Source organism: Notolepis coatsorum, assembly GCF_963971535.1.
Source record: "Notolepis coatsorum genome assembly, chromosome: 8".
Taxonomy (NCBI): domain Eukaryota; kingdom Metazoa; phylum Chordata; class Actinopteri; order Aulopiformes; family Paralepididae; genus Notolepis; species Notolepis coatsorum.
In genome coordinates, this window is record NC_140172.1 from 128518547 (window position 1) to 128625480 (window position 106934).

Consider the following 106934-nt stretch of genomic DNA (forward strand, 5'->3'; position numbering starts at 1 on the left):
CTTTCGCTATGGGACAGTTAGATCTGCGCCACTTACCACGTAAAGACATCCTTCGGTTTGTAGCCGCGCAGTCCACGCAGCGCCTTACTGCCACAACAGTCAGATAACCTCTCCTCCACGGGCCCCTCCTTCTGAGGGAGGCCTGGAGGAACGAGACGGAGACACCGGGAGATGAAGGTTAGACGAAAGCGCTGAAAAGATAATGAAATAACGAGCTGTCCTTGAGATTCTGTGTCTGTATCTCAGAGCAGCCAGGTGCATAATCTCCTCGGGAATGTAGCAACTCATTAAATGGTTCTCACGCAGTGATCTTTTTTGTCCTCCTAACAGTCGAGGATGAATGTAAAGTTAATACTTTGTAATATGTCAGTATCTGACATTTTGTAAAGGCTTAGCTAGAATTTAAGACTTGATCCTGTAATGATAACTTTCTGAACTCGTGTTTTTTTCCTTTTGGTTTCATGACCTCTACCTCTGTAGTACCGATATCCAAAAGCAATAGGATATGTAGGACTACCATAGAGCTACCTAAAAGCACAATATACTGTCTTCTTTTGTATTGTCCACTACTTCAGAACTACCAATATCCAAAAGCAATAGGATATGTAGGACTACCTAAAAGCACAATATACTGTCTTCAAAGTCAGCTTGTTTCACTATGATGAGAATGTGTCATTTTATTTAATGACATTGTCAGGAGTTTGGTTCTTGTAAACCTGTTCATGTAAACACATATCGACGAAACTATGTCTATCGGAGGAATGACCATAATTCAGTTTGAGAAGGGATTTCCCTTTAACCCTTTCAGTTTTTTTTTTTTTTGAAATTCTCTCTCTCACTCCCGGTTACAAACTATCCAAACAAAATCTATGATATTAATAATTTCGCGTGTGATTATGATGAAAAGGCTTGGAGCTGCCAAAGGGGCGAGATCACATTGATTTGTGAAACTAACAGATTGCAGAATGGGTACAGTACAGTACAGCTCAATACACACAATTGTTAAGGGGATGCAGACCAGAGAAAGACTTTCGTCTTGTTTACATCAGGGTCCCCCATTTTCAATTCATCATAATATGACATACACGACATACAGATAGACAGTACTGCTACATCTATACATTTATGACATACCAGATTTGCAAATACAGTACATCATAATCAGAGGATTCCGATTATAGAAATTTGAACTACAAAAGTTTTTGGAAACTATCTTAGATTCAACAATAGCCATTGTGACATTTTAGAATGTCACAGTTCCCACAATTCTAATATAAACGTCATATGAAATCGTACATTGTGCACAACCACGTCAGGAAAGCATACATCATGTTGGCATTGTTTAAACTACAGACAAAATACAAAGACTAAGTTAGAGATGCATATTCAATCAGAAACCATTAGTCTAAATACGTTACCCACAAAGACCTGTCTAAGTGTCTTCAATTTTAAAAAGCTTGTAACAAAATTACATTGGCCGTGGATTGATTGATTGATTGAAAAATTTATTAACAGATTGCAGAATGGGTACATTACTACAGTAGCCTACAGCTCAAGGAGGCATTGGAACCACGCCACACTAATACAGAAGTCATACCTGACAATCGTACTAAATAAAACATACTAAATAGTATTAGAAATATCATTAGTCCCACTTCAAATCGGGTCTAGAATTATCAATACCTGCATATATGTTCTCGTTTCCATTCATGACGAGAGTCGACTCAAGCAAATGGTCAACTTCGAGGAAATACCATGACTCTCGTTACAACCAGTTTACAACCGAAGACATGCAACGACGGAGCGCAACAATGGGTCTACCTAACATTATGTTCCCCGCTGAGCCACGGACCCGCCCCTCTACGCAGGGATTGGTCAGAGTGCGTTGTATGTGCCACCTAACTTGACATCTCTCGCGACATCTCTCGATCTCTCGTCTCCCTTAGCTAGACTGATGGCAGTCGCCTATGTATTAATTTGTATTTAATTTCATTTGTATTTGTATTCTATTTATTTGTATATTTTTTATTTTATGGCAGATCCTCTCTCTCGCTCTCTGTGTGTGTGTGTGTGTGTGTGTGTGTGTGTGTGTGTGTGTGTGTGTGTGTGTGTGTGTGTGTGTGTGTGTGTGTGTGTGTGTGTGTGTGTGTGTGTGTGTGTGTGTGTGTGTGTGTGTGTGTGTGTGTGTGTGTGTGTGTGTGTGTGTGTGTGTGTGTGTGTGTGTGTGTGTGTGTGTGTGTGTGTGTGTGTGTGTGTGTGTGTGTGTGTGTGTGTGTGTGTGTGTGTGTGTGTGTGTGTGTGTGAGAGAGAGAATAAGGAACTTAATTTGACAGGGAAAAAATATGTCTGCGAAATCAAATTATACATAAAGTGTATACTTTTTATGGTCTGTATAACTGAGCCAGGGGGGTTGTGCAAAAACAATAGACACAGTACGCATATCTCTATGAGTACAGTTGTCACTATGGTTAGTCAAATAATCTATTAACAGGGTTTGGTAGTATTGATGCCTCTCACACTCTAGAACTCTGTTTGAAATGTCACTGTCCAAACTCTGGTAATACATCTCAGTTCAAAGCAAGGCCATGTCAGTACGTACACTGGTATTCTTGAACACATACTGTAGGTTTTTCTATGTGGTTTGGCGTTTCATCCACACGCAAAGTGTGTTTTAGGTCACTGATACCGCACCTTTTTGAAAACTCCTGCCAGGGTGAATATTTTGCCAGGATGACAATCTTTCGTCGTCAACTAAAAACACACTTATTCAATCAATATCTGAAATGAAGAAGAGGGGCAAAAAACCCTTTGTACCGTCTTTTACTAGTATGCACTCTGCTACTAAGGAATCTACCTTGCCTATATTACTACCTACTATGCTAATATGTCTATACTAGGCACTCAAGACTGTATTCAAGATTCAAGAGGTTTATTCATCACATACATACACAAGACATATAGTGAAATGAAGTTGGCCATGCCCGCTTCAATTGTACAAAAAATACAAATAATAATAGAATAAAATAGAATAGATAATAAAATAGACATGATAAAAGTACTAAGATAAAATACAATACAATGCTAAGCTTAGGTAATGAGTCCTATGTACACTACTATACAATATACAGTTTTTAAAGTGACCTTTTCTTATGTGTTTAAAGTGACCTGTGGTGTGTTTGTGTGTGATTTTTTTTTTTATACCACAGTGTCTATGTGTATTGTCCATGTCAGGTCCTCTATGATGTGGACTCCCAGGTACTTAAAACTGCTCACCCTGTCCACGATAGCCCCATTAATCCACAGTGGCATGTGTGTCCCCTGCTGTATTCTCCTAAAATCCACGATCAGCTCCTTGGTCTTACCAATGTTCAGGAGTAGGCTGTTATCCCGGCACCAGAGTGCCAGGACATAAATCTCCTCCCGGTAGGCCTTCTCGTCGTTGTTAGAGATCAGCCCCACCACCACGTGTTGTCCGCAAACTTCACTATGGAGTTGGAGCTGAACCTGGCCACACAGTCATGTGTGTACAGTGAGTACAGCAGGGGGCTCAGAACACAGCCCTGGGGGGACCCGATGCTCAGGGTGATTGAGTTGGAGGTGTGTCCACCCACCCTGACCGCCTGGCGCCTGTCGGTCAGAAAGTCCAGTATCCAGGCAGTAGGGAGACCGCGTCATCAGTGGACCTGTTTGTCCTGTATGCAAAACGTGTATGTGTTTGTCTGTACATTTACATTTAGTCATTTAGCTGACGCTTTTATCCAAAGTGACTTACAAGTTCTGTACAACAAGTCATCAGGAAGGGCACAACTCTATCAGCTGAGTAACAATGTTCATCAAAGTGTTGAGTGCTACAGTGTAGGTTAGTTTATTAGTCTGTAGCACTCAAGTTCAACACTGTTTGACAAACAATCGTATTTACCCTTAGCAGAACTTGCAGTCACGGTACGCTCGTCTAAGACAAACAGCTGCCTGCATCATTCTCACAACAACACAACTATCTATTCTCCACCGACCAACCTAGGAATAACCTAGAAATTGGATTCGGCCAATCAGAGATCGTCTCTGTGAAATTCTGCTACGGAAAAAAATACTGGCGTCGGCCAATCAGAGAGCGTCTCCGCGAAATGCGGCTACAGATATTCTTGACGCTACTGGCTAGACCGCTTCAAATCGCGCCCGGATTCCAACATAATAGTCATATTTCAACGCACAACGCGTTATGCACTGATTGGCTGTGACGGATACAGCGATCAAACTGTGACGCGCACTCAGAGCGCTATCGCGTATAGCCCGGGCCGAGAAATACGAAAAAACAAAAAAAAAAACGTGATGTCACTTCCTGCTTTGGAAAACGAGTGTTTTTTAATTGCGATAATAACGTTATATTGTGCATTGGAAACACAAACATACTTAAAATGAGTAAATATTATTAATTTTAAACATGTTTATATTATAGGGCTATAAAACTAAAAACTAAAAACTTATTTTTCTTGTTCTGTCATATAACCAGGCAGTGGCGTAACTCTCTCTCAATGTGTGCCGGGGACAGATTTGGGGGCGTGGCGAGTGACGTCGATGGGGGGGGGGGTTAGGGCCCGTAGCCGCATATCTGCAGACCCCTCTCTGATTGGTTGAACTCTATTTCTGCAGACCCCTCTCTGATTGGTTGAGCGAAGCCCCTCTCTGATTGGTTGAGCGTGCGCATGCGCATGAGCCGCGACAAGCTCCTCCAGAAACTCCTCCAGAAACTCTGTTAAGCTCCAGAGAGAGAGGCTGAAAACCCACAGTTCTTGCCCGACGGATGGGAGCGAATCCCGGATCCGAGGTTTCTGATGACTACCCCCAAAACACGGAGGTTGCGAACGCAATTTATACGCATGGAAGTATTGATTACGCCATAACGAATCATTAAAAAAATATACCGTTAACTGGAATAGTGTGTGTGCCTTTCTGATTTGGGAGGGTTATAATAGAAGAAAGACAGTGTAAACAATATAACGTTATGTGAATAAACTGCGAAATAATAACTAATTCCTTGGTCAATAGAAGTCTCTGTGATACTTTCTGAATATGATTTGGGAGGGTTATAATAGAAGAAAGACAGTGTAAACAATATAACGTTATGTGAATAAACCGCGAAATAATAACTAATTCCTTGGTCAATAGAAGTCTCTGTGATACTTTCTGAATATGATTTGGGAGGGTTATAATAGAAGAAAGACAGTGTAAACAATATAACGTTATGTGAATAAACCGCGAAATAATAACTAATTCCTTGGTCAATAGAAGTCTCTGTGATACTTTCTGAATATGATTTGGGAGGGTTATAATAGAAGAAAGACAGTGTAAACAATATAACGTTATGTGAATAAACCGCGAAATAATAACTAATTCCTTGGTCAATAGAAGTCTCTGTGATACTTTCTGAATATGATTTGGGAGGGTTATAATAGAAGAAAGACAGTGTAAACAATATAACGTTATGTGAATAAACCGCGAAATAATAACTAATTCCTTGGTCAATAGAAGTCTCTGTGATACTTTCTGAATATGATTTGGGAGGGTTATAATAGAAGAAAGACAGTGTAAACAATATGTTTGACGTATTTTAACACACACCTAGGCTGACGACCCGAGCTATTATTATGCAAAGACAAGTACTTTAGAGAGTGGGTACTTGGCCCTTGCAGGGCAAGAATGCGACCCCCATCTACTGCTCTTTGCATAATAATAGAACAGGTAGTCAGACTCAGCTCTTTGGACGGTAAAACGTGGGGGGGACACTTTCCGCTGTCCCCGGCGTCAAATACGCCCCTGTAACCAGGGTAGGGACTGACTATGATGTCAACTAACTATTACTATACAACTATCTGGTGCAGGCTGGTGCAGTGGTGGTCTTAGGCGTGGGCAACATGGCCCAGGGTGGGTGGACACACCTCCAACTCCATCACCCTGAGTATCGGGTCCCCCAGGGCTGTGTCCTCAGCCCCCTGCTGTACTCACTGTACACACATGACTGTGTGGCCAGGTTCAGCTCCAACTCCATAGTGAAGTTTGCGGACGACACGGTGGTGGTGGGGCTGATCTCTAACAACGACAAGAAGGCCTACCGGGAGGAGGTTGATGTCCTGGCACTCTGGTGCCGGGATAACAGCCTACTCCTGACAGGGGTGTAAAAAGTAACCAGAAATTATACTTAAGTGAAAGTATGGGTACCGTCTCAAAATCGTACTCAAGTATAAGTCAGAGTATCTGGCTACAAACACACTTGAGTAAAAGTAAAAAAAAAGTTTCTAATTTTAAATGTACTTACTTAAGTACTAAAAAGTCAAAGTAAAAACCTTTTTTCTGACCGTCTATTCTTCTGATAGCAGGTGTTTAATCAAAGATCCCCGCTTTCTAGTCTTGCACAAGCACCAATCAGCATGGCTATGGGCGGGTTCATTTTCCATTGATGGGGATTTGATTGGCTGTTTTTAAATAAAGTGTGGCCGCAGGATTAATAACGTTAACATTAGTTCGGCCAGAGAAACAAATATACTAATTAAAATAGTTGGACCTGTGAGATTTGTACTTTGTACTTTGTACTGCATTTTAAATGTAAGGAGTAAAAAAAAAAGGAGAAATGTAATTGAGTGAAAGTACAAGTATACAAACCTAATAATACTTGAGTAAAGTACAAATCCCCCAAAACAGTACTACTTAAGTATTGTAACGAAGTACTTTACACCCCTGCCTCCTGAACATTGGTAAGACCAAGGAGCTGATCGTGGATTTCAGGAAATACAGCAGGGGACACACAAGCCACTGTGGATAAATGGGGCTATCGTGGACAGGGTGAGCAGTTTCAAATACCATGGGAGTCCACATCACAGAGGACCTGACATGGTCAACTCACATAGATTCTGTGGTGAAAAAGGCGAAACAGCGCCTCTACCACCTGAGATAACTGAGGAAATTCAATGTATCAGGGAAGATACTCCACTCCTTCTATTCCGGGGGTGTAGAGAGCATTCTGACTGGAAACATCATGATGAGTGGGGGGGGGTTCAGCGACGCTGCCGCTGGTGCCACTTCTTGTGGGCGTGGAGTCCGATCCTTGAGCCCCACACCCGTCTGCGGATGGCGCAAGGGAAGCCAGATACTTGGGGGATGCCAGCCTTTTTATCATGTCTATTTTATTATCTATTCTATTTTATTATTTGTATTTTTGCACAATCAAGGCGGGCATTATGATGTATTAGGTTAAATAGATGTACAAGTTAAACAGGAATTCATGTTTAACTTGTCCCCGTGTCCAGTCCTTTGACTAGTCCCACCCGTTCATTGTAAACAATGATGCATGTAATTGTATTAACGTTATTCTGTGTTGTAGCTATGCTATACGTTGTATTTCGTTTGTTAGCTATTTAGCTAATGTTGTTGGCATTGAATGAGCATCAACACTAGATCTTTAATCTTTATTTAGCAGTCCAGTTTCTCCGGGCAGTAGCGAGTAACTACTTGGGTCTAAAAATAGCTAACGTTACACTACAAAGAACGCTATTTGGTTAAAAGGAGCAACACTATTGAGAAATGTAGTTCAGCTATATGTGGCGTTGCTAGTGCCCCACGGAGCTCCCGTGCTGTGCTCTGTAGTAAGGCCAGCGGCCCCCCACACGGAGTGACTGACGAGGGGTACTGGTTCCGCCTCATTAAAACAAACGCGCAAATAGCAATTAATCGCGCCCGTCAAAATCATTGCATTAATTTTAATTATCGCGGCAATTAATCGATTTATTGCTTATCGCGGCAGGCCTAGCCACCATAGAAAGTGCATTTAAAAAAAAAAAAAAAATGTGGGGAGGGAAATTGTTGTCGTTACACAACTATCACACCCTATCCCACAATGCCGGGCAATCCCTTTCACACAGACACCGGGGCGATACCACCCTGACATTTTCACTAAACCTGAACCATCAACTTTGCCCCCCCCCCCCCCCCCAGCCCTTTCCTACCTTAGTTTCACACAGAACGGCATGCCTGCATAATGGGGTGAGATTGCCGGCTTGAGCGGGCTTTGAAAGGGGTTTATGAATTGAGCCTCAGCTGGGACTGAATCCTGAATCCACTAAAGGGTCCCATCTATCATGTCAGCCGCCGCCCACTGCCCCTCCACACCCCACCTCCTACATCTCCACCCTTCACTCTTCCTTTCACTTCTCCAGCCATCTTTCAACCCCTAGGCTGGCTCCAGATTACTGCAGCTGTCATTAAATGTCTACCATAATAATCCCTCCATTAACTGTGTCTCAGGCGCCCAGCGACCTGTCATCTAACATAGTGTTGCCGCCGCTCCTTTTGTCCATGGTATGATATTTATGATTGTGTATGAAGAAACTTTGATTGTATTGATTCCATGTGGCAAATAAAACTCTGAATCTGAACAAATGTAAAACTTTTTTTAGGCTTAGGCTATTTAGCCTAATGTTGATGATCATATTAGATCCAAATGCATCGTCAGTCATCATGCAGCACAAGTACAGTACAACAAAAAAGTAGGGATGCTCGATATTGGCTTTTTTACCGATACCGATATTCCGATATTGTCCAACTCTTAATTTCCGATACCGATATCCATCTACCGGTAGCTCATGCTAGCTAACCTAGCTCACGTTAACCGTCACTGATCGACCACCTCGCGTACACAATTAATGACATGTTGCGGACAGCCATATCGGTGACAATGTTTAGCTTTTAGTGCCAAATGATAAGAGTCTGAGGCGGAGTCTCAAAAGAGAATGTTGAATATTTATTGTGCAAAAATCACAACATAGCCTCTGCTACTTAAACGGAGCCTTGTGGAAGCAAGTGCAGCAACGAATAATGTCCGTGTGGAACTAATGTGCCAACAAGCTTTCCGTGGGTGAACTCATTGAGATAGTTTTCAATTACTGATACTAATACTAATCTATACAATCACCTGTTGTTGAATAAATACCATTACTTTATAGTTATTAGTACTAAAAAACATATATAAAACAGTAGCAGTAAATTTTTTTTTAATATATATAATTTATATAATTTTATTTTTTTTTTTATGTATGCACTGGTATCGGATCAGTATCGGTATCGGCCAATACCCAAAGCTTAGGTATCGGAATCGGATCGGGAAGGAAAAAATGGTATCGGAACATCTCTAATTACAATAGGCGATATCTGCAGAGCCGCAAGCCCAACGTCTGGGCGGGGCTTTGAGGCTTGTACTCGGTTTGAGGCGGGACTTCAGGGCTTATACTCGGTTTGACTATGCATTCGGGCTTGTTCTCGGTTTGACTGTGCAGTAGTCAGTTTGTGCTGTTTATTTTTACAAGCAGTGAGGACTCGACAGCATTTGCATTTCTGTGTTCCGTGTTGCAATTTAGGGTTAGGGTTAAGGTTAAGGTTAAGGTTAGGGTTAGGGTTAGGGTTCGGGTTCGGGTTAAGGTTAGGGTTAAGGTTAGGGTTAAAAATAAACAGCACAACCTGACTACTTCCGGGTTTTACAGGAAACAAGACAAGGTACAAGCCTCGACGGTGTGATTTTTTTCCGTAGCCTATGTGTGCGAAGACGCTCTCTGATTGGCTAGCCGCGTACAGCGAAGACCCTCTCTGATTGGTTTAGCGCCGAAGGGTCTCTTCCGCCTAACTCTAACCCTAACCTTAACCTTAACCTTAACCCTAACTCTAAGCATAACCCACTTCGAAAGAGGGCCAAAGCATAACCACTTTGAAGCAGAGAATATGTACAAGGCGGAAGAGACCCTTCGGCGCTAAACCAATCAGAGAGGGTCTTCGCTGTACACGGCTAGCCAATCAGAGAGCGTCTTCGCACACATAGGCTACGGAAAAAAATCACGGGCCCCGACGGCATGTAGTCTTTTACCAACGCACTTGCAGTTCTGCGTTCGGGTTCCGCGATCTGATTGGCCACTGACGTTTCTCTCAGCGCCAATCGCGTTACGCCTAGTTCTGCCTCTAACAGCCTGCTAGCTAGCTAACACCTAGCTCTATCACTGGCGACTCTTTCGAAGTTGGTTAAGGTTAGAGTTTGGAATCTGGTGGTCTATCGCCCTGCTCTAAACCAAACTCTAACCTTAACCAACTTCGAAAGAGTCGCCAAGCTTAACCAGTGATAGAACTAGGCGTTACGCGATTGGCGCTGAGAGAAACGTCAGTGGCCAATCAGATCGCGGAAAACTGCAAGTGCGTTGGTAAAAGACTACACGCGCCCCGACGCCCCGCCAACGCACAGACAAAACCGAATCACTACCCACTTTCAAAACCACTCTCAAAGAACACCTACAGGAGACTGCAATTCGAAACTGGCCCCTGCAAATGTCCTAACCCAACCCCCTCCAATGTACAGTAAATGACCAAGTATGGCTTTGTCAATATTCCAATATACAGTTTTGCTTGTACAGTGTACCCCACCCACCCCCTAATTACTGCAGAAAACGATAAAAACATATTTATATTCTAGACGGTATTTTCGTATGAATCTATGAATGAAAAAGTATAACGTTCCTACATCCTGAACGATAGATAATCGATGTTGAATGGGCCATAGTAATGTCAATTTAGCAATACAATTTAAAAAGTTATAGCCAGGCAAAGAAGGTAAACATCTCCATAGGCTTAGAGTGGTGGCAGAGAGTGGTATTGATTGATTGATTGAAAAGTTTATTAACAGATTGCAGAATGGGTACAGTACAGCTCAATACATACAACAGTGTGCGGCAAACCAACCTGTAGGCCTTGTGTATGTATGTATGTGACAAATAAACCTCTTGAATCCTGTCATATATTCAATCAGTTTCAGTAACTACAGAACACATAATACTAGACAACTCACTTGTTGAGGTCCGGCCGTCTGGACGGTCTGGGCTTCCACGGCACGGTCACCGGGCGTTGTAATACTAATAATAGTCCCCACCGGAGCAGCACCAAGCAGGTGTAATTGTAACGGCGTCGCCTGTATGATCCCGCGGCCCGCCTCCTGCTGGCTGCTGCTCTGTCAGCTTCACTGTCTTCGTGAAACCAAAATTGGTTAGGCTTACTTGTTTTCGTTTAGACATTATGCATTCCTGAGTGACTACTGGCTGTCAAAACGATCACTGTGTCAACAAGTCAGGTTACAAAGTGGGTCAAGTTTGATTTGTACCGTGCGTGCGTGCAGGCTGCAGCGCCGCCGCGCTCCGAATGGTAATTGCAAGAATAGCATGCATGTTGCCATATTACGTGTGAATTAGTGCGCAAATCATTAATCATACATCCAAAATAGCATACGTTTATTATTATACACGGTGATGATACAGAAAATTACAGAAAAATTAGAAATGCATGGCAAAAGTAGCATTTATTTTCAGTAATTTAGAGACCCCCAGGGGAGCTTTAGAGACCCCCAGGGGAGCTGATGTCTGATCTAGGGGAGTTATAGCGGACCGAGCTCCCCCCGTGGATCGCACCGAGGATGCAGACCAGAGAAAGACTTTCGTCTTGTTTACATCAGGGTCCCCCATGAGAGGGGCAAACTCCGTGGCAGTTAATGTAATTGTATGTATTGAGCTGTACTGTACACTGTACCCATTCTGCAATCTGTTAATAAACTTTTCAATCAATCAATCAATCAAAACAAGGAACGCTCCTGGCAGCATGGCCGAGGCATTACATGACAGCCGCACATGGCTTAACTGTACAAATACAAGTCCGGACGTATGAATCCAGCAGCCGTGGCCCCTCCTAGTTCCTGAACCCGGTGGAGGAATTGTTTTGTTGACACAGATAAAAAGAAAAGAAAAACTCCCTCAGACAAACCGAAACCACTCAGACAAACCACGCCCTCACCTGAGCTGCGCGTCCCGGCGCACCCATGGTTTCCTGTGTCGGCGCGCATTAAATAAAGGCTACAGACGGAGAAATGCCATCACAAGTTCCGAACAACACACACAACAACAACACGCACGGCATGTCCTCGGCACGGAAGTAGACCGGTTGATTATCTCACGGCGCGACAGGAGAGAACATGACAGAAGACGGACAAGGCGTCGGTGGCAACATCTCTAAGGCTGAAAAGGACCAGGTGGGAGTTGTGTTAAACAGTTGTGTTACTGTGATTCCAGGTGGATTGGTGGACAGTGGTTATCCGTGTTTATCAGTTTAACACAGAGGGGCTGTTTAAATACTGGTACGGGTGGCAGATATTGAGATATGTGTACCGCGGGGTTTGCGGCTTGATCAACTGAATCACATGCTATTTGCGTACAGCGATTCCTGTTACCGACACAATGACACCGTGGTCTTGAAGCACAGAGCAGGTCGCCTACAGCTGATTCTCAGCCCCCCCGTGCTGTCTTGAACCACAGATCACAGTAGATTCTCAGCCCCCCCCCCCAGTGCTGTCTTGAACCACAGATGAATGAATGAATGAATGAATGAATGAATGAATGAAAACTTTATTTAACAGATTGCAGAATGGGTACAATACAGTACGGCTCAATACATACAATTGTTAAGGGGATGCAGACCAGAGAAAGACGTTTGTCTTGTTTCCATCAGGGTCCCCCATTTTCATTTCATATAGACATTTATGACATACACAACATCCATGACATTTATGGCATAGGGACATATAGGTATTTAGTACTGATACATTTGTGACATAAGCGGTATTCAAATATACAGTACTGTTACCCCTATATCCTGACAGAGTATATACATATGATGGGGAGGAGACTGTCTATTAGGAGGTGGTGGGGGTTTTGGGCATTTATGGTGGCCAGTTTCGAATTGCAGCCTCCCGTAGGTGCTCTTTAAGAGCGGTTTTGAATGTGGGCAGGGATTCACATTCCTTTACAGCTTTGGGTAGGGCGTTCCACATTGTTGTGGCATAATTGTGAAACGTGTTTAGTCCCTTGTTTGAGCCGAATCTGGGTTTATCATGATTTGTTGAGCTTCCTCTGGTGTAGTGGTTGTGGTATTCACTGACCTTTGGGAAGTATTTTGACATGTACATGGGCACCCCGGTCGTATAGTGTATCTTGAAGACCAGGCCCATTGCAAGTTGCTGTACTCTGTCGTCTACTCTAAGCCATCCTAGGTTGTCAAAGTGGGCAGGGGTGAGGTGGGTTCTGGGGTTCAGGTCAAGTAGTAGTCTGACCAGTTTGTTTTGTGATGTTTGTAATTTTGTTTAAAGCGCCTTTGAGGGGCTTTGGTACCATGAGGTGCACGCATAGTCATAGTACCCTTGAATGAGTGCTCCTGCCAGAGTCTTCAGGGTATTCTTGTTTACCAGAGAGGAGATCCGGTACAAGAATCTAGTTCGTTGGTCAGGTCGCCTACAGTAGATTCTCAGCCCCCCCCCCAGTGCTGTCTTGAAGCACAGAGCAGGTCGCCTACAGTAGATTCTCAGCCCCCCCCAGTGCTGTCTTGAAGCACAGAGCAGGTCGCCTACAGTAGATTCTCAGCCCCCCCCCACCCAGTGCTGACTGCGCCAAAAGTCAACATGTTGTGTACATAGCAGTTGTGAAACCTGCAGCTATCCAAGTGAACTCTTGAAACAACCCCCCCCCCCCATGTCTTTCAATAACCCTACTACACATGGGGGACCCTGATGTAAACAAGACTAAAGTCTTTCTCTGGTCTGCATCCTGAGCAGTTGTTTGTATTGAGCCGTGCTGTATTGTACCCATTCTGCAATCTGTTAATAATCAATAATTCAATCAATCAATCAAACATATAGGCATATTTCAAATCAGAGTCAGAGATTTAATTCACCATGTATGGACGAATCCACATTGGAATACAGGTACAGAGCAAACACTGTCTACAACTAATCCAATACAGGAGCAGAGTAGAAACGGTACAGAAAAAAATATGTAAAAACACAGACAGTATAAAAGGACAAATGCTAAAGTTGATATCAACATCCCCTAAAATTGCATATCATAGTAAAGTGCATAATGCATAGAGCCTGAGGCACAATTTATAGTAGAAGTGCATATAATCAAAGTGCGTGATGCACAGACACACAAAAACAGCACTTCCACAACCTGACTAATAACACACCAAATAAAAATAGGATAATATAAAAATCTAGTCTTTGGAGTTATTCAGGCTGCACACAGCACTGGGGAAGAAACTCTTTGTAAACCGAGAGGTGGAGCATGTGATAGAGCGGTAGCGTCTGCCCGACGGGAGGGGGACAAAGAGGGTCGTTGTCGATAATACCAGAGGCACAGGAAAGCAGCCTGGCACCATAGATCTCTTCTAGAGCTGGCAGGCTAACCCTGATTGTCTTGCGTGCGAGACGCACACAATTCTGTTCAGAGATTTCTTCTCCTGGTCTGTAATGTTACTAAACCATATAGTACAGGAGGAAGTAAGAACTCTCTCAATCACACAGCGGTAGAAGTTGTGTAGAATCACCCTGTTATTTGTGAACTCTTTCAGTTCACAAATTGTAGTTTAATCACCTGTACATATTACTGTTGCACTTCACTGTTACATTTGCACTCTGGTTGGATGCCAAACCTTTTTTGTAGGGATGTCCGATATTATCGGCCGACCGATATTATCGGCCCATATCGGCAGTAAAATGTGATATCGGAAAATATCGGTATCGGTTTAAAAAAAGAAAAAAACAATAACAATATTTGTTATATATATATCCAGTGAAATTATTAGTTACCTGAAATTATTCAGTTTTTTGGGGGGGGAACCCTGCATATATCGGTATCGGTTGATATCGGTTGATATCGGTATCGGAAATTAAGAGTTGGACAATATCGGAATATCGGTATCGGTAAAAAAGCCAATATCGAGCATCCCTACTTTTTTGTTGTACTGTACTTGTGCTGCATGATGACTGACGATGCATTTGGATCTAATATGATCATCAACATTAGGCTAAATAGCCTAAGCCTAAAAAAAGTTTTACATTTGTTCAGATTCAGAGTTTTATTTGCCACATGGAATCAATACAATCAAAGTTTCTTCATACACAATCATAAATATCATACCATGGACAAAAGGAGCGGCGGCAACACTATGTTAGATGACAGGTCGCTGGGCGCCTGAGACACAGTTAATGGAGGGATTATTATGGTAGACATTTAATGACAGCTGCAGTAATCTGGAGCCAGCCTAGGGGTTGAAAGATGGCTGGAGAAGTGAAAGGAAGAGTGAAGGGTGGAGATGTAGGAGGTGGGGTGTGGAGGGGCAGTGGGCGGCGGCTGACATGATAGATGGGACCCTTTAGTGGATTCAGGATTCAGTCCCAGCTGAGGCTCAATTCATAAACCCCTTTCAAAGCCCGCTCAAGCCGGCAATCTCACCCCATTATGCAGGCATGCCGTTCTGTGTGAAACTAAGGTAGGAAAGGGCTGGGGGGGGGGGGGGGGGGGGGCAAAGTTGATGGTTCAGGTTTAGTGAAAATGTCAGGGTGGTATCGCCCCGGTGTCTGTGTGAAAGGGATTGCCCGGCATTGTGGGATAGGGTGTGATAGTTGTGTAACGACAACAATTTCCCTCCCCACATTTTTTTTTTTTTTTAAATGCACTTTCTATGGTGGCTAGGCCTGCCGCGATAAGCAATAAATCGATTAATTGCCGCGATAATTAAAATTAATGCAATGATTTTGACGGGCGCGATTAATTGCTATTTGCGCGTTTGTTTTAATGAGGCGGAACCAGTACCCCTCGTCAGTCACTCTGTGTGGGGGGCCGCTGGCCTTACTACAGAGCACAGCACGGGAGCTCCGTGGGGCACTAGCAACGCCACATATAGCTGAACTACATTTCTCAATAGTGTTGCTCCTTTTAACCAAATAGCGTTCTTTGTAGTGTAACGTTAGCTATTTTTAGACCCAAGTAGTTACTCGCTACTGCCCGGAGAAACTGGACTGCTAAATAAAGATTAAAGATCTAGTGTTGATGCTCATTCAATGCCAACAACATTAGCTAAATAGCTAACAAACGAAATACAACGTATAGCATAGCTACAACACAGAATAACGTTAATACAATTACATGCATCATTGTTTACAATGAACGGGTGGGACTAGTCAAAGGACTGGACACGGGGACAAGTTAAACATGAATTAATTTATTATAACAGGTAATCGAGTTGCGCTCCCGTGCCTACGCACCACAGGGCTATTCTATTCTATACGGCTTTGACGCTTCCTCCTCATCGTTGATTGCCTGTAGTAGCTGCATCTAACGTTAGTAGCTAACGTTAAAACTAACCTAAAGTTAGTTGCTCACCAACAATCTCAACATTTGTTTTATCATTAGCTCAAAAACACAACCGGACGAGACAAGTTGGCCGCTCATAGATGCTGCTAGGATAATAACAACAATACTTCCGCTCCGGTCGGTGGGCTTCAAAATAAAAGTCTAAAACACCGGAAAAGACGGAGCGGTGGGCTTCAAAATAAAAGTTTTGGGAAATAAATTTCTCAAAAAAAATTTCTCTAACCGGTCGCAATAATATCGCTTATCGCGATATTTTCGGGGGCAATTAATCGCCCAGCAAAATGTGTTATCGTGGCAGGCCTAAGCAGGAAGAAGAATAAATCTTATAGTTACCTGCCCCTTATTCCTAAACTAAACAAGTATTTACTTGATGGTTGGCGTACAACCTAATTTACACAAAATAATAATTTATACCATATACAAGAAACAAACAATCCACAGTTTAAACAAGACATTTTTTAATAATAATAATAAAGAAGGAAAAAAAAAAAGATCTCACTATTCAGATCACATTTGACTTTCATACTGACTAAATTCTTATTTTTTTATAATTCTTTTTGAATCGACAAACACTATTACATCCCTTAAGCTCGCTATGGAGAGAATTCCACAACTTTACACTGATAACTGAAGGACACATTTTACACATTTTTTATTTTTTCAGAGCTGGATCCCCAAAACCTTCAAGAAGAGAGTGTGCACCACCTTCGTGGAGGATTCCTTCAGGTAAGAGAGTGTGCACAAGATGATGATCATGTTACATACCGTAATTCCTCTAATAGTGACCCGGGCTTGTATTTGCTTAAACTGTAGCGGGTACCAGGCTTTTATTAGGAGGAGGCATGTATAAGAGAGAGGCCTATATTTCTAATTTTCAAACGGATCATAATGAATAAATCAACATTTTGTGTCAGTTTGAACCCAGTAAAATGTACTGGGTTCATTTATTGAAACCAAGTACTGTATGAAATAGTAAACAGTGCAATTGCAGGTGGTCACTGGTCATTTCAACGTTTTCAAAGTGAAATCAAGTAACTTTACCAATAGCAGCTCAGTATGCAGCTCAGTATATTAGTAACCCGGCTTGTATTAGGAGGTCGGCTTATAATTGCTTAGCTCAAGAGCGCACCCGGCCATTAATAGAGACCCGGCTTGTAATTGAATACCGGTCACTATTAGAGGAATTATGGTCATTTACATTTTTGTCATTTACCTGACACCTTTATCCAAAGAGACTTACAAGTTGTGTACGACAGGTCAGCAGGAAGGGTACAACTCTGGCATCTAAGTGTCAGTAAGATTGTTCATCTAACAGTGTTGAATCTAAGTGCTACAGTCTTGAGTAGATAGTAGTCTAGACATATTGGCATAGTAGGTACTGGTAGTAGTCTAGACATAATTATTAGCGTAGTAGGGGTGGGAATCACCAGTTTCATCACGATACGATACGATATTGATTCTTCGGACAACGATAATGATATTTGCCGATATCGCAAAGTCTGCCACGATACGATACGATTCAGGTGCCTGCGATCGATATGAGACGATATTATGTGCACATTTAACACAATCTAACATTTAGATCAACTCAAAAAAGACAACGGAAATATCATTTTACATTTTTATTTTTGAGCTCTTCCAGACATTTAAATGAAAAACAATCTATTGTTTTTAATACAAATAGACCTCCTGTTCACTATAAAGTGCCACGTTTTGATATATTGAGCTTTAAACTTTAAGTACATTTCTTTGGAACTCAACACGCAACCTAAAACCCCTTCCTCTCCCAAACCGTTCCTACAATTGTTTTATGTTTCATGATGATCATGAATACATTTATTATGTATTGTATTTTTTATGTTTAAATATCAACATTATCTGTCCACCCTCAGTACATTTACTATCAATATAATATACTCGTCTGACTTCATCTGATCTTTCCAAACGCACACACACAGAAAGGGAGAATACCTTCCTTCGATATCACATATATCCCACCCCTAGTAGGTAGTAGTATAGACATATATTAGCATAGTAGGTAGTAGTATGGGCAAGGTCGATTACTAGTAGCAAAGTGCATACTAGTAAAAGACATTTGGTACATATAGTAATATTTATGATAAAGCTGACGCTGTTGGAGATTAATGTCAAGCTGATAGTGATCTTACTGTCTTATCGTGTCTCAGTGATCTTACTGTCTTACCGTGTCTCAGTAATGGCAGGCTGTCTCAGTGATCTTACTGTCTTACCGTGTCTCAGTAATGGCAGGCTGTGTCAGTGTGGAGGTGCCCGGGACGCCCATGCCTCGGTGGCGCTGGGGGACTACTTCAGCACTGCGATGGTGAACCACTGGGACAGCGCGCAGCACTCCTCAGAGTACCCCACGGACGCCTTCGGAGAGCTGCAGTTTGCAGGAGCCAGCAAGAGAAACAGCAACGTGAGTCTGACGGAGCCTTTTCTCTGCTTCATAGAGCATCGATAAAGATGCTGGAAGTGCTTATTATTATGGAGTTTTATTTGTCACATACATACACAAGACATGTAGTGTAGTGAAATGTAGGTGGCCATGCCCGCCTAGATTGTGCAAAAATACAGATTAATAAAATGTACATGATTGGATCAACAGGATTGACTAGCTACCATCTGTCCTTTCATGCAAGCTTTGAAAGTGTTTAGCAGCATAGCTCTACATTCTGACAGCCATCACTGATATAGAGTGTCTGGTCAGTAACATGGGTCCCTCAGTCCCTCCACTCTGCAGTAAACAGCCATCACTGATATAGAGTGTCTGGTCAGTAACATGGGTCTCCCAGTCCCTCCACTCTGCAGTAAACAGCCATCACTGATATAGTGTATGGTCAGTAACATTGGTCTCCCGGTCCCTCTTGCTCTGCAGTAAACGGCCATCACTGATATATAGTGTCTGGTCAGTAACTTGGGTCTCCCAGTCCCTCCACTCTGCAGTAAACAGCCATCACTGATATAGAGTGTCTGGTCAGTAACATGGGTCTCCCAGTCCCTCCACTCTGCAGTAAACAGCCATCACTGATATAGTGTATGGTCAGTAACATTGGTCTCCCGGTCCCTCTTGCTCTGCAGTAAACGGCCATCACTGATATATAGTGTCTGGTCAGTAACTTGGGTCTCCCAGTCCCTCCACTCTGCAGTAAACAGCCATCACTGATATATAGAGAGTGTCTGGTCAGTAACATGGGTCTCCCAGTCCCTCCACTCTGCAGTAAACAGCCATCACTGATATATAGAGAGTGTCTGGTCAGTAACGTGGGTCTCCCAGTGCCTCCACTCTGCAGTAAACAGCCATCACTGATATATAGAGTGTCTGGTCAGTAACATGGGTCTCCCAGTCCCTCCACTCTGCAGTAAACGGCCATCACTGATATAGAGTGTCTGGTCAGTAACTTGGGTCTCCCAGTCCCTCCACTCTGCAGTAAACAGCCATCACTGATATATAGAGTGTCTGGTCAGTAATATGGGTCTCCCAGTCCCTCCACTCTGCAGTAAACAGTCATCACTGATATAGAGTGTCTGGTCAGTAACATGGGTCTCCCAGTCCCTCCACTCTGCAGTAAACAGCCATCACTGATACAGAGTGTCTGGTCAGTAACTTGGGTCTCCCAGTCCCTCCACTCTGCAGTAAACAGCCATCACTGATACAGAGTGTCTGGTCAGTAACATGAGTCTCCCAGTCCCTCCACTCTGCAGTAAACCGTCATCACTGATATAGTGTCTGGTCAGTAACATGGGTCTCCCAGTCCCTCTTGCTCTGCAGTAAACTGGAAATACATTTTCTAGAATCCCTTCCCACTTTAACCAATACGGAGAGAGAATCCTGGACCCTAGGTATATTATTTAACTTATTTCAAGCACACATTTGTTTTTAAAACTAGTTTTTAGACAGAGTGGAGGTAATGTAATGTTAATTATTACAAATGGTAACTGACGTTTTTGATTGACAATAGGTATTAAGTGTCGAGTATAACGTTATTGCCAACGGGAAGGATTGATTTGTTTTTAATCTTTATTTCGAACATGTAAATAAATACAAACTATAAAATCAAAACAAATCATTGATCTCAAGAAATTAAATGAGAAAAATAAACAAAAGCAAAACATAACTCAATTTACATGTTCGAAAAGGAGTAGGAAGAAGTATACACTTATACTTAAAACTACCCCTTTTCCACTACTCAAATGAGTGTACTAATTTAAAACATTACAAAACAAATATATATATATATATATATATGCAAAACAAAAAAAAACTATAAACATGAAAGAAATAAAATAAAAATGTAAACACCGGTGAATGTCAAATCCCTTCCTCATCCCTGTACCTCGTGAACATCACTTCCTTATAATTCAGTTTGAATTGTCTCATGTTTGGACATTGCTTTAGCACCACATTCTGTTCCACAGTTTCACTCCAGCTGCTCGCTGCCCTCCGTTTCAGGTTTACATTGCATGTTTTCTTATTAGCCAATAATGATATATATGATGGGCCAAAATGTATTTTTTCACAAACTAGTTTATTATATTTGAACGGCAGCGTGCAGCCCTACAATAATATATCATGTGTATCATGACCACATGTAACCTGGCCCACCCAGCCCTACAAGAATATATCATGACCACATGTAACCTGGCCCGCCCAGCCCTACAAGAATATATCATGACCACATGTAACCTGGCCCGCCCAGCCCTACAAGAATATATCATGTGTATCATGACCACATGTAACCTGGCCCGCCCAGCCCTACAAGAATATATCATGTGTATCATGACCACATGTAACCTGGCCCGCCCAGCCCTACAAGAATATATCATGTGTATCATGACCACATGTAACCTGGCCCGCCCAGCTCAACCACTCACTACTAGAGGAATGCAAGTTAACTTGTTATCTCACTGCATTGTTTCCTCTGGGGTTTAATGAAAGTCTTTAACTCTGTTGCCTCTGACCTCGTCAGGTGTGGCTGGAAGTAGGGTTGGGGGCGATATGGCCTAAAAAGAAAATCTCAGATTTTTTCACACCACATCCGATTTTTTGTTAAAAACTAGAAACACCAAGGAAATCATTCAAATAAGCTTAAATAATATTAAGTGAATAAAATAATATATATATATAATAAAAGGTTACTCTTGATCAAACAAAGATGATAATCCCTATTGGGATTAATAATAGTGCAATAACTTGCTTTTTCACCAAACTTCACTTAAAACAAATAAAAGGTGCCTCTTGATCATCAAACAAGAATGAATTTAATGAAGTGCAAATCTAACTTTCACCAAACATCACTTTTTGTAAAATAAAAGGTGACTAATAATAATTAAAAAAAATGTATTTCTTTTTTTGAAATCGTCCTAAATCATGATTTCGAATTAATCGCCCAGCCCTAGCTGGATGTTACCAACATGTTCCTGTTTCTGATTGATGTTAGTGTGTAAAACAGTAGCTCTCCTGATTACCCTCTGTTTCTGATTGATGTTAGTGTGTAAGACAGTAACTCCTGATTACCCTCTGTTTCTGATTGATGTTAATGTGTAAGACAGTAACTCCTGATAACCCTCTGTTTCTGATTGATGTTAGTGTGTAAGACAGTAACGCCTGATTACCCTCTGTTTCTGATTGATGTTAATGTGTAAGACAGTAACTCCTGATAACCCTCTGTTTCTGATTGATGTTAGTGTGTAAGACAGTAACGCCTGATTACCCTCTGCTCCTTGATATCATTGTAACATAATTGATTGGTTGAGCTGCTCCCTACATAATGAACTCAGTTGTTATCTTGTGCTCTGAGGAGAGTGATGAACAGTACAGACTAGGGCCAGGCGGTTAATCCCACCATCAGGAAAACAAGATAATCAAGAAATTCTGTCATTTTGTCTTGTGTTGTAAATGCAGCGCACCCATCCTTCACAATGGTGCACTCTGCCCCCCCTGTACTGTAGGGCTGTACTGTATGGCTGTACCGAATGTCATTTCTTTTACTGATTACCCTCTTCGAATGTTTGTCATCATATTTTATGACGTAATCCAAAAAAATATGTATAATCCTCAACAAAATCTTCAATTTCAATAAAGTGATTAACCCATTCAGTGCCAACCACGAGTATAGTCGGGTTAACTCTCCATCGCTTGAGTGCCAATCACGAGTATAGTCTGGTTTTAATCGTTATTTCTTTTATTAGCGATATCCATTCATTTTCATCCATCCAACCTGATGTTATCGTTGGGAATGGGTCTGAGCTCGCAAAAGGGAAAATACCGCTGCCTACCGTCTCCCGGATGGTATTGCACATTATTGGATTGGATTGGCTGGGACTGTGCATCAGGAAAAAAAATCCCTTCTCGGGCAAGCAGTATCGTGTTACCACATTGACTGGGGAGGCTGGGAGCAGCGTCGATTATGTGTTTTGGACTATAACGTTGGATCAATAAATGCGATCAATATTTGGAATGGCGATCAGGAATTGGATTAATCTTTTTGCAGAACATCAGATGTCAGGTAAGGAATCTATGTTACCAGTATTGGGTTAATCTGATGTTTTTTTCACAGCGGTCACAACGTGTGTGTGTGTGTGCGTGCCGTTGACGTGGAGCAATGCACGGATAAGCGATTTTTCAGCCCGCTTCTCTAGCGTGCATAAGGACACATATACTATCGATAATCTAGCGTTTATTTGAAAACTATTCATAAATCAGCCGAAAAATGATATTCCACTAAAGGGGTATTATCGCGTCTTTCTCTGGAATTACTAGAAATCTCAAACTATACTCGTATTCAAAACGGTATAAAATGGAAATGTACAGATGAAAAAACTATCCGTTTCGTACATGTTGACTGCAAGCAAGTCCTTGATAAGTGACGGGTGTATTAGACCCATAGCCATAATTTAAGATATATTTTAAGCACTCGCAAATTTCCCCGTCCTCTCATTGATTAAAGTTCTGGCATCCAAGCCCTAATTTGGTCATATCCGGCCGGCTCTGAATGTGTTAATCTGATTAAATTAGTCTTTAAAAAAAAAATGAATCTACTTAATCTACTATAACCCTAGTTATATGAGTATAGCGAGCGCTCTGCTCTATTTGGAACTATCCCTTTATCCACTCTAATAATGAATAAAACGTTCACCTGCACACACCTATTACCTCCGCCTGGCCACACCCACATCCGCTCCTACATAAGCGGGGTCGTGGCCACACAATAAGCTCCTTCCCAAGTCTTTCACCACCGAAGGCGAAGACCACGGGGTCCTCAGTGAGTCAGAGCAGAGCGCTCGCTATACTCATATAACTAGGGTTATAGGATAACCTTATGTTTATAGATCGTATAGCTTCATGCTCTGCTCTATTTGGAACACAGGAGCTGAGCAGAGCGAGAAGCTCGACAGATGTACCCGCTGAGGCCCCCTACAACCATCAGAACAGGGGAGGACCCGAGCCCCCCGGTCCTCCCTAGAGGAGGACAGGAGGGAATCGGATCCGACTGTGCGAAGAGGGTTCAGCACCTCAACGCACAGGGTGAGCAGACCGTGGGATTTACCTTCGTTCAGAAGGACCACTCGGGCGCGCATCCCACGCGCCACCAGGGAACGGACGGGAACAAAACACCCCAACATCACGGGGTGAAGGCCAAGAACCCAACCCCGTGGCAAGGCTGCAGCAGTGGAGCGCGGAGGAGGTCCCAGCCCTAGGACAACCTAAGGGCTAGGACCCCCTGAAAAAAGGGGCCTGGTGAGGCCAACGAGGCCGCAGCATCGGGACCCCACCAGACGGTCACTGGTGACATCACCCCCCACATCGCCAGCGTATCGGACAGGGCCCAAACCAAGAGCAGGCCCTTCCCCCCTTGGCACGCCGCTCTGAAGCACTCTTCAAGAGGCTACCCCCCCACAACACTGCGGGGCCAGCCGGCGTGCCGGGGAGACAACCCCCAAGGAGGTTGATCCCTCAATCCAGGCAACAGGCCCCAAGAGCAGAACTCGACTAGACAGGCGCCTAAAGGGACTACTGCGGAAAAACAGTATCCCGGTGGAAGGGGTGTTCGGTATGCTGTGCACCATGTCATAACCTCCACAAACCCGATCCCCCAACCTCCACAAACCCGATCCCCCAATCTAGCGGGGTCGAGGTTCAAAGAAGAGGCTGACACAATTGGCAGACGTCATGAAAGATGCAGGGGCATACTCTCGGGCAGACGGGGTCAAGCCCGGCCTCAACCCGTGAGTCGACCCTGCTACCAACACACCGGGGAACCAACCACCCCCCTATGTTTAGTTTAACAGGGGGCGGTTGTTCCCTTAACCCACCAAGAAAACTCAGAAACATAACTGCGCGTATACACAGGCTATACAAGCAGTAATAATAATAATAATAATAATAACTTAATTTTATATAGCGCCTTTCAAGGGACCCAAGGTCGCTTTACATAGTGGGGGGGGGAGTAACAAAGTAACTAGACAGTGGACAGACACAACATATACATATAAAGTGAGAGATTAGGGGTTAAAGGCCAAGTTGAAGAGGTGGGTTTTGAGCAGGTTTTTGAATGAGTCCAAAGTTGGGGTGGTGCGGAGTTCTGCAGGGAGGGAGTTCCAGAGGGTGGGAGCTGCCACACTGAAAGCTCTGTCCCCGAAGGTCCGCAGTCTGGTTCGGCGGATGGAGAGCTGACCAGTGTCCGTGTATCGTAGGGACCGTGACTGAGTGTAGGGGTGGAGGAGGTCAGTGAGGTACTGAGGTGCCAGAGCATGAAGGGATTTGTAGGTGAGCAGCAGGGTTTTGTAGGTGATGCAGGATTTGATGGGGAGCCAGTGGAGGTGGATGAGGGTGGGGGTGATGTGCTGCCAGGGTTTGGTGCGGGTTAGAACCCTGGCAGCTGAATTTTGAACATACTGGAGCCTGTCCAGGGTTTTGCTTGGGACCCCGGACAGGACCCCGTTGCAGTAGTCCAGGCGGGAAAGTACAAGTGTTTCAGTTTTCAAAGGGTTAACCCAGGCCAACAGGTCGACGAGAACGAGCACGGACCTGGGCCTGGCGGACCGGGACCTACACAGGGATGCCTAGAGGGGTTGACAGCAACCTCCTCGACAGCCCCCCCCCCCCCATCCCTGCCCGGAGGGACGGTCTTGCCGAGGAGCCTCCTGGTCACGTCGGTCCCTGCCGTTCCCTCCGGGCGCAGGACGACTGGCTGCAGCGGTAGAGGCACATCCTCCACTCCTGGCCTTCTTCCTCTGCCGGCGTTGCCTCCTCCTCACGTCACTGGTGGCATCGGGTCGGGGAAAATGGGGCTGGAGCACGGAGCGCTCCTCCTCCATCTCCCTGCAGACTGCCGTCATCTGCTGCATGGCCGATCCGAAAAGTCCAGCATCGGAGAGGGGGGCCGTGAGCAGTGGAATCCTCCTCTGGTCCGGCACCCGCGCCTGCTCCAGCCAAAGGTGGCGCTGGTTGAGAGTGGCCAGGGCGCGCTCCTTCCCGGCAGCTATCGCCTGCAGCTGGGTCAGATGCAGGATGGCTCCAGCCGCCTGGGCGTGGAGGTACCGTTGATGGTCATCCAGTACCGCCCCGCCCGCCATCAGCCCCGACATGTAGCGTGCCAGCTGCGCAATGTTGGAGGTTGCAGCCAGGCTCTGTGTCGAGGCGATGTACCCCTGGTCACTCCACGAAGCCAACTGCCTAGCCGACTTCCCCAGGGGAACTGGCTTTCTTAACGGCTCCCACACCATCTCGGGGCAAAGGATAGATGCCATCGGGCTATCAATTCGAGGCACCCCGTCCTTTAGCCCCTGGACCAAACCCACCACCCGCGTGACTGGCACGTAGGCGGGGGTAAGGCCAACGATGCGGGATATGCCACGTAAGCCTCCATTGCTGGGAAGAATGGGCAGACAACGCCGGTCTCTCACAGGACGACGTTGCCAGAGATGACCTATCATGTCATCGGGAACAGGTGCCGGCAGTGGCTGCGGCAACGCCACGGCATTGGCGGCTACGGCGGCCGCCATGAGCTCGGGGAACAAGGCAAGCAACTCCCCTTGCATACCTTCTTCCACGTCACTCGCATCCCTTGCGCACGTCCGACGCGGCAGATAGCTGGGTATCTCATCTCCGGGGTGGAGATTTTGACCCAGTCCCAGAGTACGAGGGTCCCCAGGGAGACTCGGCACTCCCTGCCACTCCCTGAAGGGGAGAGTGACACGTCTACGCTGGGCCTTCGAACAAGAGAGCCCTCGCCCCCTCCATGTAATCCTCAGTTTCCATCGGATATGGAGAAGAGGCGAGAGAACCCTCGCTCGGCTCCAGCACAACACTACCACCAGGCCGTTCACCCCCACTGCTCGCCGTCTTACGACGAGAGCGAGCCGAGGCGAAGAGTCTGCGACGCAAATCCCCGGCCCCCAGAGGAACTGTCTGCCTATCGGCCGACTGCCCTCTGGCGGGGGAACCAGGGCCGGAACTCGGCCACCTCACAGGAGATGGGAGCTCAACGGCCCCTTGGCGAAGCACACTCTCCTCCGGGCGCCGACCAGGCGCACCTGCTTGCCACGACCGTGGAATCAGAGACGCCCCACGACGCATGGAGAACGCAGCGATAGTGAAGCGCTGGTGGAGGGTAGCGTTGTAGTCGTCTAGACCCTCCGACGGTGAAGACATTATCTCTTTGTTTTTTCGTAAAATAGCGAGAGAGAAAAAACAAAGATACAATGTCAACGAAACTCCTCTCCAACAAACTACTTCTGCACTAAACTTAAAGTAGTGTGTTACAGACACTTTCGGTGGTGAAAGTAGGGAAGGAGCTGATTGTGTGGCCACGACCCCGCTTATGTAGGAGCGGATGTGGGTGTGGCCAGGCGGAGGTAATAGGTGTGTGCATGTAGAACTGCAGCGGTATTGATCTTTTCCTTACCGCACAAATTTGCGAAATATTTCGTACCGCGGCAATAACCACAAAAAAAAAGTTTGAAAGCATTTTTTTTTTTTTTTTACTCTTTATAGCATATAGCCTGCCTCTAGTCTAATGGCGCTTTTCCACTGCATAGTACCTACTCGACTCGACCCGCTTTAGGTACCTGGTACTTCGTTCCTTTTCCACTGCAGGTACTACTCCGTTTGTCTCCGTGTGGGGATGCAGGCGGGGAAAGCTCCGTGAGCATAGCTCCGTGAGCATAGCTATGTCCGAGGGCTTGCAGCAAGCCAGAGTTTAACACAGTTTCAATCAATCAATCAATCAATCAATAACAACATTAACCAGATTCTCGTTGTGTCTATTCTGCTAAAGCTAACGTTACCTCTCATTGTGTCTATTCTACCAAGCAACCCGGGTTTAACGTTACCTCTCGTGTATATCTGCTGACGTTAGCGTTAGTATTAGTCTAACAACAACAAGCTTAACACATCAGCGATCTTGTTGTGACACTAAACTCTCCGCTCTGTGGTAAATTGGGTTGATGTCGGTTTTGTTTCATCAATAAATGAGGCAGAATACACAGTGAATCCATCCTTTTTTGTTTATTGCACTTGGTGCTGTTGCAAACAAATCCTGAATGAAATGCATCCTTAGCGAGGCAGTAAAGATGACTCGTCTCTCTTCTGACCAATCAGTGGTCTGCAGTGTTTCACGTGACTTTTCTGGTACCACTTCTACCCAATAGGGTCGCTTGGAACCGAGTAGGGTATATCTGCAGAGCCGCAAGCCCAACGTCTGGGCGCTACTTTATTATTATTATAAAAAACAGCTGTGATGCGGTATTCAGCCTAACTCTGCGGTGGGCGTGATACAACAGCGATACCGCGGTAATGCGGTTATCGCGGCAGCTCTATGTGCATGTGGATAAAGGGATAGTTCCAAATAGAGCAGAGTGTGAAGCTATACGATCTATAACTCGTCAGTTTCGTCAACATGAATAATCCAATACGGGCACGGTTGGTACGAAAGTGATGGTGACGTCTTGATGGAGCGCCAAGCGGATGCAGATAGGCTACATCATTTATGATAAATGTTTTATTTTAATTTACTGTTTCTCTGTCTGTTAGTTCCTGTCTGTCTCTCAACATGCTCTCTCTCTCTCTCTCTCTCTCTCTCTCTCTCTCTCTCTCTCTCTCTCTCTCTCTTAGTTCCTGTCTGTCACTCAACATGCTCTCTCTCTCTCCCTCTCTATGTTTGTTCCTGTCTGTCACTCAACATGCGCTCTCTCTCTCTCTCTCTCTCTCTCTCTCTCTCTCTCTCTCTCTCTCTCTCTCTCTCTCTCTCTCTCTCTCTCTGTTAGTTCCTGTCATGTCACTCAACATGCTCTCTCTCTCTCTCTCCCTCTCTCTATGTTAGTTCCTGTCTGTCACTCAACATGCTCTCTCTCTCTCTCTCTCTCTCTCTCTCTCAGTTCCTGCGTCTCTCCTGGGACACCTCTGCCTCCATGGCCTACACCCTGATGACGACTCACTGGGGCTTGCCCACGCCCAACCTGGTGGTGTCTGTGGTGGGTGGAGAGGGCCGCGCCCCGGTCAAGACATGGGTCCGAGAGGTCCTCCGCCAGGGCCTGGTCAAGGCCTCGCAGAGCACAGGTGGGTGCATGACCTCCGACCTACAGGTGGAGCAGAGTAGAGCACTGCCTTTGCCGCACGGTAGCCTGGTAGTTACTGCGTTAACACTACTCAACCAGTAGGGGGCGCTCGGGTTCCACCAGGTTACTTTTGGTCTCTATTGGGGATGGGAATTGATAAGATTTTATCGATACGATTCCATTATCGATTCTGCTTATCGATTCGATTCTTTATCGATTCCTGCTACATTTATAATTTAAATAAATTGGAAATGCAACAGAACTAAGCTGGTTAGAATAACAACATGCAACTTGACATTTCTGATTGTCATTTATTGTTGAGCCCCTATGTCAGAAAAATACAAACTGTAAAAAAGAAATTAACTATACACTTAAATAAAATAATGTATTTGAGAACTAATTTAATCTATTGAACTGTAGTTGCATTCAATGCAATGAGCATGGCTATTTAGCTAGCTAGCGGCTAACGTTATATTACCATGTAAATTAATGACTAGGATGCAAAGCACCTTCAGTTTTCACTGCACACACAAAAAGGTCGCAATATCGAGCCCTTTAGGTTTTCCTAGTCAAGGAATCAAATAGTCTGCTATGGCTGCATGCGTGGCACTAACGTTATTGTTTTTAAATGCGCAACTGTCGGAAAAACATGGCATCGATAGTCAGAGGCATGCGATTCCAGGAATCGGACAATTAGGAACCGGTTCCCAATGGATTCCGATTCTCGATTCCCGTCTCTAGTAAAGGGGAGTGGAGGAGGGGAGAAACAGCCAAGGGTTCTTACATTGCTCCGTTTGAATGGCGTTTGCTCACAAAATGCTTAAAATGTTAAATATATGATTTCGGATTTAGTTTTTGTCCTATCCACTATTGTTCATTAACTCTTTGATGGCCACCAGCTTTCGCCATCTGCACTGTTTGGCGCCAGCGTTATTGACCATGTTAGCGATGTTTGCAGACACATCGTGTGTTCTGTATTATAGCTATGGAGTCTATTACTGATTAAATAATTCATTTCTACACTAGGGCTGACCTTCAAAGCTTTTTTTGGCAATCGAAGCTTCGGGGCCGAGCTTCGATTTTATTCGAAGCTTCGGGGGGAAATATATATATATATATATATATATATATTAATTATAATATATATATTTTTTACATTTTTTTATCTTATGTTGTGGGACTTGTACAGCACTTTGGTAAACTTTGTTGTTTTAAATGTGCTCTATAAATAAAGTGGATTGGATTAATTAATTAAGTAGCCCCTTTCGTGACTGTGACGCAGCCAACAAGGTTTCACTCGGCTGCGTTGCCTGGGTGCAGTGGGGCTGCTCTCACAGCCAACGACATGACATTACATAATTATGTTGCAACCTTCGTCTATCAAGCAAACAATTATATTATTTATAATTTATAATTATATCAGACAATGCACCTACAAAAGCAGATGATTACAATTAAATTAGCCAACTTGGTAACACATTAGTCATAGCAGCATAGGCATAGCCTTATTAATGTTTTGTGTGGTGTCGCCGTCGTGTACAACGATACTTACGTTTTTTAGGTGATTTGACAAAGTTGTTGTAGAGTTGTGATATGCCATTTTCTTCTGGCATATCTGGCACTCGGCTTTTTGGGCATTGTCTTTGCATATTTTAAAGTGTAACCACACGTCTGATGACTTCTTCGTCGACATGTCTGCTGCACATGTCCTTGTTGTTTTCAACACGGATAATCATCCACATGCTTGTTGTAGAGAGGTGGAGTCGAGGCACCGCTTACTTTCGTTTCATTGGAATGGAGGCGGGAAGGCGCCGCTTACTTTCGTTTCATTAGAATGGAGGCAAAAGATTTTGGAGGCAAAAGAAAAAAGCTTCGAAGTATTTAAGACCGCCCTATTCTACACACTGTTGTGTTCATTCATAGTTAAAGACAGTAGAGGTTGAGTACTTTATTAACTAAAGATGGTAAGTTAGTGTTGTGTTCATTCATAGTTAAAGACAGTAGAGGTTGAGTACTTTATTATCTAAAGATGGTTAGTTAGAGTGTTGTGTTCATTCATAGTTAAAGACAGTAGAGGTTGAGTACTTTATTATCTAAAGATGGTAAGTTAGAGTGTTGTGTTCATTCATAGTTAAAGACGGTAGAGGTTGAGTACTTTATTATCTAAAGATGGTAAGTTAGAGTGTAATGTTCATTCATAGTTAAAGACAGTAGAGGTTGAGTACTTTATTATCTAAAGATGGTAAGTTAGTGTTGTGTTCATTCATAGTTAAAGACGGTAGAGGTTGAGTACTTTATTATCTAAAGATGGTAAGTTAGAGTGTTGTGTTCATTCATAGTTAAAGACGGTAGAGGTTGAGTACTTTATTATCTAAAGATGGTAAGTTAGTGTTGTGTTCATTCATAGTTAAAGACAGTAGAGGTTGAGTACTTTATTATCTAAAGATAGTAAGTTAGTGTTGTGTTCGTTCATAGTTAAAGACAGTAGAGGTTGAGTACTTTATTATCTAAAGATAGTAAGTTAGTGTTGTGTTCATTCATAGTTAAAGATGGTAGAGGTTGAGTACTTTATTATCTAAAGATGGTAAGTTAGATTGTTGTGTTCATTCATAGTTAAAGACAGTACTAGAGGTTGAGTACTTTATTATCTAAAGATGGTAAGTTAGTGTTGTGTTCATTCTTAGTTAAAGACAGTAGAGGTTGAGTTAGGGCTGGGCGATATGGCCAAAAACATTATTGCGATAAAATTATAAAATTATTTTCATATAACTCGATATCGATAATTATCGTCGATATAATGTCTGTCAAGTTTAATTAACTTCTTATGCCCGGCGCCGATGGACGGGCTATTAATAGACTTGTTTTGCTGCTGCGAATGTCTCGAGAGTCGAGTTGATGTCGTCATCAGTCCGCGCACGTTAGCAGTTAGCCAGAGCAAGCGGAGTATCTCATGACAATGTACTAAATATGACCCTAAAATACTCTGTTCCGCCCCAATACATTGCAACGACGTCCACCGTATACCCCACACTACTATAACAGTTACCCTCAGAATTCAAAACACACACCAACTCGGCAGGTAAACTGTAAAATAGCGCCGTGCAAGCTAATTATCCTAGCCAGCCTCGTTTCCAAGCGGTGTATTCCATGACAATGTACTAAATATGACCATAAAATACTCTGTTCCGCCCCAATACATTGCAACGACGTCCACCGTATACCCCACACTACTATAACAGTTACCCTCAGATTTCAAAACACACACCAACTCGGCAGGTAAACTGTAAAATAGCGCCGTGCAAGCTAATTATCCTAGCCAGCCTCGTTTCCAAGCGGTGTATTCCATGACAATGTACTAAATATGACCATAAAATACTCTGTTCCGCCCCAATACATTGCAACGACGTCCACCGTATACCCCACACTACTATAACAGTTACCCTCAGAATTCAAAACACACACCAACTCGGCAGGTAAACTGTAAAATAGCGCCGTGCAAGCTAATTATCCTAGCCAGCCTCGTTTCCAAGCGGTGTATTCCATGACAATGTATTAAATATGACCATAAAATACTCTGTTCCGCCCCAATACATTGCAACGACGTCCACCGTATACCCCACACTACTATAACAGTTACCCTCAGAATTCAAAACACACACCAACTCGGCAGGTAAACTATAAAATAGCGCCGTGCAAGCTAATTATCCTAGCCAGCCTCGTTTGCTACTTGAGCTCTACGTCTACTTCCGCTGTCGGCCATCTCCTTCACTGATTGGTTGTTAGTGCGTGTGCTCATATCCAAGCTTGGAAAATCGATATATCGAAACTTTGCGACCACGTTTCATGTTTATTTCGAGGAAATAATTTATCGCGATAGCCCTAGGTTGAGTACTTTATTATCTAAAAATGGGGGACTCTGATGTAAACAAGACGAAAGACTTTCTCTGGTCTGAATCCCCTTAACAATTGTATGTATTGAGCTGTACTGTACTGTACCCATTCTGCAATCTGTTAATACAATTTTCAATCAATCAATAAAGATGGTAAGTTAAGAGTGTTGTGTTCATTCATAGTTAAAGACAGTAGAGGTTGAGTACTTTATTATCTAAAGATGGTGAGTTAGTGTTGTGTTCATTCATAGTTAAAGACTGTAGACCCTACCTGACTGACCTCCTTCTCCCCTACCGCCCCACCCATCCCTCCGGTCCTCTTCCACTCTTTCCCTCACTGTCCCGTCATCCAAACTCAAAAGTTTCGGTGACCGGGCATTCTCACAAGCTGCACCCCGACTCTGGAACTCCCTCCCTCAGACCATCAGAGACTCTCCCTCACTCTCCACCTTCAAATCCAGACTCAAAACCTACCTGTTCTCCCAAGCATTCACCTTCCCTACCCATAACCACCCTCGCCACCATTTCCCCCTGCCCCACATTCTCTCCTCTCCTGCCCCCCCCCCCCCTTGGTTTTCCCTTACTCTCCTCCCGAATGTCTCCCCTACTCACTCCCGCATTTGTTATCCGTTACTCGTGGTTTTATGTTTCCTGTGTATTCTTATTGTCCTCCGTTTCCCTCTGGTTTTGTTTCTTTGTTTTCTTTGTTTCTTTTTTGCCTATTGTCAGCGACTTTGGGTCTTTGAAAAGCGCTATACAAAATAAATGAATTATTATTATTATTATAGTTCTTCTGTGTAATTGTTACAAGACAAATAAATGAAAAATAATCTAATCTTAGACACTTTCAAGGAATTGCATGATCCTGCTAAAGGCTGTAAGTGTCTTGTTCCCGTGAGAAGCGGAGACATCAGGAAGCTGGTGTTGAGGGTTAGGGTTACAGCGGCTGTACCTCCTCACCTCTTGGGTGGAACCACAATGGACCGTTTCCTCCACACTGCTGTGCCAAGGCCAGGTGGTACAATACTGTCTGTGGTCACGCCAACCACCCACCTCTCCTCTCCCCTGCTCCACACGAAGAGAGATAGACTTGCATGCACACACACGCATACATACACATACATAGACATACACGTGAACGCACACACATAAACAAGTACTCGTTTTCATTTAATTTAATTTCTTAAACTCCTGTCTGTCACTCGAAAGGGTCAGGGTTAGAGGTTCAAGGGTTATTCCTGTAGGTCGACGTACAGGAATAAGCACAAGAGAAAATAAAATCATTTTTTTTTTGATCCACTTTTTCTCCCATTTTTTCTATATTTTCTCCCATCCCAATTTCGTATCATCCAATTCAACCCTCCCCTGTCACGAACGCTGTTTCTTGCCTCCCACAAGCCGGCTGCAGTGAGGACTAAGTCATACATAGCACAAGTCCCCTCCGGTACTTGAGGTAACAGCAGTCGCATCTTTTCACCTGCGCAGCTCGACCTCTCAGTGTCGAGGAGTAACGCGTGGGAGGCTCACGCTGCCCCCGACACTTCCTGATTCTACTGCGCAGGCGCACCAACCGACTTGTAGGAGTCGCTTGTTCACAACGTTCGATCCCCACCCTTCAGTTTTTCCCTCCCCGTAATACGGCCAATGTGTATTACTGCGGACGACCAGCCAAACTGAAAAACAATGTGGAGAGCTGGATTCGAACACGCGAATCCTAGCGTCTCCACACTGGTGGCGAGTGCCTTAGACCACTACACCACCTAGCCGCCCTGAGAAAATAAAATCATAACAGAGACAATAAGACGAGGCAAAGAGCAAGATCTATTAAAACACGTACAACATAACAAAGGTTGGAGATGAAGGTTTTCAACTCTGCAATGGAGGGGAGAATCTCGAGCTTTAAGGACCGTTGGAGTTCATTCTATGAGCTAGAGGCGCATCGTAGTGAAATGCATATTTACCCTGTTCAGAGCAAACTGGATCTTAACCTTCTGTAGTGTGGTAGTGAAAGGTTAACCTTCTGTAGTGTGGCAGTGAAAGGTTAACCTTCTGTAGTGTGGCAGTGAAAGGGTTAAGAACTCATCATCACTGTAGTGAGTTCACACACGCTGGGCGTCTGCTTCACTAGCGAGATTCATGGCTGTTGAGCAAGGGGGCGGGCAGTCCCGGCGCCATGGGCGGGCATTAGGGGGCCGGGCCCGCCCACTGAGTCAGCTGTGCCCACCCTGGTAAAAAAAAAAAAATTTTGTTTTTTGTTAATCAAAGTCAACTATCCAAATCCTTAGTCGGGGACAGCCCTAGTGGGCACTGGTGTCAACAACAACACTACTGAAGCTAGCACGGCACTCTGTGAGAATTCATTTTCTACCCTCAAGAACGTCTTTACAGAACATCGCCTTAGTATATGCTTCATCGACGCAACTAAGGCCAATTTAATTCAGTTGGCATTTGAGAAGGACTTAACAAAAAAGTTCAGGAATGAGTGGAGGGGCAGTGTTTTAAGAAGATTTCACTCTGTCCCCAAACGCCGCTTGCCGCTCTACTAATGATGGTGAGTAGCCTGTGGAGGAATTTTGTTTGCTTTTTTATGCACCTTATTTTTGTCAGTTCAGTTCAGTTTGTCAGTGAATTCAGAAGTGTTGAATAAATGGAGATTTTTCAAAGATATAGAATAGAATAGAATAGAAATGTATTATCCTGAGGGAAATTTGACACTGCAAATCACTCAACATTAAACATTTAGACAGAACAAGTCACGAATAAGAATAACAAAACAAATGGCCTAAGAATAGAATAAAATGAAATAGAATAAAAATAGAATAAAAGATACAGTAAATAAATACAGTAAAAAGGGCGGCTAGGTGGTGTAGTGGTCTAAGGCACTCGCCACCAGTGTGGAGACGCTAGGATTCGCGTGTTCGAATCCAGCTCTCCACATTGTTTTTCAGTTTGGCTGGTCGTCCGCAGTAATACACATTGGCCGTATTACGGGGAGGGAAAAACTGAAGGGTGGGGATCGAACGTTGTGAACAAGCGACTCCTACAAGTCGGTTGGTGCGCCTGCGCAGTAGAATCAGGAAGTGTCGGGGGCAGCGTGAGCCTCCCACGCGTTACTCCTCGACACTGAGAGGTCGAGCTGCGCAGGTGAAAAGATGCGACTGCTGTTACCTCAAGTACCGGAGGGGACTTGTGCTATGTATGACTTAGTCCACATTGCAGCCGGCTTGTGGGAGGCAAGAAACAGCGTTCGTGACAGGGGAGGGTTGAATTGGATGATACGAAATTGGGATGGGAGAAAATATAGAAAATGGGAGAAAAAGTGGATCAAAAAAAAATAAATAAATACAGTAAAAATATACTGAAGTCTACAGTAGGTGTAATAATGCACAGTGCTGTTTAAAAAGTAAGAGTCCAGGAAGATGGTAATTGTCACTCTGTGCTCAGTGATGCAGTGAGGCACAGTGATGCATTGTATAGTCTGATGGCTGTCGGAATGAAGGACTTCCTGTGCCGTTCAGTGCTGCATTTAGGTAGTGTGAGCCTATAACATGCTCCTCCTGTCAGCCAAGTCTGTATAGTGGGTGGGAGGGGTTTTCCCTGATGGCCTGGAGCTTAGCAAGGTTCCTCCTCTCCGCCACCCTCGCTAGAGTCCAGCTCCACCCCAACCATGCTACTGGCCTTCTTGACCATCTTATCCAGCCTGTTTGTGTCCCCTGCTCTCAGTCCGCTGCCCCAGCAGGTCTGTTATATATATCCGTTCAGTCTGTTTTTGTATAAGTGAACGTTCTTAAGATGGAGAGAAATTAGATTTTTCAATTGCCTCTCTGCTGTTTAATTCACCACCGTGGGCAGCGCCAAGCAAGCCACAGCGCCGCTGTCCCAGCTGAAACGTATAAAAGGGAACCTGTGTTGAAAAACCATTGTGCCCCCCCGAGAAAATGTTATGCCCCCCCACTAATTTGTTTCTGCAGCCTGGTCTGGGGGCGGGGCTTGTTCCAGTGTTCTGTGAAAGGGGCGGGGCTTGTTCCAGAAAAGTCCCCCGCCGCTTCCTTCCCGCTTCTCTCTTCTGTGGAGGCTGGTAAATATAGATTCTCGGGGCTGAGAGACACAAGCCCCTGTTTGGACCATGAGTCCGGGTTGGTCCGGCTGGGGGCGTCCCAGAGGGGAGGGGGTGGTCCCAGAGGGGGGGGGGGGGGTCCAAGAGGGGGGGTCCCAGAGGGGGGGGGGGTGTAGTCCCAGAGGGGGGGTCCCAGAGGGGTGGAGAGGGGGGGGGTTCTGAGAGGGGGGGGTCCCAGAGGGGTGACTCCATGACACTCCACTTCAAGTCCAGTCCCGAGTCGCTAACCTCCCTGCTTCAAGTCCCCAGATCTCAACGTAGAACACAGTTAAGCCCAAGTCGCTAGGAACAAGTAAGAAAACTGAATATCTCTACATTTTCAATTAAATAATAATCGTAATTGTTTATTTTATTCAATACAAATGTGGAGATGAAAGAATTATAAAAATAATGAATAAAAAATGTAAACGGGTGATTCTCTTGCTTGCAGCTACTGTAGTGCATTTTGAAGTCAAGTCTCAGTTCATTCCCCTACGCTTCATCCTTTTTCTTACTCGAGTCCGTCTCAAGTCTCAAGTCCCCACACCTGGTTCAGGTGACTGAGTGACTGAGTGACCTGAGCTCACTCTGGACGACTCACTCTCTCACTCTGGACCCTCAGGGGCCTTTCTCACTCACGTATTGGGATCGAATCACTGCTCCCGAGAACGGGGGGGGGAGTGTTCTCACTCAGACGGACACACCCCTTTTTGGGATCGAACCGCGCTGATTCGTTTTACCCCCCGCTGAACCTGGGACAGTTGGATTAGGTGGTCTCGGAATCGGGCCGTGCGGGTGCGGGGGGCGTGACACACACAACGTCATTACTGTCATGCTTGCTTGAATTTTGGGCAGATAACACCACACAGCAACAACTGGAGAATACCCACAAAAACGATATTTATGGGCAATTTGAGAGTTCAGACCTCAACCAAAAACAAGCATGTGGAACCTCACAGCTCAGTGGATGAAAACATGAAGCCACATTTCAAAGCACAGCACTTCTGGCTCGCATTAGGCCTGGCAATTTTTGTTTGCCATGCTATTTCTATACATTCGTTTCTTGTTTGAATGCATTTATTTCTATTAGACCAGTGGTGCCCAACCAGTCGGCCGTGGTCGACCAGTAGATCAATGACATGTAATATAATTGCCACGAGCGATGGGATAATGTTAGCTGCTGGACAGGCTAAGCTAACTAGTGTTAGCCGTTAGCTTAGCGTTAGCCATTGCTGTATACTATACTTTCTTGTTCGAATGCATTTATTTCTATTAGACCAGTGGTGCCCAACCAGTCGGCCGTGGTCGACCAGTAGATCAATGACATTCAATATAATCAATGCAGCAATGTTACTAGTAAAAGGCTAAGCTAACTAGCGTTAGCCGTTAGCTTAGCGCTATCGTTAACCCTGCAAAACGCTCAAAAGCGGACTCTACAACACCATCCATTCGTGATAAAATGGGGTGGGTTATATTGACAAGGCTTGACAACAGAGGTTCAAATATAACTTCATATTTATTTGTTATTTATTTGTTCATTTTATATCAGCATCCAGTCTCCGCAGTCATGTTAAGACACTTCCTGTTTACATTTTCGAACGTGACATCATCGCCTACGGCAAGCGTAACCGCTCAAAAGGCAAACCGTAAACAGAACCCGAAGCGAACCAAGACTGCAGTGTGTACACAAACTAGAGGGGGGAGAGGGAGGGGGGAAGTTCGCATTACATCTCGGAACGGGCTAGAACGGAACGGAATAGAAACGAATAGGTGAGTGAGAAAGGGCCCTCACTCTCACTCTGGACCCTCACTCTCTCACCCTGGACCCTCACTCTCTCAAACACACCCCTCTCCTCTCACCCTGACCTGCAGGCGCGTGGATCCTGACGGGGGGGCTGCATGAGGGGGTGGGCCGGTGCGTGGGCGAGGCGGTGAGGGACCACGCCACCGCAGCCTCCTCCCTCTCCCTCAACAAGGTGGTGGCGCTCGGCATCGCCCCCTGGGGGCTGGTGCACAACCGAGAACAGCTGCTCAACCCCCAGGTACACACACTTCACTGTGTCTCTGTCTCTCTGTCTTCTCTGTCTCCACCGTCTCTTCACTGTGTCTCTCTGACCCTAACCCTCTCAGGGCAGCTTCCCTGCCAAGTACTACGTGCAGAACATGACCAGAGACTCCTGTTGCCTGGACAACAACTACAAGGCCTTCCTGCTGGTGGACGACGGCAGCGTTGGACGTCGGGGAGGAGAGACGGCCTTCAGGGCCAAACTGGAGGACTACATCTCCCACCAGCGCACAGGCATCTGGGGTGAGAGACGCTTGACCCCTAACTGCTCCCGATGAGCAGGTTGGCGGGGGTGAGGGGGGCATCTGGGGTGAGAGGGTGGGGGCTATCTGTCTGGGGTGAGAGGGGGCATCTGGGGTGAGAGGGTGGGGGCTATCTGTCTGGGGTGAGAGGGGGTATCTGGGGTGAGAGGGTGAGGGGTATCTGTCTGGGGTGAGAGGGGGTATCTGGGGTGAGAGGGTGAGGGGTATCTGTCTGGGGTGAGAGGGGGTATCTGGGGTGAGAGGGTGAGGGGTATCTGTCTGGGGTGAGAGGGGGTATCTGGGGTGAGAGGGTGAGGGGTATCTGTCTGGGGTGAGAGGGATATCTGGGGTGAGAGGGTGAGGGGTATCTGTCAGGGTGAGGGGGCATCTGGGGTGAGAGGGTGAGGGGTATCTGTCTGGGGTGAGATGGGGCATCTGGGGTGAGAGGGTGAGGGGTATCTGTCTGGAGTGAGATGGGGGATCTGTCAGGGTGAGAGGGGGCATCTGGAGTGAGAGGGTGAGGGGGGTATCTGTCAGGGTGAGAGGGGGCATCTGGGGTGAGAGGGTGAGGGGTATCTGTCTGGAGTGATAGGGGGTATCTGGGGTGATAGGGGGCATCTGTCAGGGTGAGAGGGGTCATCTGGAGTGATGGGGGCATCTGTCAGGGTGAGAGGGGGCATCTGTCAGGGTGAGAGGGGGCATCTGTCAGGGTGAGAGGGGGTATCTGGGGTGAGAGGGTGAGGGGTATCTGTCAGGGTGAGAGGGGGCATCTGGAGTGAGAGGGTGAGGGGTATCTGTCTGGAGTAAGAGGGTGAGGGGGTCTCTGTCAGGGTGAGAGGGGGCATCTGGAGTGATAGGGGTATCTGTGGTGATAGGGGGTATCTGTCAGGGTGAGAGGGTGAGGGGTATCTGTCAGGGTGAGAGGGGGCATCTGGGGTGAGAGGGTGAGGGGTATCTGTCTGGAGTGAGAGGGGGTATCTGGGGTGAGAGGGGGTATCTGTCAGGGTGAGAGGGGGCATCTGGAGTGATGGGGGGCATCTGTCAGGGTGAGAGGGGGCATCTGTCAGGGTGAGAGGGGGCATCTGGAGTGATGGGGGGCATCTGTCAGGGTGAGAGGGGGCATCTGGAGTGATGGGGGGCATCTGTCAGGGTGAGAGGGGGCATCTGTCTGGGGTGAGAGGGTGAGGGGTATCTGTCAGGGTGAGAGGGGGCATCTGTCAGGGTGAGAGGGGGCATCTGTCAGGGTGAGAGGGGGTATCTGGGGTGAGAGGGTGAGGGGTATCAGTCTGGAGTGATAGGGGGTATCTGGGGTGAGAGGGGGCATCTGTCAGGGTGAGAGGGGGCATCTGTCAGGGTGAGAGGGGGCATCTGTCAGGGTGAGAGGGGGTATCTGGGGTGAGAGGGTGAGGGGTATCTGTCAGGCTGGGAGGTTCAACTCGTCTATCCTCTGGCCACCTCAGACCCACTCCTATCCGAGCTCCGGGAGGGTCGCCTATCCTCGGTCCTCGCTCCACAATGATGGAACAAACTTCCCACCACAGTCGGAACAGACGACCAATCTTTCGCTGTCGACTAAAAACACACTTCTTCAATCAATATCAATATATATATATATTTTTTTTTAAACGAACCCTCTTACTGTCTTATACTATCATGCTCTCTTCCTACTATACTAATATGTGACGCGGCACAGTGTAGGTTGGATTCTGGCGGCAGAGACGATTCTTCAGAAAAGACGAAAACGTTGCGCAATTCAGAAATAAGTCGAAATTTAGGTAATGTTCTCTATCTGTTTCCTTATTTAGATTTAATTTTAGATAATGTTCTCTATCTGTTTCCTTATTTAGATTTAAATTTAGACAATGTTCTCTATCTGTTTCCTTATTTAGATTTAAATTCAGACAATGTTCTCTATCTGTTTCCTTATTTAGATTTTAAATACAGTAGTTATAGTAAACACAGTAGTTATATAGTAAACACAGTACGGTGACGGTCATTCATTGGAATGTCAGCACACACAGTCAGTCCTTTGGAGCATCTAGTTCTAGTGGCTGCTGTGTGTTACTGCAGGCTATATCTGTGTACAGCACACGCCAGCCCCCCCCCCCCCCACGCCCCCCCCCCCACGCCAGCCCCCCCCCCCAGCCCCCACCCCACACACCAGCCCAGGCATCTGAGACGGACAGATTCAACAAGTCTAGTCGAGACCAGTGCTTTCATAGAGAACATTCTTAATACAGAACATTCCAAGCTGTTGTTAGAGGGGCCTGCAGTGGGAAGCTATACCTGCCATGTTTGTTAGTACATAGTGACGATGATGTACAGTATTTAAAGGGGACATGTTTTAATATGGGTATTTGAGGACCCCTAAAGCCCCTAGACAATGTGTTTCAGTCCTGTTGTCATTCTATCAGCCTCTATACCTCTCTGTTTCAGTCCTGTGCTCATTCTAGCAGCCTCTACACCTCTGTTTCAGTCCTGTTCTCATTCTATCAGCCTTTATACCTCTCTGTTTCAGTCCTGTTCTCATTATAGCAGCCTCTATACCTCTCTGTTTCAGTCCTGTTCTCATCCTAGCAGCCTCTATACCTCTGTTTCAGTCCTGTTCTATCAGCCTCTCTACCTCTCTGTTTCAGTCTTGTTCTCATTATAGAAGCCTCTACACCGCTGTTTCAGTCCTGTTCTCATTATAGCAGCCTCTATACCTCTCTGTTTCAGTCCTGTTCTCATCCTAGCAGCCTCTATACCTCTGTTTCAGTCCTGTTCTATCAGCCTCTCTACCTCTCTGTTTCAGTCTTGTTCTCATTATAGAAGCCTCTACACCGCTGTTTCAGTCCTGTTCTCATTCTAGCAGTCTCTATACCTCTCTGTTTCAGTACGGTTCTCATTTTAGCAGCCTCTATACCGCTCTGTTTCAGTCCTCTTCTAATTCTAGCAGCCTCTATACCTTTCTGTTTCAGTCTGTTCTCATTCTAGCAGCCTCTATACCTCTACACAGAAAATACATTTATGTATGAGCCGCCATTTATACACATGCATTTAAAAATGTTATCTTCACACATTATTAACTACGGTGATTGTGGCTGCAATTCTGAATGTCTGGTTTCAAGAGGGAGGGTTCTTGTCACAGCTGAACTGCAGAAAAGGCACAATGTACATATTTAACATGTTCTCAGTGTTGACAACCTCTCATTCTGTAGAAATGATGCAACAAGAAAAGGCCATTTTCACAATGGATCCTTTAAGAGCTGTTCTCACGGCGAGGTTGTGGTTTGATATAATCCTTGTCTTTCTTTACAGGCAGCGGCAGCATTGATATCCCTGTCCTCTGCATGCTGGTGTCAGGAGAGGCAGCCATGCTGGAGGTACTTTCACTATCATTACAGCCATTAAATGTACTTTCACTTTCACTATCAATACAGCCATTAAATGTACTTTCACTTTCACTATCAATACAGCCATTAAATGTACTTTCACTTTCACTATCAATACAGCCATTAAATGTACTTTCACTTCCACTATCAATACAGCCTCTACATGTACTTTTACTATCAATACAGCCAATAAATGTACTTTCACTTTTACTATCAATACAGCCATTAAAGGTACTTTCACTTTCACTATCAATACAGCCATTAAATGTATGTTTTTCTTTGACAGTGAATAACACCATGCAAAAAATTACCAGACATGAAAAACTGCCACTGAGCTCGTTCAGCACCTTTTGAGATAAACTGTACAAAAAATCTAAGCAAATTAATAAAGGGAAGATTATTAAACAGAATGCTTTGTAGATACAGTACTGAATTATACTATCCGGACACATGCAATTTGAAATATTATTATAGAATATAGAATACCAGGCCTATATATGACCTTATTATAGCCAACTCGCACATCTATGGGTCGGGCCAAATCTCTTTCAAATGGCAGAGTTAAATTTAGATTTAGTATCTCCAGGCGTGCAGCAAGAACCGTGAATGAAATCTACTGTAAATACAGTCAGTTTTTTACTTTTGAGACAGGTCCGCCATTTTGGATCGGATTGCAACGTGGATTGTTGCTAAACGTTCACAGAAGGTAGACAAACTAACTGCGCTCCAATCTATGCCAATAACGTTCAGTTTTGTGATAGATAATCCAGAGAAATAAGAGAGAAAAAAAGAAGAAATTATACACAAGTCATTTGCTTGCAGGAAGCTGGAATTGGCTAGGTAATGTAGTTTTTCCAAAATTTCAACGCTCATTGAGGGCTCTGGATGCCCTCTTCTCATATGACCACAAAACGCGTAGAAACGTGAATTCAAAATGGCGGATATTTGCTAAATTATGAACATATTCCATAAACTAAAATCTCACTAATAACACTTTACCTCTCTATCTCTGTCTCTCTCCTCTGTCTCTGTCTCTTTCTCTCTCTTTGTCTCTATCTCCTCTCTGTCTCTCTCGCTCCCTCTCTCTCTCTATCTCACCTCTCTGTCTCTCTCTCTCTCACCTCTCTGTCTCTCTCTATCTCACCTCTATCTCACCTCTCTCTCTCTCACCTCTCTCTGTCTCTCTCTCACCTCTGTCTCTCTCTCTCTCTCTCTCTCTCTCTCTCTCTCTCTCTCTCTCTCTCTCTCTCTCAGCGGGTGGATGTCTCTCTGAAGACCTCCATGCCCTGGCTGGTGCTGGCTGGCTCGGGGGGCGTGGCCGACCTCGTGAGTGACATCCTGGAGAGCCTGTCGTCCGCCCCGGCCGCCCTGTCCTCCAGCGAGGGGGACGGAGAGGCGGGTCCCAGTGACGACCTGAGGGACAAGGTAGCGGAGCGAGTCAGGAAACACTTCCCCAGCGAGACGGAACCGGACAAACTAGTGGAGCGGGTGAGAATTATAGACCCCTCAGGACCAGACAGGAGACATATAGACCTCTCAGGACCAGGAGACGTATAGACCTCTCAGGACCAGACAGGAGACATATAGACCTCTCAGTACCAGGAGACATATAGACCTCTCAGGACCAGGAGACGTATTGACCTCTCAGTACCAGGAGACATATAGACCTCTCAGGACCAGACAGGAGACGTATAGACCTCTCAGGACCAGGAGACGTATAGACCTCTCAGGACCAGGAGACGTATAGACCTCTCAGGACCAGACGGGAGACGTATAGACCTCTCAGGACCAGGAGACGTATAGACCTCTCAGGACCAGGAGACTTATAGACCTTTCAGCACCAGACAGGAGACATATAGACCTCTCAGGACCAGACAGGAGATGTCTCACTACAGAGCTAGCCTTCCTCACCAGTTTATTCAGTTTGACTACAGAGCTAGCCTTCCTCACCAGCTTGTTCAGTTTGACTCACTACAGAGCTAGTCTTCCTCACCAGCTTGTTCAGTCTGACTCACTACAGAGCTAGTCTTCCTCACCAGCTTATTCAGTTTGACTACAGAGCTAGTCTTCCTCACCAGCTTGTTCAGTCTGACTCACTACAGAGCTAGCCTTCCTCACCAGCTTGTTCAGTTTGACTACAGAGCTAGTCTTCCTCACCAGCTTGTTCAGTCTGACTCACTACAGAGCTAGTCTTCCTCACCAGCTTATTCAGTTTGACTACAGAGCTAGCCTTCCTCACCAGCTTGTTCAGTTTGACTACAGAGCTAGCCTTCCTCACCAGCTTGTTCAGTTTGACTACAGAGCTAGTCTTCCTCACCAGCTTGTTCAGTTTGACTACAGAGCTAGTCTTCCTCACCAGCTTGTTCAGTCTGACTCACTACAGAGCTAGTCTTCCTCACCAGCTTGTTCAGTTTGACTCACTACAGAGTTTGATTGATTGATTGATTGATTGAAACATTTATTAACAGATTGCAGAATGGATACAGTACAGTACAGCTCAATACATACAATTGTTAAGGGGATGCAGACCAGAGAAAGACTTTCGTCTTGTTTACATCAGGGTCCCCCATTTTCAATTCATCATATGACACACACGACATACAGATAGACAGTACTGCTACATCTATACATTTATGACATACCAGATTTGCAAATACAGTACTGTTTGTGACACAAAAAAAATCCAGAAAAAGAATGTATATACATTTGACATAGAAACTGTACATTGGAGGAGGTTGGGTAGGTTGGGTGGGGCTGTACATTGGAGGTGGGGGGGGGGGGTTGGGTAGGGGGACACACACTGTACACTGTACATTGGAATACTGACATACATGTGGGGTGGGGTTGGGTGGGGCTGTACATTGGAGGTGGGGGGGGGGGGGGGGGGGGGGGCTAGAGGGGGCTAGAGCTAGCCTTCCTCACCAGCTTGTTCAGTTTGACTACAGAGCTAGTCTTCCTCACCAGCTTGTTTAGTTTGACTCACTACAGAGCTAGTCTTCCTCACCAGCTTGTTCAGTTTGTTGGTGTCTCTTGAGTTGTTGTTACCACAGACTGGTAAAACGGCTGCAGTAGCCGGCTGCATACAGTATGTTGAAAGTCTCCTCAGGAAGGACAGTCTGCTCTGTCCCTTCCTTCCTGCAGAGTAGGGCTGCAACTAATGACTATTTTGGTAGTCGACTAATCTGTCGATTATTTTTTCGATTAGTCGACTAATCGAAAAACAATTATATTAAAAAAAAAAAATATATATATATATATATATATATATATATAATTTTTTATTTTTTTTTCACTACCTATCTTTGTGAAAGTGGTTTCTCAGCTCTGGTCCAGCTGAAGACAGAGCAGAGGAACAGATTGGACATTGAGCATGACCTCAGAGTTGCTTTGAAACTCTTGTCAGGACCAAACAACATCCCCAGTTATCCCATTAGTTCCCCCAAACTTACTGTCGGTCTGTATGTTAAGCTAAGAAGTCTTCAGCTGGCTGGACCAGAGCTGAGAAGCCACTTTCACAAAGATAGGTAGTGCAAATTTTTTTTAAATAAAATTATAATATATATATATATTTTTTTAATGACTAATCGACGCAACAATATCTCGTCGCCGATTTTTCATAATCGACGATCGTTGCAGCCCTACTACAGAGCCTCTGTGTTGTCCTGCTCTGTCCCTTCCTGCAGAGCCTCTGTGTTGTCCTGCTCTGTCCCTTCCTGTAGAGGCCTCTGTGTTGTCCTGCTCTGTCCCTTCCTGTAGAGAGCCTCTGTGTTGTCCTGCTCTGTCCCTTCCTGCAGAGCCTCTGTGTTGTCCTGCTCTGTCCCTTCCTGCAGAGCCTCTGTGTTGTCCTGCTCTGTCCCTTCCTGTAGAGCCTCTGTGTTGTCCTGCTCTGTCCCTTCCTGTAGAGGCCTCTGTGTTGTCCTGCTCTGTCCCTTCCTTCCTGTAGACTAGAGCCTCTGTGTTGTCCTGCTCTGTCCCTTCCTGTAGAATGAATGAATGAATGAATGAAAACTTTATTTAACAGATTGCAGAATGGGTACAATACAGTACGGCTCAATACACACAATTGTTAAGGGGATGCAGACCTGAGAAAGACGTTTGTCTTGTTTCCATCAGGGTTCCCCATTTTCAATTCATATAGACATTTATGACATACACAACATACATGACATTTATGGCATAAGGACATATAGGTATTTAGTACTGATACATTTGTGACATACACGGTATTCAAATATACAGTACTTACCCCTAGATCCTGACAGAGTATATACATATGGGGAGGGGACTGTACATTAGGAGGGGGTGGGTGGGTGGGAGAGAGATATACATACGGCGGGGAGGGAATATATACATGCGGTGGGGAGGAGACTGTCTATTAGGAGGTGGTGGGGGTTTTGGGCATTTACGGTGGCCAGTTTCGAATTGCAGCCTCCCGTAGGTGCTCTTTTAAGAGCGGTTTTGAATGTGGGTAGGGATTCACATTCCTTTACAGCTTTGGGTAGGGCATTCCACATTGATGTGGCATAATTGCGAAACGTATTTAGTCCCTTGTTTGAGCCGAATCTGGGTTTAACATGATTTGTTGAGCTTCCTCTGGTGTAGTGGTTGTGGTATTCACTGACCTTTGGGAAGTATTTTGACATGTACATGGGTACCTTAGTCGTATAGTGTATCTTGTAGACCAGGCCCATTGCAAGTTGCTGTACTCTGTCGTCTACTCTAAGCCATCCTAGGTTGTCAAAGTGGGCAGGGGTGAGGTGGGTTCTGGGGGTAAGGTCAAGTAGTAGTCTGACCAGTTTGTTTTGTGATGTTTGTAATTTTGTTTTAAGCGCCTTTGAGGTGCTTTGGTACCATGAGGTGCACACATAGTCGTAGTACCCTTGAATGAGTGCTCCTGCCAGAGTCTTCAGGGTATTCTTGTTTACCAGAGAGGAGATCCGGTACAAGAATCTAGTTCGTTGGTTGACTTTTTTTTATTACATTGGATGCCATTTTGTCACAGGAAAGATTTGCCTCTAGGATAGAACCCAGGTAGGTAATTTCGTCTTTCCTTGTGACAATATTGTCACCCACTGCAACTGAGAAGCCGTCGGTCTTGCCGAGTTTGTTATTTGAACCGAAGAGAATGGACTCTGTTTTGCCCATGTGTAATGATAGTTTGTTATCAGCGAGCCATATGCAGATTTTTGCCTAGTTCCGAGCTGAGGGTTTTTTCAACCTGCAACTTGTTCTTGTCAGAGACCAGCAGGGCTGAGTCGTCCGCAAACAGGAACAAGTTGCAGTCACAGGCTGACGACATGTCATTTGCATAAATTAGGAAGAGTAGCGGTCCTAGTATGCTTCCTTGTGGAACACCACAGCTCACTGTGAGGGGGGGGGGATAGAGTACCGTTTACCTCTACCATCTGTTCTCTCCCCTCCAGGTAGGATTGCATCCAGCTCACTGATAAGCTATCAAAACCAATTGCTTTTAGCTTGTCAATCAGAATGGAGTGATTGACAGTGTCGAAGGCCTTTTGTAGGTCCAGCATGACCATGCCGCAGTATTTGCCCGCGTCCACCTCTTGTTTGATGTGGTCGTTCAAATAGAGGAGGCATGTGTCAGTGGAGTGGGACGTTCTGAAGCCAGATTGGAATTCGTAGATTAGATTTTTTTCCGCCAGGTACTTTTCGACCTGTTCGAAGACTATTTTCTCCATGACTTTCGAGATGGAGGTAAGAACAGGGCGGTAGTTGCCTGGGTCTAATTTGCTGCCCTTTTTGTGCAGAGGGGTCACTCTCGCAATTTTGAAGTCCTTGGGGACGTGTCCCTGTTTTATAGAGAGGTTTATTATGTGAGTGATGACTGGGGTGATGGCGGCTGCTGCGTCTCTGAGGAATTTGGAGGGGATGTTGTCATGGCCAGTGGCCTTGTTAGGTTGGAGGGCGCTCAATTTTTTGAGTACCTCATCGGTTGTTACCATTTCAAGTTTGAAGTCGTCTTTGTGGACCCCTAGTAGGGGTGGACGGTATGGTCTAAAATGTATATCACGGTATAATTTGAAGCATAGACGGTAACGGTATATATCACGGTATCAGTGTTTCCGTTAGAATAATTTTTTTTGCCTGATGATAGGCAGGCTATATAAAGAATGACATCCTCAAGGCATGTAGATTTATAATATTTTAACTTAAAACTAGGCTACTTTTGCGTATAAAGTCATTATATTCCAAATAAAATAAGTCCCGAGTCCGTGCTGCTCCCATTGCAAACAGCCGGGCTGGATGCTGGATTTTGCTAGAAGCATATGTAGCTGCAGAGCCGCAGAGCCAGCGGCTCTTTCAGGTCTTGTCACAGCTTTCAGCCGTTGGGTGGGGGGGCGCTGTTGAGCGGACCTGACCTGAAAGCGATGCTGGCTCTGCGGCTCTGCAGCTGCATGCTATTCGCAAATCCACTGCTGCCGCCGTCCTCCCGGCTCCCGCTGCAGCCATCGTTATCATAACACTACACGCATATCATAATGTTTACAGCAAACTGTAGTTGATCACCAGGTATGTTTTATTAACGTAGAATAATTCATATAAGAAAAACGATAGGGACATCTCTTACCTTTCTCCACTGGTTAAAAATGCCAGGAACTGAAATTGAAACTTGCTGTGCGCCGCGGTGATATGTGTTTATTATGAAATGACAATTGCGTGTTGACACGCCCACTGCCCGAAGCCTCCTAAATAACTTTTTCCAGTTTGCACATATCTATTATCTATGACTAATTCTATCTATTTTTAGGGGCAAATGCGATTGAAATAGTCGCGCTGTGGTTACATGACGTCATTTTTCACGGTTACACGGTATAGTCAAAATCCATACCGTAGAGCAAATTAATACCGTTTATACCGTCCACCCCTAACCCCTAGGTTTTTGTAGTATGCTACTATGTGTTCTACCCCATAATGCCCTGAGTGGGAGGGTAGTTTGTTTACCAGTGTTGTGGCTATGTTTGTGAAGAAGATGTTTAAGTAATTGGCTACATCCAGCTCGTCTGTGATGAGCGTGTTGTCCGTCTTTATGTTTATGTTTGAGAATCTGGTTTTAAGTTTTTTACTGCAGCCTAGTTGATTATTGAGTAATTTCCAAAGTTCGCAGGGTTAGTTTTTGTTTTCCTCAGTTTTGTCGTTGATGAAATTTCTTTTTGCGGTTTTGATCATTGTGGTTACGTCATTTCTTAGTCTGTTTCTTTGAATTTTAAGTTCAACCACGTGGGCTTGGAGTTCACTGTTTGAGCTTTTGGAAAGCTTTGTCTGACATGAAGTTCAGAGCATTTTTTGTCTCTGGTTTTCATAGCGGCCAGTATTTCAGTGTGCATCCATGGCTCAGCGCGATTTTTAACCTCTGATTTTCCTGTAGAGCCTCTGTGTTGTCCTGCTTTGTCCCTTCCTGTAGAGTCTCTGTTGTCCTGCTCTGTCCCTTCCTTCCTGTAGAGAGCCTCTGTGTTGTCCTGCTCTGTCCCTTCCTTCCTGTAGAGCCTCTGTGTTGTCCTGCTCTGTCCCTTCCTTCTTGTAGAGCCTCTGTGTTGTCCTGCTCTGTCCCTTCCTTCCTGTAGAGCCTCTGTGTTGTCCTGCTCTGTCCCTTCCTTCCTGTAGCGCCTCTGTGTTGTCCTGCTCTGTCCCTTCCTTCCCGTAGAGCCTCTGTGTTGTCTAACCAGTCCAGCAGTAGCTCTACAGGGTGATGTCATGATTACAAGTCCGGCTGGTGACCTTTGACACATCTATTTGACCAGCTGTTATATAGATATTGTAGTTATGAAGTCCTGACCAGCTGTTATATAGATATTGTAGTTATGAAGTCCTGACCAGCTGTTATATAGATATTGTAGTTATGAAGTCCTGACCAGCTGTTATATTGTAGTTATGAAGTCCTGACCAGCTGTTATATAGATATTGTAGTTATGAAGTCCTGACCAGCTGTTATATAGATATTGTAGTCGGGGAACAAATAACCACCCGCCAAGCGCCAATGGCCTGTAGATTTAAGGTTTGGCGACTAACAATGAGAGGTCTGCCCGCCATCTGGCGTGTAGTTCATATCGATACTCTTATTTTGAAAATCCTGTGCGGGTCTCATTTCCGCCCCAAGCGCAGCATACATCGGATTAGTATTGTATATTACTATTGCACTTTACTGTTACATTTGCACTCTGGTTGGATGCCAAATGTCTTTGTTGTACTGTATAATGACAATACATTTTAATCTAATCTAATTAGACTGTTTTATCACTCTGGAATGGATGGGGGATACCACTTCATTCCCTGTGGGGGTCTCTTGCATCGGCCAGGGACCTGTTGTAGGTATAGGTTGCAGACCTCGTATTTCTCAACACCTTCTGAGAAGGAGTGTATTTGTGAACATTTTTCATAGCCTCTATGCCTCGCCGATTAGTCATGATGACTGACGTCGCTTTTTCCTCCGTGTGCGACATTGAAATCAGTGCGGCATAATTTACAAAAAGCATAGAGTGTTGAAACGTTGCTTTTCGTGAGGTACGGGAACGTCTCCTCCCACTTGGCGAGATATTTGCAGCTCTTCTTGGCTTTCTTAGCTGGTGGAACCGCACAATCCTCTCTCAAGTCCATCGTAGAATGTAATACATTTCTAGCTAAACCCCTCCTTTATCCGGTTTCCGGTCGCTGTTCTTCTTCGGGTCGCAACCGTCTTCCGGTCTGACTTCCTGTGCTAACGTTCTAATCTACACTGCTGCCACCTGTCGTCACGGAGGGGAATTGCAGCCATTTTGTAAAAATTTATAAAAAAAATTAAAAACAGGAAGAATACGTGAACCGGGATGAGGGCGGGAAGGAAGGTTGAAATACGTGACAATCCCGGGAAAAACGGGATGGTTGACAGCTATGCTCTGCACTGACAGATTTGTGTTCATTGTGCTGCTTTTATAAAGCCTCAAATAACGGCTTACAATATTTCATGAAAGCAAAGTTTGTCTGTTTTTGTTTTGTTTGTCTAAGATTTAAAAAGGTTTAAACTTTACAGCACTGACAAAGTTGAACAAGTTGAACAAAGTGCTGTACAAGCCCCACAACATAAATCTTTTTTTAATTTAAAAAATTTAAAAATGATTTATAATTATTATATATATTTTTTTAATTGAAGCTTCGAATTAAAATCGAATATCGGCCCCGAAGCTTCGAATTCCAAAAAAAATTCAAAGGTCAGCCCTAGTCTGAAGTCATGACCAGCTGTTATATAGATATTGTAGATATTGTTAACCCTAACCCTGACCAGCTGTTACCCCGACTGCACCCCGACTCTGGAACTCCCTCCCCCAGTCCATCAGAGACTCCCCTACACTCTCCACCTTCAAAGCTCACCTCAAAACCCACCTGTTCTCCCTTGCCTTCAACCTTCACCCTTAAACCCCCCTCTCCCCTCCAACCTGATTGATGTCTGTCTCCAGTCTTTTCTGTGCTTTCATGCTGTCTCCCCTGTTCCCCCCATGGTCTCATGTTCCTTTTGTTTTTGTTTCTTTGTTGTTTCTTTGTTTTTGTTTCTTTGCTTTCGTTTCTTTGTTTGTACTCTTGCTCCCGACTACTGTCAGCGACTTCGGGTTACTGAGAAGCGCTATATAAATTAAATGAATTATTATTATTATTATATAGATATTGTAGATATTGTTAACCCTAACTGTTACAAAGGATCAGATTAAACCGAATATATATATTTATTGATTGATATATATTGCATAATATTTGTATATCGTTTGATATCCCTTGTATATTCCTTGTACATATACACGGAATATCCCTTTAGCCTAGTACAGACCATAATACTTCATTCTCCTATTGGACAGCGGTCCACAGGCGCCAAGGCCATGCCTCCAAAGTCAGGTTCAAAGTCACCGCCGGGGACATGCCTGGACATGAATGGTATTGCGCAAGGATATGAGACAGGAATAAAGCTGGTACTAGTTTATTCATCTAAGCGTATAAATACGGCGCAGGTGAATACAGAAGTATGTTACCCAATAAGTTGAAGCCTCACCCACGATACTACGTGCGGTGAAGTATGGCCTGTTTGGCCCCAAATAGAGCATTGAGACCGCGTGCGAATTAATAACTGAAGTGTCAGAGTTTGGCGCTATACCGTCGAGTGCGACATATTCTATTAAGTCAGTAATAGTCTAATTGTGTATAGTGTATCGTGCGGTTAAAGTTCTACAGTGACCAGCATCACCAACGTTTTCTTCGTATCAGCTAGAGTGCTTATCCAGGCTGGGCTGCTTTCATGGCGCTTTCACCCGAGGAGCCCTAGACGAGGACCGTGTGGACATGTACACTGGATTATCTACCCGACGACTGCATAGCCCTTTACGGCTGGATTATATTTGCTTTTGGTCCTGTGATTAATGGAGCGGAGAATCGCCGACGCCCACAAGTGTGTGGGATTTACCCTGTGAGGAGCCACGTCGAGTCTGCCCCTCAGAAGCCTGAGGCAGGCTAGCTTTCTTCCCTGTGGAGCTACAGGCTACGGAGAACAGCTGTATTCGTCTGTGGATCAAGATCTTATTGCACCGTCTCCCGTACTCGGAGTCTCCTTATCATCGTTGACCCAGACTCTATTACCGACAGATCCTCTACCCTTGCTGGCTTACAACCGGGGGGACCCTTCCAGTATCTCCCGCTATATTACTAGTGTACCATAGATATAATTCCCTAAGATTCAGGTTGTATAATTACCTCCTGCGTAACCAGAGAATGGACATTCGTTATTGATTTGCCTACGCACATTCCTTTGCCTTATAAGCGCATTCAAAGTGAAATAGAGAAGTATATTATGTACCTTTTGCTGCAATAAATACTTAATTACAACTTTGTGTGGAACCGATTTCATTGTGGGAAGTGTTCATCATTATATATATCATGTACTGTATGGCCAGTAATTAAAGTGCATAAGACGGTAGTGGTTTAATGATACCATACTTATCAATACAGTCAGGGAATTGTACCCCTCGGTTACACTAACCCTGACCAGCTGTTATATAGATATTGTAGATATTGTTAACCCTAACCCTGACCAGCTGTTATATAGATATTGGAGATATTGTTAACCCTAACCCTGACCAGCTGTTATATAGATATTGTAGATATTGTTAACCCTAACCAGCTGTTATGGTAGATATTGTTAACCCTAACCCTGACCAGCTGTTATATAGATATTGTAGATATTGTTAACCCTAACCCTGACCAGCTGTTATATAGATATTGTTAACCCTGACCAGCCCAGACGGTCTCTCTGTCCCCTGCGTCCTCCAGGCTCTGAGTATCTATCAGAACAGAGAGCTGATCACAGTCTACCACGGAGAGCAGGAGGATCCGGACGACTTCGACACCGTGCTGCTCAGGGCGCTGGTGGGAGGTACAGTACATAATGAGTTATATTACAGCAGGTACCTAACACTAATACATAGACCGTATCAGAATAACCCACAATGTCCAAGTGCACTGATAATATTTGTGTCCTTTAAACATTGTGTTTATGTGGACATAAATAAATATTCTAAATGTGTCTCTATGTGTGTGTGTGTCTCTCTGTGTGTGTGTCTCTCTGTGTGTGTGTCTCTGTGTCTCTCTGTGTGTGTGTGTGTGTGTGTGTGTGTCTCTGTCTGTGTGTGTGTGTGTCTCTCTGTCTGTGTGTGCAGCCAGCAAGCAGCGAGCCTCTCTGGACTCCTCCCCCTACACTGAGGAGCTGAAGCTGGCCGTCACCTGGAACAGAGTGGACATCGCTAAGAGTGAACTGTTCAACGGAGACGTGCACTGGAGGGTGAGACACTGACCAGAGAGAGTGACCAGAGAGAGTGAGACACTGACCAGAGAGAGAGACACTGACCAGAGAGAGTGAGACACTGACCAAAGAGAGAGAGAGAGAGAGAGAGAGAGAGAGACACTGACCAGAGAGAGATACCAGAAAGAATGACCAGAGAGAGTGACCAGAGAGTGACACCAGAGAGAGTGACCAGAAAGAGTGACCAGAAAGAGTGACCAGAGAGAGAGACCAGAGAGAGTGACAAGAGAGAGAGACCAGAGAAACTCATCATCGGGTCATTGGACAAAAATGATTGAGATATATTGAGAGTTAACGTGTCAAACATTTTGCAAATCAAGTCACTTTGCTTTGATTTCGGGCACGTTTGGTATCGGATTCAGTATCACAGAAATGTTCTGATACCAATATAGTGTTTTAGTCTGGTATCAGACCAATATCCAATACCAGTATCAGTATCCCTATTACAGATGTATTGGATCTTATTATACCTTATTAGCAAACACATGCCGTGTCACATATTGCTTCAGTTTGGATGTCCGTGTCCTGCAACACACAGAGCTGGGGGAGTCCACAACTCCCCCAGCTCTGGAGATAAATGGCCAGAAAATAGAGCGCGTTGAGGAGTATAAATATCTTGGCACCACCATCTTCAAGACCAACACAGATAACATCCACTCTAAGTGCCAACAGCGACTGTTCTTCCTCAGGAAGATGAGGAAGCTTCAGGTGCGACCATCAAACCTGCAGGCTTTCTACAACTCCTTTGTGGAATCGATAATGTCCTTTAACATCACATCATGGTTTGGAGTGATGCGTGCCATCAACCGGAAACCTCTCGATAGGGTCGTTAAGATCAGCGGCAAGATAATTGGGAAGGACCAGGAGCCACTCAGCAGCATCCACAAGAAACGGACAGTTAAAAAGGCCTCCCGAATAGTTGTAGATAACACACACACCCTTCACACCCATTACAAACGAATGCCCTCAGGCCGTCGATACAGAGCTTCATCACTGAACAAAAGGGGCTTAGGTAGCTTCGTGCCAACCTCCATCAGACTGCTGAACACCTAGGTCTGGTGGAGGCCGGACTGCCCCCCCCCCCCCCCCAAGGACTTTGGACTACTTAAAATAGACTCCCCCTTCCACCTGATGGACACATACTATGTACCTGTACTACTATTATTTATTATTTATATACATACAGAACTGCTCCACATGGTTTTTAATATATCATGCTTTAAGTACTGTAGTTTTAATGTAGTTGGTGTTTTTTTATATAGTGGTCTTTTTATTGTAGTTTTTTTTTTTTTTTATCCTTTTCTCCCTCCATTTTCCTCCGATTTTCTCCCCATCCCAATGTTAGTCGTTATGCCAATTCCCAATCCCCTTCCTGGTCGCTGCGCACTTACCCCCCACAGTCGGTCTGGGAGAGTGGAGGCTACCACGTGCTTCCTCCGACACACGTCCAGCCAATCAACTGCTTCTTTTCACCTGGCAGCGTGGATTCTCACTGAGAGGGCGTAGCGTGTGGAAGGATCACACTATCCCACTTAGATCCGCGCTTAGCAGGCGCCCCGACCGAACTGTAGGAGTCGCTGTTTACAACGACCCGGACCCACCCCGCCAGCTTCTCCCACCCTCTAATACTGCCAATTGTATTAGTGTGAACGGCCAGCCAAGCTGGTGACAACGCCGGAGCTGTGAGCTGGATTCGAACAGGCGAATCCAGCCGCTCCGGGGTTGGTGACGAACGCAATCTCCGTTACGCCACCTGACCGCCGCCTTTTTATTGTAGTTTTAACAATTTCTTTTTTTTATATATAGTGGTGAGTGTATGTATTGTGATTGTATGTTTGTCTTTCAACCACTGTACAAATGAAGTTCCGAAAGGAAAATAAAGTAATTTGAAGTTTGAAGTTGAAGTTGATGAAGCCCTTTCTTACACGTTCACACAGTCTTTGAAGTACATGCGGATATCACAGGCAGAATAACCTCTGACCCCTTTGACCCCTGCCAGTACCAGGACCTGGAGGACTCCATGACGGACGCGCTGGTGAACGACAAGCCTCAGTTTGTGCGCCTCTTCACGCAGAACGGCCTGAACATCCTGGACTACCTGACGTACGGCCGGCTGGAGGTCCTGTACCGCTCCGTGCCCGACGGCGCGCTGGCCTACCGGCTGCTGCAGCGCTACCTGGGGGAGCGGCAGGGTACTGCATGCTCCACTCGCTCGCTGGCCAACGTGCTGGACCCCTCGCCCTCCAAGATGGCGGAGGCGAACACACGCAGTGGTCCCAGGGAGATCAGTCTGTTTGAGGTGAGGGAGGTTATAGAACAGATGTTCTATAGATCAGCCTGTTTGAGGTGAGAGAGGTTATAGAATAGATGTTCTATAGATCAGCCTGTTTGAGGTGAGAGAGGTTATAGAATAGATGTTCTATAGATCAGTCTGTTTGAGGTGAGAGAGGTTATAGAATAGATGTTCTATAGATCAGCCTGTTTGAGGTGAGAGAGGTTATAGAACAGATGTTCTATAGATCAGTCTGTTTGAGGTGAGAGAGGTTATAGAACAGATGTTCTATAGATCAGTCTGTTTGAGGTGAGGGAGGTTATAGAATAGATGTTCTATAGATCAGTCTGTTTGAGGTGAGAGAGGTTATAGAATAGATGTTCTATAGATCAGTCTGTTTGAGGTGAGAGAGGTTATAGAATAGATGTTCTATAGATCAGTCTGTTTGAGGTGAGAGAGGTTATAGAATAGATGTTCTATAGATCAGTCTGTTTGAGGTGAGAGAGGTTATAGAATAGATGTTCTATAGATCAGTCTGTTTGAGGTGAGAGAGGTTATAGAATAGATGTTCTATAGATCAGTCTGTTTGAGGTGAGAGAGGTTATAGAATAGATGTTCTATAGATCAGTCTGTTTGAGGTGAGAGAGGTTATAGAATAGATGTTCTATAGATCAGTCTGTTTGAGGTGAGAGAGCTTATAGAATAGATGTTCTAGGGGCGGCTAGGTGGCGCAGTGGGCAAGGCGCTCGCCACCAACGCAGGAGATGCTGGGTTCGAGCCCAGCTCTCGGCGTTGCTACCAGCTTGGCTGGTCATTCATACTAATACAATTGGCAGTATTAGGGGGTGGGAAGCTGGTGGGTGGGGATCGGACGTTGTGGACAGCGACTCCTACAGGTTGGTTGGTGCGCCTGCGCAGTAGAATCAGGAAGCGACGAGGGCAGCGTGTCCCTCCCACGCAGACCCTCGCCGTTGAGAGATCGCGCTGTGCAGGTGAAAAGACCTCGAGTACCGGAGGGGACGCGTCTATTCTTTCCCCAATACATTTCCAGTTCCGCGTGCGCGTTCAGCGATCTGATTGGCCACAACGTTTCTGATGCGATCTGATTGGCCACTGATGTTTCTGGTCATGTGACATGTGCGCCCAATCGCGTGACGAGCTGTGTCTTTGCCCATTTCCGGGTCTAACAGCCTGCAAACTACCTAACGCCTAGTTTATCACTGGTTAAGCTTAGGCGACTCTTTCGAAGTTGGTTAAGGTTAGAGTTTGGAATCAGGGCTGGTGTTCTATCGTCCTGCTCGAAGACAAACTCTAACCTTAACCAACTTCGAAAGAGTGCCTATACTAAGCTTAACCGTCGAAAGAACTTGCCGTCACACGATTGGGCGCACATGTCACATGACCAGAAACGTCAGTGGCCAATCAGAGCGCAGAAGGCGAACGTGGAACTGGGAAAGAATTCAGGCGGAGGGGACACGTGATGCAAGACTTCGTCCACATTGCAGCCGGCTTGTGGGAGGCATGGCCTAACAACGTTCGAGACAGGGGAGGGTAGAATTGGACAATGCAAAATTGGGGACGGGAGAAAAATTGAAAAATGGGGAGAAAAAGTAGATACAAAAAAAAAATAATAGATGTTCTATAGATCAGTCTGTTTGAGGTGAGAGAGGTTATAGAATAGATGTTCTATAGGGATGCAGTGAGACTGATACCGATATTGATACAGATATTGATATTGATACTGATATTGATATTGATACAAATATTGATACAGATATTGATAGAGATATTGATACTGATATTGATACTGATATTGATACAGATATTGATAGAGATATTGATACAAAAAAAGTTGCTTTTCATTTATCTATTTATTTAACTATTAAACAATATAAAACGAATTGGCCATAATATACTGAGCAAACTAATGCTTACAGCTGTAACCTACTAATAACACTTAAGTAACTCTCCATGTCGTCTCTACTCTCCATGCCGTCTCTACTCCCAGGTGTCCCAGCTGTTGGAGATGATCATGGGAGACGTCTGCCAGCCGTTCTACTTCTCAGTGCTCGGTCTGGGTGGCATCACCTCCAAGAGGAAAGCACTGCGGGTACCGCTCTGTTTTACTGTCTTTACTGTACTGCTCTGTATTTACTGTGTCTTTACTGCAGTACTGCTCTGTCTTTACTGCCTTCATCACACCTTACTCTGTCTTTACTGTGTATTTACTATGTACTGTGTCTTTACTCTCTCTGTCTCTCCCTCCCCCCCTCTCTCTGTCTCTCCCTCTCTCTGTCTCTCTCTCCCTCCCCCCTCTATGTCTCCCTCCCCCTCCCCCCTCTCTCTGTCTCTCCCTCTCTCCATCCCCCCTCTCTCTGTCTCTCCCTCTCTCTGTCTCCCCCTCTCTCTGTCTCTCCCTCTCTCCATCCCCCCTCTCTCTGTCTCTCCCTCTCTCTGTCTCCCCCTCTCTATGTCTCTCTGTCTCCCTCCCCCCTCTCTCTGTCTCTCCCTCCATCCCTCTCTCTGTCTCTCTCTCTCCCTCCCCCCTCTCTCTGTCTCCCCCTCTCTCTGTCTCTCTCTCTCTCTCTCTCTCTCCCTCCCCCTCTCTCTGTCTCTCTCTCCCTCCCCCCTCTCTCTGTCTCTCCCTCCATCCCTCTCTCCCTCTCTCTGTCTCTCCCTCCCCCCTCTCTCTCCCTCCCCCTCTCTCTCCCTCCATCCCTCTCTCCCTCTCTCTGTCTCTCCCTCCCCCCTCTCTCTCTCTCTCCCTCCCCCCTCTCTCTGTCTCCCCCCTCCCTCTCTCTCTGCCCCCTCCTCCCCCTCCCCAGCGTGCCAGTAAGCTGCTCCGTGGTGACTGTCTGTACCGTGAGCAGCGCTGCCTTCACCCCTGGGCCTCTCTGTTCATCTGGGCCGTGCTGCAGAACCGCAGTGAGATGGCCGAGTTCTTCTGGGAGATGGTGAGCAGGGAGTACAGAATGTTCTGTTCTAACCCCAGAGGGTCCAGAAGGTTCTGTTCTAACCCCAGAGGGTCCAGAAGGTTCTAAATAGGGAAACTCTGGGAATGTGGGAGGTTTTCCAGTGAAGTCATGTAGTAAAGTTACAGGGAAGTCCCTTCATGGTGAGTTTGACGAGCTTCCATCTGGAAGGCACTATAGAGTTCCCATAACCCCCAAACCATATTTAACAATTTAACAAGTCTTTCATCCCACAAGTCATTGCTCTGGTGAATTATTAGCTCCTCATTTTAACCACAGTACTGGTTTGGTACCTGAAGCTGTCTGTGTTTGTGTTGCTGTTGTTTCTCTTTGATCTATTGTATTGGGCTCTCCTCATATCTCCTCATCCTCTCTCTCCTCTCCTCCTCATATCTCATCTCCTCTCTTCCTCTCTCTCCTCTCCTCCTCATATCTCCTCTCATCCTCTCTCTCCTCTCCTCCTCATATCTCCTCTCCTCTCTTCCTCCTCTCCTCTCTCCTCCTCTCTTCCTCTCTCTCCTCTCCTCCTCATATCTCCTCTCATCCTGTCTCTCCTCCTCATATCTCCTCTCCTCTCTTCCTCCTCTCCTCTCTTCCTCTCTCTCCTCTCCTCCTCATATCTCTTCTCATCCTCTCTCCTCTCCTCTCTCTCCTCCTCTCTTCCTCCTCTCCTCCTCATATATCCTCTCATCCTATCTCTCCTCTCCTCCTTATATCTCCTCTCCTCTCTCTCCTCCTCTCTTCCTCCTCTTCTCTCCTTTTCATATTTGCACGCACGCGCACAAAAAAATGCGTTCACAACTTTCACTCTACTGTCGCGCCATGCGCCAACTACCCGGCCTGTGGGGGGTTTGCTTGAGCTGGTCTGTGCACACGCGAGGGAACATGTGTGCGCGGGAGTGTGCGGCATCCAGGCAGTTCTGATATTACGACTGCACCCCTGGTGATAGACCAACACCTCAGCTGGAAAACTCATATTAACGTTAGGTTATGACTATAACCAAGTTCTGTTAGTTAGGGGCGATGCTTGGCATCGCTACTGCACTATCTCGCGTACGTGCACCCGTACTGAATAAACCACAAATGTACCTCTAATACCAGTATTAGTCTGACCACACCCCTCATCAGCTTACCTTCATAAGCAGGTGTGTGGTCACCTGCTCTCCTCCTTCCCAAGCTTTCACCACAAGGTGAGGACAAGGGCTGCAGCGGCCGTCCGATGCCAAGCATCGCCCCTAACTAACAGAACTTGGTTATAGTCATAACCTAACGTTCTGTATCGTTAGTGGCTTAGCTTGGCATCGCTACTGCACAAGGGAGGCCAAGCGGAGCCACTTGGCTGACAAATACACCCCGCTGACAGCCCCCCAAAACCATCAGAACAGGGAGGGCCGAGCCCCCCCGACCCCCCCTAATGGAGGGTAGCCCCCCTATTAGGGACGTCACGGGAGGGCGACGGACCCGACCGTGCGAAGAGGCACTCAAGCAACTCAACGCACAGGGTGAGCAGACCGTGGCTTGACCCCACGACTACACACACGCACAACCCGCATGCCACCCGGGAACGAACGGAGGAACAACCTCGTTACTGCCCCCAGAATCACGGGGTCAAGGGCAAACCCAACCCCGTGGCAAGGCCGTAGCAGCGGAGCACGAAGGAAAACCCAGACCCACCAAAAGGACTGGACTCCCTAGAATGGGGGCCCGGAGAAGTCCATGATGCCAGCATCAAGACCCCACCAGGTGGGCACGTAGTGCCCCGCCCCCCACATCGCCAGCGTATTCGGACAAAGGCCCCTCAGTTACTGCACCTGGTATTCCCAGGCGGAACCAACCAGGCCAGAACCTGCCCAGCTTCCGAGATCGGACGAGATCGGGCGTGTTCAGGTCGGTATGGCCGTAAGCCGAGCGGGCCCCGTCCCCCCAATAGTACACCGCCTGGCACACTGACCCTGCAGAATAGGCAGTCAGCATGGCCGTAAGCACACAAAAAAGGTTAACCAACGGAAGCAGGCAGCGCACCGGGGAAAAACCAGGCAACAGGCTGTTAACCCTAGCCTGGAGACTGCGGACGAGACAGGCGCCAGAGGGGACAGCTGAACACAGCCGCCCCGGCGGAAGGAGCGTAAGCTGGCGGTGTTGCATGACCAAGCCTCCATTTAACAACCCCCACCCAGAGGGGTCGAGGCAGAGAAGGCTGACACGATTGGCAGACGTCATGAACGTGCAGGGGCACCCTCAAACGGTGAACCCGGGAGTTGACACTGCTCCAACACACCAGGGAATCAACCACCTCGGTGTTACCCAATGCGGTGGTTGTTCCTATAACCCCTCAAGAAAAAACTCCAAAACACACCTGCGGGTATACACCGGCTATACCGCAGTACAAGTGTTTCAGTTTCCAAAAAGGGTTAACCCAGGCCTACGGGTCGCAAACATCACTTCGGACCGGGCCTGGCGGTACGGGAAGCACAGGGTCACCAGAGGAGGTCAAAAAACCACCCCCACAGGCCCCTCTTCGCCATGCGTGAGAGAGGAGCGAAAAATAATGGAGAACCAGCCCCTAAGCACACCGTACCCGGTATTCCCCGGCGGTCTCCCAACCAAGTACTAACCAGGACCAACCTGTGTAGCGGCCGAGATCCGACGAGATCGAGCGCGTACAGAATGGCATGGCTGTAAGCCATGACGACAGTGCTGAGTAAAAACATACCCAACCAGGGTCTCCATAGCGCTTAACCCTGTGACACCCAGACCGACCTGGCATTTTTCCCCCTGAAAAAAGCCCAAGTCCCTCAGGGTACCAGAACAGCAGATCTGCATCCCCGGCGGACAACGGGTTCAACTGATCTGGACCAGCGTGACCAGAACCAGTCCCGTGCCCTAACCACGCCGACATGCCTACTCCAGGAGAAGGGCAGATATGCGTGTTGATCTTAACATGAAAAGAAGGCGCCACCCAGACGTTCGGACGAACCGCGCCTGGTGGCCCACCCCAAGGGCGTGAGACCCCACTACATATGTTCAGATCCATCCCGTCATCATCCCCCAGACATGAACGAGAATCCGTCGACAACCCACCCAGGTCATGGGATGTGGTCGCCGGAAGAGGAAAAACCCCCATCCCAGTTGCTTTATAAAAACGCTGTTTCAACCACAAGCAACCAAGGCGTGCCAGTCAATCGCCTGTTTACAGCGAGCTAGCACTATACGTGCGTCGGGACACACCCCCATCAATGAACAGGCTATTTAGACCTGTCATTGAATCCCCAAGGCGCCCAGGGGAACGACAAGAGGGGTGTGACACTCCCTAACTCCAACACTTCTGGAATAGAAAGAAGGAAGCATCAACAGTATGTATCCCAGTCTACACAGCCGGGGTAAAAAATGTTCACATTTTTACATCCCACCACCCTCCCATAGGAAAGAGACGGGGATCCCCAGAGAGACTTCCCACGCGAGCTGTACAGATTGAAAAGAATATATTGCACCTTGAGCCATGTAAAAAACTGGTTTTAGGGCCTCCGGGGAAGAGGCACCGAACCCATACACACTCAATAAACGAATTGAATCGAATATACATACAATAGAAAAGGACCCTTCTAGAGGGTCCACTCACTTTGACAATCTGAGGAGGAAGGCTCTGTACTCTGATGGAGGCTTCCTCACATGGAAGAAGGAGTCCGAACTCACAGAAGGCCTGAGTAGGCGCTTGGTGAGGAGGAGCCCTGACCACCCCCCCTGAAAACAGATCCATCACATGGACCTGAACAGCACACGGAAGTCCTACCAACAGAGACGCGCACGGTGACGTACTCTATGGCGGGGGAATTCCTGCGGTGCACACGCCCAATATACCAGGCCGTGGGACCAGGAACTCCCCCCCCCCCCCCCCCCCCCCCCCCCCGTAACGTGCCGAACCGCCACGTGACGGGTACCTTGAAGGACAGGGGGTGTACCCCTGACCGACAGAACAATGGGGAGAGGAAAGGTTACCAGTTCACCCCTTTACGACCCCACACCCATGATACGACGTAACGACAAAAAGAGAATATGACACAGTCATAGTCAGCTCTATGAAGCGTTTCACAGCTCCACACAGCGCATGAGCTAACCTGCTATCTGATTTTTACTAAGGAAAAACACAGAATAGAGAAGGCTCTAAGAACCCCGGTCCAACATACACATGTGCTTCTGTGGCCAGTACAACCCAGTTGTAGGTCACATGACACACACAACCCATCATCACCTACAAAAAATGGCAAAAACACTCAACAGAGGAACGCCGTTTTTTTCACAATGAGAGAATACATCATTCTTGATTAGTATCGACCACAGGCCTTGCTAAGCACACATGACAGCAACCAAACCAATTTCCCTTTAGGAAATAAGTTTCTCCAGCAGATTTAGCACAACCTCAGCAATCAAGCTAAGAGTCACATCGTATCCCTACCACACAAAAGACACAATTAATGCACAACATGTCTGATAGGAGGTGATAAAGTCCCCAGGGAACCGGGGGGGAAAAACACAATCCTCCTATTTTACCCTCAATACGGCCAGTTAAAACAGGAAAACCTGTTAATGTGTGAACTCACTGTTCATTGTCATTACAGTCTGAGAAAGAACATTATTTTACTCACTTGTCACCAAGCATAGCTTCATAGGTCAGTTGCCTTAGTAGTGAGTACACGGTACACATAAACACCATGATGTTTCTCACACAACAACCAGATCAATACATCACGATCTGCACGGAGAAGCTAACTGCCAGTGACAAAAACAGCTCACACACAACCCGCAACGTATCCCAAATGCATTGCAACAACACACGTTTTGGGAAAAAACACCGTTATTCACAATACATTTAGCAAAGTAAAACCAGAAGACGTGTTATGAGGTCTGGCCAACCCCGTACCTACCCGGAACGCAGATCAGCGAAGTGCAGTCACAAGACACCGTAGAACACAGCCGTCCTGTGTTATTCGACCCGGGCAGCGTCGCCGCTCCACCAGTCGCTACAGTCCTCTTTGTTGACGCAATCCCCGTCTAGGCTCAGGCAGGGTCGACGAACATCCCCTGTCAAGGATGACGTCGTGGTCAAGAGTGTAAAACATGTTAAAATCAAAGCACGTTCAACAGAATAGCATCAAGCTAACGGCTGCTCCAACCGTTCGGGTGCTATTGCTTCCGCTCGCGAGACGCCGACCTAACGACGCACGCGATCAGAAGCGAGCTCCCGGCGGCGCGCGAGAAGCTAAGCTACCCCGCGCCAGGCCACTGACCGGCTAACCGTAAGCCATGAACATGTAAACAATGACATAACACTCACCCAGACAGGCCGCCGTTCTGAACCCCTCCTCACTTTTTAAGAGAAAAGAGAAAACAAGACGTCAACACCGCTTCACAACGGTGACATTACCACGTCCGGCGGAATCAGCACAGTACCAACTGGCCTGTATAGCTGACTTTGAACATGAATCTGCCGCTATCGCACATTACATGCACATATCCCCTCGTGAAGGAATACTCTCATTTGGATATGAAAGATGGGGTCTTAACACGGTGACAGAGAGAATCCACTCGTCCAGAACACACAGGGATCACCAGTGTCAATGGTCGCGGCCCACTAGTTAAAACTATAATGGTCGCCAGACCAAGGCCTTCTGTCGCCTAGGCGGCTAAACAAAGGACCCTAGCCTGGGGCCGGTTTCCATAAACTTTGTCAAGTAGCCCCCATAGCACTAACAGACAAGTGGAGCCCGCCAGCAAACACTACTCACCCAACCTGGAACGCACCGCTCCTCACAACAGCGGCATGTCCGACAGTTCAGCCGTGGCCTGACAGGTTTCACCCCAACAAACACAGCAAGGAACTGCAGTTGAGAAGCATGCAGCGGCGTGCTCCCAATACGAAAACCGGTGGAGGGTTTTTAGAATGATCATCATCTTCTAGACACTCCAGTACGAAGACAATATCGCCGTATTTTCTCGAAAATAGTGAGAGAGAAAATAAAGATATGATGTCAACGTATCCTTGTTTCCCAAGCTGTTCCTAATCCAATTTCTTCCATCATGGTGTCAAGTGTGGGGATCTACCGAGGCACCTCTTCCTTGTGGTGAAAGCGAGAAGGAGGAGAGCAGGTGACCACACACCTGCTTATGAAGGTAAGCTGATGAGGGGTGTGGTCAGACTAATACTGGTATTAGAGGTACATTTGTGGTTTATTCAGTACGCGTGCACGTACGCGAGATAGTGCAGTAGCGATGCCAAGCTAAGCCACTAACGATACAGAACTACCGGTATCTTAAGAAAAACCAGACACATATTAAATTGTATTACCATATCTAACTTACTGTATAGAAACTTGGGGAAACGCATACAAAACTAATCTGAATCCTATTATTATCTTACAGAAAAAGGCAATAATGGTTGTGAACAATGGTTATCTCCATCCTACAAACACACTGTTTTTTGATCTAAGGGCTTTCATGACCTTAAAACAGCAGAGATAGTTTTTACAGCTAGAAGTTATCAACTGCCAAGTAACTTACAAATTTTGTTTAAAGAACGAGAGGTGAGGTATAATTTAAGAAGAGCACTCAATTTCAAACAGCCTAGAGCTCGAACCACACTTAAAAGTATGTCTGTGTCAGTTAACACTTTCAGAGCCGTTGCTTAACCTTGATTTAAATAATAATAATAATTTGTTTAATTTTTTTTTTTTTGTATTTTTTTTTTGTATTTTTTTTTAAACAAACACAAACAAACATGACAACACACAATAAGATATACAAGCATTAGTTGTCAGTGCACATCCAATGAAATCACATTTTAGTTAATTGTCTTATATAGGATATACCCCTAATACCTGTTATCTAAAAACCTACACACATATGCTCCAGCTCGAACCCCCCCCTCCCGGACCCCACCTTGGATAGTACCTCCATTATCCCTCGCACCTAACCAGACACTACCATTAGTCCGGCACATTTTTTCCGGTTGAAACCAGCGTGATGCGATCAGCTTTTTAGCTACTGTGATACCCGATAAAACCAATCTCTTTAGCTGTGGATTTACTGCAAACTCAAAAACATCATTCAATAGTAATACAGAGGGGTGTACAGGTATATTCCAAGATACGAGTTTTGATAATTGTTGGGTCACATCTTTCCAGAATGTCTTAACTGGTGGGCAGTCCCAATTAGTGCACTGCAACCTTGCCCAGGCCTGACGGGGCCCGGCCCGGCCCGGCGGGTTCGGGCTGGGTAGGGCTTTTTTTTTTATAAATAATTCGGGCTCGGCCGGGCCCGGGCACCGCCGTTTTTTTTTTTTTTTTTTTTTTATTGCGTTTTTTTATTTTTTTTTTCATATAACTAGGGTTATATGATAACCTTCGTTTTAAGATTCGCTTTCTCTTTTGCGCCAGAGAAACATTTGGATGTAATTACTGCAGCGCGCAGAGAGAACTCAGGGGACAAGTTCAACTCGATTGGTTGTGTTGGAATATAGCCAGTTGGCGAACGTTTTAATTTGTTCTTGGGATGTATGTAGCCGATTTTGTTAACGGTGTTCAACGCGTTGCTGACGTCTGGTGAGTGATGTTTACTATTTGCTGGGTCGCGACTGCTACTTGTTTTGTTGTGATTTTCATTACGTTGCTCTGCTCGAAATCTGATTTCTGTTTTCTGTTTGTTTGTTTGACTGGGTAGGCTATTGTGTGTCGTGTGTGTGTGTGTGTGCGTGTGTCAAAGAAGATTCTATAGCCTTCAATACGTTTTGAGGCTGATGTGTGACAGTGTGAGTCAGTCTATATAAGCGAGCACTGGGAGAGACGGCATTGCGAAACAGGCTATGTAAATGCTTCTTAGTTTTGTTTATTTATTACGTTCATATAAAACCGTGTTTCGAATATTTAAAACAAATACAAAAAAATTATATTTTAATAATAATAATAATAATAATAATTTTTTTCTGGTTTTCACGCGGGCTAGGGCTTAAAATATTATTTACAGTCGGGCTTATTTTCGGGCAGGGCCTGAAGTTCAAGGGCTCGGGCAGGGCTCGGGCTTTATTTCAAGGCCCTTGCAGACCACTAGTCCCAATACATGTGCATAAATGTCCCTTCGTCCCCATTTGTACATTGGGAGCATTTGGAGTCTTGTTTAAGACCCATTCTGCTCAGTCTTATAGGAGTCAAGTATGTCCTGTGAATATAGTTAAGATTGATTTGTTGATGGTCCGGGTTCCTTGATGTAAGTCGGACATTTGCCCAGGCTCCTTGCCAATCAAAGTCATTTTCCAGGTCTGGTATATCCCTCCTCCAGGCAGAGTCTAGTTGGAGGGTTTCATACGAGGACGTTAGTAATTGATGATAAAAATCTGAAACAAAACCTCTCGATGTCTCTCTTTCATAGAAGAATTTGTGGTATCTGTGGTGTTCAATTGGTATGTCTAATGGAACACCGTGATTTGTTTAATTTGTTAAATTTGTTTAATTTATATAGCGCTTCTCAATAACCCGAAGTCGCTGACAGTAGTCGGGAGCAAGAGTACAAACAAAGAAATGAAAGCAAAGAAACAAAAACAAAAACAACAAAGAAACAAAAACAAAAGGAACATGAGACCATGGGGGGAACAGGGGAGACAGCATGATAGCACAAAAAAGACTGGAGACAGACATCAATCAGGTTAGAGGGGAGGGGGGGGTTTAAGGGTGGGGGGGGTTTGAAGGCAAGGGAGAACAGGTGGGTTTTGAGGCGAGCTTTGAAGGTGGAGAGTGTAGTCTCTGATGGACTGGGGGAGGGAGTTCCAGAGTCGGGGTGCAGTACGAGAGAAGGCCCGATCTCCGAAGTTTTTTAGCTTGGATGTCGGGACAGTGAGGGAGGCAGTGGAGGAGGACCGGAGGGAACGGGTGGGGCAGTAGGGAAGAAGTAGATCAGTCAGGTAGGGGGGGGCCAGGCTATGGAGGGCTTTGAAGGTGAGAAGTAGTGTTTTAAAGTTTATGCAGTGTTTGATTGGGAGCCAGTGGAGGGAGTGGAGGACAGGAGTGATGTGTTTGCGGGACCGGGTGTTAGTGAGGAGGCGGGCGGCTGAATTTTGGACCATTTGCAGTTTATGGAGGGAGCGGGAGGTGATACCAGTGAGGAGGGAGTTGCAGTAGTCCAGGCGGGAGGAGATGAAGGCGTGAATGAGGGATTCAGCAGCGGGGGGGGGAGAGGCAGTGACGGATTTTTGCGATGTTGCGGAGGTGAAAGTAGGATATTTTTACGATGGAGCGGACGTGGGGGTCAAATGAGAGGGTGGGGTCAAGGAGGACACCAAGGTTTCGGACTAGGGGGGAGGGGGTGATGGTGGAGTCGTTGATGGTGAGTGTGATGGGTCCGGATCTGGTGAGGGTGGTTTTGGTGCCAATGATGAGAAGTTCAGTCTTGTCACTGTTCAGTTTGAGGAAGTTGTGAGTCATCCAAGTTTGGAGTTTGGTGATGCAGGATTCGATGTGACTGAGGGGTGGGCTGTGGGGGGATTGTGTACTGATGTAGATTTGGGTGTCGTCAGCGTAACAGTGGAAGTTGAGGTGGTATTTACGGATGATGTGACCAAGGGGGAGAATGTAGCAGATGAAGAGCAGGGGGCCGAGGACTGAGCCTTGGGGGACCCCCTGTGTGACTGGGGAGGGGGAGGAGGTGTGGCTGGAGAGGGAGATGAATTGGTGTCTGTCTGTGAGGTAGGAGGAGAACCAGCAAAGTGCTGTGCCCTCAACACCCAGTTGGTGCAACCTTTGGAGGAGGATGGAGTGACACACTGTCAAAGGCTGCACTGAGATCGAGTAGGATCAGGATGTTGAGGGCACCGGAGTCAGCGGAGATGAGGAGGTTGTTGATGACCTTAACCAGTGCAGTTTCGGTGCCGTGAGCGGGACGGAAGCCAGACTGAAGGGGTTCATAGAGGGTGTTGGACTGGAAATGGGAGTGGAGTTGGGAGGCAGCAATGCGTTCCAGTGTTTTAGAGAAAAAAGGAAGATTGTATATGGGGCGGTAGTTGGAGAGGCTGGATGGGTCAAGAATGGGTTTTTTGAGGACAGGGGTGACAGCGGCGAGTTTATAGGGGGAGGGGACGTGGCCTAGGGATAGTGACTGGTTGAAAAGGGCGGTGAGGTGGGGGATGAGAGCAGGGAGGCCGGCTTTGGTGAGAGTAGGGGGTCAAGGGAGCAGGTAGTGGTCTTGGAGGTGGTCATGAGGTCCATGATGAAGAGGAGTCGACTGGGGCGAAGGCAGTAAAAGGGGTGGGAGGGATGGAGTCAGGTGGGGGGAAAATGTTGGTGGGGGGGGCGAGGGTGGGGGAATTGGCGATGTGGGCAGTCAGTGAGCTGTTGATTAGAGATACTTTATTGTTGAAGAAGAGGAGAAACGAGTTGCAGAGGTCAGGGGAGGAGAGTGAGTTATTGTCCGGGGGTTGTAGGAGTTTCTTGACAGTGGAGAAGAGGGTCCGGGGTTGCGGTTGCTGCTGTTGATGATGGTGGAGTAGTGGGCAGATTTGGCAGCTTGGAGTCCATCACGGTAGGAGGAGACGTGCTGTTTGTGGAGGTCGGCGTGGATGGTGAGGTGGTTTTTTTTTATAGAGGCGTTCTAATTGACTGCCGGTCTGCTTCATAGAGCGGAGTTCCGGAGTATACCAGGGGGAGGAGGTGGTGAATGAGACAGTGATGGTTTTCAAGGGTGCCAGTGAGTCGAGGGAGTCAGAGAGAGTAGAGTTGAGGAGGAGGGCATAGTCGTCGGGGTTAGAGGGGGCGGAGTCAGGGGGAAAGGCAGAGGATATGGACTGAGACAGTGTGAGAGGGTCAATGGATTTTATGTTACGGAAAGAGATGGTGCGTTTATTGGAGTGGTGGGGTGGGGGAAGGGGAGCAGCGAAAAGGATGCAGTAGTGGTCAGAGAGTGGGAATGGGATGGGGTGAGGATTGGATATGGGTAGGGAGGCAGAGCAAACAAGGTCAAGTATGTGGCCTTTGTTGTGGGTGGGAAAGTTGATGTGCTGGGTGAGGCTAAAACAGTCAAGGAGGGAGAGGAAGTCAGGAGTGAGGTTTGAGTTTGGTTGGTCAACATGGATGTTGAGGTCACCGGTAAGTAGGAGGCGGGTGGAGAGAGTGGAGGCTATGGTCAGGAGATCAGAAACTTCAGTTAGAAAAGAGGGATGAGGCTTTGGAGGGCGGTAGAGGAGTAGTGCAGTGATAGAGTTGGGGAGGGAGAGGGCACGGTATTCAAAGGATAGCATGGGAGGGAGGTTTAGGTGCAGTTCAGTGATGGATAGGGAGAGTTTGTGGAAAACGGCAAGACCCCCCCCCCTCGGCCAGAGAGGCGGGGCTTGGCGATGAAGCTGTAATTTGGGGGGGTAGCTTGGTTGAGGGAGTAGAAGTCCGAGGGCTGTTGCCAGGTTTCAGTGAGGAGGAGTAGGTCAAGGTTGTTGTCCAGTAGTAGTTCATAAATCAGAGGTGATTTGTTAGAGAGAGAACGAGTGTTGAGGAGAGCAAGGGAGATGGATGGGGGAGCAGGGAGGAAGGAGCGAAGGTTATCGAGGTTGGCGGTGCGGCGGGTGGGGGTGGCAGGGGGGCGAGAGGTAGTCCAGGAAGAGGGGATGTATGAGCCGTTGAATGACACCATCCACTTCAATGTTAGTTTAAAACCGCCTAATCTATGATTTAAATTATGTGTCTAATCTGCCCGTCGCTTTATCAATGACTCGTTTGCAGTCAACATTGTCGAAGCGGATTGTTTTTTTATCGGTTCATTTTCGTTTTATAGCATTTTGAAAAGCCCTCGTTTTCAAGGAAAATATAAAGATTCCATGATAAAAGACATTTACTGGAATCTGTTTCAAATAAACGCTAGATTATCGATAGTATATGTGTACGTATGCACGCTATGGACGCGAGCTGAAAAATCGATTCTCTTATTTCCTCATCAGCGATCGCGCACACACAGACACATCACACATAGGGCAAACGCTGAGATCTCAGCGAATACAACTCTGATTATCCCAAGACTGGTAAAATAGATTCCTTACCTCAGATCAGATGTTCTCCAAAAAGATCATTCCAATTCCTGATCGCCATTCCAAATATCGATCACGCTTATTGATTGAGTATTGGCTGCTGTGAATATATATTCCAGGCTGATTCCCGTCCCGCGATGACTTCCATGTTGATCAGACTTTTTGCCAGCACAAGGAACCAGCTGGCTCCGCCTCTACATATCTACAGATCACAGGTCAGTCTAAGCGACTGACCTGCAGTTACACAGGGATAGACTATAGGGGGCGCTTTTTTCCATTCTGAGCTCCTGTAGGAGCTGGTGTACCAACGGGAAACTCGGTTGATGAAATATGATTTCAGATCGCTAATAAACAATAAAACTATATTTGTCGTCGTCGGCACTCAGTGGGGGGGCTAATAAAACGAGATATGTCGTCCGTGGCACTGAAAGGGTTAAAGGAGTGAAACTCTGGAACAATCTACCTGGATGAAATAAAAAAACAGCAGGAGTATTTTTAAGTTTAAAAAGATGTTTAAAAACAGGGTTCTAGAATCTTATAGTCAAATCTAACCTAGAATCTGTTTTCTCTACCATGTAACTCGGGTATTGTAGATTAAGTATTGATTTTCCTATGTTGGCTTAACTCATTCCGCGCCGGACCCGAGTATAGTCGGGTTAACTCGCCGAACGTTCAGCGCCAGACCCGAGTATAGTCGGGTTTTGGCCGTTATTTATTTTATTCGCTATTTCCATTGATTATCCATCCAGGGAGCCTGATGTTATCATTGGGAATGGGTCTGAGATCGCAAACGTCCAATACCGCCGCCTGCCAACTTGCGGCCGGTATTGCACATTCTTTGAAACTCTCTGGCTTTGGCTGTGCGTCAATCTAAAAAGTCTGGGCCGGGTTTTCCTTGTCGAGCAGGACAAGAGTTTATAACACATGGATTGAGGAGAATCAAGCACTCCCGGTTCATGTTCTTTGGTGGATTATGTTGGCAACACGATCAACATCAATACTTGGAATGGCGATCAGATCATTGGAATATTCTTTTAGGAGTACATCCTAGTCAAGGTAAGGGGTATATGGTATCAATCTTGCGTTGATCCAAGAATCCATTCACTGCGATCCGAGCGTATGTGTGTAGTGTGTGCGTGTAACGTATTCCGTTGGTGACGATCAAAGCTTAGAAAAACGCTTTCATGTATTCACATGATGAAACATAATACCGATAATATAGCGTTGATTTCAGATTGATTGTTGATACAGGTGAGAAACGGCACGGTTTTGAGTGAAATGCACGTATTGCTGCATAGCGTCGTTTTCTGGGATTAGACAGGATTACTCTAAAACGATACTGATATTCACCACGGTATAAAATGAGAATGTATGGATGAAAAAATTATTTCCTTTTCACAAATTGAACGATAGATACTCGAGGTCAATGGGTAATAGTATTATATCCATAGCTATGATATATAATATAGTTTGAGCCCTGCAAACACTGCCACATATTCGTATACTTTAAACAGTATCAGTAACAGTAAACAGCGCCCTCTGGCGCTGAAAGTGTTAATGTTCTTTTCGGGATCAGTTTTTGTTGATTGTTTCATTTTGCAAACTTTAACCTTTTTGCAGAATTGGCCTTTGTTTTTTAATTAGGTGTAGGTTGTTCTATAAGCCACTTGGCCTCAAACTAGGGATGTCCCGATCACGTTTTTTTGCTCCCGATCCGATCCCGATCATGTGATTTTGAGTATCTACCGATACCGATCTTTCCCGATCCGATATTTTTTTTTTTTTTTTTTTATAATTTTTTTTTATCCCAATTTCTCACATTACATTCACCCTGAATGTTGACGTTATCCAGGTGAAAAGTTAACTTCATTCAAGCGAGGCATTGCAATCCTTGACATAAATCATTTGATGTATAATTAAATCAAAGGAAATGCGTTTGGATCTGAGAGTGTGGCTGGTCTGCCGTTCTGCAGCTGGATACTATTGGTTTGTTTTGGCAAAATTCTTCTGCTCTGTGTGACAATAAATAAATGAATGATGATATGCAATTTAAAACCAAAACTAAGGCATCAGTATGAATAAGACGTGAACATGGTCATGTTTGTTGAATAAAAAAAAAAATTAAAAAAAATCCTTTTTTTTTTTTTTTTTGTCGATCCCGATCTTCAGAAAATCACGTGATCGGCCCCGATCACGTGATTGGATCGGGACATCCCTACTTCAAACCTATCCTTTCGCTTGTTTATTTGTAAACATTTCGAAAAATATTAGTTTATTGTATATTTGTAAATATTCGAAATAAAGAATTCATTCATCTCCTTCTCTCCTCTCTCTCTCCTTTCCTCCTCTATCTCTTCTCTCCTCTCCTCTCTCCTCCTCTCCTCTCTCTCTCCTCCTCCTCCTCCTCTCTATCCTCTCTCTCTCCACCTCCTCCTCCTCTCCTCTCTCTCTAGGCAGGCGAGTCGGTGCTGAGTGCTCTGAGTGGCTGTAAGTTGTTGAGAGAGTTGTCCAAGTGGGAGAGTGAGACGGAGACCAAGCTGTCCATGAAGGATCTGGCTCAGAGGTTTGAGAACCTGGCGCACGGTGAGACCATGACATTAACCCTGACCCTGGATCAGTTTACACACACTACTATCATGTCATATTACTAGGGCTGACCCCTATTAGTCGATTAGTCGACTAATCGGTTGAAAGGAGCCGTAGTCGACTGCCAACCTTAGTCGAATAAAAAAAAAGAAAAACAATTATATTAAAAAAAAATATATATATATATTTTGTATCATTCTTTCTAAAGGAAAAGAGGCCTATACGCGTGGCTAACGCTAATGGCACGCATACCAGAGGCTAACTGCCTACGAAAACAGGCACAGAGGCACTGAAAGAGGATTTCACCCATCTAATGAACACACTAGACTAGACAAATATCAAGATGTATCCATCAGTGGACCAATTGCATGCTTTTGCAGAGGACAAGAAGCCTTCAGTCGACTCCTTCAGACATTAAGCACCCCCACAGCCCAAATGGAATGATAAAAAAAGAAAATATTAAATTTTTTATTTCTTTTTTTTAGTCGACTAACAGCAAATTTTGGCCAATCATAGTCGACTATCCAAATCCTTAGTTGGGGACAGCCCTACATATTACATTACATTAGATTCAAATGGATTGTCATCATACAGTACAGTACGGACCACTTCCTAGTTGAGACTCAACACCATTTAGTTTGAAAGCCCCGTCTTTTATTGAGAGATCTGACTTGGTAAAGACGGCTCTTCCCCTCTCTGTGGATGCAGACGTGTTCAGCTCCTGCTACCAGAGCGACGAGGCGCGCTCCTTCACGCTGCTCATCAGGAAGTCCCCGGTGTGGGGCGGCAGCACCTGCCTGCAGATGGGCATGAGCGCCGACGCTCGTCTGTTCTTCAGCCACGACGGGGTGCAGGTCTGTCTGTCTGTCTGTCTGTCTGTCTGTCGCCGCCACGCCTTTCTCACGAGTCTAGTTGGTCTGTCTGGAGTCATGTCGTCTCCACTTACAGGAACACGTTATGGGCTCATGGGCTTACATTATGGTATTACATTATGGGCTTACATTATGGTCTTACATTATGGTCTTACATTATGGTCTTACATTATGGTCTTACATTATGGTCTTACATTATGGGCTTACATTATGGTCTTACATTATGGTCTTACATTATGGTCTTACATTATGGTCTTACATTATGGGTTTACATTATGGTCTTACATTATGGTCTTACATTATGGTCTTACATTATGGGTTTACATTATGGTCTTACATTATGGGCTTACATTATGGGCTTACATTATGGTCTTACTTTATGGGCTTACTTTATGGTCTTACTTTATGGGCTGACATTATGGCCTTACTTTATGGGCTTACTTTATGGGTTTACATTATGGGCTTACTTTATGGGCTTACATTATGGGTTTACATTATGGTCTTACATTTTGGGCTTTCTTTATGGGCTTACTTTATGCCCTTACTTTATGGCCTTACTTTATGGGTTTACTTTATGGGCTACCACTTACCGTCTTCTCCAGAGTCAGACGACAAGATGGATGCCAGTTTCCTCTACTGTGCGTTCAGTAGAAAGCTATCTGGCTGCAAGCTAGCCTAGCTTAGCACAAATTAATGGAAGTAGATACAGATCAGCTAGCATAGCTGTTGGCCAAAAACACCTCTCCCGGAGTTTTAAGCTAAGCTAGGCTAGCTGATCCGTATCTGCTTCCATTAATTTGCGCTAAGCTAGGCTGAGTTATATGGCTTATATGCAGACGGCCATTGTACTTGTATATAGTGTATGTGACAAATACACACTTAGACTTTGGCTTGAGATGTTTTAAGATAACCTGCTCCTCCTCCAGTCTCTACTGTCTCAGATCTGGTGGGGTGACATGAAGAGGAGCACCGAGGTGTGGAAGCTGCTCCTCACCTTCTTCTGTCCCGTCCTCTGCTACACCAACCTCATCTCCTTCAGGTTAGCTCCTCCCACCTCATCTCCTTCAGGTTAGCTCCTCCCACCTCATCTCCTCCAGGTTAGCTCCTCCCACCTCATCTCCTTCAGGTTAGCTCCTCCCACCTCATCTCCTTCAGGTTAGCTCCTCCCACCTCATCTCCTCCAGGTTAGCTCCTCCCACCTCATCTCCTTCAGGTTAGCTCCTCCCACCTCATCTCCTTCAGGTTAGCTCCTCCCACCTCATCTCCTTCAGGTTAGCTCCTCCCACCTCATCTCCTTCAGGTTAGCTCCTCCCAGATCATCTCCTCCAGGTTAGCTCCTCCCACCTCATCTCCTCCAGGTTAGCTTCTCCCACCTCATCTCCTTCAGGTTAGCTCCTCCCAGATCATCTCCTCCAGGTTAGCTCCTCCCACCTCATCTCCTCCAGGTTAGCTTCTCCCACCTCATCTCCTTCAGGTTAGCTCCTCCCACCTCATCAGGTTAGCTCCTCCCACCTCATCTCTTCAGGTTAGCTCCTCCAACCTCATCTCCTTCTCTCACTGTCTCTCTCTCTCTCACTGTCTCTCTCTCTCTCTCTCTCTCTCTCTCTCTCTCTCTCTCTCTCTCTCCCCCCCCCAGGGAGGACGAGGACAGTCAGGAGGACCAGAGACCCAGTGAGGATGCTCCGGGTCGGGACAGCGACGGCACCTACGGCACCACAGTGTTCTCCTTCTACGACATCAAGCACATGTAACGTTCTCTCATATAAACTACATGAAGCACATGTAACGTTCTCTCATATAAACTACATGAAGCACATGTAACGTTCTCTCATAAACTACATGAAGCACATGTAACGTTCTCTCATATAAACTACATGAAGCACATGTAACGTTCTCTCATAAATTACATCAAGCACATGTAACGTTCTCTCATATAAATTACATCAAGCACATGTAACGTTCTCTCATATAAACTACATCAAGCACATGTAACGTTCTCTCATATAAACTACATCAAGCACATGTAACGTTCTCTCATATAGACTACATCAAGCACATGTAACGTTCTCTCATATAAACTCCTAGAGATTCCTGAATGCAGGCAGTACTGCATGATATACTCTGCATTTTAATAGGCCTCTTGTAGAGATGCAGCTACTGTACTGTATGAGATGCAGCTACAGTACTGTATGAGATGCAGCTACTGTATGAGATGCAGCTACTGTATATACATGTCCAATACCAACCACCATGTGGAAGAAGCATGGTGACATTAGATTGTTAGATCTCTCTGATCTCAGTCGTTTGTATCCAGTTACCTGATGGTCTGGGAGTCTACGCCAGTGGTCGGCAATAGGCGGCAATCATTTCTGGCCCTTCAGATTATTTTGAGAACATTATTTTATTTAATTCTTTTATGTTTTTTATATCAGACCGACTAGGCTATATATTAAGCTATATTGTCCAAACAGAGAAACTACCACCACCTACAGAATGCTTATTATTATACTTAGTTTTATACATGTTGAGAGTGAATAACAGGTAGGCAGCGAGGTGCAATGTAGGCTTGTTCAACTGGAAAAAAGTCGGCGGACAAAATTCCTATCGTAGTCCAGTGCGCTCCAAAGAACGGGCCGTCGGATAGACGCATTGGTTGCGTGTAGTGTAGGATGGAGAGAGGAGCTTGTCTCTGGTTTTATAATAAAAAATGGCAAAAAGACAAAGGTATGTAATTTATGGAATTACATGTCTGCAAACATTTCGTTTACAGTTTATTATGCCACCTATGCAGCTAGTTTATTTTGTATCTATTTTCTGCCTATGCCACAAATGTATGTCTCAGTTATAAGGTGATCTGTCACAGAGGTTAAAAAAACTTTTCACTATCAATATATTAAATTAGCCATTGTTTTTTATTCTGGCCCGCCATATAATGGCTTGGAAGAAATGTGTCCCGAGGCCAAACCCTGGTCTACACTGTTCTGAAGTAGTGAATTTGATCGGTACTCAAATAGATTCGATTAGACTAGATTACATTATATTGATGTAATCTCAGTATAATTTTATAATTTTATATTTGTATATTATATATATATATATATATATATATATTTAATAATTGTATGTATAATTTTGCTTCTTGGAGAATGCCACATGTTTTTAGGCAATTCTCCTTCACATCTTTGTGGATTATAGTAAGGGAAATATATGGAAATCTGCTAACTAAATCCTTACCAATCAATTTTTTCACTAATGTGTTTGTAAAGGTGTGTAGTAAGATGTATTAAAAAGTTGAAGTTCAAATCCTGTATGTTTTTTCGTAACAACTGCTCAAAGTCGAGGTACCGAATACCGATTTTCGAAAAATCTTAAATGTTCTGTTTGGCCTTGGGTAACTTGTGAGGGGTCAAACTAGGGGGTTTTCATGATTCTGAGTTGATTGCAATAATTTATTTTTCATTAAAATCATTCCTTGGTTGAAAAAAGGCCACGCCCACTCTTATATTTAAATTCGAAAGTAGCTTTATTTGTAGTTACAAGTAGTTACAAGTGCTGATCACTTCAGGAGTCAATCTCTGAGTCTTCTCCAGACTCACCACCATCATGACCACAATTCTTGCATGACATTCCTTTACAGACTCCACATGCTGAGATGCACTTAACGTCATTCCTCTTGCAGCTGCACCGCCGGTTGCTGCAATCTCCGTTACAGTTGCAGCTTGTGAACTGCAGTAGCTCCTCAGGAGCCATGGGGTCTAGTGTTGGGACTGGCTCATAGCCATGTACACCTAATGTCCATCCATAGTCACTGGGGTTCAGAGACATACTCTGCTGACCAGAGTGTATCGCCCGGAGTGAGGAGTAGCTGGTCTTGTGTCACAGAAGAGGCGAGCTCAGTAATGGGAAGAAATGTGATGGTGTTTATCCCTGTCCTTGTTCTGTTGGTGAATGGAAGAATCTTCACTTCAGCTCCTCTCAGGATCTTAGCTCTGTCAAGTGCCTTCAACTTCACTCACAGCTGCTGTCGTCTGGGGATCTGGCAAAGATGGTGCCGGAGAGGTGACTTTGATCCAACCCACTGAATGGAAAGGAATATTTCCCTGAATAGAGACAATTCTTAAATCTATATTGTCTCCGACAAACTGAGTGAATACATTGGTTGTTTCCCCAACCTCCATGACCACCCGATTGTGATGGCTAGTTTCACTTCCACTAGCTATCGTAAATGATAGATCCTCAAGGTCAACCGCAACCTCATCATCGATCTGCTCATCAGTTTCTTCCACAATGGTATAAAGAGTATCAGAAGTATCTTGGATGCCATCTCCATTCCTGTCATTAAGGAAACAGTATTTGTAGTTGTGTCTCGGAATACGAATCTGTGTATCCCAGCTGGTGTAACTTGTTGAGCATCCATTTTGACCCAAATCTATGATCAAGTTGTATGGCAAGCCCCATCTATGGCAACACTCCTGATCGAGGCCGACAGGCCTTTATGAAGTTCTGCCCCAAAATGACTACTCTTTCGTCAGTCTTCACTATTGGCCTCAGGAACATCTGACTCTGGATGTGTTAGGGCAGGGGTTGGCGGAGCCCAATAGCAGAACACAGGTGGAGAAAGAATGGAGCGTTTTAGGTTGGCTTTAATGTTTACCCCCAAGCAGACAGGTTTACAACATCAGAATGTGCAACAGGTACAAGAATGTGCAATGGACGAGAGCAGGTGCACTCCTTGTGCAGCACAGGGTGTCCAGGTGGGAGGTGTACCAGAGCGGTGGTCCTGGGCACAGAGAGAACAAGATTAGGACAAGGTATTTCAACAAGGATAGAGTAGCAAGGCTAGGGTTTGTTGTCGTACCTAGGAAGTTAGGTTAACACTGTGACGAGGGTAGAGCAGGATCCGTGGGCTGAAGTAGTAGTTCGCTGACGAGGGAATCCATCACAGCCGTGTCAATTAGTGTCCCACTGGCAGCGTGGGAATCCTGGGGTCGGATGCTGCCCATACAAGGGTGTGAGAGGACGAGGGGTGAGGAAGGCTCTCACCGTGACTATGACAGGATGTCAGTCATACTGTGTGCTGTGGGGTATGACTTTGGGTCTAGATCGACCATGGCGATGTCGTTGCATACAAACTTTAGTGCAGTCTTTATGATCTGAGTCTTCTCATCTCCATGCTCAAGATTAGCATGATGCTCTCACAGAATGTTGTCTGTGTCATCTTTGAGGCAGAGCACATCTGCCCTTCTCTCCTGTGATGTGAAATACAAGGTGTCATGGAATTTATCTTGGAGTTTCTTCTTTAGCCAATACTTTGAATAAGAGAGGCTCTTATCTGGTGACGGATCAAACTGCTGTAGCTTTTTGTGGACTTGGTCAAGAGTCATCACCCCATGCTCGCGTTCTGAGTCTAACCAATCACAGAATTCAACAAAAACAGCCTCTCGTTCCTCATCAATTTCTTCCTTTGTCCTCTATCTTCAGTCTTGGAGTAATGGCCACCTGTCTCAAAAAGAGTTTTGCAGCGCAAATGGTACAGGGTTTCTTCTGCCACAAGGTCATTGATCCCTTCCAGACGTCCAACAACTTCAGTGCCCCAGTCATCCCCGCAACTCTGTGCTGTCTTCCGCAAGCTTGCCTTCAGTCTATCGGCAGTCAAATTATCTGGCACTCTGTATCTCTTTCTAGCTTCCTCTGGAAGTTTTGTAGATCCGTGCAAAGAAGAATGCATACATTCTTGTACAGAAGCTGAATGGACCATGAACTTGTAGAACTGCATGCAGAAGCTGCACTGAAGTCAGAGCAAGTGCATCTTCTCTTCTTTGCTGACTCTTTCTCTGCCTTTAATGTTTGGCCTGAGTTCTTGGTGACTTCAACAAATCTGTTGTATAAATCAGCTTTACACTTTTTGTGGTACCTGAGTCTTCCTATGTTCTGAGCCTCCTTCAAACGTTCCAAAATCTTAGCATTTTCAACTACTTGTGCTTGTTCCAAAAAAGTAGGGTAGCCTTTAGGAGTTGGCTGTATCAGCCTCTGAGCTGGTGTCTCCGGGCTTTCACAGATGAAACAATTTAGCAAAGTTGCGCCTAATGTTACATAGCTAACGAGTACGAAAAGTTGACAACTAATCATGGAGTAATACATCATGGATTTAACGTTAGCTAGCTAACCATATTATTGCGCCTACTGTTACACAGCTAACAAGTAAGCAAAGTTGATAACTTGTACAGTATGTTACATTTAATTACCAAAGTAGTGACATGAAATATTTCAAGTAAAACATTTAGATAATACTTACATATCAGGCGTAAAAAGCGGTCTGTCCATGATCAAATGAAGGTTGCAAATGGCTTCAGCATGTTAACTCTAAACGTCCTCACTCTGAATGCCAACCAACTATAATAATAATAATAATAATAATAATAATAATAATAATAATAATAATAATAATAATAATAATAATAATAATAATAATAATAAGTCCTAAAAGGGCAAATAGTAAAGTAATCAAACAATTTTTATGCTAGCAGTGGAAAGGCATTGTGGGGGGGTGGGGGGCCGAGCGGGAAAGGTGGGCATAGCCATTTTTCCACAAAGGAATGATTTTAGTGAAAAATAAATGATTGCAATCAACTCAGAATCATGAAAACCCCATAGTTTGACCCCTCACAACAAGTTACCCAAGGCCAAACTGAACATTTTAGATTGTTCGAAAATCGGTATTCGGTACCTCAAATTTGAGTAGTTGTTACGAAAAAACATACAGGATTTGAACTTCAACTTTTTAATACATCTTACTACACACCTTTACAAACACATTAGTGAAAAAATTGATTGGTAAGGATTTAGTTTGCAGATCGGTCAAATATCTGATAAAATGCCCTTACTATTATATTGTATTATATGTAATTGTTTTTATGTGTAAATAAACAAAACAAACAAAAACATTATATCATCATAGAGCACAAGTACAGTACAACAAAAATAAGTTTGGTATCCAACAACAATAGTAATATATAGGGGTGTAACGGTACACAAAAACCACGGTACGGTACGTACCTCGGTTTTGAAGTCAAGGTTCGGTACGGGTTTCGGTACAGTGGGGGAAATTTTGGCTTTCCGTGTTCCACTCAGGGGTGATGTAGTGTGCAGTAACTAATTGTACTTGTAGGGCTGTCAACGAATATTCTATATTGAAATTAATAATCGACTTGTAAAAAAAAATATATAATAATAATTATATTAGATTGTGAAAAAAACAGCCCCTGGTGGGCGGTCGTTAGTGGTTAACACAGCCTACACAGCCGTTCGGTACGGTACACACTGAAACTTGTTCGGTACGGATACGTGTACCATTACACCCCTAGTAATATACAATGTACAGGTGATTCAACTGGGTATAAAATATATAAATACTGCGGAGTAATAGTGCTAAACAGATATATGTACAGAGTTGTAGTATTACTATGTACAGGTATGTTTATGACGATGTGATCACATTATACCATGTTGTCTGTCGATGTGATCACATAATACCATGTTGTCCATTCTTCATCTTTCTTTTCTGTTCTCCCAGCTGTTACCAGAATGTTATGCAACCTGGCTAGCTAGTGGGCTGTACCCAGAATGCCGTTCAGCGGTGTAACAGTTAATAGGGTCCCCTCTCGATACACTACACAGTGTAACAGTTAATAGGGTCCCCTCTCGATACACTACACTGTGTAACAGTTAATAGGGTCCCCTCTCGATACACTACACAGTGTAACAGTTAATAGGGTCCCCTCTCGATACACTACACAGTGTAACAGTTAATAGGGTCCCCTCTCGATACACTACAGTGTAACAGTTAATAGTGTCCCTTCTCGATACACTACACAGTGTAACAGTTAATAGGGTCCCCTCTCGATACACTACAGTGTAACAGTTAATAGGGTCCCCTCTCGATACACTACAGTGTAACAGTTAATAGGGTCCCCTCTCGATACACTACAGTGTAACAGTTAATAGGGTCCCCTCTCAATACACTACACAGAGTAACAGTTAATAGGGTCCCCTCTCGTTACACTACACAGTGTAACAGTTAATAGGGTCCCCTCTCGATACACTACAGTGTAACAGTTAATAGGCTCCCCTCTCGATACACTACAGTGTAACAGTTAATAGGGTCCCCTCTCGATACACTACACAGTGTAACAGTTAATAGGGTCCCCTCTCGATACACTACAGTGTAACAGTTAATAGGGTCCCCTCTCGATACACTACACAGTGTAACAGTTAATAGGGTTCCCTCTCGATACACTACACAGTGTAACAGTTAATAGGGTCCCCTCTCGATACACTACAGTGTAACAGTTAATAGGGTCCCCTCTCGATACACTACACAGTGTAACAGTTAATAGAGTCCCCTCTCGATACACTACACAGTGTAACAGTTAATAGGGTCCCCTCTCGATACACTACAGTGTAACAGTTAATAGGGTCCCCTCTCGATACACTACAGTGTAACAGTTAATAGGGTCCCCTCTCGATATACTACACAGTAACAGTTAATAGGGTCCCCTCTCGATACACTACAGTGTAACAGTTAATAGGGTCCCCTCTCGATACACTACAGTGTAACAGTTAATAGGGTCCCCTCTCGATACACTACACAGTAGTGTAGGTCAATACACTACACCAGTGGTCACCAACCTTTTTAAGCCCAATATCACTTTTTTTTTTTTTTTGTGAACGCAAGATCTACCTATTGAAGCGTTGAGAGAAAAAGACAGCCAAGATTGTACTTTAAACTAGATGACTTTTATTTGCCTGTATTCTAATTACATGCAATGCTTTGGTCCAACATTAAAACGTCAAAGTAGAACTGTAATATGTACTTTCTCAGTCAGTGCTAAGTGCAGTCATCTTATGCAGCATCACTTTTCACATCAAAACTAAAGTAGAACTGTAATGTGGACTTTCTCATATTATTAACATTGACAAACATATTTACAATTAGCATTTTATAAAGTAGAACTGTAATGTGTACTTTCTCAGTCAGTGCTGAGTGCAGTCAGTGCTAAGTGCTGTCAGTGCATCACTTTTCACATAAAAACAAAAGTAGAACTGTAATGTGGACTCTCAGGGAAAGATCTAAAAAAAATATATATATATATATATATATATTTTTTTTTTGATCCACTTTTTCTCCCATTTTTTTCTATATTTTCTCCCATCCCAATTTCGTATCATCCAATTCAACCCTCCCCTGTCACGGACGCTGTTTCTTGCCTCCCACAAGCCGGCTGCAATGTGGACTAAGTCATACATAGCACAAGTCCCCTCCGGTACTTGAGGTAACAGCAGTCGCATCTTTTCACCTGCGCAGCTCGATCTCTCAGTGGCGAGGAGTAACGCGTGGGAGGCTCACGCTGCCCCCGACACTTCCTGATTCTACTGCGCAGGCGCACCAACCGACCTGTAGGAGTCGCTGTCCACAACGCCCGATCCCCACCCATCAGTTTCCCACCCCCTAATACGGCCAATGTGTATTAGTATGAACGACCAGCTAAACTGAAAGCAATGTGGAGCGCTGGGCTCGAACAGGCGAGCCCAGCGTCTCTGCATTTGTGGCGAGCGCCTTGCCCACTACGCCACGTAGCCGCCCTACACAGTGTAACAGTTAATAGGGTCCCCTCTCAATACACTACACAGTGTAGGTGCCAGTAAAAATGAGGGAAAGTATTAACGTCACGGTGACCAAGTGCGTCCACATTTTTATAGGATTCTATCACATTTTCATAACAATAGCGAATATTACTTACCCTGCGCCGTTTTCATTGAGGTTTCTTACAAATTAACGATGTTTTATTTGTCCTTTATGTGGATAACATTCAAATCTTAAATTGTACCATTATGTTTCCCTTTAGACAACAAACTTAATGCTAATGATGCACTTTTGTTAAGATAATTAGTTTACCATTCGCGGTCACTACTGAGGCGTTTACCACTGTTCAGATTACATCGAAGAATGGACACATCCCAGTGACATGTGACCTGTGCTAACGCTCTTGGGAAATGTATTCATGTAGTTTTCAACATTTTCACCTTTTAATTTTAAACCAATGCTGCCATCTACTGACAACAGAAAGTGTTGTCTAATCGTCACCTTGAGAGTCACTTCCGTATACAGCGTCGCCCAAAACCCATTCTAGAGATTCCCACTTTTTACTGGGAATGGGGCGTGGCCGTATTTGGTCCCAGACAATAAGAGTGGCTGCGATTGGTCTACGTTCCGTTAGATTACTGGAATATTCTGAAATCGATGCCCATGCCGACTGTTAACTGAAACATCTGTTCCTCTCAGTGAAGCGGAGGCTCACGGCACCAACAGTCCCCGGTCGGCCAACATCAAAGGTGAGAGATATCTAAACATCTGCTCACCGGCTTCTCCAGAGAGAGACGAGAAGATAGACACCAGTCTCCTCTCTGTGCGTTCAGTAGAAAGCTATCCGGCTGCAAGCTAGCCTAGCTTAGCACAAACGGATGGAAGTGGATACGGACCACTAGCTTAGCTTAGCTTAGCACAAATTAATTGTGGATGTCGGCGTTGCCTCCGGCTTGGGCCGGCCATCATACTGGCTCAATTGGCAGAGTCAGCGGGTCGAAGTCGATGGATGGTAATCTGGACGTTGTGGACAGCGACTCCTACAGGTCGGTTGGGGGACGCCTGCACAGCAGAGACAGGAAATAGCGGGGGTAGTGTGAGCCTCCCACACGTTACACCTCGCCAATGAGAGTCTGCGCTGGCAGGTGAAAAGATGTGACAGGCTGCCTCCTCGTGTACCGGAGGGGACACGTGATGCAAGGCTTCTATCCTCCCTACGACCGACCTGTGGGGGGCATATGCGAGCAACGTTCAAGACAGGGGAGGGGAGAATTGGAAACAGCAAAATTGGGATGGGAGAAAAATTGAAAAATAAGGAGAAAAAGTGGATACAAAAAAAAAGCTAGGCTAGCTGATCCATATCCACGTCCATTCATTTGTGCTAAGACTAGCTATGTAGCTTAATAGCCTTCTATCTTCTTGTCTGACTTGAGCGCATTTCCCATAATGTTGCTGTGTTCCTTTAACAAGCAGCAATTTATATTTCTTCGCTCTGTATTTTCTGATTCAAGTTTTGTTTTATTTGTGACATTTATAAGGTACATTACAGTGAAATGCTTGGTTCTGTACGAGCCTCTTGAGATTGTGTTTCAGTTCATACAGTAAAACTTAAAAGAATAAACACTATACAAAATATACAATATAAGGGGCGGCTGGGTAGCGCAGTGGACTAAGCACTTGCCTACCACCGCAGAGACTCTGGGATCGAATCCAGCTGTCAGCGGTACCTCTGGCTTGGTCAGTCGTCCCTACTAACACAATTGGCAGTGTTAGCGGGTGGGAAGCCGGTGGGGTATGTGTCCTGGTCGTTGTAAACAGCGACTCCTACTGGTCGGTCGGGGCGCCTGTTCAGCAGGGAGGGGATCTGGGGGAGGTAGTGTGATCCTCCCACTCGTTACGCTCCCCCAGTGAGAGTCCTCGCTGTCAGGTGAAAAGAAGCGGCTGGCTGACTCCACATGTATCGGAGGAGACATGTGATAGTCTTCACCCTCGCTAGGCCGACAGTAGGGGGGAAAATGCGCGCAACGACCAGGAAGGGAATTGGCATAACTACTAAATTGGGATGGGAGAAAAAATACGGGAAAAAAGTGAGGACAAAAAATAGATAAAAAAAAAATACATATATACAAAACTAAAGTACAAAATGCTCAAATGTACTGTTGTACTGTGTGTCTTTACCCCCCCCCCCCCCCCCCCCCCTCAGGCGTCCCCAGCTCCCCCGCGCCGAGCCGGCGCCCCTTCCCTTCCCGGTGGCGTCAGTTCTGGTACGCGCCCGTCACCGCCTTCCTGGGCAACGTGCTGATGTACTTCCTGTTCCTGCTCCTGTTCGCCTACGTGCTATTGGTCGACTTCAGGCCGCCGCCCCCCGCCGGGCCGTCCGTGGCCGAGTACGTGATGTACTTCTGGGTGTTCACCATCGTCTGTGAGGAGATACGAGTGGTGGGTGCTGTACTTCTGGGTGTTCACCATCGTTGTATCAGTGCTTTAAAACCTGCCGTTAAAGCTGCTATAGGAGATATGAGAGGTGGTCAGAGAGACGTATCAGTGCTTTAAAACCTGCCCTTAAAGCTGCTATAGGATTTTAATTTGAAATTTGAATTTAAAAACCTTTATTTATCCCCGAGGGGAGATTAAGATGTCCTTTACAGCATAAGCAGCGTAACAGCAATTTAAAAACAGCAATTAACAAACAGTTTATACATAACATACATGTGTTAAAAACAAGATGGACAAGTACACAGGGATAAAAATAGCTAAAATAGGACTAAAAAGAGCTAAAAAAGTGGTGAAAAAGAAACAAGTCCAATCATGAATGTGTTGTTAAATAATTAAATTAATTTGTTACAGTCCACAACCCAGCTCGTCCAGTTCACAGCAGTTGGCCCGTCCTGGCCCTGCTTGGTTGTGGAGCCTGATTGCCACCGGCACAAAGGACTGCCCAAAGCGCTTTGTGGTATGTCGGGGGGGGGTGAGTCTGTGGCTAAACGTGGACCGCATTGCGGTCAGCTCATCATAGAGGGGGTGGCAGGGGTTCTCAAGGATAGCATGCAGCTTCCTCCTCGTCCTCCCCTCTGCCACCACCTCCAGACGGTCCAGGTCCGCTCCCACCACAGAGCTTGCTTTTTTTACCAGTTTGTTTATTTTGTCTGTGTTGGTGTTGCCCCCCCAGCATACCACAGCGAAAAAGAGGGCACCCGCCACCACAGACTGGTAGAACGTTTGCTGCAGACATTAAAAGACCTGAGCCCTCTCAGGAAGAACAGTCTGCTCTGTCCCTTCCTGTAGAGGGCCTCGGTGTTGTCCGTCCAGTCCAGTTTGTTGTTCATGAGAACACCCAGGAATTTGTAATTCTCCACCCTTTCCACCTCCACCCCCTGGATGATGATGGGAGTTGGGGGCTTCCTCTTGCTCCGCCGATGGTCCACCACCATCTTCTTCGTCTTGCTGATGTTGAGCTGTAGGTGGTTTTCCTTGCTCCACTCTGTGAAGCTCTCCACCACATCTCTGTACTCCTCGTTGTCGTTGGTGATGTATCCAACGATGGAGGAGTCATCAGGAGATACGAGAGGTGGTCAGAGAGACGTTGTATCAGTGCTTTAAAACCTGCCCTTAATGCTGCTATAGGAGATACGAGAGGTTGGCAGAGAGACGTTGTATCAGTGCTTTAAAACCTGCCCTTAATGCTGCTATAGGAGATACGAGAGGTGGGCAGAGACGTTGTATCAGTGCTTTAAAACCTGCCCTTAATGCTGCTATAGGAGATACGAGAGGTGGGCAGAGAGACGTATCGGTGCTTTAAAACCTGCCCTTAATGCTGCTATAGGAGATACGAGAGGTGGGCAGAGAGACGTTGTATCAGTGCTTTAAAACCTGCCCTTAAAGCTGCTATAGGAGATACGAGAGGTGGGCAGAGAGACGTTGCATCAGTGCTTTAAAACCTGCCCTTAAAGCTGCTATAGGAGATACGAGAGGTGGTCAGAGAGACGTTGTATCAGTGCTTTAAAACCTGCCCTTAAAGCTGCTATAGGAGATACGAGAGGTGGTCAGAGAGACGTTGTATCAGTGCTTTAAAACCTGCCCTTAATGCTGCTATAGGTCGCATTTTTACCTTATAATAAAAGTATTGGGTGTATCTATGGGCAGTATTAGAAAGGATGGGGTTAGGAAAAGGATTAATTGATATGATTAAAGTATTATACAAAGACCCATCGGCCATGATTACAACAGGCACAATCACCTCCGAAATCTTTCCGGTATCACGTTCTTCCAGACAGGGTTGCCCTCTTAGTCCCGGACTATTCGATCTATCATTAGAGCTTTTAGCACAATATATAAGACAATCCCAATCCATAGAACCAATCGTAATCAAGGGCACACAACACAAAATTAGTTTATATGCGGACGACGTAATATTGTTCATGCAAAACCCCAACACCGCATTGCCTCATCTTCTCAAGTTGATTGAGGACTTTGGAGATTTATCGGGATTTAGGATAAATTGGCCGAAGTCGGCCTTCCTCCCACTTAACGCCCCTGCAAAAAGAAATATAACCCTCCCAGAAAAGATACCGATGGTAAAACACTTTAGATGTTTGGGAGTTGAAATATTTCCTACCATAAGCCAAACGGTGAAGCACAATTACATAAAAATCCAAAACAAAATCAAATACGACCTTGTCAGGTGGTCAAAACTTAAAAACTCAGTACAGGCACGGATATCAATAGTTAAGATGGACGTCCTACCTAGAATCAACTTCTTCAGCTCAATGCTACCTTTACCCCCTCCAAAGGGTTACTGGAAAGAATTACACTCCTCCACATACAAATTTATTTGGAATTACAAACCACCACGTATAAAAAGATCCACCGCACAGAGAAACAAAGCAGACGGTGGTATGGCATTTCCAGATTTCTACCACTATTTTAAGGCGTACACTTTAAGACCACTAACAACATGGTTTGATCCCCAAGCATCAGTATCCTGGAGAAATTTAGAAGAAAATATAGTAGCTCCATATAGGCTGAAGGACATAGTATACACCAAATTATCAATTAAGCAATGCGAACGGAAATTTGGCCCCATAATCACTCATGCGATCCGGATATGGCGTGAAACACAAAAAAAAGATTCTATCCCACATAAATGGCATAATCATACTCCCTTATTCAATAACAATGCACTCTTGATTGGAAAACAACCTATAAGATTCCCTAGATGGGAAAAGCAAGGCATACACTCATTAGGAGACGTTTTCAACAAACAGGGTTTTTGTAGTTTCGATGAAATACGCAAAAAATGTAATCTCACTAAGTCCACATATTATTTTTACGCACAGTTATTGGCATGTTTGAAGGCTCACGGTGTTCCATTAACGATACCAATTGCACACCACAGATACCACAATTTTTTCTATGAAAGAGAGACATCGAGAGGTTTTGTATCAGATTTTTATCATCAATTACTAACGGCCTCGTATGAAACCCTCCACCTAGACTCTATTTGGAGGAGGGATATACCAGACCTGGAAATAGACTTTGAGTGGCAAGAAGCCTGGGCAAATGTTCGACTTGCATCAAGGAACCCGGACCATCAACAAATCAATCTTAACTATATCCATAGGACATACTTGACTCCTATAAGACTGAACAGAATGGGTCTTAAACAAGACTCCAAATGCTCCTTATGTACAAATGGGGATGAGGGGACATTTATGCACATGTACTGGGACTGCCCACCAGTTAAGATATTCTGGAAAGAAGTGACCCAGCAATTATCAAATCTCTTAATTCTGAATATACCTGTACACCCCTCTGTATTACTGCTGAATGATGTTTTTGAGTATGCAGAACATCCACAGCGAAAGAGATTGGTTTTATCTGGTATCACAGTGGCTAAAAAGCTGATAGCATCACAATGGTTTCAACCGGAAAAAAATTGCCGGAAGGTCTGGATTCTTACATACTTTGGGTCTCAATGAATCCAAAATGACAATGTGGTTAGAAGTGGTGGAGAGAATAAAAGCTAGCATATAATGGTAGTGTATGGTTAGGAACAAGTTATAATGGTTGGATTATCCAATGGGGGGTCCGGGAGGGGGGGGTACGAGCTAGAGCATAATACATATGTGTATAGGTTTTTAGATAACAGGTATATCCTGTATAAGACAATTAACTAAATGCTGATTTCATTGGATGTGCACTGTCAAGTTAACTAATGCTTGTATATATTATCGTGTGTTGTCATGTTTGTTTGTGTTTGTTTAAAAAATAATAAAAAAATAAAATACAAAAAAAGAATAAAAGTATTGCTTTTCCCGCCCAAAACATTATTGTTGAATGATTAAATGTTTGCGGGTCCAAAATGAATGTTGTTGTTTTTACATGTTGCATGTCTCCCCTCCCTACTTCCCATTTCCCCTCGTGGAATGACCGGATTGAATAAAATATGACATGCTGGTGCTCTAGTGGCTAAATGCTAAACTGCATGTCTGTTTTCTTCCAGACGGTGTTCATCGGCACGACGACGTGGCGTCAGAGGACGAGGCAGTACATCCAGGATGTGTGGAACAAGTGTGACCTGTGTGCCATCCTCCTCTTCATCACAGGGTTGTGCTGCAGGTAAAACACACTGTGCCATCCTCCTCTTCATCATCTACAGCTTGTCATTACTGTTCCTAATTTATGCAAATGACATGTCGTCAGCTTGTTCCTGTTCGCGGACGACTCAGTTGAGGGTTGAAAAAGCCCTCGGCTCTGAACTCGGCAGAATCTGCACCTGGCTCGCTGATAACAAACTATCATTACACCTGGGTAAAACAGAGTCCATTCTCTTCAGATCAAATAACAAACTCAGCAAGGCCAACGGCTTCTCTGTTACAGTGGGTGACAATATGTCACATGGAAAGATGAAATTACTAGGGCTGAAGCATTAAAATTATCTAGATTAATCTGTGGAGTGAAACATCTTCAATCTTAGTGCCGCGGATATAAGAAATAGGTCTAGCTGAGTCAATGTTGATGTTTTTTTTGAACATTTGTATTCAAAGAAAGCTATTAAAATAGTCTTTGGATCTAAATATACTTTCTTTGTGTTGATTTTACATTAATTCTATGATTTTACTCAAGTAAATATCTGTTACAAGCTTCGGTCTTAAGTAGAAAAATGCTATTTTTTATCTAGATTAATTACAGAATTTTTTTTAATCTATTGACGGCATGGGCGGCTACGTGGCGTAGTGGGCAAGGCACTCGCCACAAAATGCTGGAGACGCTGGGCTCGTCAGTTCGAGCCCAGCGCTCCACATTTGCTTTCAGTTTAGCTGGTCGTCCATACTAATACACATTGGCCGTATTAGGGGGTGGGAAACTGATGGGTGGGGATCGGGCGTTGTGGACAGCGACTCCTACAGGTCGGTTGGTGCGCCTGCGCAGTAGAATCAGGAAGTGTCGGGGGCAGCGTGAGCCTCCCACGCGTTACTCCTCGCCACTGAGAGATCGAGCTGCGCAGGTGAAAAGATGCGACTGCTGTTACCTCAAGTACCGGAGGGGACTTGTGCTATGTATGACTTAGTCCACATTGCAGCCGGCTTGTGGGAGGCAAGAAACAGCGTCCGTGACAGGGGAGGGTTGAATTGGATGATACGAAATTGGGATGGGAGAAAAATATAGAAAATGGGAGAAAAAGTGGATCAAAAAAAAAATCTATTGACGGCACTAGAAATTACATACCTGGGTTCCATCCTAGAGGCAAATATTTCCTGTGACAAAATGTGATTTAAAAAAAAGTCAACCAACAAACTAGATTCTTGTACCGGATCTCCTCTCTGGTAAACAAGAATACCCTGAAGACTCTGGCAGGAACACTCATTCAAGGGTATTACGATATGCTTGCACCTCATGGTACCAAAGCACCTCAAAGGCACTAAAAACAAGATTACAAACATCACAAAACAAACTGGTCAGACTACTGCTTAACCTCACTCCTAAAACCCACTTCACCCCTGCACACTTTGACAACCTAGGATGGCTTAGAGTAGATGACAGAGTACAGCAACTTGCAATGGGCCTGGTCTACAAGATACACTACACGACCAAGGTACCCATACATGTCAAAATACTTCCCAAAGGTCAGTGAATACCACGCCCACAGCACCAGAGGGAGTTCCATAAATCATGTTCAACCCAGATTCGGCTCAAACAAGGGACTAAACACGTTTCGCAATTATGCCACATCAATGTGAATCACTACCCACCTTCAAAACCTCTCTAAAATAGCACCTACGGGAGGCTGCAATTAGAAACCCACCCACCCACCCACCCAACCCCTTCCAATGTACAGTTTCTTCCCCCTCGAATGTATATATTTTTCTTATGATCTCTTTTTCTTAAACAGTACTGTATATTTGTATGTCATAAATGTCTTGATGAATTGAAAATGGGGGACCCTGATGTAAACAAGATGAAAGTTTGTTTGTGTGTATTGAGCCGTACTGTATTGTACCCATTCTGCAATCTGTTAATAAAAGTTTCAATCAATCAACACAATACATACAATACATTTGAATGTAATGTAATCTACATGTCGACCACCGGGCGGCGCTCTCTGTTTTGTCAGGATGTTTGAGTGGTCCTATGAGTTTGGCCGGGCCGTCCTGCCGTCCTGTGTGTGGACTACATGGTGTTCACTCTGCGGCTGATCCACATCTTCGCCATCCACAAGCAGCTGGGACCCAAGCTCATCATCTTGGGCAAGATGGTGAGAGGTCGTGGGGTCAGGGTCAGGGTTACATCCACAAGCGGCTGCTTTTACTTTTACTTTTTTTTACTTTTACTCTTAGTATATATTCAGATTAAAATCTTTTATCGCCTATATTTATTGTAACATATAACATAACATACAGACCCTCATCTGTACCTTTGTTTACACTGTTTATTTTTCTCGTATTTTTGTATTCAGTTAATTTGATTGTTAACACTGTTTATTTTTCTCATAGCTTTATATTCAGATCTAATTGTATTGCCTATATTTATGTCTCTCTACTATTACCCTGCCCATACCTGTACCCCTCCCCCTCCCCCTGCTGCTATTATTTATCTTATCTTAACCCTTTCACTGCCACACGACAGAAGGTTAACCCTTTACTATCACACAACCGACGGCTGTTGTGTGGCAGTGAAAGGGTTAACCTTCTGTGTATTGTCGCAGTGAAAGGGTTAACCGTTTTGGTAGTGCGGCAGTGAAAGGGTTAACATGGATATTGACCTTATCTTATCTTTACATGGATATTGACCTTATCTTATCTTTACATGGATATTGACCTTATCTTATCTTTACATGGATATTGATCTTATCTTTACATGGATATTGACCTTATCTTATCTTTACATGGATACTGACCTCGTAACGCGTCACATTCGCTCCTCTTCGCAGATGAAAGATGTCTTCTTCTTCCTCTTCTTCCTGGGCGTGTGGATCATGGCGTACGGAGTCGCCAATCAGGCGCTGATCTACTCCTACGATCCCCGTCCCGACATGATCTTCCGCCGGGTCTTCTACCGGCCGTACCTGATCATCTTCGGACAGATCCCCGTGGAGTTGATGGACGGTACGAGTGTGTGTGCGCGTGCATGTGTGTCGTATGGATGCGTGTCCATGTGATTTCTTTGTCTTAGTTCTGAGATAACTCTGTACTACAGTCCTATGCCTACTACCTAATATGCCTATACTACTATCTACTATGCTAATATGGCTATACTACTACCTACTATGCTAATATGTGTATACTACTACCTACTATGCTAATATGTCTAGACTACTATCTACTATGCTAATATGTCTAGACTACTATCTACTATGCTAATATGTCTAGACTACTATCTACTATGCTAATATGGCTAGACTACTATCTACTATGCTAATATGGCTATACTACTACCTACTATGCTAATATGGCTATACTACTATCTACTATGCTAATATGTCTAGACTACTATCTACTATGCTAATATGGCTAGACTACTATCTACTATGCTAATATGTCTAGACTACTATCTACTATGCTAATATGTCTAGACTACTATCTACTATGCTAATATGTCTAGACTACTATCTACTATGCTAATATGGCTAGACTACTATCTACTATGCTAATATGGCTATACTACTACCTACTATGCTAATATGTCTAGACTACTATCTACTATGCTAATATGTCTATACTACTATCTACTATGCTAATATGTCTAGACTACTATCTACTATGCTAATATGTCTAGACTACTATCTACTATGCTAATATGTCTAGACTACTATCTACTATGCTAATATGTCTAGACTACTATCTACTATGCTAATATGTCTAGACTACTATCTACTATGCTAATATGTCTAGACTACTATCTACTATGCTAATATGTCTAGACTACTATCTAATATGTCTAATATGTCTAGACTACTATCTACTATGCTAATATGTGTATACTACTATCTACTATGCTAATATGTCTAGACTACTATCTACTATGCTAATATGTCTAGACTACTATCTACTATGCTAATATGTCTAGACTACTATCTACTATGCTAATATGTCTAGACTACTATCTACTATGCTAATATGTCTAGACTACTATCTACTATGCTAATATGTCTAGACTACTATCTAATATGTCTAATATGTCTAGACTACTATCTACTATGCTAATATGTCTAGACTACTATCTAATATGTCTAATATGTCTAGACTACTATCTACTATGCTAATATGTCTAGACTACTATCTACTATGCTAATATGTCTAGACTACTATCTACTATGCTAATATGTCTAGACTACTACCTACTATGCTAATATGTCTGAGGACATGTTGATGAATGAGACCCTGTGTCCTCCAGTGGGGAAGCGGTGGGACATGCCGTGCACTGACAACATCACGCAGATAGAGGGCGGTGCTGAGCCGTGCATGAGCCAGTACCACAACTGGCTGGTTGTCATCCTGCTGGTTGTCTACCTGCTGGTGGCCAACATCCTGCTCATCAACCTGCTCATCGCCATGTTCAGGTAGAGGCTCCACCCCTCTGTCTCTCTCTGTCTCTGTCTCTCTCTCTGTCTCTCTCTCTCTGTCTCTGTCTCTCTCTGTCTCTCTCTCGATGTGTGTCTCTCTCTCTGTCTATCTCTCTCTCTGTCTCTCTCCTCTGTCTCTCTCTCTGTCTGTCTCTCTGTGTCTCTCTCGCTGTGTCTCTGTCTCTCTCTCCATCTGTCTCTCGTGTTCAGCTAAGTGACTAAATGTAAGTCTCCCTCCCTCCTCCCCTCCCTCCCTACCTCCCTCCCCTCCTCCCTCCCTCCCTCCCCTCCTCCCTCCCTCCAGCCACACCTTCTCCAAGGTGCAGGAGAACAGTGACGTCCACTGGAAGTTCCAGCGCTACAACGTGATCGTGGAGTACCACTCCAAGCCCTCGCTGGCCCCGCCCTTCATCTTCCTCTCACACCTGCACCTCTTCATCAAGAGGAACATCCGCAAGGTGCCGTCCGTCAAGATCCTCCACTTCGGTCAGTATGTTTCAACCAGGGCCCCTTCCCCCACACACAGGCTCCATTATACTGTATACATATACGGGTGGAAGAGGTTAACATCTAGTGGCTCAGTGTTGTCTAGAGCAGTGTTTCTCAACTGGTGGGTCGTGGGGCCATTTTGAGTGGGTCGCGGATGTGTGTGTAAAAAAAAGAAAAAGAAAATCTTTTAATTTTTTTTTTTATTATCTTTTTGTGCTACCTACTGTATCTTTGTGAAAGTGGCTTCTCAGCTCTGGTCCAGCTGAAGACAAAGCAGAGAAACAGATTGGACATTGATCATGACCTCAGAGTTTCTTTGTCTACCATCACCCCAGACTTTGAGACTCTTGTCAGGAGCAAACAACATCCCCAGTTATCCCATTAGTTCCCTGGGATGTTAAGCTAAGAAGTCTGCTAAGAAGCATATATTATTTATTATTATTTTATTTCATTGTGTTTTTAGCCCTAGTTGCACTTTTGTTGCAACCCCAGTTATCCCATTAGTTCCCCCAAACGTACTGTAGGTATGTTATGTTAAGCTAAGAAGTCTGCTAAGAAGCATAATTATTTATTATTATTATTTGATTTCATTGTGTTTTTATCCCTAGTTGCAGGCACGTGCACACATAGAGCCCAAGAGGTGCTCGAGCACCTGCCCTTTTAAGCCTCATAAAAAAGTGCCCTTAACCCATTCAGTGCCAACCACGAGATTAGTCGGGTTAACTCGCCATGCGTTGAGTGCCAAGACTCGAGAAAACCCGGGTTTTAATCGTTATTTCTTTTATTAGCAATATCCATTCATTTTTCATCCATCTATCCAATCCAGTCATTGGGAATGGGTCTGAGCTCGAAAAGGGCAAATACCGCCACCTATTGTCTCTCGGATGGTATTGCACATCATTGGATTGGATGGGACTGTGCATCAGAGGAAAACTCCGGTCCTGGGTTTTCCCATCTCGGGCAAGCAGTATCTGTTACCACATTCACTGGGGAGGCTTGGAGCAGCTTTCGATTATGTGTTTTGGTGCTATAACGTTGGATCAATAAACGCGATCAATATTTGGAATTTGATTCATCTTTTTGCAGAACATCTCATCTGAGGTAAGGACTCTATGTTACCAGTCTTGGGGTAATCAGATGTTCCTATCACCGCCATCGCAGCGCGTGTGTGTGCGTAACATTAGCCGTATCCACGGCATGGATAATCGATTTTCCAGCCCGCTTCTCTAGCGTGCATAAGTACATATACTATCGATAATCTAGTGTTTATTTGAAAACGATTCATAAATCAGCCGAAAAATTACGACGTGTTTTGTGTATTCCAGTAAAGGGCTATTATTGCGGATTTCTCTGGAATTCTCCAAAATCTCAAACTATACTCGTATTCGAAACGGTCTAAAACGGAAATGTACCAATGAAAAAACAATCCGTTTCATACATGTTGACTGCAAGCAAGTCATTGATAAGCGAGGGGTGTTTTAGACCCATAGCCATAATGTAAGATATAGTTTAGGCGTTCGCAAATTTCCCCGACCTCCCATTGACTTCCTTACTGGCACGCTAGCCCTAATATGGTCAAAGGGGCGTGGCTCTGAATTAGTTAAAAAAGGCTTTATAAAAGCAGCACTATGAACACAAATCTGTCAGTGCCGAGTCCGACCTCATCTTAAATAACAAACAGCATTGCTTGTTGTAATTAACAAAGAGAGGCAGAGTTGATTTTGCAAAAAAATATATATATATCATTTATATTTTTATATTTTTTAATAATCAAATTTTATTTTCATATTCGAATCCCATGCCCATCGAAAGAAGCTTCGAAGTATTTAAGACAGCCCTATTAAATGGACTGTTATATCTTATTAAATTGTGGACATTTATTCATTCCCACTTATTGGACACTATTTCTGATGGTAAAATGAGCGTACAAAGCAAAATACAGAATTCTGAAATATTAAAACGGAAAAAACGGAATTTGGAAAAAAATTAAATGGAATTTGGAAAAAAATAAAACTGATTTCATATGGCTCTAGAAGAAGTCGAGTCCAAATCGGGATTGGAATAAAAAAGGCATTTATATTAAACAATACAGAATATACAGCACTTCTTGGGGTCTGTAGGGTAAGCACTTATTCCCTCCCCCCTGAACATTTATGGAGATGTATGGGCCTTTTAAGTCAGTGATAAAAGTGTCTTTCAAGGATAAGTGAAGGGGGCCCCCCACCCAAAAAGGGCCCCCAAAAATCGGGCTTGCACTCTTTGCACGCTCGGTTATAACACACACTGGTATAGTGCCATTTTCAGCCTTTGAGCACCTGCCCCTCTAAAGTCCTGTGCACGTCCCTGCCTAGTTGCACTTTTGTTGCAACCCCAGTTATCCCATTAACACATTGATTGCCAGCCATTGTACCCATCAAAGTACCCAGTCTGCCACCGTTGAAAGCCTATGGAAATGTTGACCTTCTTTGCAGGGCTATAACTTTTTAAATTGTATTGCTATATTGACATTACTATGGCCCATTCAACATAGATTATCTATCGTTCAGGATGTGGGAACGTTATATTTTTTCATTCATACATTGTTGTGTTACTAGCGTCGAGAATATAAGTATGTTTTTAATCTTTTCTGCTGTAATTCCAAAAACAGTAGTTATAGGCCCTGAAGCATAATAGATTATCGATTGGCGTTTCTTTCCCATACACGCTATATTAAAAAATTCAAATGTATATGATCGGTATACATTATGCTTCATCATGCGTGAAGGAAAGGGGGGGGGGGGGGTCGTTTATAATTCCTTGATCGTCAGTAACGGCTTTATTTACTATGGCTTGATACGTTGATCAGATGGTTTGCAGTGAAATGATTAAACAATCGGGCTGAAAATAACGTTACTGTCCTCTTACCGTGCGCCGATGAGACTGGATGAGCAAGATCCCAATTATTTGACGCCGATCTCCTACATCCATTTCCGGTTTGTATGACGCAATAAACGCCAAAATCATATAGATTATTGCATTATGGCAGCGATCCATATGCACTATAGTGTTTGTCTGGATCCACGTAACAAGATGTGACTGCCGGAGGAATTTCCTCGACGCACCGATCACACCATCCGGTTTTGAGAGTGTAACTCGCCCGACCATCCACCAGGCGGCGGTATTGAGGCGTTGCAGTCTCATTCAGGGTCCCGCTGGAGCACCGGAGGTTGGCTGGATGAATTATGAATGCCATGGCGAAAAAATTTAATATTGATCTAAAAAACGCTGTACAGCGTTGTTGGCGTTCAACGCATGGCGGGCAATAACGCTGTACAGCGTTTTTTGGATGTGTTAATGACTAAGGAAAATGTTGGGTCCCGAGGCTAGACCAGTTGAGAACCACTGGTCTAGAGCACCACTCAGTGTTGTCTAGAGCAGCTTTAACCCTTTCACTGCCACACTACAGAAGGTTAACCCTTTACTATCACTCTACCGACGGTTACCGTGACCTGCTGTTGTGTGGCAGTGAAAGGGTTAACCTTTTTCCCCCACTGCTCAGTGTTGCAGTTGAAAGGCAAAGTGGCCAACCGGCTGATGACGTGGGAGACCATCCAGAAGGAGAACTTCCTGACCGCCCAGAGCAAGATCCATAGAGCCAGCAACTCAGAGAGGCTCAAGCGGATGTCCGTCAAGTGAGTGGACACGCCCCCGCCCCCTCCCTGACAGTTCAGTCCTATCATCATCAGCTGTTTACTTTGTGAGTTGTGTGTCGTGTTAAGCTTCCTGTTTCCTGACAGAGTGGACAGAGTGGACAGTGTGCTGAAGCAGCTGACTGAGACCAGAGACGTGGACCACCGGCTGAGAGCTCTGGAGAACGAGGTAGAACCTGTTAGAACCTGACCTGAAGCTCTCTGTTAGAACCTTAAAACTAACCCTTCTTTCAAAGGTGCAATGAGTTAGAACTTTTGTTGTCGCAGGCTACTTAAATAAATAAAACGTACTGCTCTTCCTTCTCAGATGGAGTTCTGCTCCAATGCTCTGAGCTGGATCATGGAGACGCTGGTTCAGACCAGCACCGCCAAGCCCAGCCGACCCCCCCCCACCTTCAGGAGCTTCTCCGTGGAGCGACGCCCCTCCTGAGCCCCGCCCCTCCTGAGCCCCCCCCCCCCTCCTGAGCCTAACCCCCCCCCCCCCCCCCCGTCCTGACCCTAGCCCGTCCTGACCCTAGCCCGTCCTGAGCCCCGCCCATCCTGAGCCCCCCCAGTCCTGAGCCCCCGCCCGTCCTGAGCCCCGCCCGTCCTGAGCCCCCCCCCCCCCGTCCTGAGCCCCCCCCCCCCCCCCCGTCCTGAGCCTGTAGACAGCCCTATAACATACAAGACACACGCTACAGCCTAGAACATACAAGACACGCTACAGCCTGGAACATACAAGACACACGCTATACCCTGGAACATACAAGACACACGCTACAGCCTGGAACATACAAGACACACGCTACAGCCTGGAATATACAAGACACGCTACAGCCTGGAACATACAAGACACACGCTACAGCCTGGAACATACAAGACTCTCTGTCTCTCTCTCTCTCTCTCTCTCTCTCTCTCTCTCTCACTCACTGTCTCTCTCACTGTCACCCTTCCTCTTCACCCTCTACACCTCAGACTTCTGCCGCAACTCCAGCGGGTGCCACCTGCAGAAGTTCTCAGACGACTCCTCCATCGTAAGCTACATCACCGACGATGATGAGGAGGAGTACAGAGCCCTGGTGGAGAGCTTCGTGGGGTGGAGCGACAGCAACCACCTCCAACTCAACACCAGTAAGACCAAGGAGCTGGTGGTGGACTTCCGGAGGGGCAAGAAGAGGCCCCCCCCGATTCCCATCTCCATCCGAGGGGTGGATGTGGAGATGGTGGACTCATACAAGTTCCTTGGGGTACACCTGAACAATAAACTGGACTGGTCGGACAACACAGAGGCCCTCTACAGGAAGGGACAGAGCAGGCTGTTCTTCCTGAGGAGACTCAGGTCCTTCAATGTGTGCAACAAACTGCTGCAATCTTTTTACCAGTCTGTTGTGGCCAGCATCCTCTTCTATGCTGTGGCATGCTGGGGAGGCTACATCAACTCAAGGGACACCAACAAGCTCAACAAGCTGGTGAGGAAGGCTAGCTCCGTGGTGGGAGTCGAGCTACCTAGACTTGAGGTGATGGTAGAGAGGGGGATGATAAGGAAGCTGGATGCCATCATGGAGAACCCCTACCACCCCCTCTACGACGAGCTAGTCAAGATGCGAAGCTCGTTCAGCCACAGACTCATCCCCCCCCCGACACTCAACTAACCGCCTCGGACAGTCCTTCATACCAGCGGCCATCAGGCTCCACAACAGTGGGCAGCGACTAGCAGCCTCCAGGCCCCACAACAGGGGGCAGCGACAGCGACTGCTACCAGACATTGACCTGGGACTTATAGGAACCCAAGGGGGACAAAGTAGACTACCCTGGTACTTTGATTAATGTATACTCAGTAGATAGTAAATTATTATAACACTACCTCTTGCATACTGCACCTCATGTGACACTGTGAATAATGTGAATATTCCTCAGCTAGTCAGATAGTAAATTATATTGACCATATTGATCAAATTGTTTACACTGCCTGTGTTGTCTTTTACTACCTGTATACTGTGTTGTTTACTACCTGTACCCCTCCCCCCCTCCCCCCCATGCTGCTATGATGCCTGAATTTCCCCAAGGGGATCAATAAAGGAATATCTTATCTTATCTTATCTCTGTCTCTCTCTCTGTCTCTCTCTCTGTCTCTCTCTCTCTCTCTCTCTCTCTCTGTCTCTCTCTCTCTCACTGTCTCTCTCTCTGTCTCTCTATCGGTCTCTCTCTCTGTCTCTCTCTCGGTCTCTCTCTCTGTCTCTATGTCTCTCTCTCTCTCGATCTGTCGCTCTCTCTTAGTACTGAGTAGATTCATTGTGTAACATACTGATATATTATACAATGTATTATATACAGAATGCAGGTGTAGGTATGTGGTTGTTTAATATATATATATATAATGTGATGTAATGGTTACATGTGTTTACAGTGTTGAGGAAAGCGTTCTCGCTGCACTTTTGAACCATTGTCTTGCACTGTGTATTTGAATGGTTATTAATGATGTCACAATGGAAAATTACTTTTCTACTGTTTACATATAAGGTGCCTATTGAGTGATTTTTATTTTTACAGCTGCCAACTTTTGAGACCATTTTAGTATGAATGTTTGTAACGGCATTGTCTTATTCTGTCTATTAAAGGGTATATATTTTATATTTACATTCAGTCATTTAGCTGAACACTTTTATCCAAAGAGACTTCCTGCTGTACAACAAGTCAGCAGGAAGGTTCTGTACAACAAGTCAGCAGGAAGGTTCTGTACAACAGGTCAGCAGGAAGGTTCTGTACAATAGGTCAGCAGGAAGGTTCTGTACAACAAGTCAGCAGGAAGGTTCTGTACAACAGGTCAGCAGGAAGGTTCTGTACAACAGGTCAGCAGGAAGGTTCTGTACAACAAGTCAGCAGGAAGGTTCTGTACAACAAGTCAGCAGGAAGGTTCTGTACAACAGGTCAGCAGGAAGGTTCTGTACAACAGGTCAGCAGGAAGGTTCTGTACAACAAGTCAGCAGGAAGGTTCTGTACAACAAGTCAGCAGGAAGGTTCTGTACAACAAGTCAGCAGGAAGGTTCTGTACAACAAGTCAGCAGGAAGGTTCTGTACAACAAGTCAGCAGGAAGGTTCTGTACAACAGGTCAGCAGGAAGGTTCTGTACAATAGGTCAGCAGGAAGGTTCTGTACAACAAGTCAGCAGGAAGGTTCTGTACAACAAGTCAGCAGGAAGGTTCTGTACAACAGGTCAGCAGGAAGGTTCTGTACAATAGGTCAGCAGGAAGGTTCTGTACAACAAGTCAGCAGGAAGGTTCTGTACAACAGGTCAGCAGGAAGGTTCTGTACAACAAGTCAGCAGGAAGGTTCTGTACAACAAGTCAGCAGGAAGGTTCTGTACAACAGGTCAGCAGGAAGGTTCTGTACAATAGGTCAGCAGGAAGGTTCTGTACAACAAGTCAGCAGGAAGGTTCTGTACAACAGGTCAGCAGGAAGGTTCTGTACGACAAGTCAGCAGGAAGGTTCTGTACGACAAGTCAGCAGGAAGGTTCTGTACAACAGGTCAGCAGGAAGGTTCTGTACAATAGGTCAGCAGGAAGGTTCTGTACAATAGGTCAGCAGGAAGGTTCTGTACAACAGGTCAGCAGGAAGGTTCTGTACAACAAGTCAGCAGGAAGGTTCTGTACAACAGGTCAGCAGGAAGGTTCTGTACAACAGGTCAGCAGGAAGGTTCTGTACAACAAGTCAGCAGGAAGGTTCTGTACAACAAGTCAGCAGGAAGGTTCTGTACAACAGGTCAGCAGGAAGGTTCTGTACAATAGGTCAGCAGGAAGGTTCTGTACAATAGGTCAGCAGGAAGGTTCTGTACAACAAGTCAGCAGGAAGGTTCTGTACAATAGGTCAGCAGGAAGGTTCTGTACGACAGGTCAGCAGGAAGGGTACAACTCTATCAGCCGAGTAACAATGTTCATCAATCAGTGCTGAAACTTGAGCACTACAGTTTTGAGTGCATAGTAGTAAAGACATTCGCATTGTAGTGTAGACATATTAGCATAGTAGTACATATTAGCATAGTAGTATAGACATTAGCATAGTAGTATAGACATATTAGCACAGTAGATGGTAGTATAGACATATTAGCATAGTAGTACTGTAGAAGTGGAAAACCCCAGTTTAAAAAATGCCCGTGTATGTGTGGACTAGGCCTCGGTCAAGGTAATTGGACCTGGGAGCAGGGGTGGCTGCACACCTGTTGTGCATCGAGGTAATTGATGCACACAGGTTAAATCAGCCATCCTCACACACACACACTGGAGAGAGAGCCTCTGCCATGACAGCATTCCATTAGCTCTGGCTTGTATAACATCTAGCCAACTCTCTTCAATAAAGTGGACTCTTTTGCGACATCTCCCTGTGACTGATATGCATGTTGGAATTAGAACAAGGCCACCGTTCAACCCTGCTGCGTGGGAGAGGCATGTGCCTCCTCCTCCCCAGCCCATGAGGGAGGCATCCATCTGGACAGATGTAGGTCATTATCCTGCCAAGGGGAACCCCTGCACAGATGCTGGACGTGCTCCACCAGTGAGACAGGTCTTCCACCACTGAGTGGGGCACCTGCTTTCTCTTTTTCAGATGGACTACATCCACTCTGAGGCAACCGGACCATCTCAGGAGGCGTAATACATTTACATTTAGTCATTTAGCCGACACGTTTATCCAAAGCGAGTTCTGCACAACAAGTCAGCAGGCAGGGTACAACTCTGTCAGCTCAAGGTAAGTAATATTGTTTGTCAAATAGTGTCGAACTTGGGGGGGTGCTACAGTCTTGGGTGCATAGTAGTATAGACATAACATATTAGCATAGTAGGTAATAATATAGGCAAGGTATATTCCTTAGTAGTAAAGTGCATAATAGTAAAAGACTAAGTTATTCATTTCAGATATTGATTCAAGAAATGTGTCTAAGTGAAGCCGGTCTTATTTGACATGCCCTGAGTGGGAGTTGAACCCGGGTCGGCCACACCGCGGGCAACATCGCAGACCACTATACCAAGAGGTGAATTCACTTCTTGGTAATGTGTCTGGATGCCTTTTTAAGGGGGAGTGAGTTTACTTGCAGTACCGCTACGTGCTGCAGTCACTTCACAACACATGAAGTCCATCGTGGGTGGGGGGGGGGGGGGGGGGAATCGATACGTAGTAGTATTGCGATACTTTGTGTGGCGATACTGTATCGATATTTAATTATTCATAAAAGAAAATATATATATATATTTTTTTGTATAAGGAAGTTGCATTGTTCATTTAAATACCTGTAATAGTATAGTAGTCCACACGCACATGTGTGCATTCCGTTAAGTTGGAATATGACTGTAATACAAACATGGGGCGGCTTTGGCTCAGGGGTAGAGCGGGTCGTCCAATGATCGAAGGGTTGGTGGTTCGAATCCCGCTCAAGCCCATGTCCATCCCATCGCCGTTGTGTCCTTGGGCAAGACACTTAACCTACTTGCCTCGTATGAATGTGTATGCATGTGAATGAATGTTGGTGGTGGTCGGAGGGGCCGTAGGCGATGATTATTCACCACGCTTCCGTGAGCTCTGGCTGCAATTGTAGCTTACCACCACCGGTATGACTGTGTATGAACGAATAATGGACTCTGTGAAGCTCTGGGTGTCATGCAGAGCGCTATATAAATCCAAGTCATTATTATTATTATTTATTATTAGTTCAGTTTGTCAGGTACATGCAACCCAGATTACAGTGTTGACATCTGTCTGCTTGAGAAAATACCATGTTCTGCAATAAAAATTATTGAAGTGAGATGAACAGACTGAACTTTATTTTATTAGATAAAACATGTTGACAAAGTTTTACTTTGCAGTTGAAAAAAAGGTAATATATCGCAATATTAATATCGCAATTACTCAGCATATCGCAATATATTTTGTATCGCAATACTATCGTATCGTGACTCAAGTATCGTGATAGTATCGTATCGTGAGGCCTCTGGTGATTCCCACCCGTGGATATACTTGCGGTACCTCCGTTACATAAGCTCCAATCAGACCAAGAGGTGAGATGCTGACGTGAGGCCTAATAGGCACATGACCTCCATGGACTGTGGCGCCTGAATGCACCCTGCTCAAGGCTCCTCTTAGATCCTGCTGTCAGACGTCCATGAACCTTGATGTACTGGAGGCGTGGCCAAGCTGCACGTCTAGATACTCAATCTGACGACTCCAAGCCAGGGTGCTTTTCTCCAATTGATGTTGTACCCTTCCTGCTGACTTGTTGTACAGAACTTGTAAGTCGCCTTTGATGAAAGCGCCAGCTAAATGACTAAATGTAAACCAATAGCCCAGGAATGGGAAACACAGGAATCAATTCTAGCATCTGCATGTCAGTCGGGGGCCGGGGCCCTTTGGGAGGGAGAGGCCGCTTCAATTGAAACAGGTGACATATAGGTGGTCAGGTGGCGTAGCGGAGATTGCGTTCGTCACCAACCCCGGAGACGCTGGATTCGCCTGTTCGAATCCAGCTCACAGCTCCGGGGTTGTCACCAGCTTGGCTGGCCGTTCACACTAATACAATTGGCAGTATTAAGAGGGTGGGAGAAGCTGGCGGGGTGGGTCCGGGTCGTTGTAAACAGCGACTCCTACAGTTCGGTCGGGGCGCCTGCTAAGCGCGGATAGGATCTAAGGGCGGTAGTGTGATCCTTCCACACGTTACACGCTCTCAGTGAGAGTCCGCGCTGCCAGGTGAAAAGAAGCGGTTGATTGGCTAGACGTGTGTCGGAGGAAGCACGTGATAGCCTCCACTCTCCCAGACCGACTGTGGGGGGTAAGTGCGCAGCGACCAGGAAGGGGATTGGGAATTGGCATAACGACTAACATTGGGATGGGAGAAAATCGGAGGAAAAAGGAGGGGGAAAAAGATCAACAAAACAAAAGAAACAGGTGACATATAGCTAAGGGCGGGGCCCCCGAAGCTGAAA

The 106934-nt window shown here is 45.2% G+C and overlaps 1 pseudogene across 1 annotated transcript; it reads left to right on the forward strand.

The window, feature by feature from the left end:
* The first annotated feature begins 11961 nt into the window (after window positions 1-11961).
* Window positions 11962-100439, forward strand: LOC311233137 (transient receptor potential cation channel subfamily M member 4-like; annotated as a pseudogene). The gene is made up of 27 exons (XR_014621072.1): window positions 11962-12100; window positions 16939-17000; window positions 18534-18711; window positions 28674-28854; window positions 38712-38881; window positions 38970-39147; window positions 42447-42511; window positions 43775-44008; window positions 53825-53927; window positions 54211-54332; window positions 56353-56652; window positions 58634-58735; window positions 59451-59579; window positions 74103-74232; window positions 74944-75089; window positions 76034-76146; window positions 76744-76854; window positions 85450-85499; window positions 86954-87189; window positions 91253-91368; window positions 93365-93505; window positions 94181-94355; window positions 95644-95809; window positions 96117-96298; window positions 99840-99972; window positions 100078-100159; window positions 100298-100439. The product of XR_014621072.1 is annotated as a transient receptor potential cation channel subfamily M member 4-like (transcript).
* The last annotated feature ends 6495 nt before the right edge of the window (window positions 100440-106934 follow it).